Raw genomic sequence first — 144179 nt, forward strand, 5'->3', positions numbered from 1 at the left:
TAAATAAAACGTACATACAGAAGTACACTCAAATGATGTTTATTAGAATGAACAATTCTGATATGAAGTTTAATCTTGCAATAAAGAATTTTCCTTTTCCATAAAAGATATTAATAGTATCTTACGTGGTACACAACTGACCTTATAAAGCCTGACAAAAAAATGATATCTAGAGAGGGCAACTAGAATCACATCACAAAGGCCTTTGATATTCCTGTGATCACCTCTGAGGACCCTGGCCATATTCAGAAAGCAATGACAGATCGTGGGCTAGTTTTGAACAGTAGATCAGAAAGCAGGTTCGTATGGATAAGGAAATGAGTCAAAGCAGGAGGTGTTTCATTCCTCTAGAATGCACCTTAGAAACTTTTGAAAGAGAGCATTGGCTTGGAAATACTCAATGGCTCATACAACTGCAAGCCACAGCATTTAGGACTCACAAAAGACTTCAGGTCATATAGCATTTATTATCCTGATAGTACACAGGATGCCAGATGGACTTAAAGACACAAGGCATAAATAGGCTTATTCAACATAGTCAATATTTAGGCAAGTCCAACCTGAGAGAAGCCCTGCCACACAGGTGTCTAATTATACACTGAGATTAATATGCATAAGAACTCATTTAATTAGGTTACCTAAACTTCAGTTTTATTTTTCGTGCATTGTGTTTCCAACTCATATTTTCTATTAAGAAAAATCTATTGAATGTGCTGTAGGCAGTGGCAGCTCATTTGTTTTCTGCCTGCCCAGACCCAAAATAATCTCACAGAAACTATACTATTACAACACTGCTTAGCCTATTAGCTCACACTTCTTATTGACTAACTCTTATACCTTAAATTAAACCATTTTTATTAATCTGTCTACAACCACGTGGTTGTGGCCTACTGGTAAGGTTCCGTCCACCATCTGTCTTCTGCTACATAGCATATCCCTGATTCTGCCTTCTTTCTCCTCCTCCATCTGTTTGGAATTCCCACCTTTCCTACTCTGCATAGGCCCAAAGCAGACTCTTTATTAACCAACGGTATTCCCAGCATACAGAGGGGAATCCCACATCACCTCAGTTTTTTGGTCTAAATAAAAAAGGGGGTTATAACTTTAACTTAGCAAGATTACATACTACAAAAAAGTTATCAAGCAATAATTAAAGTTACAATACTTATATCTACTTTACATTTTCTCATAACTAAGGAAAACTAGAACAGCTATCTAGTTTTCAACTTCATCAAGAACTTCAAAAGGATATAATATGACCTAATTTAACAGTAAGTGCATTGTAGGCAACTTGCAAAACTATACAATTGACAGAGACAGCTCAGTACTTGGACAGTCACCCAAAATTCTTCTGTTCTTGTTCTTCACCATCATTTTTCACCCTAAAGGTCCATAGTATCTGGCAGAATTTTCCATGTGGCAGGAAATTTCAAAGACAGTTCCACCCTATATTGGCAGTTTGTCAGTCACATTCTTCTTTATACTACAGAATGTTTGACAGACTCTGTCATAAAGCAGGAACCCCAAAGGGCCATCTCACCTTTAGGCACATTCAGCAGTTATTTTTCTGTTTGTCCTGAATGCCCAGTTCATAGCATCAAGCAGTCCAAGCAAGAACAGTTTCTTTCCCAAATGGCTAACAAACAACATAAGGAGCCTCCTCAATGTCCATTTTACTCCTGGAGTAATTGGTGCTGCCAGGAGCAGATGTCTCATTGTCACGAAAAGTCCTAAGTTTTTAAAACATTTAAATGTCATATTCTATTAGTTAGGTTTTAGAGATGTACAGAGATATATTTCAGATATTCTTCAAACCTTTCAAAGACTAACATGACTACAAGCTTGACTACTATAAATGACTACCTATTAACCTGCATTTTAATTACAGATTACATTTTAAATGAGTTTCACAAACACAATATCTTAAACAAAAGCAGAACTGATATTAGCTGATGTTAAATATGTGTCAATAGACCAAGACCCATACCAATGCAAAGTATTTATCTCTTTATCATATTCCTTTAAATGAAAACAAACATCTGTAAACAATATTTGGGAAATTTGGTGTAGTTCTTTCTAAACTATTTCCTTACTTTTGTTGAGTGAAGTAATTTTGGGGGTTTATAGACTTTTCAGGGGGTCTTTGTCCTTCATACCACATTAGCCTGGAAGGAATCCACAGCTTTCTATCCTCTGTGGAAATAAAAGCAAAACATCATTTCCAAAGCAACATATCCTTAGACTCAAATTTTGAAGTCAAGATATCTTTAAAATATATATGCTGGTTTTGTTCAGCAGCCTGTGAAATGTTTCTCTGTACTTGGCTCATTCACAGTCAAAAAATTCAAAGAAAATACAGTAATATACATAATCTGGACTCTCTGTCTTTTTCCATCTTTATGTGGCTTATTTTTCTTTACTCCTTTAATCTATGACTGTCTGTTATCTGTCTCTTTAAAGACTTTGTTTTATATTTCTATATTCTTTTCCCCCTCTCTCTTAATCCCACATAAATTTAGCAATACTGCTAAATTTAGACCACTTCGAGGTCTTCCCATCTGAATTTGTCTTTATTGCATATCTGTAATCCTTTTTTGATGAGGACCATTTCTTAAAATGCTTAATGACTTGGCTAGGACTAAGAATGTTTTGTCTTTTGACTCTGCACAATTCAGCATGGCAAAGGCATGTTCACTGCCTCTGAGACTGTTGGGTGAAAGGTATCCTCACCACCTCAACTCTGGTAACCAGTTCGTTCATGTTGCTACCAAGTAACCAGCAAAGCTGCCCAAAAATCCCACTCAAGTGCTCGGCCTCCTAAAAGAGTCATAGTTGTTTATGCAATTAGCATGAGCTAGGAAGCTGCCATTTTGAAACTGTGCAATTTTTTTGCTGCTAATGTCAAATCAGGAAGGCCACTCTTAAAGAAGCCGCTGTGTAAGTTAGCAAATTAACACAATTCACTGGATATCTTTAAAATCCATATATATCTTTATATATTTTCAACATATCTTAGCTAGTGTTATTCTTGGCTTTGTACATTTCAAGTTTTGATATTAAAGAAGACTTGGAGGCCATTTATATCAAAACCATTTTTTCTCACTGTGAATAAATGCATTCTGGGTACGTCCAACAAAAGGAAAATCTAAGTCCATCATTATACCAAAACCATAGCTGTGGAAATACTGAATCTCAAACTTAAAAGGCCATAAGCAAAGAAATTCAGTTCTTTGTAAACTCAATCTTTAAAACCCTCTAGGATTTCTGAAAACCTAGCTATTACCAGTGAAAGAACTTTTAACTATGAAATCAACATTCCTCTGGTACATTTAGTGGTCTGTTACTCATTTATCTTCTCATACTTAATAGAGCATTGGGGATCTTCTCAAACCTCAAAACCGGAGAATATTATAGTCCCCTCCACCAGAAAAGCCTAATTTTCAAATGGACATCTTGAGAACAAAGAAAGGCTTTTCTCAGTTTTCTGCTTTCCTTTTAATTAAGGGACCACAGTTTAGAGTTTAAGTAAATCCAACTTAGGAGAAGAAAAATCTTTATGCATCAGATTTACTCCATTCTTGGGGAAATTTAAGTCAAAAGAGATTAAATCAACACCATTGTTTGAGCCATCTGAGGGACTCTCCTACTGTAAATTCATCCTGTTTTGATCCATTTCCCTTGGAATCTGGGTGAATAGTCAATCAAAATGAGCCTGAAACCATCTTTCCTACAAGAATCTAAACTATGCCATTCTGAAGGAGAAATAGACTAGCATCTTAGATCAGTGACAGTTTCTTAAAAATTGAAAATTTACTCTGTATGAATATGAAAAACATTTTTAGTCTCATTTGTGGATGAGACTAAACAAATGTGGATGTTGTGAACATCAGAAATTTTTATCTCATGTTTCTCTATATGTTAACTGTAATGCCATACTGAGTCATTATGGTGAGAATAATAATCACAGAGATGTTTTGAAATGCTGAATGCTACTCTGTGTACCTTGCTGGGACTCTTTATTTGGGGCCTTTGTGCTGGTAGACATCAGATAGTTTGAAAAACAATATCCTTCGTAGGGCCATGAAGAAAAAATGCATTTGCCAATGACTGGTTTTTCTATCCTCTTTCTACCTGCCAAAAATTGGACCATAAAAGAAAAGAATGCCAGAGTCTCTGTCCAGCTCTGCACTGAGAAGATAATAACCAAGTCATGATTAGTTAATTCTGCCAGATCCTTCAGCATGGAAATATTTCCCTGTACTTTAATTTTGTCTTTGTCAGTTCAAGCCAACGTCAAAGAGGATTGATGTTTTAAGTTATTGTCTTATATTTTAGACTTAAGAATAATATCATACATTGGGTAGATGTAGATCTAGGGCTTTGATAGATATAGACACACTTCCAACAAACACAGTGCTCCTAAACTCTATAGAGATAAAGCTCATGTATGGACACGTATGAATAAAGAACTTAGGACACATTTTCTCCTACCTTAGAACAGGTTTCCAACAACTAAAAACAAATTTCATGGGAAAAGTAAGAAATTTTAATTTTGTTTCTTATACAAAACAGATTTGTTGAGGAAAAGTGCTCTTATGCTTATATCAAGAGAGAAGTTGAGCAATCACAATTCAAAGAACTTGAATTTGATTCTACAAAGAAAAGACATGAGGCTAACAGGTACATGATGCGGGATTCCCCTCAGTATGCTGTAAATATGTTTTATTTGGTAAATAAAGAAGTGGCTTTGGCCTATGGTAGGACAGACTATAGCAAGGCAGGAAATCCAAGCAGAAAGAGAGGAGGAAAGAAGGCAGAGTCAGAGAGACACTGTACAGTTCCTGAAGGAAAAAGATGCCAGAACTTTATCGGTAAGCCACAGTCTCATGGAAATACACAGATTAATAGAAATGGGTAACTTTCAGATGTAAGAGCTAGCTAGAACTACTCCCTAGCCATCAGTCAAATAGTGTTGTAATTAATATAGTTTTGGTGTGATTATTTGGGTCTGGGAGACTGGGAAATGAATGTGGAGTCTCCATTCACAGGTATGCAGTCAGCTTATACAATTTTCTTCCAATTCCAATCTTAGTGAGTCCAGATTCATTAGATGGGTCTTCAGTGACAGGACAGTAAAACATGAATAATTTCATTTAATTTGTTCTATGAAAGCACCATGCTTTGAAGACATACTTCTTTTGAGGGGACAGGGAGCATATACAGTGGGTACTGGATGAGTGTAGTTTTAACTGCATAACATTTGTTCAGAAACAAGTTTTGCACTAAGAGGGAGAAGTAGGCATGAGCTCCCATTCCTAACCAAGAATCTGTCTCTGACCAACAACCATTCATAAAGGGAAAAAAATAGTTTTCTTCAGTGTCATCTCATTGGGTCTACAAACCACAGTTAAGGGCTGGTCCAATAGCCAACCATAGATGGCCAACACAAAACAAACTTAATGTTATTTTTTAAGATTTATTTTGGTCTCATAATGCTTAGGTTAGGAGTTTACACCTTACTGGTATTTCATTTATATGTTTTTGTTTCTGATTCTGTGATTTTATGACTTATTATGTATGTGTGTGTGTGTGTGTCTGCTTGTGTATGTGCCTTTATGTTAGTCTTTATTGATTTTATAGTTTGATTGTTGTGTTCTTTAAATTTATTCCTTTGTTTTCTAAAGGAGAGAGAGAAATAAACTATGGAGTTTGATGTGGGAGGAGATAGGGAGAATCTGGAAAGAGATAAGAATGGGGAAACAATGAACAGAATATACTGAATGAAAAAAATCTATTTTCTGTTAAAAAAAAACTCAAATCCACAAATTTAATGAAGTGTGATTATGTGGATTGAGTGTTCCTGGAAGGCTCTGGGGGTTTGGGAATGAATATCATCGAGATATAGTATACAGAATTCTCTAAGAATAAAAATATCTAATTATATTGAAATAATGGTATAGTTTCTAAATGGAAAGAAAGACAACAACAACAAAGTCTTTAACGCTTATTGGGTAGAAAAGGTTATTTTCCTTAAATGTATTTTTACTATTGCCTTTGTGAACAACCATGGAGCAACATAATATGGATTACTGAAATTTGTTATTACTGATGTATGAAACCAGTACCTATATTCCAAGCACAATGAGCTAAGGAAATAATAACTTCTATTTTAAAATATACTTTTCAGAATATTTTACATTTATTGGTCCTTTGTGTCTCATTATTACCATTTAAAAATTTAATTTAAATTAAATTTAAAAATTTAACAGTGACTGTTAAGATTCTGCATACTTGCTTCAATGGAGACTTGGGAAAAACAAGAATGAACATATCAGCAATATCTGAGAACGTGTGAGATATAACTGCATTTTATGAAAGTGCTTTAGTAATTCATTGTATCTAAATGTTAGAATCAGCCAAAGTGTGGAAAACCCTACGATTTCACAAGAAAAATATTACAGACTAGGGCTGTCTTAGACTCTGACTGGATTCCTTTATGTGTTTCATAAAAGACATAATTTTTCACAAGAATTAATACCATGATGCCATTTGCAATGTTTTATTTTGCTATTAGCTTGTTAATCACAACATGAAAATAATCAAAAAGAAACATACACACGACAGAGAAAAATAATTCAAGGAAAGTCTTGTTAAGTGACTATACAAATGTTCAGTACTAAATGCTGTTTCTTTAGGTGGATGTGGTTTCATAAATTTTCTTTGTTATAATTCAAAATTATAGGTCTCAAACTACAGAATCTATATTTCAGCAAAAACAAATTTGAACATATCAAGATAATTTGGATTAGGAAAGCAAACATCCGCGCATATTTCTTTTCTGTTTTTTGAGGTCATTAAATTCAAATGTCAGGACCATAAATATCATTCTTGGCTGATTTGCATGCAATCAGTCAAGAGGCTTCATATCATTTGAACATAGAGCTTTAGAAAACAAGAAATTTACAAATAAAGAATTAAGTTTAATGTTTTTGTGTGTGTGTTCTCATGATGAAATAGGCCTGCTTTTCATCTTTTATTAAAAAGTGGTAAATGTTCACAAAACATTTCCTTCATTAATTAAAATCCACAGTGTAGTAGCAACAACAAAAGAATATTGTGGAAACTTTGCAGACATCCCCGAAATACCTAAACGTGAAGTATTGCTCCAGAACATACTTCCATGAACTGTAATGAGAAGATGCTAATTTATGTTGATTTCATTTGCTGTACGTAGACACTCATACATGTCAGGGGGCAGGCTGCTTTGGGTGAGGGGATTGCCATCCAAGCGCAAATGCTTGATCTTGGAGTAAGATAGTGGTCCCAGTATCTTACAAAAACTCTTGACATCAAACTCTGTGGATGAGGGAATAGAAAAGAGCAATCATTTTTCATTTTACTATATTAAAATTATTATTTAAAGAAAATAACCTATGACTAACTTCTTATTAGGTAGGATGTCCTTCAAAAAGCCATCTTTACTATGGATTTGTGAAATAAAGACTATTGAACTTACATTTCAGGCTACTAAATGTTCACAGCGATATTTAATAAACACTAAATTGGATAAATCAGGAGGCTCAATGAAATTTCTCAAAAAATAAAATTTATTTAACTTTGATAAGAAGGTTTAGAAATGCATACAACTAGTATGAATTAGTCAGAAGAACCTTTAAATGTTTAGCCTGACCCGAGTAAATATGAATTATATGAATAATCTCATCAATGAAAAATTCACATCCTTGGTATTTCCAGCCTCAAAATGATAGACTTGACTCCATGATCACTGAAGAATTTACCATTAACCACACACTATGGCAGAGAATCAAAACTCCAAGACATAAACCAAATCATGGAATGTGCAGCCAGTGTACCTTGGTGAATGAGAAGCTGTTACAACCCAAGACTTATCTAATATTTTAACTGATTCCAAGAGACTTACTAGGATAACATTTGTTTGCCCTGGTCAGTTTGAACTTTATTTTGTCTGCTCCTTAGATCAATATTTTCTTTTATTCTCAAACTCTAGCTAGCAATAACGAAGAAAACTCAGACACTCTCCATGAAAGAACTCCATTCTTTTATGATGTTTGTTTGAGTTGCATTTCAGCACAACCCCATAGTCTTTCTATAATACCCATCTCTGAGAAATTATGGTGCAAAGAAAGGACTTTATGCCTGTGTTTGGATGCTGTCTCTGCTGCATAGCTTGGGAACTTGGAACTCTGGCTGCTCTCTCTCTGTCTGATACAAGGTATTGCTCTCTGTAAGTTGCATTAAAATTATAAAATTGTATTTAAAGCACCTCATGGCATATCAACACACATAATGCCCTCAATACTGATTTCTCCTTTTTTAACTTTTTTTCTCATTCTAAGATAACTTCACTTGAAGAAGATAAGATTGATTTAATCTAATTCTTAGTCACATGACTGGAAAAGGGATAATTGCTTGTGGTTGTATATTGGAGCTTTGTATTTTGGGAGGGGATGTTCCTCATCTTCATATGTGATAGATAAGTCACAGGCCAAAATCTTTTTAAATTTGCATATATAAACAAAGCAAAAAGTTTTAGTTGCTTAATTCTATGAGCATCATAATTAATTTAAAGATGATTAAATGTAGGAGGGAGGATTGCATAAAGTTACATGAAACTATTACAGCATTTATTCAATGGACTTTAGAGTTTGGGATGCAAAAGAGTTTTGAGAACCAGTTTTCCATATGTATTGAAGGATGTGCCTTTACATGTGCTTAAAGGATGTCGTTAAATGTAATGTTCAATAAGGAACCTAATTTAGACTCAGATATTTGCAGTTAACAATTAAATCTATTACTTGGAAAAATGAAAGGACATATTGTCACATAGTGAACTTTGAGCTATAAGCTATTGTGCTAACAGAATTGTGATAACCTGAACTATGCATCACATCACAGTCAACCTGTTCCAAACCTTGCTTTGGTGGCTTTAAAAACAGAAAAAAGAGCATGGTGTTTACGTCAGAAATCAGAGTCTCCTTCATGAGAATATGCAACCCAGGAGCTACATGAAAGAATGGAAAAATTGCAATGTAGTAACAATGTCCAATAGAATTTTTCTAATAACAGTGTGTTTATTGCAGCAAGGAGGTTGAAGCTCTCATTAGATAAACAAGTTCAATTTAAATAGACCAACAAGGTCATCTTGTAAATAATTGCTTCAGATTTAAATGGTGTTTCCCACCTAGATTTTTCATATATTGGTGAACTGATACATTTCCATCCCAAATTCCATTACATAGAATATTTTAATTTCTTGTCTAATTTCATATTATCTAAACTGAAGTAAGCCTAAGAGGATGGAAGTCTGCACAATGCAGATCAACTCTAGTTCCATCACAGAGAACAATTAAAAAAAAATACAGCAGCATGTGAACAGAAGGTATGAAAGTAAAGGACTCTCTACAGGTATTTTTAAAATAAATAGATATTCGAAATAATCAACTCTTCTCTACTCTTCAGCTTTCTTAGAATCCTCATGAGAATACTGTGAAGACCACTTACACCATACCAGATAAGAGTGGTGGTGTTGGCCAGGTTAGTAGGATGGCACATTGAATCTCAAGAGGTTAGGGACAATGGGACTATATATGTATGATTTGAATCAGACAAGCAGGGAAATGCTTGAGAGCCTACACTTCCTGCGTCACTTCTGAACTTTTGTCCTCCTTTCCCCAGTTGAATCTTGCCAAATAATAAATGAAGCACACAAATCTGCACTGGGAACAAACTAGGCAATAATAGATAAATATTAAGAGATAAAACAGCAGTGTGGATAGTAAATTTAGTGTAAAATTCTATGGCTTTAACTGCTCTTGGTCCTGACACTCTCAGGAAAGATTAAGAAGAATCAATGTGTGACTGAGCTAGAGTTCCATGTGTGAATTATGTCATTCTTTTAATTAATCCTTATTCTATTGTGAAGCTTCCATCTTCTAACACTTGATGTACCAATCAGACACAGGGGCAGTTTTATACTTACTTTCGAGTTCATTGACCTCCAGGTAGTAGTTTTCCAGATTTTCATTAACATTTGGGATGCTTTTCAGCTTATTATAAGAGAGATCTAGTTCGAGAAGGGATGATATGTTAAATGAGTTTCCAGGTACTCCACTATCTGTCAGTTGATTATGGGATAAACGCAGGTGCTGTAACCCCGTAAAGCGCTTGAAATACTCTTCAGGGATGCCGCTGATCTTATTATTGTCTAGGTAGAGAGTTTGAAGAGATGCTGGGAGGCCACTAGGAACCTTGCCAATCTGATTGAAGCTCAAGTCAAGGTACAGGAGTGATTTCAGGCCTCTCAGAGAGGCTGACACAGCATCCTCTTTGAGCTGGTTGTACTGAAGGTGAATGGAGGTCAGGTTTGCCAACCCTTCGAAGGACCCGAGCTTGCTAATTTTATTGTTAGTGAGCTGCAGGTCTTGCAGGGACTTTGGAAGTGGACCCACTGACTCCGTCAGGTTGTTGTGGTTTATGTGCAGTTTCTTCAATTGTTTCAGCCTGGAGAACACTTTCCCTTTTATCTTGGAGTTTTCTAGGAGGTTGTGGTCCAGAATGAGCCACTGCAGGTCAGTGACATTCTCAAACGCCTTTTCATCAATATGGTCGATCTGGTTATTACCCAGGTAAAGGTACTTGATGCCAGGTGGCACCATGGGAACACTTTTCAGCTTCAGATTTTCACAGTACATGGCAGTTGGGTAACTCTGGGGACAGTTACATTCTGGTGCACAGTTGGGTGACAATTGCCCATACATGAAGAGAGGGGCATCGTAATCATAGTACGATTGGCCACTGGCACCACTGACTAATGCCAGGACGAGAGCAAATGCACACAGATTCATTTTCAGGAAGTGCTTTGAATCCTAAATAAAACAGAAACAGATTATTATAAAATGATATAATTCCAAGAAAAAGTTTGATTCGTGTTGAATTCATTAACAAAGCCTATGTTGTCATTTCATTTTCAATGCCTCTTAAAATAGTGTCTTTACTGTCATTTAAACCTTTACATTTAAGCATAAAAATAAGGGTGTGTTGTGTTTACACCTTTGGCGGAAACCCATTTCAGGGATGCACATATGCGCCCCCTGCTGGTCATGGCTAACATAACCACTTTAGCCCTTGTTTTGGTCCTCCCTTGATTAGAAGTCTCCCTTCAAGCCTAGTGATGCCTATGTAAGAACCCTTCTTAAGAACATTTCTCTAAACCAGAAGAAATGAAAATTAAAAGACAAACTGTAAATTCTTAAATGCACTCTGCCATTAACATCATTAAAATGCCTCATTAGGAAGACCCTAACTGGGAACAGGGGCAATTTGTGGTTTTCCCTGAGGAAAAGATACTCTTGCCGCCTGTGGAGCAAAAGAGGCAGCAGGCACATTCCTTTCGCAGGGTGGTGATTACTTAGATGGATATTTACATTATCTGAAGCTCAACATTCCATGCTTTAAAATCCACTGCAAAACTATTCTGTCGAGCTAGTATTTAGTCAATTAATTTTAGAAGAACAAATGTTTACCCAACAGTGAAATGTCAAACGGTCTTGGTTTTTCAACCTAAACCAAAAAGAACCTCAGCTATAGAAAAAGGCTGTTCTCAACTTTTAAAAGTTAAGTTCTTCTGATTTTCCAATACATTGTAAGTTCATCTTCTTTGTGTCAAAGTATGAGGTGATGTGATTTGCTAATCCAAACTGTAAGGTCCTCACAGAGTGGAAGCAGGAGAGAAGAGAAATGGAAGAAGACACAAGAACAGCAATAATAATAACAATAGCAACTGTGGCATCACAAACTATGTAGAAGGTATTAAGCCGAGAGTATAATTTGAGATTTCATGGTAGTTAATTTCACACAACTTGTCTCTAAGAAGAGAATGAACAGTGTTTCTACTTTCAGAGACAAGCTGCCAGTCCACATAAAAGAAAGCTAGAATATAAGAGCTGGGAGTCACAGAATGCACCACAGAAAAACTGGTGTTCCTCTGAGAGAAATTAGGTGAAGGGAAACCACACTCAAACCGAGGGCGTTGTGTAATATTTTATTTGACCAGTATGAGACAAGGTATTGCATCAGGTAGCTTGGAGAGGGTAGGCATACAGAGACCATTCGTTTTAAATATATAGATTAGAATCCTAAGAGACTTCATTAAATGAAACACTGAAGAAGATTTTGCAAAAGCAACACTTAAAATTCTAACATCAGATATAGTCACAGTGCTATTAAATGACCACCACCCCCCCCCCCCCCCGCCTTGATTCTGATAAAAGTTTTTAACTTAGTCGACAGGATTTGCCCACAGCCAAGCACTGGGAACACAAGACACAGTAAAAGAATTCCTTATACCTTTCAACACATTAATGATACATAATGTTTTTTAATTCATTTACAAGGTTTGACGTTTTTTAACCGAATAGGCATAGTAATAAAAATTACTTCCACAGTTTTGGCAATGTTAAAGCTAACACTCTGAATCCAAAGCGAACCTGTAAACATACAATGCCTCCACTGTGAGGAAAAGTTACACCTTATTCTCAGCCTTATTTTTCAAATACCTGTGACCATAAAAGAAATACCCTCTGCAAAAAAAGGAAAAATATATCTCAGAATTTCTTTAAAACATGATTCTTAAGGTGTACAACCCAAACCACAATCTTTAAATGAGCAGAACATGAAGAAGGAATCCATAGAAGTTTCTGAGTCATTCAACAAATGTTTTATAACACAGAATGTTTATTGTAACCTGTAACAACATACTTTATTGAAAAATCTGTTGTATGCTAGTAGCAGTGACCTCTCTCTGCTCCAATTCTATATTTCAACAATATAAGCATATGTAACTAATTAGCATTTTAAATTCTGTATTTTTTGAATGTCTCGTTTAACTATTTTCTCACTGTGACCTTGGAATATTTTAAATTCCCCTTTCCAATCATTTCAGCACACATTGTGAAATTATCCATAAATGATGGAAAGCCTATTAAGTAAAATGTGAATATAAATGTTCAAAACTGTTGTTGAATAGCAAATTGGCAAAAAATCGTCTAGATTTCTTTTTCCGTTCCTGTTAAAATTAAACACTGTCCCAAATAGTCAGCATTCCCTGGGCTATAGTTAAAACAGCGCTTACCTTACTCTTGACACTGCTTCCGTTAATTCCTTAAACAGACGCACTGAGACCAAGGATCCACTAATATATGCTGTGAACTCTGTCAGGGAGGAACTGGCTGCCAGACTCTCAGTGATACAAGAGCTTAGGAGGGTGGGGGTGGGGGCCCAGCCCAGTCACGCCATTCTCTGGATGGAGTTATGTCACTGTAAGTTCTTGTGGTGTGGCATGTGAACACTCTGCTTTTTAACGAAGTGCAGGTGGACAGAACAGACTCTACCCTATGGAGGGAGTGGGAGAGAGAGAGAAAGAGAGAGAGAGAGAGAGAGAGAGAGAGAGAGAGAGAGAGAGAGAGAGATACTTAACTGGACCAAATCCCCTAAGAATTGAGTCTGCTGCACATAAGCTGCACACAAGGCAGTTAGGTGAGCAAATGTTTCTACTACAAACCTCTGGACCGCTGCATGTGTGGCTACAGCTAAGTGTGATGTACTCAGCCAACTGTTGTGCTCATGTGAAAAATTCATGAATTGCAAACCAAACAAAGAGTCTCAGGAAAATGCAAAGGAGCAAAGTCAAAGGAATTGAATCCTTTTCTTGGATTATATGCTTGATTAACTTGGACCCGCTTGCTTCTTGCCCAAAGGCTAAATTCATTTCTCTATTATGAACGATGTTACACATATGTTTTGATACAAGGGATAGGATGAACTTTGCATTTCAATTCTCGTGCTGAGAAGACTCTTTTCTGTTCTTCAGAGCTGGAACCACTCAGCAAAGTCTGACCTGTTTCTCATTTGTGGACGTCTCTCAGGAACTCACTCAAAACTTTGCTTGCAGATAATATTCTATAGCTTAAAGCCAACAAACAAAAGAACTAAGAAAGCATAAATGTAGCCTAAAAATATCACAAGTCACTAATCTTTCATTCTGTCACCACATGCTCCTGGCATTTTTCCATGGTGGAAATCATCCAAAGTTGTGGTTGCTCCAAAGACCTGGCTTGATACATCTTTCCAATTCACTTTCTTGTGTGTACATTAGCAAATGAGCAATTTATTCAATCCCTTACCTCTATAATTACTTAGTTATATTAGTTGTATCTATTGGTTTTTTGTCAATGAAAAATACTAATTTTCTAATACTTATGAAAACTCTTAGAATAATGTATTTCAATAGGGGCTGTTACAGCATAAATAATTTCCTTTAGAAATACCTTGATACATAGTTTAGTTTGTAAAAGGTTTGCCTATCATTCATAAAGCCCTAGGTTTGGTTCCCAGCACCAGATGTTACAGCAAGAGTGATGACACACACTGTTAATTCAGTACTCTGAAGGAAGAGAAAGGAGAATCAGGAATTCTAGGTTATTTTCAGCTACGTGGTGAATTTGATTCTAGCCTGAGATACATGAGACCCTATCTCAACATAAGCCAAAACAAAGCAAAAACCTGAGTCCATATATTATTTTTCATATTTTAATAGTGAGACTCAAGGAATGTTAATTTCCTTGGTCACTATCTAGAAAAAAATTGTAATAAATGCTTTATGCTCATTGCAACCATTGAAAGAACAATGTTTTTGTTCTTGTATGTAACTAATAGAATTGAAAGATTTATAAATGTAGCTTTATTAGTACTAGTACCAGTAGTATTATCATTATTGTAAGAATGTTTTGGGGAGGTTTCAGACTTAAAATAAAGGAAATAAATAAGTTATTAGAAAAATACAAATAAAAAGATCAAGTATAATTAAAGAACTTTGCATTAAGACATTTGACAACTTTAAGCATTACCTGTGTGTGTACAAAATTTTAGAATCTTATATGTTCTTCTATCTAGCATCTATTTATGCCTTAGAACTTTTCTTTATAAAGTGAGGGATGTATTCTTATTTCTGAAAGACTTTAAATGAATTATATTTTGATTCTGGTCCACAAGGTTAATATGGTCATTATAAACTTTTTAATAAAATTGTGCGTATGAGCACAATTAATTAATTAATTACATTTTATTTTTAACCAATTGTTGAGATAAATGGGCTTCATTCAAACAATTTCATACATGCACACCATGAACTTGGCTGATATTCATTCTGCTTTACTTTCTATCTTCCTTCCCCTTCCCATTGGCCACCTTCTTCTCTAAAAACAATCTTCCTTCTGTCTTCATGCCATATATTCATTGCACACATGTATATCTTCATGGTTTTCAAAAATTGAATTTCATAAATGAAAGACTGCAATAGTTGTCGGACTCTTGTTTATCTCACTTGACATGGTTATCCGCAATGCTATTTATTTTTCTGAAATTAATATCGTACAGTTGAGGAAAATTCCATCATTTATTAGATCACTTTTTTGGTATCTGCTCACCTATTGACAGACAACACTTAAAGAAACAGTCATAAGTCATGTGTATCTCATAGATCCTAAAAGTATTGAAAGTAATATCAAGAGTTGACCAATGATTTTGCATAAATGAAAAAGTTTCTGAAGAGCCAGAAAACAATTAGCAGAGTGAAACAGAGGTACACAAATGGAAAAAAAAATACTTGCCCTCTCTCTATTCATCTGACAGAAGATAACCACAACACAACCTTTGGACTCTGGGTCACAACACTGTGACTCATTGCCGAAGGTTGTGAAAATGTGGCAATAGTCACAAATTTCTGGACCTGTAAGAACCAAAAATGTGTTCAAAATCATCAAACGTGTAATGAGTCTGAGGCATTTCTGGAAGTCCTTGCCTGTGTTCTTAGATGAAAAATTTCAGATGCCAAATCTAGATTATTTATATCTCAAAAAGAGGGACAATAAAAGTTTAAAATAAAATTTAATGAAACTATGGGCAAATAAAATGTATGTTTCATAAGCATAGTTCCTAGGTCAGTGAAGAGGAATTTACTTTTTAAATATTTCCTTTCACTTGTGTGTGTGTGTATGTGTGTGTGTGTGTGAAAGAGAGAGAGAGAGAGAGAGAGAGAGAGATTGTATTTGAGCACATGCATCTGTGCTGGATGCCTGTGGAAGCCAGAAGGGAGAATGGAATCCCATGAAGCTGGAGTACCAGGTGGTTGTGAGCATCCTAATTGTAGGCAAGAGAAGGAGTTCTAGTCTGCTGCAAGAACAGCAGTGTTCTTAATGGCTAAGCCACCCACTATCCTCTGACATCAATTCTTATAGAGAATTCACACTACACCATAACTTCTCAGAATTTTCATGTTTATTTTAGACCTCACACAAGTTCTTATCGTGTGTTATCATAGTTTCAAAACTAAAAACAGTGTTACCGTTAGATAAGAATAAGCAGAGAGATTAAGTCTGATGGATTTTCAATCAAAATGGTGACCAAGGGCTAGCTCCCCTCAGCTTCACAAAGAGGCACATCAGAATTGCCCTTCAGAACTCCTTGGACAGTGGAGAGTCACGGGACGTGTGACAGTGGGTGATGAAGGATAAGTGTGTTTCAGCAGAGCATAGACTGACGAACTGAAGTGGCAGTGACCACTCTGCTTCCTGATCACCAGATGTCCTACTCCCTGAGACCGGCAAGTGTGCTGAGGAAGGTAGCGACTCAAAACTCCAAAATGAACAGAGTCAGGTCACTCCTTCTTCATAAAAGTTCTGGTGAGGGGTCCTGCTTGCAGATGAACTAAGAGGAAGACTGTGGTAGAAAAGCAGATGGAACCAGTTCTTCTCAGGTAAACTCTAAGCTGCCACACACACAAAAAAAGGCTTTTTATTTTGTTTGTTTATTTGTTTAAGACAGGATCTCACTAGGTAGCTCTGAGTATTCTGGAACTTGCTATGTAGACCAACCTGTCTTGAATTCACAGAGACGCTTATCTTATCTCTTTCTACGTTTTAAAATTGAACAGGAATTATTATACATGTTAATGGAATCCAATATGATATTTTAACATATATCTATGGTGTGCCCTGATGATGTGACTTTATAAAGATGCCCCACGTGGGTCAGGCTGGCCTTGAAATTACAGAGATCTGCCTTTCTCTCCTCTGAATTGCTGTGATTAAAGGCATTTACCACAAACCAGGGCCCCTTGTAATTTTTCTGCTTATTATTTGACCTCCTATACATTATATTTTAATAAAATCTTCAATAATTTTTTTTGTGCGGATATGTGAATGTAATCACCACTGTAATGTGGAGCAAGAGAATTTATTCCTTCTGGATTGTGTCTGCTTTTGTGCTATTGTTTTAAATACATGCTTGAACATTAAATTAAACCATAAAAGAGAATGGCATCTTTTCATTTGCATCAAAATGGATATAACTGGGCAATCCAGTTGCAAAAATCCAGGCAGAAAAGGTAGATATTACATATGTACTCTCAAATGTGGAACTTAATTTGTGATCATGAAACTTTAGTTTCAGGGTGGTAAGAACTGAAGGATCTGACCAGGGTGCGGGGTGGGGGAATAAAGTTTTTGATGTCATCTTCCTTCCTGTTTGTCCCAGCCCTCAACCATTCTGATTCTATTCCTCCAAACCCCACTTCTATTTCAACACCTTTACAAATTGTTCTCTGCCTGGACCATTCTTCTTGAAAACCAGCAGTCCTCTCCACAGGAGAGATTATATTCTACAAAAGTCATTGACAGTTTGAGGACGACTTATTATAGGATCAGACAGACTAACTGATGTGCTAAAATACTTAGAACCCTGTAAGTATATTGGGGTGTGTTCTAAACTAAACCACAGCAAAGCCCAATCAAATTTACAAATGTATGCTTAATAATTACATTAACATTTATATATCAAAACGTAATTATCTAGTGAAATTGTAAATTGCTGTAAATGGTGCGCAATAAATTAATGAAGGAACAAAGGAGAACATTGAAATTTTTCTGCCATGATTCAACTTACCAGAGTTTTGCTTCATGGTAATTTGGGTTTTTTTTTATTAATTTTATTGACTTCTACATTTTTCTATGCTCCCCTCAGTGCCTCTCCCCTCCCCTACAACCCTCCCCCAAGGTCCCCATGCTCCCAAGATCTCAAGAGATCTTGTCTTTTTCTACTTCCCATGTAGATTAGATCCATGTATGTTTCTATTAGGGTTCAGGTTCTCTGGGATTGTGATCTGTAGGCTTGTAGGCTGTTTTTTTTTTCTTTTGCTTTCCCTTTCAAAGCCACTAATAATGAGTAAAGATGCTCAATTGTGCCACAAAAACGTGATCAACTATGTTCATAGCAGCATTGTTTCTCACAGTCAGAATCTGGAAATAACGTAAATACTCTTTAGCAAAGAATGGATGTAGAATGACGGGCCGGCTTGTGGGGGTTTCTGTCCCACCCGGTACCCCACAGCCAGCAAGTCCCAAAGAAAATCACACACAGGACTCCATAATATTATAAACTGATTGGCCCATTAGGTCAGGCTTCTTATTAGTCCTTGTAACTTATATTAATCCATTATCATTATCTATGTTAGACACACGGCTCAGTACCTTTCTCAGTGTGACAGCTCACATGTTGCCTCTTCGGTGATCTGGGCAGGAATGGCTGAGGGAGCTTCCTCCTCCCTAGCCTTCTCCTATTCTCATTACCCTACCTCTACTTCCTGTCTGGCTGACCCACCTATACTTCCTGCCTGGCCAATCAGCGTTTTACTAAAATACATGATTGACAAAATACAGACAATTCTCCCACACCAAATGGATAAGAAAAATGTGGTACATTTACACAATGGAATACGACACAGCAGGAAAAAAAATAGCAACATCTTAAAATTTGCAGGCAAAGGGGTAGAGCTGGAAAACATCATATTGAATGAAGTAACACAGACCCAGAAAGACAATTAGCATGGTAACTTGTAGGTGAAGCACAGTTCTCAGTCAACCAAGCATGACAAGGGAGTACATGTTCAATTCTTTAATAAGATGTTGCTAAGATAGGGTGCTCAGTAAGTTTTTATGGTTTCTACTGCTGTAGCAAAATGACTGAAGCTCTATACAAAATACATTTACTTACAGTACTGGAGGCTGAAAGTTCAAGCTTTGACATTCTTTTCTGCTCACAAGGCCAAGTGCATGAAGGAAACACAGTTTATAGCCACTGTCTCTCTTGAGAACTAACTGGAGTCCTGTAATAAGCATACTAATTGCTGGGCAGTGGTTGTGCATGCCTTTAATCCCAGCACTCGGGAGGAAGGGGTAGGTGGATCTCTGTGAGTTCCAGGCCAGCCTGGTCTACAAGAGCTAGTTGCAAGACAGACTTCAAAGCTACAGAGAAATCCTGTTTCGAAAAACAAAACAAAACAAAAACAACAACAACAACAACAACAAGTACACTAATCTCTTCTGAAGACAAAACCTTAATGAAGTGCCCCAAGCATGATGGTGTTATTTCCCGACATGCAATGCAAGTAATAAAGTTTAGCACAAACTTGTGGGTGTTACATTTTCAATCTGAAATATTCTCTCAAGCTCATGGACTGACCATTTATCCCCTTGATCATGGTGCTATTTTGAGACTTTAGAAAGTGGGGAGTGACTGAAAGAAGTGGGAAACTAGGAGTAGGCCTTTGAAGGTTATACCGACTTCCAGTTCTGCCTTTACTCTCTGGGTCCACTGCCTCCCTTGCACTGCCATGGCCAGAATTATTCTTCCTGACCTTCCCTGCCAGGATGGGTTGAATGTCTGGGTAAGAATGAGTCGACGCAAACCTTTCTGCATGCAAGAGATTTCTTCAGGCATTTCGGTGCAGATGAAAAAGTAGCTAATGTGATGAGTTCCAGGTATCTTTCAGAATTCTGGATGTGTCCCTTGCATGAAAACCTGATCATTCATTCATCAGTCCATATAGGAACACCCAGAATCATTCCCTAACCCAAGACACCCAGAGCTGAGCTGAAAAGATATGTGACCATATCTTTCCCAGGAGGAAGAAGTTATCCTCTGAGACAAGGAACAGTAGGTTGACGCCAGCCCTTTGTCACAGGAGGAGATTTTCTACGATGGAAGGAAGACAAAGAGAAGTTTTGGGGGAAAGAGTAAGCTGAAGTTAACCCTGGGGGAAAAGTTCAGACCTCCTCATGCAGAAAAGAGGTCGACAAAAGCCCAAGGAAATGCAGGGGTCTACAGTGCAGAGACTGATTTCCAAAGCTGAGACCGTGAAGAGAAGGTTTATGAAGACCCTAGGATGTGGAAACAATCTATTTTTCTTTAGAGGTCATCGTTGATGATTCCAAACCCAACATCGTCTGAGACACTAACCCTGAATGAAGAATGTGTAAGTTAAAAGAATTTCTGATCTGCTTGCAAATGAATGCTTTCTGAGGAGTCTAATGGGCACATCCTCATAACAGTATCACGTTTTCAAGACACGGCTAATTCTCCAACGTGTTTTCATCACCAAAACCACAGAGCATGCTTGACAAATGACATAATGTTGACTGGTCATCACATAGTTCCCGTTCGAAAGGGATTGTTTTGTCCTAGCATTGGGTTGTTCTTATGATTTTAGTGTAAATAGTTTAGGTCTTGAACTTAATATGCAACTATCAATCCAGATTTCTTGCTCTCTGTATTGGAAATGCTTGTGTTATAAGATGTATTTGTTAATATATTTTAGATAATATGTGTGTTTTTCCAGAGTCATGTGGTTGCCCCTATACTTTTGAGGGGAGTTTCAGAAAATAGTGCTGGGGTTTTAAAATACATAGTTGACTTATTCATAAGCCACAATGATGTTTTTACAACAATTATTTCAAGATTGAAAACACTAATGTCTCTCAGCCCCCCTAGTGCCTTTTGTGGAACGTGGTTTTGCATATGAACTAAACTACTCATGCTCCAACCTGATCCAAATGTTTTCCTTTGTAAAACAGTGGAATTGGGTGGAGATCCATTGAATTCCTTCTAAATTTTCCAGCAGGAAAATTCTGGGTTATTTAATGATAATTCTGGCAATGGTTTGCTTATTTAAATCTCTTTTTTTTCCAAAAGACAATGTTTTCATTTCTTTCATTTTGAGCAGTAATACTTCAGATTTTGTGAAAAGGCAATATGCTTTTGTAAATGTGGATATCCAGAAACTTTCTTTAAAGTTCAGGCTGAGTGTGAGTGGTCAAGATACTTACACCTTTAACAAATATTCTAAGTAATTAAAATAATTGGGAGACACATGTAAGTTATGTTCTTTTCTTTGTTGTATGCTTGGTTGATCTTTTCACCTCTATGTGTGGCGTGAAATCCCATTATGCCAAGTTTGAAAGTCTTAGGCTAAATATGACAGCACTCCCTACTTCACATTAAACAATTTATCACTCCTTCAGAACATCAGCTCCAAAATCTCAAGTCTCTTTTGTTGGTAGACACAATTGATAAGCACTTTGCAATGTGCTGTATTTTTAAATTTCATCTAAAGGTAGTGTCTCTGCCTTATTTTTTTTTTTTTTGATGAAAAATGCTTTAAGACAATGGAGGAGATTCACACTGTCCTCACATGAGTTGGGGAACTTACCTATTTTCTCCGCAAATAATACAAATTTATGGAAAGATTTTTAAAGGTCCAGGGTGTTTTAGAATACTTCTGTCATTTAGCCATGTGCTCAGAAAGCTGAAGGCTAGTTAGTCTTAGAGTAGGTATCTTCTTTATGTTGTCAAAAAATAAATGCTATGCAGAGATTCTAAATGGCCTTTATTTTCATTTTTAATGTAATCTTTCTTCCCTGAACCATAGGTAGAAGGACATTTAGGCCAATGGGCATTTTCTTCACCTATATTTAAACTCACTTTGAAAATGCAAATTTACTTTAGAACTTCCTACTTCAATAACCTCACCATTTCCTTCTATATAGTGGAATTTGCAAATCAGAAAGCTGAGGTAACATTTCTGATGGACAGAAAATGGGTAAGGCTTAGCTGTGGTGGTCTCTTTCATCGTTCTGTTGATCCTTTGAATTTGCTTACTGACTTGTCTCAGAGGCCGTCTGAAGGAGGCCATGAGTCTACAGCCTTATGTCCTGTTTCACCCATGTGCCCATCACAGTACTCTTGTTTATAATAACACCTGTGCTTCAGCAGTGGCTCTGCATAAAGGGCCGAGCGTAGGATGTCTCAAGTATAGTGAGGGAAGGGGACAACATTTCAGGAAAACCCCTGTGCATTCTGTAACAAATTGCCAGAGATTTATTAGTCTGAAAACAATTACTATTTTTTAACTCTGGAGTCCCGTCCCCCTGTCCTGCCACCCTAAAAAAATTCAAAATGAATTGTTGTGGGTGGGTTAAAAATTAATATATCTGTCAAACAGCGTTCTGTCAAGTATGCAGACAGAAGTCTTTTGGGGACCTGTTCCTCACACTGGATTACCTTGCCCAGCTTTAATACTAGAGGAGATACTTATGGTGACCACAACTTGATATGCCATGTTTTGCTGATATCTGTGAGAAGACTGCCCCTTTCTGAACAGAAACAGAAGAGGAAAATATGGGGGACTGAGATGAAGGGAGGGAGGGTGGGAGGAGAGGAGGGAAGGGAAACTGCGGTCTAGGTGTAAAATCATTGAAAATTTAATTTAAAAGAGAGAAAGAACATACATTCCTTTCAATATCCTGCTAAAAACCGGATTCCTCAGATCTTTCTGTCACCAATTCTAAAGACAACAATGGCCAGGACTCCTCCTCCTGTCACCCTCTGGCAATGCATCTTCTACCTCTTTCATCCCTGTTTATAGATCATGTCATTGCCGTGAATTTACCAAGATAATCCAGGATCAACTCAAAATTTAGGGTTAGTTGTGGCACCCTTAATCCCATCACCTATTTTAAATCCTGCTTGGTGTAGGATATAACAGGGTAAGAACACTTAAAGACTAAAATGTGGGCATCTTTGAAAGCTTACTCTGACTACAGCATTTCAAAACACCTTGTGGAACTTGTTCTTCTTAGTTCTCTCTCTCTCTCTCTCTCTCTCTCTCTCTCTCTCTCTCTCTCTCTGTTTCCATATATATGTGGAACTTTCCATATATATAGTTGTTTATATTGTTTCTATCTATCTATCTATCTATCTATCTATCTATCTATCTATCTATCTATCTATCTATGCTTGTTTAGAGGAAACATTGCTTTTTAGATTAATGACTTTAAATGTACTTAATAATACTTTAAAAATGTTAATTATAGACACACATATGAAATTTTGTAATCCATACCATTATTTGAGAATTTGACAATTTTTATGCTTTAACATCCAGTAACGAAGGTAGTTAGAGCGGTGACCTTTAGTAGAGTCATTCAGTAGTATATGTCCCAGTTGTTAAAACATACCCATTTGGAAGCCAAGGAAAGTAACATTATGATGTACTTAATCTGCCTCTGGTTAATGCCTTTTCTGGGAAAAGAATTTGGAATAATCTTAAAAGGACCTGGGAATGTGCTTGTGGGTATGTGGATTGCTCTTCCCAGAACGGGTGGTGCAGTGTAGATGGGCCAATAAGAGGGAGGCAGGAGGGCTCTTCAGCCTCCTTGGGTTTGTGACTGCCATGACCATGACTCAAATAAAACCTTGAAACGAATCATGATTTCATTTTGCCATTTTGGAAAGGTAGAATGAAGAAAAGAATCTAAGGAGGAAAACACAGCATGCTTGTTCTGGATCATCAATAACAGCCAGCAAAAAAAGTCTCTAATGTCATCTTGGCCCTGAAAGTTTTCAGGTTCTCTCCTGATCTCACCACCCTCAGCCCACACTCCCTGTATTTCACTTGTTTTCTTCCATTTCTGTACTTTCAAACTCCTGACCCACTTCCTACCATCATATTAATGTGTATCTGCTGCAAAAGCACCCTCTCTTCCCAAATTGCAGTTGAACATGGCAAGAAAGCACAGAGGCAGGGGGATGCCCCGTTATTTGTTGATACACTTGCTAATTTGATATTGAACATTTATATAGAATTCTTATTTATATCCACTCTGAAAGGAGGAATACCTCTGGTGTCCTCATTTCTTAGAGAGTTCTTAAAAAATATGACCAATGGAGACAAAGTAAATACTACTCAAATGTGACTTATTTGTAATAATTTCAACTTCGAACATCCTTTCCTTGGTTCTAAGTACCATTTCCTTGCTGTGAAGAAATATTACAGTGTGGGAAATTGAAAGTGACCCTGATCAATGAGATTTCAAGGTCTCACAAGCCCACCAATACACAGGTCTTCTGGAATCAGCTGCCTTGTTGTCAGGAGGCTGTGATACCAGGGTTCTGGAGTCAGTGTGGTCATTCTCAACAGACTTCTCATTCTAAGCAGTGCTTTCTACAGCTCTTATTTTAACGCTCAATTCCTTAAATAACTCTGTGGCAGTGATGAATTCACCCATTTACCATTCTTGACAGGGAAAATGATGATCATTTACATTTACTTAATATTTATAATATGGAAAATTCCTTTCCTGACTGGCCAGATGGTCCCACCGAGAGATCTGAGTTCAATCCCTGGATATTTTGTAAGCGTGAAAGGAAGTAATCGACTCCACAAAGTTGTCCTTCTGACCACATTACAATCACCACAGCACCCAATCCCACAGCTACACACACCATATGCTGTTGCTTGCGTTCATGAGTACACACATACCAACCCACTATAATGATTATGCAAAAGAAAATTATTTCATTTGATACTTGCTAAATCCTAGTAAAATTAAAACTAAACCTGTGTGAGATAACATATCAGAACCTGAAGTTTTATCTCATGCTGCCTGCCCTTTTCTTTGTGTTGGTTTAGCAGTTCTCTTCATCCCACACCCAATTTAAAACACATTTTTTCCCATACTGAGGACATTTAAGCTTCACTCTCAGCAAGACCGCCACTCAGTCCAGTTTGCACTTTGTTTTTGACAGGGTAAATACCATGGTACATTGTTGACTTTTCTGCCTGCTTTTCCCAGATATGCATGTGTGTGAATGAGCCTCTCTTTTGGTTTCTTTGGTTGGATTTTAAACCAGATTATTTATATAGATAGATAGATGATAGATAGATGATAGATAGATAGATATACATATATAGATATATACATAGATAGATAGATAGACAGACAGATATAGATATATAGATACATAGATATAGATAGATAAATATGTACATACATATATAATGTATTGTGATCATATTGAGTTCCAATTACTCTCCCCCATGCACATTCCTGCTAATTTCTCTCCTTCTCAACAAATCTTGTGCACAGGCAGCTCGTCATATCTACTAAGTTTCTGATTGCAGCCCCACTGTCATGTTCAAAAGTAAACGTTTCCTTCTTTCATGTCCTTATGCAGGCTTCCAGCAGAAGATGTGACCCAGACTTAAAGATGTATCTTCCTGCCTCAAGATTTCAATCAAAGGCATGTGTTTCAATTCAAGATCTGGATCAAAGATATGTGTCTTCCTATCTCCAAGGTTCAAACTGGGAATAGATTCACCTGCTTCAAATCAAGCAAAAATTCTTAGAGGTGTGCTGTATATTTCCAGATTGTAGTTCATTCCACCTGTAGTCAAGTTGACAATTAAGAAGAGTCATCCCAGTAATCTATGAATAAAACAATTTTTCAATATTATGTAATAATTGAATTTTAAAATGTTAAGAGGGATAAAAGTACACACAAATGGCTGACTACATGCCCAATTAACAATATGAAACATGATTGCAATTACATCCTATTGTATAATGAATTGTGAACAGGTCCACTCAAGAAACATAGATCAACAATATGCCATTCAAAAAGTAGTAGCTCATGACTTAATATAAATCCTTGGACAGTTCTTAGTGTAGATATCTAGTCTAGTCTTATACTTGTTGGGTGGGTATTCTATTCTATAACTGCTGTTGCCCATATTGTGTCCTATCCAAGTATCGTGGCAGTGGAGACTCTGGTAGAGACTGGAACTGCTGGGCAGCCTGAGTTAAGCAGAAATAGAGATGGGCTAGAAGGAAAGGCTGAAGGGGTGATGGGAAAGAAATAGGGAGAGCCTGGGTTCACACAAAGTAATGGAGGAGGGTCATCTGTCTATGTGGTACTTTCATTGGTTAATAAAGAAACTGCCTTGGCCTTTGATAGGACAGAAAATTAGGTAGGTGGAATAGACCGAACAAAATGCTGGGAGGAAGAAGGGAAGTGAGGCAGTCGCCATGACTCTCTTCTCTGAGACAAACGCAGGTTAGGATCTTTCCTGGTAAGCCACCACCTCGTGGTGCTACACAGATTACTAAATATGAGTTAAAGCAATATGTGAGAATTAGCCAATAAGAGGCTGAGACTAATGGGCCAGGCAGTGTTTAAAAGAATGTAGTTTCCATGTAATTATTTTGGGGTAAGCTAGCCGGGATTTGGGTAGGAAGGCAGCTGCCATTCCTTCAACAATACAGGGCCAGAGTTCCTAGCACAGCGGTTCTCAAGGTTTCTAATGCTGTAAACCTTTACTACTGCTCCTCATGGCGTGGTGACTCCCAACCTTAAAATTATTTTTGTTTCTACTTCATGACTGTAATTTTGCGACTGTTAGGAATTATAATATAAATATCTCTGCTCTCTGATGCTCTTCAGCAACCCCTATGAAAGGGTCATTTAGCCCCCAGAGGGGTTGCAACCACAGGTTGAAAACCACTTCACCAGTGGACAGATATGGGCTAGGATGCGGGGGTCCTGACAGCTGGCTGCAATAGGAGTAAGGTTAGGTTTAGAGATACTGGAATGGAGGTCATGAAGCACCACCCAACAAGTCCAAGACCACACTACCTGAATCCCAGCCTAGTGTGGCTTTTCCACAGAAAAGAAGTGGTTGGTAGAGAGTGGTTCTGAATGTCAACAGGAGACTCCGAGGATTGGAGATGGGCTAAACAAATATCTAGGATGATGTGGGGAGGGGAATGGGTCAGCACCAAGAGACTAAGTCCCTAGGGGACACACACCTAATAATGAAACAAAATAAAATGAAATGAAAACAGAGACACAATAGTGTCCTTGCTGAAGATTCTTACAGCATCATGATTTTACATGAGCCTGAAACCAAATGAAATATGTCAGGATGATCAATAAATACTTCAAATCAATAAATACAAAAATGCTGGTTCAGGATTCCTCTTACAAGCCATTTTGTAATTACAGTTTCACTAGATCATTCTGTTCATGTAATTCCTATTCAAACTAGAAGTAGAGAGAATGCTTTAGAAGTCCATTTTATCTGTGCATTTTCTACAAATCCTTGAAAACTTATTTTAAACATCTGTAGTTACTGTAGTAGTTTGATGAAATGCAATTACACTTTTTCATCCAAATATGAAAACTGCTCAGTGGAAAGTCTAAGTGTGATTCTAAAATGCCCGTGGTATAATCCCATAGGGGGTTAAATACTTTTGTGCACCCTGGTCAGCATTTCACAAGTATTCATGCCTGTGTTTATTTTAAAGAACATATCTGGGTTGCTCAAGATCCTTTATCTTGCCTTCAAAATCCACTGTGTTATGTAAATATACGGTTCAGTGATCAAAGAAAGATTTTCAACTATTTCATTGATGACAAGCTCAAGCAAAATCTGCAGCAAGAGATCTTTGCTGTAGCTCTTCTTAAATTTGCATTCCACATCACCACATATCCCACTAGGATTTTTCCAAAGACTGAATAACCCACTCGTACACACAATACACTTATTGCAGGCAGGATGGGGCTCTCCCTCCTGCTGCTGCCGAGAAGAATGTGCTCCACCACAACTGCAGGGTTCTGAGTCCAGAGCCAATTCAAAGAATCACATTTGGCATTTGACTCTCTCTCCCCCTTTCTCCTCTCCTGTTTCCCTCCCTCCATGTATATCTTCTTTCTACCTCCTCCCATTTCTTGTGACCTCTCTTTGGACACTCTTAGCAGAATGGAAGCCTTCTTGCTGAAAGCACAAGTTTCCAAACTGTGAAGCGATAGCGAAAGTGCTGCATTCACTGGTGTGTTGTCACTTTGAGCTCTGTCCATCCCCTAGCGTTCCAATCCCTCCTTGACTTGCCCCTCTCAGAACTTAAGTAACAAAGCATCCCTTGAGGCCGACTTTCACAACTCCATTTTTACCAAAAGTGTAGCACTAGAAAGAAAGACAAACAGCTCACATAGTTTTGATTAATAATTTCATACATGTTGAGTTTTCTCAGAGTAAGTATATTGACTAAAAAAAAACCTTTATTGTTTAGTCATATTCTTAACATCATTTGTTTATTTACTCAGCAACGTTGAGTTTCTATCTAGAATCATTCTACTTTTGCCATTGCAGCAAACAAAACAGAAAAAGATCTCTGTTCTCAAAATTTATGTACGTGGAAGTAGAATGGCTATTAGCCAGCAAGCAATATATCTTGAGAAAACAATAAGTCAAGCTATGAAAAATAAAATATAATGGGATGATGGAGAGGTGCTACCCAATTTATCCTTTATAGTTTAATAAAGCTATTTGGTAGAATAGGGAAGTACAGAAATTAGGGAATGGAAATATCAAAAAATATCATTCTAAATATTTCATAGCATAGTTGAGAGAAAACGGTGTTAGATAATGGTGGTAAAGATAGAAAAAAAACAAAACCCACTGAGCAAATTTTCTGGCTGATCTCTGAATAATACTTACTATTGGATTATTCTAAAAAGCTTTTTCTTGTTACACATAAATAAATAAATGATACTGCATTGCATAGAAATGCAAGACTTTATCTTTATTTTTTTAGTTCTAAGATAATATAAAGAATTATTATCTATGTTTTATCAAATGGTCAACCTTGGAAACATGCATGCAACTAATATTAAACTTAACAGGTTATATTTAAGAATAAATATGCATATGCCTATACATATATGCAAGCAATAACAATTAATAGAAATGGGTCCATGAATTTAAAATAGTATATGGAGAGGTATTTGAATGTGTTTGGAAGGAAAGAAAGGAAATGAAGAATGTTATAATTATATCATGATCTCAAAAATAAAAGAAAAAGTTAAAAAAATAAATTGATATTTTTATAAGCACTATTATATTTTCTTTGCCAAACAAAGCTAAGAATGTTAATAATGATTAGGCACAAGCAGAGCCGAATGCCAGGCACACTTCATCATTTAAAAATTGATGGGAACTGAGGCGTGCATTCCTTTCATTTCAAGAGACTGGCTATTTCAGTCCATAACTTTTCAACTGATTAAAAATATATGCTTGCTGGGTGTTGATGGTGCACCCGTTTAATCCCAGCACTCTGAAGGCAGAGGCAGGTGGCCAGCATGGCCAGAGTGAGTTCCTGGACAGCCAAGCCTACACAGAAAGACCCTGCCTTGAAAAACAAACAAACAAACTGATAGGTTCTTCCAACACTTTGACTTAATCTTTTTTCACAGTAATATGGACAGTTTTATTCCTAAAATTATCACAATTTTTCATTTGATTCCAAACTGCAGGTTTCAGTACAAATCTGAAATGAGTACAATGTCCTACAATCTACAGAAATTTTATTTCATATGTTGTGTGTCCCATATATCCTTATGGACATTTTATATTGGTACTAATTTTTCAAATTCAAAAACTTTTGCTACATTTTATCCAGCTTTTGATGCTCCATTTTTATAATTTCAGGTTTTGATGCAAAATGTCAATTTAGAGAACATTTCCATTGAGTTTTATTGCTTAGAAAGAATGACTTTATTCTTTCTGGGGTATTTGGAATACCTCTTCTGTTTTACTAATTTATTTACTCTTTTACATTTTTAATTGAAATGTGATTGCATTACTTCTCCTTCTTCCCATTCTTCTCTAGCCCTTCCCATTTTCCCCACTATTCTCAATAGGAGCCACTTTTTCTTTGATTATTACTGGTATGTGTGTGTGTGTGTGTGTGTGTGTGTGTGTGTGTGTCCACAAGCACATAAGTGCACCCTGAGGACTGTAAGGGCTAGAACACTAAAAGTCTGCTGTGTGAAATACTTTCTTCTTTAGAAGAACAATTAGTCATAGCTAGTGTCCCAGTTTGGTTCTCTGACACTGTCATAAAACCCTGAACAAAAGTAACTTGGGCTCATCATTTGGCATTAGATAACCAGGAGGTGTACTTTTATCTGATTCTTTTTGGATTCTCATCATCCCTTAGTGACCTGTAGTCACTATCTGTAGCGTTTAGTATGATGAATCTGCTCAGCAGGAGCATTGGGACCATCAGGACAAGGTTTTAAGAATAGGTGGGTAGGGTGTCGGTGAATGACAAACAGACACAAAACTCAAAGAAATTGAATCTGAATGTGTATTTGAATGTGTTTTTATTAGGCATGAAGTTTATTGTTTATATAGGAAAGATTGTTTAATAGCATGTATTGTTTTTATGTGTTATAGAATACTTTTAGAATTATTATATTGAATACATGAGAATAGAATTTTATTAGACAGATGCCCCTCATGTGAGTCTGTGGTTGGTCATGTTAGACATGGCTTAGCATTAGTTTTGATATAGATCTTTATTTAGGCAATGAGTTTATGGCATTTAGAGTTAAGGGCAAGTGGTTGTGGTTAACAGTTATATAGTTTATAATCTTTTTATATTTTTTAAATCTATGTGGAACAACTTTTTGTATTTTTAACTTTTTAAAAAATTTTAAAACCAATTTTAAGAAGTTAAAGGCATTTATTTTATTTTGTAAATCAATAACAATTATATTATATCATTGAGGCACAGCTATAGCTGAAGGAAGCCCTGGTTTAAGCGTTCCCATATCATGCATAGTTTCTTTAATGGCTCTCAAATCTTGTAAGAGCCTTCGTTTTCCTGATTTCCTTTTTATTACAAAAATTGGTATATTTTAATGATTATTGGATTTTTTTTAAATGGCCTTGTTAAAATTGTTTTTGAACTAAAGTTTTTAGGCTGTATTTATTTTGTTGTCTGGGGCCATTGATCCATCCATACAGGCACATCATTCTTTTACATAATGGAATCTGCATGCTAAATGCCAGTGGCCCGTATGAAAAATTTTGCAGACTCAAAGAGTCTGATGTAACTAACTTTGCATTCATTTCTTCCATAATATCTCTTCTCCACAAGGAGAAGGTAAAGAAGTTATCACACAAGGACAAAAGTATCCTTGTAGGTCTTTACATTCTCATTTTAATCTTCTTACACTTTTTACTACAGTATTAGCCATTTTCAATCCTAGTAAGGTGAATGAAGTTCTGGTAACAGGCCAAACAGAGGGAAAATCTTTGCCTGCTGTACAGGATCTGTCTGTTCCTGTATCTAAAAGTCCTTTTATAAGCCTTTTACTAACTTTAATGACTTTAAAAGGCCCTCTTTTTGGTGATTTGTTTTTTGTGTCCATGAAATTTCTTTTATAGAGTCAAACCCTTTTGGCCCTCTATGTTCCTTTAGCACAGGGTTAGGCAGCTTTACATAATTTAATAACAATATTTGTGTCATTTTTTGATCCTTATGTAACTGAATAGTTTCTTTTAATGGTTGAATCATTCCTTTTATAATGCCAGTATAATCAGCATCTATTCCTCCTGGTAGAACTTCAAATTTTCTTAAATTAATTAAAATAATTAGAACTATTGCCAGTGATTAATCCTACTAGCCCATCAGGCGGCAGAGGTCATTGCATATATGTGTCTACTAATTGTGTCCCATCTCTCTGAGACAAGAAATAATCTTTTATCACAGCAAGATCCAAACCTGTGCCTCAAGGTGTGGCCCTAGGCAAATCAAATATATTAAAAGCTAGGTGCTTTAGGATTAAGGCTAGATGACCTTTGCTCTGTGTACCCTCTTTCTGCTACAGGGCTGAGGGCTTACCCCTCTTCTCGTTTTTCGCATCATCAGCATTTTGTTGTTACTTAACAAGTTGCCTCTCTTATCAAACTTTGATCTCCACTCATTGCTCCAGTGCTTCCCTTCACTCATTTCTCCAGTGTTTGCATCTGGGGCATAACCCTGGTGGATCCTTATTTTTAATTCCTTTTGATGAAATATTCTTATGGTTATTGTTACAATTTTTACTCATGTATCCTGGTTGGCCGTACCAGGAGAAGTATACCCCTTCAGCTTGGGTTGTTGGTTTTTGTTTTTTGTTAATTAAATCCTGGTATATAGGTACCATTGAACATTTGTCCTTTAACTGCTGCAGCATAGGCTATACCTTTAACCATTGCTGGTGAGGCATCAATACATCCTTTAATATAATCTTGTATCGTCCGTATCTTTTTGATTGGTCTTATAAGCTCTTTGTAGAAGGAATTGGCATTTTTCCAAGCTGTTTTAATAACATTTTATTTCCTTCTGAAGGAGCAAACATTCTCTGCAAAACTTTTTTTTTTTTTTTTTTTTTAGTTTAGCCACAAAATCCTCATTATGGTTTGTCTGCTTTCTGCCTAATACCAGCAAAGACTGTGGTCTTGCCTTCCCCTACTTGCAATTTCCTCCAAGTTGTAACAGCTAATTTTGAAACTTCTTTTAAAAACTGTTTTGGTATTTTAGTTTGAGTTTGTAAAGTAGCATATTTTCCTTAACCTGTATGCATGCCCATAGTTGGTTTTGCTCCTCTCTTTGGGAGAGCACAATATCCTGTGCTCCATCTTTATATTGTGTTTTCCAATATTGTCCTGGAGACAGGATTGATTTTGCTGTCTGATACCAATCATATGGTGTTAAACATATACTTCCTATCATATCTAAAATCTGTAGAGTATTATAGGAGGGTCCCATGAATTTAAATGCCATCTGTAATTCTTTTAATGTTTTTAAGGGCAGGGGTTCCCACTGTGGTTGTTCATCACCAAATGCTGTACCTGGGAATCAGAAAGACAAAGAGTCCTTGCCTCTTGCACTGCTCCCATAAGTTCTACAGTTGGAAGCAATGCCTTCCTTTTTCCTAATTAATTTTTTTATTATAAGGACTGGGAGCAGAGGCTAGTGAATGGATTTAGAGGATCCTGATCATTAAAAGGATCTCTTTCCTCATCACCATCATGATATCTAGCTGCCTCTTCTTCTAAAATCTCAATAATTTTTTTTTTATCTTCATACCCAACCTCCTTGAAATTTGCTTTAAGCAAGTTTGTCTTACTCCTGGTATAATATTTAGTCATAGGGATTTTACAAGCCTGTTTTTCTTTTTCTTTGTCTTTCTGATAAGGATTCTTATCAGACTCTTTGTCTTTCTCCAAAGAAGTCTCCTCAGTTAAAAACTTCTGAGTTAAATTTTTGATTTATCAGTTAACACATCAATTTTCTAAACAAAAATAGAAAATGCAGGGGTAGGGACTTCCCCAGGGTCATGCTTTCCATAATACCTTATTATTTCCTTTCCTACTTTTTTCCAGTTTTATAGAGAAGGAGTACCCTCTTTAGGAAACCAAGGACTCACTTTCAAAATAAAACCATAAAAGTCATTTAATATTTTTTTTAAGAAACTTTGCTTCCTCTTCCTTCAAGCATATGACTCAACACAGAAAGGAACAAGGAACAGGTCTTTGCTTTTGGAATGAGAATGCCCCATAGTTTTTTTCATTCCCTACTTTTGTCTTAAACTGGTGATCCTTTACCAATGAGCCTGCAACACTCTAGCAAGGTACTATCCTTACCTGAAAATTTTTGAAAAAAAAAAATGAGGAGAGAGAGCTTACCTATCCTGAGAGATGTCTGAAGAAATCACAGCTTTTGGGCCCCATGTTGGATGCCACCTGCGATGGACCAGTTCAACTGGAGCACTGGGGCCTACGAGACAGGGTCTCAGGAACAGGTGGGTAAGGAGTTGGCGATTGATAGACACAAGACGCAATGGAATTAGATCTGAATGCATCTGTACTAGGCATGAGGCTCATATACAGAAAAGATTGCTTAACAGCATGTATTGTTTTTTCATGTGGTACAGCTTATTCTTAGAATCATTATATCAGATACATGAGAATAGAACTTCATCAGACAGATATACCAGTGTGAGTCTGCAGTTGGTCATGCTAGGCATGGCTTGGTATAGGTTTTGATATAAATCTTTATCTAGGCTATGAGTGAATGACATTTTGAGCTAAAGGCAAGCAGTTGTGGTTAACAGTCACACAATCTTTTTATATTTTTGTAATCAATGCAGAAAACCTTTTTCTTTTCTTCTCCTTCTCCATATTTTAAACCTTTCCCAAAACCAATCTCAAGACGTTACAGGCATTTATCTCTCTCTTCTATCCTTATCCCATTTTTGCTGAATCTGTCTTAGTTGCTTAATTAAGTTTGCCTTTTGTTCTTTACTTACTAAGCACAAACTTAAACCTGGAAATCTTTTTTCCTTGAATGTTAACCCATCTTCCTCCATTACCATCATATACTTCTGTATATGGCAATGACTCATTAGTAACTCTGGAAACTAAAACATACTATCTTTCCTTCCAGAAGAAACCAAACTCCATTTCTTAGAACATAAGCAGGTAATGCCAAAAGTTCAAGGGTTCCAATGCAGGAAGCAAAGTGCACATATAATTCTCTGTGGACACTCTTTTTAGAAGCTTGTGCCCCATCTTACTTGAGAGACCACACAGACTCTCTGCAGGAGGTGGCATGACAATTTATGCCTTCTGGTCTCTCTCCATCTACTTTGGCATGTCCATTGTTGCCATTCTTGTTCAACTCCTGCCTGGGCAATCATGTTGGTGAGAGTTTATGAATATATATTCTGACAAAACTAGGTCCCACAACAAACTCCCGGATCCACTAGCTGTCAATGTCTCCTCTAACAACAAAATTATTGCCAAAAAGAAAAGGCTAACTAAGACACAAATTGGCATTTGAAAGGGTTTTGCTACACTAAAAATTAACCTTAGATTTTAATTTTATTTATTAGTTTATCTAACCAGTAAAGTAATGATAGAGTAATTCAGTGGTAAATATGAACCCTCAAATAATGTCCCATGTGCTGGTTTTGCAAAATGCTGTTCTATATCCTTTCTCAATCATCTTTATAAATGAGAACCTGGTTTGGGGCAAAATTCCTGGAATCTGATGGGCTGTTCATCAACAACATAATTTATGGTGTTGTTGAAAACTTGCTGCTTCTGGTAAAAACCCATGAAAATTTATGTTTCTCTCTGAAATTCAATTTCTATTATTGCCTTCAGCAAAGAAGATGCTATAACTAATATGCTCCATGATAATAGGAATGGCAGGAGTGACTGCCATGTCCAGGTCCAGACATGTAGGAGATGAAGTTAAATTCCTCACATTGTCCTTGACCGGGTGAGTATAAACCATGCATGTCCTTCAGGAAATTCACCTATTCCTTCTATCAGTGAAAATAGTCAGGGTCTTTATTTGCAATAGGGGGAAACAGTGGTACAACTACCAGGAATATCCATTTCCACTACTTCATGAGCAAGAAATGTGCATTTATTACATTACATAAATGATCAGAAGACTTTCTTTTCTTTTTTCTAAAGTAACTGTCACCTTGTTTAGCATTTCACTGAGAAGCAGTAGAAGGTCAAATCAAGTGTTTTGGTTTTTTTTTTACTATGCAATGACTTTCAAAAGTATCTCAGAATGTATTATAAGCACCTAGAGTTTCTTCCTTTCACTCAGCATTTTACACACAGATTGAGGACTACAACCCTGGATGACTGCTTCAATTGCATGACAGTCTGTCCCTAAATGTTTCTATGAATCTATATGTCTATCTTGCACTTCCCTTTATAAATCCCCTGCCAAGTCCTGTCCCCTTTTAAGTAAGTGGTTATACTACTGATGTGTTCAAGCTATTTCATGAAAGACGGTCTCATGTTGGGTATGTTGGAGCATTAGGTTGAGGCTGAAGAAACAGCTTTGATTAAAAAGGAATTAGTGCTACTCAGGTGAAACTTTCTATACTACACAGGAAGGAAGGCACATTCTTCTTCTTCTTCTTCTTCTTCTTCTTCTTCTTCTTCTTCTTCTTCTTCTTCTTCTTCTTCTTCTTCTTCTTCTTCTCCTCCTCCTCCTCCTCCTCTTTCTTCTTTCTCCTCCTCCTCCTCCTCCTTCTTTTTCCTCCTCCTCCTCCTCCTTCTTTTTTCTTCTTCTTCTACTACTACTACTACTTCTTGTTTCTCTTTTCTATTAAGTTTTTAATGTATTTTACATACCAACAACAGTTTCCCTTCCCTCATCTTTTCCCATTCCTTCCCCCCACCTCCACATACCCCACCACCACCAGATCCTCTCTTTCTCCATTCTGAAAGGGGTAGGCTTCCCATGGGAGTCAACAAAACATGGCATATTAAATTGAGGAAGAGCCAAGCTCCCCCCCCCATATCAACGGTGAGCAAGGCATCCCACCATATGGAATAGATTCCAAAATGCCAGTTCATACACAAGGGACAAGATTTGATCCCACTGTGTCGTGACCGCCTCGACCAGCAAGGAAGACTCAACACCTACACCAGAGCTCTTCTTGCAAGCAGTTTACTCAGGACCTTGTTACAATAGTTTCTCTCTCCGGGCAAGCACCTCCAGCCAGTCCTGGATCGCACGTGGGCACTGTCCATAGGTCCACTTATACGCAAGCAGCTTACGATCATCGTGTGATCCTGGCCTTAGCCAAATAAGGTGTTGTTTACCACTGAGAGCACTGGCTTTCGGGATCACGGAAGGCAGAAGCTGGCGCCATCTTTTAGGTGCGGCTCCACGCAGCTCTCTACACCAAAACCATGAACAGATCAGGCTATACAACTGTCGCCCACATGCAAAGGTCTAAGTCAGTCCCATGCTGGCTCCCTAGTTGATGGCCTAGTGTCTGTGAGCTAACACTAGCTCAGGTCAGCTGTCTCTGAGGGTTTCTCCATCATGATCTTGACTCCCCTTGCTCACATAATCCCTCCTCCCTCTCTTCAATTGGACTCTTGGAGTCCGTTCCAGTGCTTGGCTGTGCAACGCTGCATCTGCTCCCATCACTTATTGGATGAAGACTCTGATGACAACTAGGATAGTCACCAATCTGACTACAAGAGAAGGCCAGTTCAAGACACCCTCTCCACTATTGCTAGGAGTTTTAGCTGGAGTCATCCTTGTGGATGCCTGGAGGTTTCCCTGGCACCAGGTTTCTCCCTACCCCTGAAATTTCCTCCTCTACCAAGACATCTCTTTCACTATTCTCCCCCTCCATGCCAGCCCCAACTCAGAGGACCTAATCCCTCATGTTTCCATCCCCCCACTCTCTTCCCTCCTCCCTCCCCAACCCTTATTTACCCAGGAGATCTTCCCAGGGAAATGCATGCATTCCTCTTAGAGTTCTTGGGACTTAGCTTCTCTGAAGCTGTGGATTGGAGCCTGGTTATTCTTTACTTTACATCTAATATCCACTTGAGTGAGTGCATACCATGTTTGTCTTTCTTATCTGAGTTTTTCTAGTTCTGTCCATTTGCATGCAAATTTCATAATGTCATTTTGTGTTATTGTTGGTTTTTTGGTTGTTTTTTTTTTTTTAACCACTGATTAGTACTCCATTGTGTAAATGTACCACACTTTTCTTATTCACTCTTTGGTTGAGGGGCATCTAGGTAGTATCCAGTTTCTGACTATTAGAAATAACACTGCTATGAACATAGTTGAGCACATGTCTTTATGGTATGATTGAGGATCCTTTGGGTATGAGCCCACCATTGGTATAGCTAGGTCTCAAGGTAAATTTTTTCCCAAATTTCTGAGAAGCTGGCATACTGGTTAAAATTAAAATGGCATGTATTGTGTTCACATTTATGAGTTCCAGCACTAGGCTGTTTGCAGTGTAAGTATTTTCTGTCTGCATATGTCATCATCTAATGAACACAGATTTACATTTTCTTACCCGATTTTCATTTTTCTTGATAGTGCACTGCTGAGGACTTTTGGATCAATGCTTAATGATAATGGTAAGATTAATAATTTAGTTATTTTCTGATCTAAAAAGATCAGGCTGCCTTTCTTTGTTTACAAAGTATGCTAACTTGTCTCTACTCTGCATGATAGGCACCTTTATCACAGTTTTAAAATTAAGATTGTGAAACTGATAACACATAAATCATATATGCAGATAAAAAGACTGGACCTGGTAATTAAGTCATAGCCATTTTGTCCTAATGATGCTTCTGCACCAGCCCAGTAGAAGCTGAGCCATATCCAGCAGCTACAATTCAGGCTTCCTCGCAGACTCCTTGATTTGTACCAACTTCATACCCTTCTTCTACTCTGTTTCTGCACTGGCCACGCAGCTGGACCCCATCCTCTTTACCATTCACATACCAAGGCTTTACGTATGTGGCAAGTCTGAGATGGAACGCGAGAATTGGAGGAGGGAAGGTAAAGAAATAGGAAGATAGAGAGGACCCAGGAAGACCAGAGCTTGGAAAAGATCAATTTTCTTCACCAACATTCTTAGCTCCTCAGCTGCTTTCCTTATGGCTACCAGAAGAAGCCTGCATCTAGTCATATAGCCACATTCATAAATACGTCAATGCCCTTGCCAATCTCTCAGTCCTTGTCTCCTTTCCTACCACAGTAGTACTTGGTTTCATTATTGAGAAACAATGAAAACACACCCAAGAATACACTTGTAAACCGAACAGAATCACACAAAAGGCAGAGTGTAGCACTTGATTGACATTGTAGTTTACTCTGACACTCATAACCCAATAGAAGTTTGCTGTTTTCTAGGGTCAGAAGTTTCAGTTCTCCAACAATCTTGTTGCAGATGAGATGTTTATATTCTTTTTACTGCTGGTCTTCCTACTCGGATATGATAACTCATACCTGTAATAGTTATATTAGTGAGACTGACATGGGAGAATTATGGTGAGCTCCAGGCCAGTCTGGGTTCTCCTACAAGATGATAAAGCAACAAAAAAGCCTAAGTATTCCATGGCATGTAAGGGAGCAGAGCTGCAATATTGTTGTCCTAAGTGATGTAAACCAGACACGGAGGAACAAGAGGTGCACATTCTCACAAGCTAAGCTGATCTCACATAAGATGAGAGCAGAAAGGAGGCTGTTGCCAGAGCTGGAGAAAGGGTGAGGAGAAGTTGAACAGTATGTACTAGCAGATAAAAGTCAAAAGTTCTGCTATGTTATTACACAAACGATTACCACAAACACAGTAACGAACTGTATATGAAAAACAAAACTGGGAGGATTGTGAATGCCTTTACCATGAGGAAATGACTACTATTTGAGGAGTTAGATTTGCTTAAACTGATTTTTTTTTCTTGTTTATTCATTTCTTTGGTTTGTTTTTCTGAGAAGGGGGTCTCACTATGTAGATCAAGTTGGCTGGAATTCACTGTGTAAACTAGGCTGGCCTTGAATTTATAGCTCTTCCCTTGCTCCTTTCTCCCAATGGTTAGAGTAGCAGGCATGCATCATCACACTCAATCAACTTTTCTTACAAATTGCACATTGCAGATGTGAAACAAAATATCACACGACGTCTCCTTAATCCTTACTCTCTTCTGCTTTGATCCATCCATAAAAAACACAGAACTTACTGAACAGAGCAAAAAGCTAAAGGACTCTAGCAACCGGCAAGACACTCTTCTTTGCATTTTTACCGCTGAAGTCCAACTTGCGTTGAAAGCAGTTTCTGGGAAAGCTATTAAGAAATAGGCATTAACATCTGGAGAAGACATTTGCTCTGTGAAAGTGAGAGCAGCCTGGGAGCTGGAGCTGAATCTCAGTTACTCACAGCAAAGTCCTGCAGGAACTTAGGTTGAGAAAACAACTGCTTTATCAGCATCCATCTTTGCAAAGTAGAGCTCTGGCGGGGGAGAGCTGTGGAATCCCGGAAGGAAGGAATAGCTTGCAAAGTCGCCTATCAATCCAAATGGTGTGAGAAGAATTTTAGTTTAAAAGAGCACCATCCAGAAACATCAAGAGGGGTGGCTATGTTTGTCCTTTCCTGGGTCCAGGTGAAGGCTGTCTTTTGACTCAGAGATTGCCTGGCATTTGGTACAGAGTTCCAGATGACTTTGCTAAAGTGGGGGGATAAACCACAGAAAAGTTATATAGCATTATGCTTTCTAATCGCCAATGGCTATGCAATATTTTTGACTTTCATTTCCTCTGAGGACCTTTATAGATTACCGTCACTTAATTTGTTTTTCTTAAATTTGTTGCAGCCTGATGTGGGGCTGTGTGCCTGTAACTCAAGCGCTTGGAAACTGAGGTAGGGTGTTTATAAGGTCAAGATCAGTGTCCGCTGCATAGCAAAATGCCTATCTGAAAAGAGAAAGAAAAGAAAAATGAAAGAAGGAAGGAGGGGAGGGTGGGGAAATATTCACGTACTCTCTCAAATTTCAAGCCGACCTGTGAATCCAAAGAAAACAGACATGTTTTATTTTTGTTTTCTTGACATTTAGCACAATTTCTGCAATATTCTAGGGTCTCAATAAATACGGAATTGATTAAATAAATAACTAACTTGTAGACAAAGATTTATTTTCCATTTCTGTCACAAAACATGTTCTGACTAGAAGAACCCACACCTACAAACGGGTAACCCTTCTTTCACAGAAAGAGAAAGAAAAGTAAATTATTTCAAGATTTCTTTTTCTTTATTTCTGTTGCTAGATCAAGTGATCGTCTGTGTTCTTTATAAACCCGCTATTAATGCAAGTGATAAAATAATCATATAAATGTTCCTTCTAGTTTTCCATTAGAAATCGCTTAAGTTGTGAAATTCACACATTCTTATGGTTTTATACACATGGTTGCAGAGTTAGAAGCTGAACCCCATTGAGACCACCTACAGTTTTAGGAATACGCTATTTTATCTTTAAATACTGTTTATTTGTGCCTGTGAAACCACTAGCAGGTTATCAAGCACAATTCAAGACTGCTCCAGTAACGCTTTTGTTAATGGGACAGAAACTAAAACACCTTTAAGCAATTTGAAATTCACAAGAGAAAACCACTTGATGTTAAAGCAAACAATAAAACCCTTAATCAGGAAATTTTCCTTTCTTGCTGTGGTCCAGCAAGGCCGGTTTGGGAAATGCTGACATGGTGACAGCAAAGGCATCCAGAGGGACGCATATACTGTTTATTTATCCTAGCAACCACAGGAACATTGCAGACAGCCAGAACTGGCCCTGTAAAATGTGTTACTAACGTGGACAGAATGACTGCTTGGTTTGGATAAAGTCAAGTTGTTTCCGTGCCGATGAAGAACAACCATGGTTTCTATTTTGTCTTTGCCAGGATTTTTTAACAGAGAAAGCCCAGCATCTAAGTTCCCCTTGATAAATTCACATACAAGCTGAATTGGTGCCTCTAAAAGCATAGATTCCAAACCAAACGCCTGGCTTTCAGTCCTTCCATCTTAACCTTCTCAATCTTTTCCGTCTCTGCTTATGGTTACTCCAACCTTCCAGTGACTCAGGCCAGAACACAGAGTGATCTCTCTTCCCATGCCCCTTCTCATAGGTCAGCCAAACCTGTCATCTTCATTTTCCAAACAGATCTGGGTGCTGACCCTCTCAGCTTTGTTTCTGTGCATATCCAAGCCAAAGTCAGCGTCATCTCTTGCTCGACAATTTGAACAACAGTCTGCATATTCTTCCTCTGCCCATCCCTGTGACCCTTGAGTCCGGACAACTAAAGGAGTCTATCAAATGCAATTTTTATCAAGTCATCTCCCCGGAGGCCACTTGAATGGCTTTTCATCTTGCCCAAAGTAAATGTGAATCATGGGGCTGGAAAGATGGTTCGGCTGTTAAACATGCTCGCTGCTCCTGCAGAGGGTCCTGTGGCTCCCCGTACTCAGGTTAGGTGACTCACAACTGCCTGAAAACTCCATCTGCAGAAAATCATATGCACGCCGCAACCAGCTATGTTTCTTTTAAGAATAAGCTGTACGTAGCATGGATTAGATAAATTTGCTTTAGTCTTTAACAATTTGTAAAATTACATATGTCTGTGTACCAAAGTATTTTATATTTCTTCATGATTTATTACCAGTGGAATGTTAGTTTTGTGAATCTGTGTTATGTGCTTCTATGCCCACTATTCTATCAAAATGTCTCTGGTTAAGAGTTCATGCATGAGAATGCTGAGGAAGTCCTGCCCTGCAGAAATGACTCCCATCATCTCTCCGGCCTCATGTCTTGTCTCTTTTGCTCACTTTGCTAGGCTCACAGTTTTCTTCTCTGCGGTTTATGGAGGGTTACAAGCACCTACCTAAACTGAGTGTCCCGGGCTCAAGTCTCCCTTTTCATCCTCCATACTCTTGCTCAAATGACACTTCCAGTGAAAAGGCAGTTCTTCCCCCCATTGTGCTAATATAGGACGTAGCGAGCCCATCTTCTCTCACTGTGTATTATTCAGTCTTGCCTTTCGTCCCTCCATTCCACATCTACGATAGGATGGTGTTAACATCTTGTGTATCTTTTAAATTGATTTGTCTCCTATACTTCTTGCTGATGACCTGGAAACCTTAACTAGGCTCTTAACATCTCCAGGGAAGTAAGTGTCTGAGGAGATTACTTGATGACATTGTTTGGGTCTCATTCACTCAGATGAGGCTTTACCTAGTCCTATTCCGGTTATTTACTATTGGGCTCAGAGACATACTATAGCTAGATAGCATTTCATGTGATTGAAGGTTATTTAATTTTGCAACATATTTATGATTGGATGTGAATTTGCTAATCGTGTGCTTTAATATCCTTTGATTATACTTTGTTCTCCATCGTTATGCATGGCAAGTTTGAAACTAGTTCTTATAAGCCTGTGAAGTATTTGTGACAATTAATGTGTTTGCATACATAAACAGATTCACTAGAAGTGTTTTAACAATAAGGGTGGAATTCTCAAAATGCTTGCAGTGGCCCCCTCAGTAGCTAATAATCCCTGTGTTATAGAGATTATATTATTCTGGCCTCTGAAGAACAGATAGGACTTATAAAGGTCCAGAGTGGCAGCCTAGACACAGACATGCTTAGAGTTGGGGATGAATGAGAAACAGATGGGTAGGATGCTTTTAGTTTACTTGAGGGATTAGGTGTTTCTCCATTTCCATAAAGATAAGAGAGCTATGTCCTGTGTCTGCAGCAGCAATAAAATTGTGGGTGGGAAGGAGTTCCTTGGCCCAGTGTTAGGAGGAATAGAAGGAGGGAGAATGAAAGATGGTGATGATGACTCAGAGAAACGAACGCTCCAGGTGGAAAACAGAGACCTGGCTCATGGTGATTTTCTGTGATGAATATGACATAGCAGCGTCCGTTGCCAGGTCAAGGTCATGGATGAAAAATGCATTAAGAGATTCCGTGAGCTGTTTTCTGGATAAGTGTGGGTCATGTGAAACAGACAAGACGTGGTGCAGAGTAGTTCAGGACATGTGTGAGACCCACCAGTCAGAGGCAAGTTCGTGGTTCTCAGCTTTTATATAAACCATATGTTAATCCAACTGAATTGTTAGTAAAACAAAAATAATTATTTTTAAAATTAAATTTTTTAATTAATTAATGTATTTATTTATTAAAAATTTCCACCTCCTCCCCGTCTCCCTTTTCCCTCTCCCTCCCCACCTCCCCCTCCCTCTCTAGTCCTAAAAGCAGTCAGGGTTCCCTGCCTGTGGGAAGTCCAAGGTCCTCCCCCCTCCATCCAGGTCTATAAAGGTGAGCATCCAAGCAAACCAGGCTCCCACAAAGTCAGTCCATGCAGTAGAATCAAAAACCAGTGCCATTGTCCTTGGCTTCTCAGTCAGCCTTCATTGTCAGCCACGTTCAGAGTGTCCAGTTTGATCACATCCTCCAACACTCCCAGTCCTCCTGGCCTTGGTGAGCTCCCATTAGATCAGTCCCACCGTCTCAGTGGGTGGACGCACCCCTCGTAGTCCTGACTTCCTTGCTTTGTTAAGAATTCTTTTGTGTGTCCTCCTAATACTATTTAAGATTAAGCAGCACTGCCTGGAACTATGACATTGGTGGATGATGATGTCTGCAGATGTAATCAAGCTACAGTGAGTTCATACTAAGTCAGAGTGATCTGTATCCAGTACTGCTCATGGGTCCATGTGAGCTAGAGATAAAACCAGCCAATGATGGTCATATGAAGAGAGAGAGAGAGAGAGAGAGAGAGAGAGAGAGAGAGAGAGAGAGAGAGATTGTAATCAAGTTGTCTCACTAGTGTGAGTGTCTCACTAGTGTGTCCTAGAACTTGAAGAAATGAGGATGGGTTACTTAGAAACTTTAGAAGGAACACAGCTAAGTCATTCAGGGTGCTATTACTGTAACAAACTACCTATCGTAATCAGTCTATAAAGAAATCAAGATTGATTCTTATTGACACGGCATACAACATCAAGAAAACCTTGATGATAACATGCTTTAATCAAACCGTTTATCTCTTAATTGCACCATGGATGGTGATAAGAAGGAAATGGGCTCCCTCAATCCCCTTCAAGGGCAAATGGCTGTGGCTACAGTATCTCACTAGGCTTTGCCTCAGAAAGCTTCCATTTGCTTTGCAATTGTACAAAGCTGAAGCCAGATTCCTCTTTGGAAAGGGACAGTCTAGCTCCAAATTATCACTATGGTTGAACCAGCATTTTTATTTTCAATGTTCGTCCTCTGAAATCATAATAGAAGAGGAAGAGATTTCTGTCATTTGAAACTACCTAGCTTGGACTACTCTGTCACAAAAGGCTTTGAAACCCCAGCAGTGGTGATTTTATATAAGGGGACAGGAAGAAATGGTCCAACAGGCACCTTGAAAATTTCCTGTTGTTTCCTCAAAGGCTGGAACTAGAGCCCTGACTCTCAGTCGTCTTAACGCTGCGACCCTTTGATACAATTCCTCATGTTTTAGTGACCCCCAACCATAAAATTATTTTGATAGCTCTTCATAACTGTAGTTTTGCAACTGTTGTGAATCGTAATTAAAATAACTGTGTTTTCTGACGGTCTTAGGCAACCCCTGTGAAAGATTCCTTCACCCCTGCCAATGGGATCCCAGTCCATGGTTTGAGAACTGCTGGCCGAGGGCATCAGCATTCCTCTTCTTATCTCAAATGCAGAATCTCAGATTCCAACTAAGGTCTGGACAAAGGAATTTCTCTAGAGATGACTGATGCCCCAGCTATGTGTCTGGAGAAGGAGAGCAGCAACCTCAACAAAGTTATCTGCCTTTTCCTCATCTTCAGGATTTGAATGCTAGTCTAAACACTGCTTTAACTTGGTTATGCCACATACCACACTATAAACAAAGGGGAAATGAAATGCAAAAATATTTGCTTCCCTCAGACGTGCAAACATGGAGTTGGGAAGGGTTGGTGATGAGTTACACTGATCTCCATCTGAAAGAATAAGAAAGGAGGCTGTGCTGACATATATATATATATATATATATATGAGTTCTCAAGAGTCAAACCCTTCTCTCCCCCTCTTAAAAAACAAAATCATAAATAGCTATAATTGAGGGCAAGATGTGTTAGAGAATTTTATTTTAATGACAGTCCAAGTTCTCCTCTCTCCCTTCTATCTCAACGCAACTCTCACCCAGCTTTCAGTCAAGAACAGGACAACCTAGACTTTCCCCTGGTAAGAAACAGGCTATAGCATGCGGAGAGGGTCTTTCAATTCTAACATAGAACAGGAAGCATGTCATTCAAGGTCCAGCTCTGTGACAGATATGGCTTTGAATTGAATGTCCTCAAAGAAAATCTCTTTTCTCTTCTTTTCCTTGGAACATATTTGGACATTCAGAGAGGAGGAAATTGGTGGCTTCTCCTACCGCCATTAGATCCATCTCAAATGCAAATGTATGTTTCTATAGCTCCTTGAGAGGATGGAGAAGTTGAGTATGGCCTTTGTATTAGTTACTCATCTCATCGCTGTTACCAAATGCCTGAGTGAGAAAAGAAGGGTTTACGTGAATCATAGTTTGAGCACCCAACACATCTTGGTGGGAGGAAGGCAGTGGTGGGAAACAGCTTCTAGCTGTTATGGCAAGGGCATGAGTTTGCCTGCTCATGTCAGGGAAGATGATAAGAAACAGAGTCACACTATAAACTTAAAGGTTTGCCCCCTAGTTGTATGCTCCTTCTAAAAGTTACAGGACCTCCTCAAACAGCAACTAGCTCACAAGTGTTCACTATGTGTGCCAGCAGGGGACATTTGACACCCAACCACAACATCTTCCTTTGGACCCAACTCTCAGAGGGACTTGCCCAGGTACAGTGCTTCCTCCAGATACCTCCTTTCAGCTCTGAAGAGCCTTTTCCCACCCAGCCTCCTTGATGAGCCACTGTCATCTGCCAATCATTCTTGCCAACTGCCAGCTTCCCCTTGGCATCTTCCATGTTCCTTTGCACTTCTGCTATGACTGGTGGAATGCATCCAGTTCTTCTTGGTCACACTGTGAATTAGTAGATCTCTATGATGGAATGTTTCTTGATATATTTCAGTCACTTTCTGTATGTCAAATATATTAATAAATTCCAAAAATCCATCCTGTTTTATTCAATTATTATATCCGCTATTAAACTACTATGACCTTAAGTTCAATTGTCACATTTTCTTCATATTTTTTATATCATGTGTCTGACATAAGCCTAGTGAATATTTTTCCTCTGGCTCAAGATCCACTCCTTAAAAGTGGTATTTAAAATCACTAGAAGCTCCTGACTATATTTACCCAAGCCAATATGATGTCAATCAATTGTATGTTCTCATTTAAATTTAAATTCAGGGTTGGGGAGATGGCTCAGTGGTTAAGGTGCTTGCTGAGCAAGCATGGGGATCTCAGCACCACATTAAAAAAGCCAGGAGTGTTGCATGTGCCTGTCAGCCTAAGGTTAAGAGGTTGGGTACAGGTGCAACCTGGAGACTGAATGGACAACAGGTCCCTCCAAAACTTAAAGCTCCCAGTTCATTGAGACCTTCTGGCAAAAGAAAGAAACCCTTTGTCATTATCTCTTAGCCTCCTTGTGTACACACAAGGGTAGATATACTTGAGCACATAAAAGCACACCACCACATTCAAATAAATACCTGAGTAGATGCATTACATTTAAAATTCTATCATTTTAGTGTAGTATCCCTTATCTCATGTCTACAGCTAAATGTAGTTAGAAAATACTGGACTGGGTAATGAAAATATAGAACATTTTAAAAATAATGTTATATTTTTAAAATTTTCTCAACAAACCCACCTCTTCTGGAATGCAGCAATGTTAATGCAGGTTGTGGTCCATTAGACTACTGCACACCCTTGTTGGGGGATGCAAATGGTATTGCTGTTTGGGGGATTTTTTGAAATGAGTACATCCTGTGCTAAAGCACTGGAAAGAAACATCATGGGACATTTGCCTTCCCTGTTTACAGCTTCATCCCACGGGTCTGTTAATTGATGTCGCTGGAACTTCGCTGTCTCTTGGTAAAACGACTGATAAATATAGACATGTGCCCACACAGTCATTGTAAGCATTGAATATGATTTTGCTGGTAAATATTTAAGGTGCAATAGGCAGTAAATAAATATTCTCACTGCACCCTTGTGCTTTAAGACTCTGATCTAGTCATGAAAAATAAGGAAGCATCAGATGTTGGGACCACTGACATGCTTCAGCAGGAGAAGACACCTATCACCCAAGCCTGGTGACTTAGTTCTATTTTCCAAAGCCCATGTAAATGTGGAAGAAGGAAACTACGCAAAGTTGTCTTCTGGTCTTTACATATACCACAGTATTTCTGATTCGCCCGCTCAGTTCTGCACACATAAAATATACCTGCATCCATGATATATAGAGTAGAAAGTTTTGTTAAAGAACCACACTAAACCAGTGGGACAAACTTTTATCACATATTTTGTGTACCTTATATGTGTATTTGTAACTACTTGTTTGTGGGTACACGTATGAGTCACAGCACATGCACAAGTGTACACATGGATGAAGAGACAGAGGTGGACTTCATGTGTCATATCTGAGGATGTCATCCTCCTTGCTGTTTCTGTAACACGGCCTCTTCAATGGCCAATGATTGCAGACTAGACAAGGCTGGTTAACCATTAAGCCCTAGAGATCTGCCTGTCTCTTTCTCCTCAATACTGGAAATATAAACGGGTCCACCATGCCTTGTTTGTGAATATAGGCTTTGGAAACCGAACTCAGAACTTAAGGATTATCTGGCAAACACTTTACTGATGGAGCTATCTAACTGATACTTTTATAGCATTTTTTTTTTTTGCTTTGTAGAACTTATGACTAGGGTTCAAAGTACACACTGAATGCTGTGACCACAGTGCTTATTTGGAACTTGGAGAACTCATTCAACAACTGAATATCTATGAGTTCTCCAGTTTTACTGATCTTCTCATTCTCCGGTGACTGTCCTGTTCTTTTCTTGGTGCTCTAGTTACTTCCACTGGGTTTGACCTTTATGGTACCAGAGGTTTGAATTGGAGGGGAGTGGAAGGGAGGGGAGGAGAGAAAAAATGTATAGCTCAATAAAATCAATAAAAGGCTAAAAAAAGGAGTAAGCAGAAGTAAGTGATATGCATCTGGCTTACACTATGGTAGAAATAGAAGACCTCCCAGAATCAGAGCTCATTGGAGTTGGATCCCTATATATATATATATTTGGCTACAGAAGCGCTGCTGTCTCCCCTGTACAATTAGCTATTTGCACCATGGCCCATCCTAAGAATCCGATCATCATCTAGTTTTTGGTTTTGTTTTGATTCAAGAAACTGAGTACACTTACAATAGTTCCTTCATTAATGTGTCTTCCTTTTAACAGTCTATATGTCTTTTTCTGAGAACCTTTTAATATAAAACTAAAAGAGACTGGTAACAGACTTCCTTGATACTTGACTATAAGGAAGTTTATTTTTCACACTTTTTAAAAATTAAAACATAATTACATCATTCCCCTCCGTTTCCCTATCTTACTCCAATCCCTCTGATGCCTGCCCCCTCAAATTCTTGTATCTTTTTCTTTAGTTGTTATTGTTAATGTCCTGTCTCTCTGTCTCTCTCTCTCATAAATATAGATATACAATCTTCTTTATCTGTTCACTGTTGCTTGAATAACATGGTTTCAAGGCAGACTACCTGGTATTGGATAATCAGTCGACTCATTCAAGGAGGAAGATGACTTCTCTCACCCTCAGCATCCCTTAGTTGTCTGTAGTATGTTGTTTAGGGATGGATTCTGTGAGATTTCCCCCTTTGTGTGTTATCATGTTTATTGGTGTTGTCATTGTTCTGGTTTTATTTAGGCTGAAGAATACTGGTAGACAGAATCTCATGGAAGATTCCCTGGGCCTCTGGCTTCAACAATCTCCCTGACCCCTCTTCTGCAACACCCTCTGAGCATTAGGAGCAGGAACTGTACTGTAGCTATATCCGCTATATCCACTGGTGCTGGGCTCCTCCCAATCAGTTAATCTCTGCATTGTGACCAGTCCTGGTTTCTGTATTGGTCTTTTTTCTCTGTTGCAAAGAAAAGCTTTTTCCATTGCTACCTACTCTTGTCTGTGGGTTTAAATGTTTGTAATGAAGTTAGGAATTATGAAGTTTAGTAACGTGGTAGCAGCAGATTTTCCCCTAAAATATATGATTTCATAAGTCCTGGGTCTTTGACTAGATTTCCAGTATTTAGTATGATTTCCCTCCTGTTATATGTTCCTAAACTCCAATCAGACAGATGCTGGTTACCATTAAGAATGAATGCCAACATTGCACCTTTAGGGATGTCTTGGAATCTTGATCATTGTGGTTTGTGAGGTTCACAACTGGATAGGATCGCTTCCTTCCCTTGGTAGCTTCCATAGCATTGTCTGGGGCTATGAAAGTACAGAGTCTAGAGGCGTTTCCGTCAGATACAGCCCTGAGCCTCCACGGCCTATGCCTGGATACATGGATTCTTCAGCAACAGGGATTAATTTTTAACTTCTGGGAGGCAACTAAGGCAATTTATTGTTTTGGGAGTCTCATGAATTATCCCAATCAAGTACATTAAGGAGTTTCTCACGCCTGGCACTGAGATTTTTATTAGATAGTTTATGGACCTTGAGGATAATACTGTCAGTCCAAGCGGTCTAACTTCATTTAGATATATATGCATATGCTTTTACTAATATTTATTGTAAAGAAATTAAGTCTAAATGAATTAATGACATTAATGTGAACTCTCAAAAACAAACAATATTAGGCAGGACCCTGATGAGATACAGGTGTAGCCAAAGAATTTCTGAATGGGTCTTTATTTGCCTGGGAATTAAAGCTAGTAATTAATTGTTGGGAGCTGTGAATCCCCAGATCTTGAATTCTTGCAAACAACTTTTTTTCCTCTGTTCTGAGACAGCCTGCAGTTGCGCTGAGCATGAGACCCTCAGGAGTTCCTGATGGCAGGGGAGTGGTTTCTGGTGGGTTTGGCTGGGGCGTGGTTATCAGCTAAGGATTCCTATATAAGCTGCCCCAGGACACAATTAAAGGACATTCCTGTTTCAAGGATGACCCGTGTCTCTGTCTGTGTGTCTTTGTTTGTTTCGGGCTCTAGCCCCTTGCCTGGTTCACGAACTGTATGGTAGCACGTGGAGCGCAGACGGGCATGGTGCGCTACAATTAATAAGTGGAACCTCATTAAAATAAAAGGCTTCCACACAGCTACAGAAACAGTCAATTGAGTGAAGAGGAGGCCCAAGTAGCGAGAGACAAACTTTTCTAGTTCTGCCTCTGACAGTGGATTACATTCAGAATATATAAAGAACTCAAAAAACAGCAAAGCACTAAATGACCCATCAAAATTGGGCCATGGATTTGAACAGAGAGCTCTCGTGGTAAGAAATAAAATAGCTAGATGCTAGAATCACATCTGTACTCTTGTGTTTCCTCTTCCACAGCCTGTCCTTGCAGGTTTTCTACCAAATGAAGAAATCAATGGGAGGAGCATGTGAGGTTGGAATGCAATGATATGGAGGAAGAATGTTTCTATACTGAGTATGTCTTTCCCTCCACCCTTACTAGGTAAGTAGACTCTGCTGTCTTCATAGAGTATGCCTCAGTGATCTTTGCTGAATGAATACAGGATCATGAGGTTGATCATTGGCCTGCACACTGGGTCATTTAGACAATAGAACCATCTATCTCTAGATTTTCTGCTTGGAACTATAATTCAAATTCAAAGTTGGTCGTCATGGCATACACCTATGACCTAAGTATGTAGAAAGCAGAGGCAAGTGACAAGTTTGAAGCTATACTGGCCTTGTAAGGATACTTCAGGTATCCTTCAGTGCTCGGAAGGCATATGCAAAGAAAGAGAGAAAAGTAAAATGGCTAAGAGTTATTTTTTAAAAAATTATCTTTGGTGACTAAGCTAATGCAAATTAAAATAACTCTGAAAGTTCATCTTAGCACAATTAGAATGGCTAAGATCAGCGAAATAACTGACACCAAATGCTACAGAAGATGTTGAAATGGGAGCCCTCATTCCTTGTTTCTGGGATTGAAAACTGGAGCTCCTTGTGCTTAAAGCCAGGTTTAAATTACTGTCTTATGATTGCTGATGATAAGACATGAACTCTGCAGCTGACACAGGCTATTCTCCCATAGTTTCCCACTAGGTATTGCTGGCCCAAACATTCCAAGTCATAAATTCTCTAAGCCCAGCCATCCACTCCTGAGGCATGCTTATTTGCAGGATTCCATAGCTGTTTCAAAATCCAACTCAAAAGAATGTTTTCATGAAGTCAGAGGCTAACTAAAGGCTATATCGATTTCCAGTACACCAGTGAGTGCAGAAATGTCTAGACAGCAACCTGATTGTGCTCAAAGTTCTCTTAAAACTGATTTCATAAATGAGTACGGGAAATATGAGTTTTCTATGCTAATGCAACGGAATCTGTTCTGTGCTTTACAAGCTTAACACTGAACGTAGAGACTACTCATTGCCACCCTCAAATGAAAGCAGAAAGAGTAGAGAAAGGGTTAAGGATTTGAAAATATATACTATTACTGTCAACTGCCCAGAAATTTCAGGAATATTTAGGATTAAATATTTATAAATATATCCGTTTTGAATGCATTTTCAAAATTTTATTTTTTTCAGTATAATGGCAGTGAAAACTTTACAGAGCCTGTATTGACTTTACATATTCAAATGAGGCATTACCAACAATAAAGGAGACTAATACATTGCTAGAGTTTGGCATTTGACTTGGTGTCAAAAGAGTTAATTTAGCTCTATGAATTACCAAAGACTTTATATTTGGTTTCTTTGAGAGCTTTACTAAATGGTTGGCCTCTATGGTTACATCAGATTTTGATAGCTTAGTTTACATCTACAGAAACATTTAAAAATGATTCTGACTATTGCAGGCAAAATACTTTTATTGTAGGCAATTATTCAATCTGCATATTTGGTTTGATGCATAATAGGTCATGTGGAAAAGGCATTCACAATATGCTTGAATTTCCATCATCTAGCTTTCTTACTTTCTTTGTTTTTTTCCCTTTTAGTAATGATATTGACAGATTGGATTTTGGGGCTTTCTTTGCCAGATTATATAAATGAGGCCTTTTTGGGAGTTACTTGTAGTTTCCGAGCTGAATGGCAGAGCGCACATAGACACATCTGAAGGTGGAGGGCTGGATCTCCCAGTACTGGACAGGGTTGCTGAAGAGACTCACTCCAGAGTAAGAAGCCTTCTTAGTGTTGTAGCCAGGAGGGCAGAAGTCATTGGAGCCCACTACGGAGATGTTGTTGTTGTGCAGATAGACAACCTGCGGCATGAAGCAGTGCAGAATGGTTAGCCTCCATACGGGTGCTGAGGATCTTCACATAAATATTATTTTTAATTTGGACCTTTTGGTGGTGTGCATGCGTCATGACTCCTTGAATCAAATTTTGATTCTTGCCTTCCCTCCAGAAGTTGCTTTTCCTTTCTCACGATGTCATACTTTGTAAAGAACACCTCAATCCTTCTAGATGCTCATGTTAGAAACACTACAATTATTTTTGCACTCAGCTCCCTCTTACACTCTCTACTCCATCATCCCATTCGTCCCTCTTCAAAGTGTGTTCATGAAGTGGTCCTCCTCATGTCTACTCCCACAGCCCAGTCTAAGCCTCCAGGGCCTCTTCCCCAACTATTGAAGCAGCTAGTTGCTCCTCCTTAGTTCTCTTTTCTTTTATCAGAAGTCCATCTAAAGAAAATTACATCCCAGATGAACTCCAAAACAAAAGAACAACCACAACAACAAAGAGGTGAGAACAAAAATAAATTTAAGAGAATATCCATGTCATAAAAAAAAACAGACGCAGGTGAAAATTATTCCTTGCCTATTCCTGGAGAAAAAGAACAACAACAAAAGTTCTCACCAGGGTTTGCCCATCCTACAGTCTGACACCATTCTGCTTCATTTTCTTATAACATACAACCCTTCTCTCAACATCCCAACCTGTCATTCTTAATACAGAGTTATATCTATCTTATATTCATAGCGGTTATCACTATGCAGTGTAATTGGCTTTCTCTGTGTTTCTTATCTAAAGCAGAAGCGTAATGAGGAATGTGCTCCTTTGTTTATGACCACATCTCCAGTGCCTGCTATAGTCAAGAAGTACCCTGAATGAATGGGTATTGCTTCACATATTAGATATGCTTTTAGCATATACTATCTTTATGGGACATTAAACCTTTAGAGCAAAAACCAAAATATAAACCACTTAATAATGATATATAGAAGAAAATAATGTGTAATGAAATTAACAAAAAAGGGAAAATGTACACATTAGAACTTAAATAAAAACTCAAATTCCTAAGTATATACAACTATCGCATTTACAAAAGCAGGCTTAATAAGGTTTTCCTTTTATTTATTATTTTGTTTATTGGTCTTTGGGATGGTCTTTCTGGGTAGTTCAACTTGTCCTCAGACTTCTCCTGATTCAACATCTCCAATTCTGAGGTTACAAACGAGTACCCACACAATACTCTGCTGATATTTAGTTTACAAACTCTATTCTAAAAATATTACATTTCAACTCACCAAAATGTTTTATAAAATACATTTTGTTTTCATGCTTAATAGAACGGCAGTTTGTTCATAAATTTTCTTAGTGTTGCTAGACACAAGGTTTATTTAAAAACTAAGCAGGCATCAACCAGACATGATGGAGCACTGCTATAGCCCTAACACTTGGGTGATGGGGCAAGATGCTCATGGGTTTGAGTTCAGTCTGGGCTAAATGCAAAATAATGCAAAATAAATTTGGGGTTAAGGCAAATATCTGTTACCAACAGGGAAATCCATGTCCGTGTAGTGTTTAAAATACCCTTACACCTGTAATTGTTTAAAGGGACAATGGCAGATAGCATTAGAAATCAGAAAGGAGTATTGTTAAAAAACCAGTGCAATAGTTTTGATAATTCTTTCAGGGTTTTTACATTTTGAAAATGTTATATTGTTATTACTGTCCCCTATTCTAGCAGAACTTGTCAAGAAAAGTGAGTAATACTTAGTAATAATTGATAGCTCAGGTTGAAAGTGAGAGACTATGTCAAGGGATAGGAACAAGAAGTGGATGCCACATCCTAACAGGTAGGTGTTTTCTAATACCAAGGCCAGATTGAAAACTCTAAAAGAAAATTATAGTCAAATAAGCACAAATTTTAAAATTTTAGGTGAAATATTAAAAAGCTGTATTTCACAACATACAGAAAGAATGTATATTATATCCAAAAATGAATTGTCTCAAGAATTCAAAACTGATTTAACATCTTATAATAAATTAATTTAATACACTATATGGACAACGAAATGCAAAACATCATCTCAAAAAGCACAGAGAATTATGCCAAAGAAGAAAGTGTTCAAAAGTGCAGCTAAGCTAGGTACAGAGGGGCAATTTGTCACTTGATAGAGAGCATTTGCAATTCAACTGCAGCTAGTGTCTTCCTTAGTGGTAAATGTGAACAGCTTGCCCCTTTTAAGACAAGAAAGTTACCTCCCTCTCTAAAACTGTGCTGTAGTGGTGTTATGACTGTATAGGTCTGTGCTCTAGTGCTAGGATGACTAGAGCTACATAGTGAGACCTTGTGTCAAACAAACAACCAAAATAAGTAAATAAATAACAACTTCACCAATAAGCACTGAAGACATAGAAAAAATAATGATGTATATAAGACAAATTGTAAAAAGTACTGCTTTTTGAGTAGCTTGAATAAACATATTTGCTTTAGTTTTTCAAAGTAGCACTATAAGTCTGTTATTTCATATGATTATTTTTGCTACGACTTAGTATGTATGCTTTTCATTTTTAGATTTATAGACACAGAGGCTATCACCCATGGGACTACTGGCTCCTGTATTCATATCTTGACTAAGCTATGTAATTTGATAATTTGTATTAACTTAACTCAATGCATGGCTTTTGTCAGCTATGACTATATAGTTAAAATTCTGTTCTGTTGCTCATTATGCCCCCACTGACTTATACAACAGGCACTGTTGCACTGAGCTAGGATAATAAGCCAGCCTAGCTCAGTAGAAATACTTATTTAGCACTGAGTTTTATAGTACAGTTGAGGTACAGTTATTTTAAAAATTAATAAGTCAAGCATGTTTTCTATGCAGTAAGACCTTATATGCGAAATATTTAAAAGTTCCTTTCTATGTAGTGACTTTGTATACACCCAAATCACACCATCCCAATAATATGGGGTGGGGGTAGACCTTTGGAAAGTGACCAGACTCAAATGGGATTACTGTCTTTACAAGAAGGCACTCATTCTGTCAGGTGAGGCTAAGAGGTGACATTAGGGGTTCAATATCTGGTTCAGGCTCTCAGCGCAATCTAGCCATGCTAGCATGGGATTTTGTTCTAGTGGAAGGCTATGACACACACACACAAATTCCTGAAAAGAGTTCCCTTCTCCTAGAATCACACTAAAAGATTCCACTCCAGATGGTCCTCACAAGTAGGACTGGCTTTGCGTTACCTGGATGTACTTATGTTCTGCCAGCCCACCAGGCACTCTGATGAGTTTGTTATTGTCCAAGTGGAGTTCTCTCAGATGAGGAGTGTTGGCCAGGGAGCCATTGTCCACAGCAGAGATGCTGTTGAAACTCAACCCCAGCCTGCAGAAGGGAGCAGAAATTGAGAAATTGGTGTGCACAGCTGTCAAAAATCCCTTTCTTACACTGTAGGAAATTGAGCAGTTGAATGACACATTCGTTGCTTTTGCATGGACTTTTCCTCTTGAGTGTTTTTTTTCCCAAACTTTCTGAATCTAGATGAAAACTATTTTCTTTTTGTGTATGTGTGCACATATGTGCAGATGTTTGCAAAGTTGCAAGAGCATGTGTATGTGTGTGTGCATATGTGTGTTTATGTGTGTGTGAGTTTGGCACAAGGGTTCAGAGACCAGATATTGACACTGGTTTGCTTCCTCCTTAATTTTCCAAATAAGATTTTGAGACAGTCTTTTACTGAACCTGGGGCCCACCAAAGTGTCCAAACTAGTCAGTCAGCAAGCTTCCAGGGTATGTGACACCATGCCCAAGCTTTTAAAGTAGGGAGTATGGGCTCATATATTCATGATTGCACAGCAATGATGTCACCAACAGAACCATCTCCATTACCCCCAAAACCTACTCTTAACATCTGAGCTCAGGACGACCTTTATGAGGACTCCTGGATGGATACCTCTAGCAAATATTCTTCTGTAGCATAATGAGATCATCTTAGGAAGTGTAAAATCAGTGTTCTAAGTTGACTACTCAGATACCCCTCCTTTGGAATAGCAACTGTCTTGTAGCAAATCTAGTTCTAACATAGAATCAGCATAGACTCTGACGTAGTCCACAAATAATCATGAGTTGATTTCTCCATTTAATGAACACTCACATTCATTTGGGAAAGAGCAAAAAGAAAGAGTAGGAGACTTTTAGCACTTTGGAAATGAAGCAACTATTCATTTATCATATACATTTAGTCATGGGAAATTAAAGATAAAACATTCTAAAATGTCAGTAAGCCTACTCTCCATAGCAATAAGTAGGATTAGTGTGTTATAGTAGATTTAAAAAAAAGAGTTCTAGGGACTGGAGAAATGGCTCAGTGGTTAAGAGCATTGCCTACTCTTCCAGAGGTCCCAAGTTCAATTCCCAGCAACCACATGGCGGCTCACAACCATCTGTAATGTGGTCTGGTGCCCTCTTCTGCCCTGCAGGCATACACACAGACAGAATATTGTATACATAATAAATAAATAAATAAATATTTTTTTAAAAAAAAAGAATTTTCCAGCACCCTGGACCAGTTTGATATATGCTTCACTTCCCCCTACTCAGACATCTGACTCATTTTTGCTGTTTTATAAGATTTATTTGGTTGAGGTCTTGGTTCATATTTCTTAAATTAAAGGCATAACAAATGAGGTTTCTATGATATTAATGGGATTCCAAGCCAGAAGAATTTGCTTTAGAGGCATGACTAATCCATTAAACATTCTAGGGATAAAACCACCCAGAGCAGAGAGATGTTAATCCATAGGGCAGATGCCAGGATGAGGCCGCAGCATAACAGAAGAGAGCGAACAGCTGCAAGGAAGGAGGGGAATGTTTATCAAGCATCTTAGCATGCAAAGGCCTGGTCTAGATGCTGCAGAATGATTTCCCTAGCCTTCAGGTAGGCCCAAGTCTTGAGCACACTCGAACCCAGGTGCTGGTATTACATAAGTAAAGCTTTCCAAGTATGGTCCTGGATGTATTATGAAATAATGGTTGAAATAAGCAGATTTTGGAGCATAACATCGCTGATTATCTTAACCACCGGACTTGTTATCTTGGCTAAAAATATTTAGATTTTACCTTCAGTTCACATGTCCATTTATTATTTATGGCCTTTTGTTTTTCACTTCAGAATTAAGTCTTCTATACCTTATGACATGTCAAGTCCCTATTATCAATTTTGCAGTAGACTATTTCTTAGACTATCCAATTTCTAACAACTTTTTCAAAATTCATTGTATTTGAAAGTACTTGTTTATATATCCAATCAATAAGCATTCTTGAGAATCTATATTTCTTCAGGAATTTAAAAGAACAGTGACAAACCTCAAAAAAACACATTTACCAGTGCAAAAATATTTCTACAAATAAAGGACATGATGTCTTACACGCATTTGCATGTCATATATATGTACATATGTATACATATACATGCACACACGTATCTATATCTATATCTATATATATATGACTATATGTGGATGTGTAATAATTACTTATATTTTGTCCCTTAGAAGAGGACCGTGTGGTAATTTCTCCTAACACAGTTCTGATAATAAACAGGAACTCTGCCATGAAAAGGAGTTTCTGGTTTCTTTACACGGGTTTTATTGTTTTTTAATTTTCAACACTAACACATTTATTGTGTTCAAACATCATTGAATAATAAGGAACACAGTAATTTGATGGCGTAATGAACAATTTTCTCTGGATTTGATTCCAAGAGAAATGGATTTGATACATTCAGGAAGTATGAAACTTGGAACCACAGATACAGTGATCAAATGGAATTCAGAATCCACTTACCATGAAACCTGTCTTTTCATTAGCTTTTTCAAAAGTTATTAGTACCTCAAGGTTCTGTTTAAGATAGCACATGCCATCAATATCAAAGTTTAATATGCCAGAATCCCTTTACTGGTTTTCATATAACATAAATATCTTCTCTTAAGAAACACACATATTATGAATGATTTGCCATTCTTAGAGGTGCAAATTATTTCTTCTCACAACATTGCTATTAACCATCATCATAATAATACAAAAATAATATCTTAATTACAAATAAATGTAATACATATTGCAATTTATCTGCTTACATTCTTCTGCAGCTAGAAGGAATTAATTGAAAAGGAAAGATAGAAGACTCATGATGTAAATTACTGTGAACAATGATTTCTGTATCAGAAATTAGGGCTAACATTTTGTAGATGGTACTATTTCAGATAACATGGAAACATAGCTATATTTGCAATGTTGTATTTATTCTTTCCCTTCCCCATCTACTGGATCATTTGGAGACTACACACAGAAGCTTTAGGTACCTTTATTGACTTGGTCACTGGTATTTCTCAAGGATAAAGAAATGTGCTCTGCACATTTATTCATCTATTATGTAGACTTGACATAAGGCTACAGCAGGTACATGCTCTGTAAGAATATTCAGCTATATACATAGCAAGTAACTATTCTGTAACGTGTGGGGCCGGCTTGTTGGGGTTTCTGTTCCTGTCCAGTACCCCACAACCGGCAAGTTCCAGAGAAAATCAATCACACAGAGATCTCTATAAGTTATAAAGCTGATTGGCCCATTAGGTCAGGCTACTTATTAGCTCTTATAACTTATGTTACCCCATTATCCTTATCTACGTTAGCCACACGGCTCTGTACCTTTCTCAACTGGGCAGGTTACATGCTGCCTCTTTGGTGGTCTGCACAGGAATGGCAGAGGAAGCTTCCTGCTTCCCAGAATTCTCCTGTTCTCATTGCATCACCTCTACTTCCTGTCTGGTTTACCCACCTATACTGCCTGCCTGGCCAATTAGCGTTTTATTAAAATATGATTGACAGAATACAGACAATTCTCCCACACCACTATTCCTCACTTGATTTTTCTTATATAACCAAGTTTAAATACAGAAGGGTTTGAAACCAAATTAGAAAGTAACACCTAGCAATGTACAAAGAAAAAATACAGTTAAACAGGGCCACAAAAAAAGAAATTTTTCTTTATGAGTCTGTAGTAAATCTGCAGTGACATTTTCTTTTAAATTCTTGAGAAACTAAATGTTAGATGATTCCTTTAGAATTATTCTGAAAGTAATATTTCTATGTCCATATAGGTGCCATTTGAATACATTCTCAAATATGGATTGAATCATTACAGATTTCTTAACTTTCTCCTTGATGACACTAAATTAGAATGTATTAAATGGGCATTGAAATCCTGTTTTAGTTGAACACCTGTACAATTCGTCTATAAACAGCAAAATATCCTCAAAATATTTTATCAATTTGGCTGTCTATAGTAATTATAATAGTTCATTGACTTTTGTCAAGAATTTGTCAGGTTAGCTGGACTGTTCCTTTGAAAACATATTAACTTGAGATAGTTTAAAAAATAAGTAGAACAGACAGGTGGTGGTGGCACAGGTCTTTATTCCCAGAACTCAGGAGGCAAAAACAGGCAGATCTCTCTGAGTTCGAAGCCAGCCTGGTCTACAAGAGCTAGTTCGAGGACAGGCTCGAAAGCTACAGAGAAAACCTGTCTCTAAGAACCAAAAAGAAAAAACAATAAGTACGACATTGTGTTTCTAAAGATGAATAATACACCCTCATCATTTTGATAGAAAGCAATAAATTATCGTACTTAGCCAAATTAGTCAGTCCTTTCAGGCTGGATGCATCAACCTTGGTGATTTTGTTTCCATCCAGATGCAATTCAGTGAGAGAAGGAGGGAGACCTGGGACATGGAAAAGATGCTAAATTAGCCTACAAACATTATAAATACAAATTTTCAATGTGCACACATGCTGTCCATTTGTAAAAGTCATTTTGAATAATTTTGGCTTTCATCTGTTTCTCTTTTCTTATTATAATAACAATGCACACTTTCAAGTGATGTGAAACTTTATAGCTTTTGTCTCAAAGGGACTTATGAGCTTAAAATTATGAGCTCTTTACCTCCTGCGATAGATTTTTGTCCTGGCACCCACAGAATGAAAGCCAAATACTGAACCTCTCATGGATCTTTCCACCTGTGTCAGTGGGCTTACACTTTTGCTGTTTTATAAACATTTCAGGATGCAAAGACAAAACAAGGAGACGATCAATGGAACAGCAAAGCAAGGATCATGTATCCATGTATCGTCTAAGTCTGTATCAAAATGCAAACAGATATTTCATTTACAAGTATGATTCATAACTTACACTAGTGTGTTGTGCAGATGTTGGCCATTAGGCTTGACTTCTCTGTGAGAGCATTTGTTACCTCTATACCATGGCTGTGCAGCAATCGCTTATAATATAAATTGTTTTCAATCTTTCTAACGCTAAGACCTCTTGCATTCACCCAACCATAACATTATTTTCATTGCTACTTCATAAATGTAATTTTTCTACTGTTATGAATTGTTGTGTAAATATCTGTGTTTCCAATGGTCTTAGGTGACCCCAGAGAAGATGGTTGAGAATCTCTGACTCACGTGGCTGTGTTAAATTGTGAAAAACCCTATAATCAAGCAACCTGACATACGCGGAGCACATGGTTAAATAATCTAAGACCCAAAGGGTCCACTAAACTCTCAACAATACTTTTTGAATAGCTATGATTTCCAAATATTTAGTAACATAAGTAGTAACATAAGTAGTAAGCAATATTAGAATTTATTGCTTCTATGTGTTTATGTAGGACTAGGTGTAATATATGGCCGTTAATAATGTAGTATCCCACTGTAAAGAATAGCAGCTGCTACAAAGTGAATGGATGCATGTTGACCTAGTTCCTGGTTGGAGCAAATTTTAGTTTTTTATCTATAAAGACACATAATTAGGAAACAGCAGATTTCATAGCTATGAAATTTGCATTGCAACCACCAAATTAAGTTAGTGATTTTATTTATTGCAATAATTCTTCTATGTTAGTTTTAAAGTTATTATATGTTTCTTCATAGATGAATGTTTAGAGTAGCAAATAACAATGAAAACATGAATAGATAGACAGATAGATAAATGACATATAGATAGGTAGATAAATAGATAGATAGATAAGCTTCTACTTGCCTTGTCTTTGTTATATACCAAATATTGACCATGTTACTTTCTCAGCTACATTGACTTTCTCAATGTGCAAAATGATGAAAATCAATTCCTGTTCTTAGTAAAGAAACAGAGACTCAAAGTTATAAATTTGCAAATTTTAAACAGGAAGTGTACCATGCTCCCATCTGGACAATGGAATTTATAATAACATTCTCTAATCCAGAGGAAATTAAATAATAATTGAATTTTCTCATGAATAAATATTAGGAAATCACAACTACTCTTGTAATAAAATGTTTTAACTACTGACTTCTTCTAGACATAAACAAATAAAAACTTAAAAGTCTTCCTGGAAGTGCAACAAGGGTGTATTTCATCAAGAAAATTTGAGATGCCGCCTTCCTTCTATAATTCAATAAGTTTTGTTGCTTTTTTTGCCATCAGAGCACCAATAAACAGTTCCACTATTACTGCTTACTGGCTGCTAAATGCCTCTCTTTCCAAGAGCACAGTTTCTCACAAGTTAGGGCCAGGAAGAAGTTTGTCTATGAAGGAAAAAGTTGCATTATTGAAGAGAAATGAATTAAAAATGATCTTCATCATCCTTCTCCACGGTGACATTTGTCAAAAGAATCTGTTCTCTGTGACATGCCTTTTGTTTTCTCTACCTTCTTATTTTAGTGACAAAATAAATGAAGATCATTTTGGTACATGTGCTTTACCTATACAATATGAGCCTTACTTTTATCTGGTAAATATCACAGCCATGCTAGAATATCTTTGATATTAATACTTTATTTGTAGTTGACTAAATTTACATACTACAAATGTGAATATTTAGCTTAAAGTCAAAGAATAACTACAAGACTGTGTGATGACCTTTACTGGACTGGTCTAGCTCAAAACTGCAGGGTGAAAATATATGACATTGACTTTGCACTTCTATGAATTATGGAAGAAAAGATAATCAAGCATCACTGATGTGCAGCCATAAGAGTTTCAGCCTAAGAATGACAGATTCACAAATTAGAGACATGTATATTTGCACAAAGAAGAAGGCTTAAGTGAAATAGTTGACCATTTAAATTCTGAGATCTCCCATTAAAATATCAGCTCCACCAAATTCTCATCTCTAAGATCCTGCTTATTTGTGTCAACTTTCTAAGCCCTGATTTTCTTATAAAACATTAACAGTGCTACTATAGAGGGACACTTGAATCCACAAAATGTGTTTGACACAAAATCTATCACTTGTGGATGCTTAATTAATTGTACTTGTAACTTTGGTGTGATTAAGAGGCAGTCAATAAAATCAAGCCTGAAGTGATGATAGGTTGTCCACAGGATAGAGAGGGCAGATGCAAAGTAAAGGAAAACAGACACTGCATGATGAAATCTGTCACTGAGAGACATTTTGGAAGATGCATTAGGACAGATTGTAAAGTCAAAGTCAAAATGTGTCACTAATGCAACATGTCACTAATGTGACATGACAGCAAGTGATGGGAAATTTTCAGCTGCTTCATTTCCTAAAACCTTAGGATATTATGGATATATTAGTTATAGTTCATAATCTACATATACAGTACATATACATATATATGCATATTCATGGATGCATACTTCTTCATGTTTTACATACACACATTCGCCCATCATTATCTGGAGGATTGGTGCAGATCCTCTGTGTAATCCAAAATTTGCAGATGTTCAACTTCATTGTATAAATGATATGTTTGCATAAAACCTATGCTCATGTGCCTTCATTCCCTAAATGACCTCTGCTTATAATTCCAACACAAGTTAAATGCCGAGTGACTAATTGTTACATTTTACTGTTTCCAGAATAGTGGCAAGAATAGTTTGTCACTAGAAAAGAAAAATCTTTTATGTATGTTTGATCCATGGTTAATTGAATATATGTGAACATATGTATTGGATTTCCTTTTACTTCATATAAAAGAGCATTTGCTGCATGCAACAAATTTGAGTCTCATTAGAGACTCAAAACATACATACCTTTTAAGTTATTAATAATTTGTGCTTTTCTAACTAGCTGTCTTACTTGTGAATGTATCATTTAACACATGGTATTGGATTCCCCTCTTATGCTATGAATATGTTTTATTATCATTGGTTAATAAAGAAGTTGCGTTGGTCAATGGCGGAGCAGAGTAAGCCAGGCAAGAAATCTGAACATAAAGAGAGAGAGTAGGCAAGAGTCACAGAGACAACATGTAACTGCCAAAGGAGACGGATGCTGGAACCTTACCAGTAGACCATAGCCTATTGGCAATACACCAATTAATAGAAATGGGTTAATGTAAGCAAGATGTAAGAGCTATCTAGGAATATGCTTAAGCTATTGGCCAAACAGTGTTGTAATTAATATAGTTTCTGTGTGTTTATTCAGGTCTGGGCCTCCAGGAAATGTGAGTGCAGTCTCTGCTTACAAACATGTACAAACATATGTGTATGTACGTACATATGTATGTATGCATGCATGCATACATGCATGTATGTATGTATGTGTGTACCTATCTATCACAATACTTATTTCCCAGAGCATCAAATCAACCTCTGTATAAAAAGCCTGGAGTAAGCAGGGATTATAAGAAAGGTTTCTATGATGTAAAAATAATCAGTGTTTCCTATAGATGAGAATTTACACCCAGTATCCAGTCACAGAGGAAGGCACTTGTGTTGAAGAGGGCAGGGGTGAGGGATAGTGGCAAGTATGGAGGGGCTTTGGTGAGACTGAACTTTGAGGTATGAAGAAAGTGAAGCTCATGGCACTTCTTTTGGTGTTTTGCTGCTTTTGCTGGCTCACCAGGACAGGACTCTATGTGGCCTTGGAAGCAGCACCAATGACAATGATCAGCCTTCAACCTTCTGGCTCTGGTTGACGGAACAAACAGTGTTTCTTACTTCACCAGTATGTCTCCACTGTACACTGTGTAAGCTTAAAACTTTAATACATTTTTCAAAAAATAATAGAAGGCAATATTAGTCCTCCACTTACGTATGCTCATATATTCTACTTAATTTTGAGACCCTAACCCTAAGAATTTGAGTGCCCTTGAACCCATTAATGGCAACTTGAGTCTAAGAAAAGACTCTGAAGTCATAATTCTTTATGATGACCAACATTACATCATCAGTTGGATCTCCTTATTTAGATACTGATGAATGGAATGTTTTATAGTGAAAAGAGTTCTCTGTAGGATGACAAAATCAAAGAAGAATTTGTCTCAGTTTCAGAGATACAGCCAGATATGAGTACTTTTTCCCCTTCACTTTTTTAAGCAAAATTATACTACAGTACTCTTATTAACTGGGTGGTTTCTTTAGGAATCATGACAGCAGAACCCAAACTTACAGCGTCCTAAGTTAAATCTTAGGGATGTATAAGAGTCTCTCTGTGTCTGCATGACAAGTGCATCAATTAGGCCCAAGCAGAACCCCTTCTAGGTACTGATCGTTCACTGAAGCCAGGCTTTCCACATGCCCCAGTGTAAACACCCACAATTATTTTTAAAAATGTCAAATCTATCAGGGCTTTGTTTCTCAAACTATTTTGGAGAATTTCCTGTCACCTTGAGGAATAGCAGTGATGTTGGTGTCTGCGATGCGGATGTATGAGAGCCTCTTCATTCCCTGGAAGGCTCCGTTTTCAATTCCAGAGTTTTTCAGAGGGTTGGTACCCAGTTCTACAAAGATAAAAAAAGTGCAAGGCTCTTAGAGGACATTTCAGGATGTCTGTATCTGCTTCAGTGAAGATTCTAGAAAAATTATTAGGTTTTAGTAACTTCTAGACAGAGAAAAAAATGGAAAAAAATAGTAAGAAATACTATGATCTTCAGAGAAACATCAAAATGAAATGAAACTTTGTTCTACTAAAACTGGTGTGATGGTCCCAATACTCAGAGACCTCATGCAGCAAGATCATTTGCTATTCAAGGGCAGATTGTCTTATACAACAAAACCTTGTATGAATGAATGAATGAATGAACCAGTCAATCAAACAAACAATTAAAAAAATTATTTATGAAAAATAATAGCCATGGCACTATTAACAATTTCTCCAGAAAAGCTAAGCAGGTGTTAATAAATCATACTTTATGTTATAAATTTCCTAAATGTTGTTAAAGAATTTAAATCTATCATTTTGCAAGCCAGCTTGAAAATCATACTTAATAATTACACACCCACCAAAACCTTATAAAACATTTTTTAGAAAGGAAATAATCTACAGATGGTGATTGAGAAAGCAAACTCCGCTATGGAAAGGTTTCCCTGAGTCTCTCTGATTAAGCACTGTCTGTCCTTCATCCTGCTCATGAGAACAGATACGCTGTCTTCTCTTCCCAGTCTCATTACGGAAGCCCAGGAGAATACTCCCTTTCTCCTGCAGCAGCGATTGCTATGCACACAGCCTTCAGACTCACGGGTTCTGGCCCATCCCCTTCCTGCAGCTAAGAATTACTAGAAATCCTTTCAGGAGCCTCCCCCTTCCCCCCAGGGCCTGGTCCCTGAGCTACAATCAGATCTGTACCTATGACGATCATCTGGTTCAGTCCATTGAACACGGTTTTCCTCACTTTGCTGATCTCATTCTCGTGGGCACGAAGCTCCTGGAGGGTTTTGGGCATTTTGTCAGGCAGCTCCTTCAGTTGGTTCTTAGACAGATAAAGCCTCTCCAATTTCACTAGGGGTGTAAACGCCCCAGAGCTGATCTTGCTGATCTTATTGTTGACAAGAATCAAGGTCTGTAGAAATTGAAGAAGACAATGCCTGAAATTCAAATGTGCCCCCCATATATATGTATATACATAACATGTATTCATTCTTTTCACGAAACTAGCAGAGAAATTTGGAAAATGTCAAGAAATCAGGAGAAATGTGGAAATGTGCTCCATGCATGTGGATATGTCTGTGTACACATACTTATAAGTTTTTAAAAGAAGTTGTCGTGTCATTTCACTTGTATTTTAATAAATGATGCTTGCCTGAGGATTAGAAAAGTAAAACAGACACACTGGCCAGTCTTACAGACGAAGAAGCAATAATACACACCTTTTATCCTAGTAGATACACTAGCTTGCCACAGAAACCAGGCAGTAGTGGTGCATGCATTTAATCCCAGAACTAGAGAGGACTATAAAATTGAAAGAAGATAGCTCTCAGACAAAGTCTCATTCTGAGATTGCTAGAGACTGGAACACTACTTTCAGAGTGAGATCAAGGCAAGAGCCAGTGGGTAACTTCTTTGCTTTTGAGATCTTCAGGTTGAACCCCAGTTTTTCTCTCTGAGTTTTTGTTAGCTGTGCTTCCATAAATGATGTTAAAGAAATCATTGAATAACACCAGATTCCTAGAAACCATCAATGCCACAGGACTCACCCCACATCAGCCTTTCTGCCTAAGGTCCAGCCTCCCTGCTTGTCATGAGGTGACCTTAGGTAAGACTGTCACCAGAACTGAGAACCCAAATGTAGCTGAAGTCGTTGACTCCAGCGAGAGGAGAATCTGCTGTCACGCCTACAGGAGTCTTTAGAGAGGCATGCTTAGCTCTTCTTTGTCTGGGGTTTGCTTCTTTCCTGCCATGCCCTGTGTAGAAGAGGCTTCTCAGATCTAGAAGGAAGCTTGGCATGACTTTAGTGACAGGCGTCATAAAGGAGTAAGCCTGTACTTTAACAGAGATACCACTTGTAAGGCAGGATTGTCAATTGGAAGCTGTGTTGAGCATGTTTGGAGTACTTACCTATTGTACTATTTGGGGCATCTGCCGTGGGACAGAAGAGGGTTTGGGGCTCTTTTGAGACATTAGAGTTCTATGGAGCTATTTCAAATAGAGACAATGGGCTTGTAGTACATAATGGCTTACGTAATGGTGGAATGGAAATATTGAGGCTTTACTAGTCTGGCACCCCCTATCAAGAATTTAAGCTGACCAGTGTTCCATAAACTTGAGGTGCTTTCTAAGACAATAATAGGGCAGCAACGGTCTACCAATTGTGCTCCTGAAGAGAAAACTTGGCCATTTAAGTTTTGCTTTTCTGTTTTAAACTTATTGTGCACCAGTAATCATAATAGGCATGCTTTCAAAAATATATATGGATGTATGTATAAATGTGGTTAGGGGAATCTTGGACTGCATAAGAGCAATCATTTCTGTATATTTTTTAAAATCTAAAATCCAAGGTTTCAGATAATTTTTCCCAGCAAAATACTTTTATTAATTTTTGATTATTTGGAAATTTTACACCATCCACCTTAATCACACTCACTTACCAGTCCTCCCAAGTCTACCCCTCCACCTTGATAACCTTCCCCAACCCCCAGAATAGAAAAGAGGAAAAATGTCCAATTTGGGCTATGTAAAGAAAAAGAAATGTATTTAAGATGATCCTAGACAGACTTATTTAAATTAATTGTCATGTTAATTTTAAGCTTTTCTTTAAAATGACTTGAGTTTGGTATTTTGATAATGTTAATTATCAAAACTCTGGTGGAGAAAAATATCTGATTACAAAACTTAGAAAAGATAATGTAAAGATAGCTAAATATATATTTTTATTATGTGCCCATAAAAATCTGAACTGCTTTTGCTAGACAAACTTAAAGTGTAAAAATATAAAAGATTAATTTCAAAATTAACTTCTATATATAACAATGAAGTCAATTTACAGTAAGTTCATAGCCAACAGCTTCATAAATGAAAAGAAACCCAGAGCATTTTCACTAAAGTCAGGAAATAGGACAAGGAAATTCACTCTCTTCATACCTACTGTAGATCGAACTTAAAGTCTTAGCTAAAGTAATAAGAAAACTGAAGATCAATGTGGCTCAAATAAAAAGGGAAGTATCTTTGTCTGCAGATGATAAAGTTTTATGCATAATAGACAATAAAAACCCCACCAAGAAACTTCTAAAGCCATTAAACCGTTTCAGCAAAGTAGCAGAATATTAAATTCACACACAAAATCAAGAGCCTCCTTAAATAGAAATAACAAACCTACTGAGAGAGAAAATAGGGAAAGAAGACATTTTATAATAGCTCTAAAGATATTTTGGAATAATGAAACCAGAGGTATCTCTCCCACCTGCCAGTTCCCAAATAAGCACTCTGAGGCTTAATATTAATTACAAACTGTTTGGTCTATTAGCTCGGGCTTATTATTAACTAGCTATTACAACTTAAATTAACCCATTTCTATTAGTTTATATTGTACCACAAGGCTTTTGGCTTGTTACTTCACATATTGCTTATCCAGTGGTTGTTTGCACCCCCTCGAGAGGCCATCATTCTCCCTGTGTTTAATTTAGCCTTCCCGCATAGTTAAACAAGAACTAAAAAACTGAACATAAAGAAAGCAAATAACCCAATTAAAAATGGGCTTCGGAGTTCAGCCTCCTCCAACACATGGTGGTACATGCCTTTAATCATCACTGGTATGAGGCAGAAGCAGGCAAATCTCTATTTTGAAGTGAGCCTGGTCTAGAGAGAGAACAGCAGGACAGCCAGGTCTACAGGAAGAAACATTAGCTCAAGAAACAAATGAACAAAAAATGTGTCATAGAACTAAACAGAGAGTTCTCAAAGGGTTAAACACAAATCACTGAGGAACACTTAAGGAAACGTTCAATGTTCTTAGCCATCAGTAAGAAAAAAATGAATACCAGAGATTTCATCTTATCTCAATCACGATGGCCAAGATCAATAAAATACATGGCAGTTGGGTAGGATTTAGGGTAAGGAAAATATTTATTGACTGTTGCAAACTTCTAAAGCCACTGTGGAAATTATTATTATGGCTCCTCAAAATGCTGACAATAGATCTACCACAAGATTCAGCTATACTGCTTTTTGGCATGCACCCAAAGAACTCTATATCTTACTACAGAGATATTTGCTCATCTGGGTTCGTTCCTGCTCTATAATAGCTTGTGGGAAATTGGAAAAAGCCAAGCTACCAATCAACTAATGAACAGATAATAAAAATATGGTACATTTATACAATGGACTATTATTCAGTTGTTTGGAAGAATTAAATTGTTGGAAGGATATGGAAATGATCATCCTGTCTGAGGTAACACAGACCCCCAAAGACATATGTTGCTTGTTTTCTCATATATATGGATATTAGCTTTATGTTTTAGATAAGTATGTTTCAATTAAAATAAAAACAGAGTAACCTTTAGGTATCTAGGAAGGGACAAGAGGGAATCTTTCAGTAAAAGAAAATAGAATATAGGATTTTAAGAAAAGAAAGTAGAAACTAGAATAAGAAGTTTAAGTAGGGAGGGAGATGAGAGAGAAGGGCAAAGGCGAGGATATGAGCAAGGATAAATAAGACTAAATACTTTTTGAACAGCCATCTGGAAACCTACAACAGGAGAAGCTTCCTAAAATATATACACTTACGAGAGAAATTTCAATGGAGTCGCCACACAATAGGGGAGGCAATGCCCCAACAAGATATCTTACACTACCAACTAAAACCCTCTGTGTCATGGATAGGTTACATCTTGTTGAATCGTCAGTTAAATGGGTCTCAAAGATGCCTGCCCTGTGCCCTCTTCATAAAAAAGAAAATCAAAGGATATTGTGAAGATCACCCTCCACAATGGTAAAGCCCTATTCCTGAGACATTACATACTTATTGTCATCAAACAAGGAGAAATTGAATTGGTACCCAACTAAAACTGCATCCCTACTGACTCTCATTCATGGCGTTGGAAGGTGTTATACATGCTATTGGAAAAGAAATACAATAATTAATACCACCAGCTACAAGCTCTTTGACCTACAAAAGAATCTACCTATAAGATGTATTCGTGCAAGAGCGATAGTCGCATGTACATTATGAGAATAACCAATTACGTTTTAATTGTATTTGAGACACACTCAATAAGATAGAACCCACACATAAAACAATTACCTACTATTATAATCCTACTAAAATATAATAGCAATAAAATAACTTCTAATGACATATTGCTGTACCTGTAGACTTAACTTTAATCAGAGAAACTGCTTTTTATAGTAGAAGGTAATTAAGAGAGACGAACGATTGGACAATGTACAGACAGTGAGAGATTTTAGAGTATTCAGGCCTAATTGGGATGTCTTTATCAATCACACCCCTCCCCCAACTCAGGAATCTATGTGGAAGAGGAAAAAAAGATTGTAAGAGCCAGAGGTGCTGGATGACTTCAAGGACACAGCATAGTCCAGACAGGACAGAATTTTCTCACAAATGAGTTCACTAAGACTGTGGCACTACTCATATCGGTACAGTTTCAAACCAAAGAAAATCCCAGAACTGAGAGGAACTAGTGGAGGTAAAGACTCACCCCTAACTAAGAAGCTTTTTGTGGGTGAGACTTGCTGAAAAAATGAAAACCAGTTTTGTTCAAGGGAGGGTTACTGGATTATCAATCACACTCAGACCACACCCCATGCCCAAGAGTAGGTGGCCACCACAAAAGTACTTCCTATCTTTTGTCATATTTTGATACTTTTTTGTCATATTATTGTTGCTGTATTTTCTGTTTATGTACTTCTATTTGTCATTGCTTGTTTGTTTGTTTGATTTTTGAGAGAGAGAAAGAGAGAGAGAGAACATGAAGTTTGGTGGGAGAGAAATGGGAGGATCTAGGAAGCGTTTTGGAAAGGCAAAGGACATAATCATAATATATAATTTTTAAAATAGAAGGGATTTTTGACAGAAAAGAAATCAGTGATGGCTTGAGCAGAATAAGGCAAATTTCAGCAATTACATTTTCTCAAGATTGCAGAATTTTAATTTAAGATGAAACAGAAATCCTTAAATGCCAGTCATAGAGGACAGTAGTGAAATCTTAACATTTTTACATGTATGAAATACAGCCCCAAAAAATCTGTTTTACTCTGCTGAATGTTGAAATCTAACTTGTACCATTGTATGCCTTTTGTTCAAAAGATGTTCATGTAGAGGTCCACTGTCCCAGACTCTGCTCTGAGATTCTAATTGGGGTCACTCATACATTCATAAGCAATGACTAGTGCCCATGTTGGTACAGAATGCTCCTGACCTCTGTGGTCAAGATCTGGCTCTTAGGTGCTGGGTGACTGTGAAAAGCCACCAGCATCTCTCTGCCTGTTTTCTTATCCATAGAGAAGTGACATTAACCTGAGACTATCCAGGGGGATTAAAATAGGGCCTCCTAAACTGGAAAACTACAACCACAGTACCTCAAGCGCTAAACAGATATTTGTTAGTTTTCAGTGGCTAACAGATTTTGTTGATTTTTATTTTAAAACTTACTCCTTACTGTGTTTATTAAGCCGTAGCTTCAGACAAGCATATAAAATATGGCTCTATTATTATTTAAAAGTTATGTATATATATACATCTAAACATATACAAAACATGTATAACACTACTCAAGCAATAACCCACGGAATTGCAAATGCAGATAACGCAGATAAAGGACTTTTGGTTTTCCCCTGAAACTTTTTCTATTTTAATCCTTACTAAACTTTTTGCTTCTTTCTTTCCTTCCTTGTCATTCTGGTCCAGTTTTCCCAACCAAAATTATAATGTCTGTTTGCATAATAACAAGGAAGGAAGAAATGGAGAATCAAAGGCTGAGAGAAAAAGAGCTGTTTGGCATTCCCTGCATGATCACAGGCTCTCATGAACTCTCCTCTTCTTCCGATGGACACTTTGAAGTAGAAGCAGAGACTTGCCAAGACGACAGCTATTTCACAAACTTTCTGAAAAGAAGCTTATGAAAGGAAGTAACCTATAGCAGCGTTGAAGAAAGTCTTGCAGAAATCAAGTCTTGCAGAAACCGGATCTCTCTTTATAAAGAACTTTCCAAAATGACCCACATTATACTTTTCAGTCTAGGAAGTTGTAGCTATCATAAGGGAAGTTTTCTTCCTTAAAAAAAGATTTAGATTTGTAATACAATTTGTGAGAGAACATTCATATTTTACATTGTTTCAGTTAATTGAAATTATACTGGCACTTTGTCTTCACTTTAATGGAATGGAATTCTTTGACGATTACAAAGAAATACTGCTTCTTTTTCTGTCAACTCTGGCAGAGATTTGGAGTGAAGGTGGTGAGCTGGATAGTGATGCTCAGGCGTATCCTAGCAGGGAGAGCTGCAAGGCTCCTGGCTCTTGCTCAGGTTCTTTCTGCAAGCATGGAAGACTGTAACTTTCACCAGGCAGCATTCCTTTTAATTGTCAGTTGTCATTTTCTACTACCTTTACTTTTCTCTTATACAATAACCCCTCGTTTCTCTTTGCCTTTCTACACTGAGTTAATCCTTCAAAGCGATTTTGTCACATTTTTCTCAAAACTGTCTGCTAGTTGGATATATGATGGAACCTGATTTTTCTCTTAGCACTCACCACTTACATGTGTATGCTGGGACACATGGACCGACATCGTTTTTATATATGCTACTATTTTCTGTATTTGATATAGGATTTTTTTGAAAGAATGTTGCATCCTAAAATTCTTTTTTAAATTTTTTTTCAATTTACACATTAGTTAGCAACATCAATATAGAATCTATAATTTTAGAAAAATATCTGAATTCTTTTATAAATCTAGTATAGTGTCTCATTAATATTTATGGCTATAGTCATCTTGGGTGTCAAGTAATTCACCACTAAATCTTGTCTTGACTATATAACTCTAAAATGTTTCAGACCACCTATTCTAACTTAAATATCATTGTTAATTTTGTATCTATAATTTCTATTCTAATATGTAACAGCCAGATGGTGTATTTTATCATATATATTGCTTATCTTATTGTACATTTACTCAATTAGTTCTACAATCAGTATAATAAATAAAAACATGTGAATTCAATGCCATAGGCCTCAGCATTTTATTACTATGATATTCATTATCAAATTAAAATGTCTATGATCCCGTAGTAGTAGAAGTTCTACTTTGTGGAAATTCTCTTTAAACTAGATTTTAATGTGGAGTGAAAATGTGCTTCCCTGAAGTCTCTTCCCACTAGAACAATTGTTGTCTCATTATTGACAAAAGTCATTGTAGTCCCTCTTCCTCATTTAAATAAATCGTCTCAAATAAATTGTCACCTTCATTCAATGTAAACATAGACATCTCTATTTATTGTGTTATGGACACAAAAGTCATATTCTTTCTCCCCACGCCCATCCCTCTCTTGCTCTATAAGGCTGCCTTGATTTGCTTTGTCAAGGATCATGCAAATGACAGTGGAGCACAGTCATTGATATTTTCATAGGGCAATATGCTTTAAACATTGATGCCGGGGTTACCTATATTAAGTATGCACTGATATTTTGAGAGGAATCATATCGATCCCACAGGAATCAAACTGAAAACCTGATCACAAGTTTCATTGTGACTCCAGTGACCTCTGTAGATGACCATATACAAAGGTTGGCCTCAAGAAGCTTGACACTGAGCTGATCATGACACACTCCGCACTACAATGACCATCATTCTTTGCTGTTTTCAGTACTGCCCTGTGTCTTTGGAAGGTGACCTTGGCCTCAACCTAGTCCTCTTACAATCCTCGAAAAAGATTCAGTAGTATAGATAACTGAGAGAAGCCAGGGGTGAGATTTTCTTGTGTTCTACCCCATGGGTTTTGCACCTTCTATGTTCTTCAGATTCGAATGTTTTACAACCCCTTGCTCTTTCCCAGCTGGTGTAGGAACAGGTCAAGATTAAATGTGCTCCTGAAATCCATTGGAAAGAGTCTTTCTTTTTCTGGTATACTTCTGATCACATTAGATATTAAAGCACACATACACACAGAAACACACATACATACACACAATAACATGAATATTCTATATTGGGTATTAGAGTAGAGATAAGTGAAAACACACACACATACACACACAAACAACATGACAAACTATTCGTTAGAATATAATAAGAACATATACATGTAAAATTACATTTAATTTTACCATTAAAAATTGTAAAAGGCAACATGTTAATTCCTTATTCTATTAATACCAAGAGAATTTCAAAGGTTATTCACACCTCTATAGAGAATGAATGACAGCAAATAAAAGAAACAAAAGCATAAAATAGCAAGTAAATACCCATGACATGGGTTATACATAGAAACTTTGGTGATTTTTCTCTTTTAAAGACTATATAATATGTTGCTCTGCTTCCTCACCATCGGCAGAAAGAAAGTTCGATAAACACACGCTGGGGTGCTATTTTATTACCACATCTAAGTTTTGGTCTTATTGTAGGCTTGCTTTGAAAAGATAATTCAAGTCTGATCTTATGAACCAAAAGAAAGGTAAAACAGTTCTTACATGCAGGTTCTTCAGGCTCTTGAAGTCCCCATCTTTGATCTCAGTTATCTTGTTGTTTTGCAGGTCTAGCAATGTTGTGTCAGGTGGAAGGTCCTTGGGCACTTTATCCAAACCTAGTGTAAAAGAAACAGGGATACATAGTTTATGAGAAGGAACTCTGAACTACAAAATCACAATCGATCTTTTAAAAAATTTTGAGACAATATTCACCTTGTAGGCTACCCTTATATTTGTAATCCTCCTGCCTCAGGCTACCAAGTGCTGGAATTACAACTGCTTCTGACTTAAAAAGTGTTTACAAGGAAATTAAAGTTCAATGATAGGTCTGCCAGCAACATGTTTTTCTCCAATACTTACGTCAATTATAGTTGAAAATATTTTCAAATCAAATCAAGGGTTTTTTTTTCTTAGTCATAAACTGAAATTGTTTCCAGTATAATTGTTTTTCTGCACAGAGAAAAATTGCATTTCTTTTAGGATGCTGCACAAATCACCCACTCCATGTTGCGCCTTAATGACTGTTTCATAAATGTCTGATAGGAGAGCAATGTAAAGCTGTCACGTCCATACAAACACCTTATCAAGAGAGGGCTGCAGGCACGTTTCTGCCTCCTTTGTATACATCCAACACTGACATAGATTTGCATTTAAACTTAAAGTCATTTGAACTTGTCACCAAACTCATTTTGTACAATCTTTAGGGAGAGCAATAATTTCCTTTTAATGAGAATGCCAGGACAATTTGAGTTTTAATAGTCACTTTATAACGAACTGATCTTCGGCATAGTAGTTTAAATTAGGGTAAATATGGTGGTATATGTGAAGTTAATTTTATGAAGCTTTCATTTTGGAGTGTATATTTTCAGTATATTAATATACACACTTAACAGCCAAGTGGTCCTCGGTCTTAAAAAAATATATTTTACAAGTCATTTAACCAATTTTGTTAGATATTTTTATTTTCATTTTGGGGAAGTATAGGAAGGAAAATAAAACCCAGATATTTGAGTCCAGAGAGGTGGTTCAGTGTCTAAGAGTGTGTACAGCTTCTACAGGAGGCCTGTGTTCACTTTCCAATACCTATGTCAAGAGATCGTAGCAGTCTGTAAAACCAGCTACAGAGAATCAAATGGCCTCTCTTGAGTCCATGGACACTTATACACACACAGTGCAAATTCATATAAACAGGTGGGCACCTATGCACATATCCCCTGCCTACACACACACACACACACACACACACACACACACACACACACACAGAGAGAGAGAGAGAGAGAGAGAGAGAGAGAGAGAGAGGATCTTATTTTCATAAAGTAAAAACAACCTGGAAATTCTATCCTCACACAGAGTGTCAATCTCTTTCTTTCAATGCATCACAACAAAACTCTGTAATATTTTTGACAGAAATAAATTTCCCATCATTACACAACTTGAACTATTACAGTCTCTGACTCTTACTCTTTTGACAAGTCTCTGCTTCTTGACTAGAGATGCAGTTGGAACAAACAGACTCTACCAACTTGGAAATGTAACTCATAAAAATATAATTTGCTTCAGTTTTCAATTTAAACTAAAATCACAAGAAAATATAATAACTACTATGTTGGGAAGAATAGATTTCCAGTTCTTTGTATCTAATGAGCATGTACTCAGAAACCACATGGCAATTAACTTTCAAATCTTTTCATTTCTTTCACGAAAATTACGTAGATTTAAAATCACTTATTTCTGAGGTCTTATTTGTTGTTATTGTTGTTGGTCTTGTCCACAGACCAACACTCCAATGACAATGGGAGGAAATATTGTTCATGTCCATGACCAGTGTCTTAATAAAGTTCAGTATCAGATGCTGTGGGTACTCACCTGGGATCACATGCTCTATAAACACAGAACTCATTACAGACACAATTCCCATAATGTAAGATTGACATGTTTTCAATCCCGAGGACTAAACTACAAAGCAGCTACCTTGTGGGAGGATTTGTGAGGGTACCTCCACAATCATAATCACTTCCATTTTCAAAAATGTCAATTTGCTAATTTTGCTAATTGCATGCAACCAGAGGAGGCAGACTTTTGCCAAGTCTTTTATAATTAGTGTGATCCAACCACGAGAAGACTTGACTTCCTTTCATTTGGAATATAGTGCCATGTCTCATTATTACTCATTTTCTCTTTTCTGGCAGGGATTTAATTTCCATACATGCTTACTTTTGTGTAATTGGGAACTAAGATTCTAGAGGCTGTCCTAACATCTGGACTTGTCAGGCTGACAAGAAATCTCACAGGTGTAAGGGAAGGAGAGCATCTCTGAACAGCTGACCGTTTTATTCATGTTGTCACCCTTGAACTTTGTAATAGAAACTGATTGATTCAAGTTATAAACTTAGAGATGAAGACTTGGCATAAAAACGCACTTTCTGACTTGTGATATTTGCAGATTAGATCTTGGAGGTCCACCTTAGTGATAAAAATCCTAACGCTTATGTATCTGCTCTGAATTACTAACGGACTTATACACATTTGGCGAACCTCCTGTATTGATGTTTATTATTATTACGTTGAATTAGATAGCTTTAGAGATTATTTTCGGTTAAAACTATGCTATACTGTGCCATTCATAGCAGTAGTATGATAACATATTAAACTGTTTTGTGAATGCTCTTGATAGAAGCTGAAACATAAAGCAGTGTGGTAACTCTCTTTCACCTAGTGACTGTCAGGAAGGGTTTAATGGCATGAACAAAATTATAGTGTGGAGTAGAAGGTGTGGCTAATAGACAAGACTCCAGGCTCCCAATATGATATTTGTGTGTCAAATTTATCCGTACCCTCAAGGAAAATAAGTTTGCATATCAGATTGCTCCAAATTCTATACATTTCATGTCTTAAGAAAGTGGCATACAGTTAATCACCATGTTAAAAAAAAAGCTAGAAGTGTAATAGGTAAATTACCCATAATATGAGTTCTTAAAATGTCCCAAAGGGAAATAATCTTAATTGTCAGCTTGTCTGTTGTTTTGTGTATACTTTATGATGAAGTTTTTAGCAGACGGCATTAAAATCAGAAAAATAAATTAGTTAATTGGACTAGTTTTGACATAAGTACGTACACACACACACACACACACACACACACAATTCTGAGATCATCCTCTGCTTTTAGTTTACTTCTTTTCTTTAAATAGATCTCCTTTTAAAATTGAATTGACAGTTGCTGAAAGGCTGTGTTATCTTTGTAAATTTTGCTTTAACTGTATTAAGTGACAGACTATTTTAAAATTCCAAAAAGAAAAAAGCATTTATTTGGCTTGGCTTGGTGGTGGATACGTTTAATCCCAGAACTTGGAGACAAAAATGGGAAAATCTCTAAGAGTTCGAGGACAGCCTGGTTTATATATCAAGGTTCAGGCCAGTCAGTGCTAAATAGTGAATCCTTGTCTAAAAGAAAAGAAAAATGTCTCAGAAGCAAAAAGAGAAGAGGATAGCATAACCTAATTGAGTTCTCTTTTTATTTTTCTGAATAAACAAGACAAGAGAAGTAAAATTCCCAAAATAGTTTGCAGCTAAACTAGACCAATAACCAGCATGGTCTGAGTCCTCACTCCACACATGTCTGGTGTGATAGTCATATATGTGACCACTACTGCATTTGGAGCACTTATGGTCATCCCTAGAAATTCATTTTGGTTCACACCAGGGATGTTTGTTGGGAAACTCAATGCAGCCATGGCTCTAATTCTATATCCCGTTAGAGTTTACTCATTGTCCTTTTTAAATTCTCATCCACACCCCACCATGGAGCAGCGATGCCTTGAGCCCAAGCTCCTTAAAACCACAGACTGATGCACGCACTCTTATCTTTTTAGAATCTTTGCATGGTCACCTGCAAATTCAGAGCTAACAGCGAGGTGTTGTTGTTGTCACTAACTATTTGTTTTGCTTTCCATTATGAACGTATTCTGGCTATACGCAGGTTTCTTTCTGACACATCAATTAAAACATCCAGCTTCCTTGTGATCCTACACTGAAGAGTTCATCAATAGAGCCTTGGATGCTTTTCTACTGTGCTGCATTGTGGAATCTCTCTAGATCCTATTTTTCCTCAAGGTTTTCCTTGTCCTCCAATGTATTATGACAAAACTGGCTTTAGAAGCTTTCCTTTTGGTCCGAATTTTCCATTATCCAATTTTTCTTCCTGTCAATCCTGTCATTTCTGTTGTTCCCACCTATGAATTGCTCGCTTTTCCTTGACGGTGGTGTATCTTATGGCATCTTCAGTCACCCATGTGCACCTGTGGAAGATTCTTCTTTCTGTTTTACCGGCCCTGGGTCAGTATTAATAGCTCCTTTGTGTCAGGTGGTGGTGGCACATGCTTTGAATCCCAGCACTCAGGAGGCAGAGACAGGCAGATCTCTGTGAGTTCAAAGCCAGCCTAGTCTACAGAGCAAATTCCAGGACAGCTAGTACTGTTACACAGAGAAACCCTGTTTCTAGAAATAAAAAAAATAAAAATGAAAAATACCTTCCTTACACAGACTGTATTATGATAGATGGTGAAACAAATACAAATTTATGGACAGATGTTGAGCAAAACCAACACACACAATTAATCTCAAATTTGACTAATAGGTCTAAATTTTCATTTGAAATGAGTCAAGATAATATAACAAATGTAAAACCAATAAAAACCTCAATTTTTTGGAAATGGCTTGGAAGGACAAAGGAAAATTTGTGGAAATTGATTTTAAAGAAGATTTAAGATTAATTTTTAAAAATGATAAGTGGTCCCAGTTCTCGCCTGGGAAAGGAATCAATGTTTAACATCAACACAAAGAACTCTTAGCGGTAAACACAAAGTCAAGCATTTAAACTGAAAACGTCTGCTTATACTGAAATCACATATGGGTAATATTGATCAAAGATTGGATATTGTATCTCCTCTATCTTGTTAAAACCTCTGACAAGGATAATCCTATAGAAAACTTAACCATGAAAACTGATAATAATTCACAGTTCCACACCTAAAACACCACTGATTCATCATAGAGTGCAGGTACCGGATTAATGAATGGATCAGTGAGCCATCTGTAGCCTTTGGAAAACATTCATATACATTCTCAGTGGAGAGTTAAAGTGAGGTACAGCTTGTGTCAGCACTGAAGATGATTGAGATAAATGTTTCTCCATTATTGATATTGAACCATTTCAATGTTTTTCTGAGCTCCTTTGTGTAGCTATTCCTTTGGTTAATATTAGTGGCCATTTCTCTTCAAAATATGACTAGCAAATTGGCCTGAATAAATATGGGTCTTCTCAGAGATACGCCTTCTTATGTTGTGATATCCATTTCATAAGGAAAGATGCACAGCAAAATGCCAGTCCTGGGATTATCTTTTCCAGAGCACTGGACTGAGCTCCCAAGTTCAGCTGAAGAGTGGAAGGAATGAGAATATGAGCAAGGAGGTCAAGACCATGATGGGTTCACCCACTGAAACAGTTTGCCTGAGCTAATGGGAAATCACCAACTCCAGCTGGACTGGGAAGGAACCAGCATAGGACCAAACTAGACCCTCTGACTGTGACTGACAGTTGCATGGCTGGGGCACACTGAGGGGCCACTGGTAGTGGAACCAGGAATATTCCTACTGCATGTGTTGACATTTTGAGATCCTGTTCCCTTTGGATATATACCTTGCTCAGCCTAGATATAGTAGGGAGGGCCTTGGACCTTCCACAAAGCAAAGTGCCTTACCCTCTCTGAGGATTATATGGGGGTGGGGTGGGAGGGTGTGTGGAGCAAATGGGAGGAAAGGAGGAAATGGGAACTTGGATTGGTATTTTTTTTTAAAAATCTAATAAATTGAAAACAAGAAAATATACAAGTGAGAGGAAGAAAGGAAAAACAGCTGACATGGGAATCAAGCTCACTGACCTTTGGCCCAACCACTGAGCCTTCAAACTCTCTGAATATTTGTCTTTGAAGCATGTGGTTCTTGGAATTCCAGGCCATTTTTTACTTTTAAAGGGATAAGCCAGCTGTCTTTAGTGTATTAGGCTAGAGTTTCAGGCTCCCAGATTATTTCGGATATTTACATTATACTATAGTACTAGTTATTTCTTTGGAAATTTTCTAAAGACCATAAGCATCTTGGCTGCAAACTGTCAAAGAAGAAGAAAACCAAGACGGGAGGAGAAAGGGAAACTTATGTATCTGGAAGATAAATTTCTGTTGCACAATCCAACTCATTTCGTTTCTGACAACTGCATATTTTGCAAGTTAGTAATGTTTAATTCTGTTGCCTGGACCTTGTAAAGAGTAAAGAGCCCGTCCAGGCTCTCCTAGTATCCACCATCTTAAAAAAACAAATAGAGAACTAAAAACGAAACAAACAAACAAAGCACCAACAGGAAAAGAATCCCTGGAAACAGACTACAAGAAGAGGCATTGGTAGACGTTTTACTTTGTAAAAGGGGGTCTATTAAAGTCCGAATGGCTTTACTTTTAAAAGATTCACTGCAAACTGCAGAATTGATGGAACCAATTTAAGAGCTTGTGTATACGTGTGGGAGGGGTGTTGGTTGCAGTGTGAAGGAAAAACATGAGTCCTAGTCTCAATTCTCTTTCTCCAACAGCTTTCTTTACTCCTCGTTAGGTGGCGCTGTCTCTCACTTCTGGAATCACATAGATAAATCCTGAAAATGTCAATCACCGAGACTTTCCACTTCATTGAAGAAGATGCACAAGGTTGTCCGGACTCACTTACCCAAGTCAGAACACTGGACCACTCGAAGATGACATTGGCAGCGGAAGGGACACACAGGTCCCAGGGGCTCCAGGTGTGGCAGATCAGGAGGAAGACCAGAGTCTTCAGGGCCTGCCCCAGAAGCCTCATCTTCTAGCATGAAGTCGAATAAGCCTCTCTGTTCAAATGGTCCAGCCCAAGAGACTTGAGCCAGAAGGAGTAAGAGGAGAGTAGTCTTCATAATTAGCTCACGTATTTTCACAACCTGGGGACCTGAAAAGCAAAGTGAAGGGATTACGGGGAGCGAGGTTGTCACTTAATTCATGCATTATTTTTTGCTTGCAAAATATCCCATAGCAGAGTAAGTACAGAGACAAATAAAGAAAACGTATAGTAACAAAAAATAACACTGTGATGAAGTCAGGCATTCCAAAAGTCTTTGAAAGGCGGTAAAGGCGACTATAGGACACATACACCCTTTGCTTACCAGGAGCAATCCAAACGGTACTAAAATCGCTTGCTTCATTTTGTGGCCTGGATTTAAATGATGAGTTGCCACATCACTGGCCAGTTGTTTGTGAATAAGAAATCATGTCGGTATTTTCCCTGCTCACTCAGCAGTGCCGTACCACGATCAAACCTCTGCCTATACACTGAGACATCTCCAAGTCCAACCCGAGACACCTCATCAAGTCACGTTCGTCCCCAGATGCTCCTGCATTTGCCTCGGTCTATGGTTTCTCCCCCCCTCCTTAAGTTGTTGTGAGAGGATCCTACACATTTCTGCCCTGAACATTTCTGTTATCCCAGACCGTCTTCCACATTGCTGCCCAAGTCACTGTCTAACACTTGAGTTATCAGTGATAACCATGTTTCCTGAGTTGCCCATGAAGCCGTTCCTTATTTGGTACCAATTGATACCTAAAGCTACCTTTCTCTTCATTTCTTTCTCTCTCCCTCAAGGACATACTCAACCCTGACGCACAGACCCCCCTTACCATTTTGCTTACCTACCTTCCGAGGAACGTTAAATGGTTATGCGAGATTCTGGCTTTCCCTCCTGTAATTCCTGACTCATCCAAGGAGTTTGCTCCCTGCGTCTTCTGGGATCCCAAGTATGCTGTTCTGACCTCTTTTAATGAACTTATCACATATTATAATGTGTTTTGTGTGTTCACTCTGTCCCCCACATTAGCGGATGTTCTTCCTCGGGGCGTGACTAATTATTCCTTGTTCTGTACGCCTTGCACAATATTTTGAACACGAATGACTCAGCTAACCATCAGTTTCTTAACAATACAGTGTATTCTGCTGGTTCCAAGAAACCAAACTGGTCTGAGGCATTAAAACACAAAGTGTATATTTACACCAAATGTCAAATTATTTAGATATTAATGAAATAACGCCAAATGAACAGTCTAAATAACAAAATACATTTGCTTAAACAGAGATCAAGCAACCTATTTTGAAATGGTATGGCCGGAGATCTCTCTGCAGCTCTTAGAAGTCACCACCAAACATATTGTCAGTGTTTCTTTTAGACTCTTGATCTCAACCTAGAATTATCCATTTACTCTTGTATAGCTGTCCCGCTGTAAATGCAAATCCACAGCTGTCCATCATAGCTACCATAAAAGAAAAGAAAACAGCATCTTTGACCAGATACCGTATCTATAGCCTAGACACTTTTACCTGATCCACTAGCAGAAAAACAAATGTTTTGTAACTTTAAAAATTCCCCCTTTATTCTTAGTTTACTGGAGTGTGTCTAAATACTGTAGCATTACTCCAGGAACACTGGAGTATGTATAAAACAGCACACCCCATCCAGGATTTTGTTATCAATTAAAAAGACCATAAAGATTGTAATTCACTTAACTGCCCCCAAGTTCAATAAAAAGTGTCTTCTAGCAGGCCATTCCCACTGAGTTACTGAGTCTCTCTTAAAGGGAGGTTATTGTTTTGGCAAGAAGTTTACTTGGATGGCCATAAAGGAGACGCCTTCTAACCATTTCACATTGAAATACAATGTTTATGGTTTACCACAGGTTTGCTGGCCTCACATATTTAATGTCTTATAATTTTAGGAGGAAAGCATGAGTCAAAGTAATCTCAGCTTTAATAAAGGGTAAGGAGAGTTAGTGCAGATGTCTCTTGGTAATCCGTTCCCCAGAGCAGAGATGCCTGGTAGCTTCCCTAACAACCCAAAAAAGGAAATGTTGAGCCCCTGGCTCAGAGGAACCCTCATCGTTTATATTTGTTTACCCTTGTTAAAATAGTGCACATTCTCTGTACAACCTTCCTTTAGATTAAAGCTGGCTACAGTCAGACTGCATACCATTTCGGCTACTTGCTCTCTTCTCTCTCTCTCTCTCTCTCTCTCTCTCTCTCACACACACACACACACACACACACAGAGAGAGAGAGAGAGAGAGAGAGAGAGAGAGAGAGAGAGAGAGAATATGCATACCTAAAATTTTTATTCGAATTTTCATAAAATCCTTTAATATAATATTTTATAATATTCAAAGTTTCAGCATGATGGAGCAATTAATAAATATTTGGTAAGGGTCCTCACCATTGTTTCAGTGATTTTTCTCTGTGATAAATAGCAAATAGAACCTCAAAAAAAGAGGTTGTCCATACACAAAAAAAAGAGGCTGTAACAGATGAGACACACTTTTTATATCTCATGGGAACTGTTACTCTCAAATATTTATAAAGTTGCTCTTCCACTAATAACAGTTGCTGTAGTTTAGAAATGCCTCATCAAAAGTATTATTTCTGGCCCCTATTTAATTAGGCATATCATCCAGAGTAACATCTGTATAAACATGTTTATACTTTTCGTGGTTGCTTCAAAGTCAAAACTTAACACTTAAGTGGCAAGACAATCTGCTAATACAGAACAATTTTTAAATGCCCCCAGTATTTGGGAGATTTCCTTCAGTAATTATTTAATAGAAATAATTAAAAGATAGGCAATCAGAGTAGTATTTGTCTATAAGCAAGAGGCACTATAAAACTCAAGTTTTGTTTTCCTTTTCTTTTTGTCTGGTAAAATAAATATCAACAGGAAGAAAAAGTCAAAGACACTGAGATCACTGGGGGCACACTTAACCCATCTGGTTACGTTGCTTAACCTTAAAATGAGAATCAACCCCACCCTCACCTCCTAGTCACTGCACCTCTTAAGAAAGTTTCATTTGCACTGAATACATTGACAGGAATATTTATTTATATCCAAGAAAGTATGCTTTAACATTGCAATGTTAAAGTTATTTAACACTATTTTGAAGTTATTTCCAGTGTAGCTTTTCACCTCTTTGGTAATAATTCTGATTCATTTTCGGTGTTGCAGAAATAGACTTTATATCTCTATAGCTAGGCACTTGCTGAGGCTTTTTAAGATTCGTGAAGTACGCAAGAATCCAGGAGGGGAATAAATCTCAAAGAGCTCATCAAGGCACACGCAGTGGGCTAGCTTAGAATGTTTTTCTATTAGCAGTTCATAACGAGCAGAATATTTCATCAGCACAAATGCAAAAACCTCAGCATAGGCAGTCATGGTGTTAAGTTATAGATTTTTAATATGCATCTTTGCAAGAATAGAAGAGAAAGCAGTAAAACAATGCATTCAAACGATTATTTTCCCGAGTACTTAATTTCTGTTTTCAAGCAACTCCTGCTTCTAAGGTTGTATAAAGATTGTCAAAAGTTTAGCACGAGTTCTTCCTCGTTTCTCTCTCTCTCACCGGGTATTTCTTTCCGCCCTCCACTTGACGGAAGTTTTATTAGCCTGTAGCAAAATTCAGGACAATTATTGAAAGCCATACCTTTTAATCCGGGTCTTTGCCACGGGAGCCCTCAGAGCTGAGATGTAATTACACTAGATATTCAGCCCGAGCAAAAGAGTTCGCAGGTGTGGAAAGGAGGAGGGGGGCGTGCTGCGCTGTGACTGTCACTAGGCTGAAAACCTCCAGCTTCTACTCCATAGCAGAGTTAAAAACGAAGGTTTCACTCAAAGAGCACAGCCAGCTGACACCCACATTAGATCATATGGTAATGATACGTCTCTTGTCTTGTAGCCAGAAACTTTATCGGCCTCCTTTTTCACCCCCTCCACGTTTGCTTTATTCCTTTTGCATCCGCCTAACATTCCAAACCGCTTTTGTAGTCTCGAGGAGCAACTTGATTTGAAATTTGTCTTATTTTTCTTTCCCCCTCCCGAAAAGATTGCGACTGAAGGGTTTGTCTCCCCACCCCCAATCCCATTCCGTTCCCCGCCCTTTCCCAGCCTTGTTTGTAAGCTGTATTTATTTTCCTTCGGAGATCACGATTTTTCGTGCTTTGGAGATGTGTGGGTCTGGAAAGTGAGTGAAATGAACCTTGTTGCTGTTGTAATTGTGGTCTTCCTAGCAGCCTCCCACGGAATGCCTCGTGGGCTCTGAAGTTCCAGTGCGCTGCATTTCTCGGTGCTTTCTGAATGTATTTCTAGGGTGTTCTGGAAGGAATCCAGAACTTAATCTGGAAAGCGTGTCATTTATTATTTTCATTACCCACGACTTAAAAATCTTCCTTATTGTCTACCCATGGCTATTGCTAAATAAAACACTAGAAGCTATATAATGTTGTTTAGTTAGTAGGTTTAAAAAGATGACTTTTTTTTTCTATAGATGAGACCTTTATGTAGTCAGGGCTTTCTGTGGCTGTTTCCAAATTTCAGTAAATAGGAAAAAAGAAGAAAAGAGAGAGAGAGAAACTGAAAAGAGAGGACGAGATTTTTATTTAGCCACTGGAAAAAGTTTTAGAGATTTTCTAATTCCATCTCTGGATGCTGTGGCTAGTTCTGTTTGCCTCTCCAGGTTCCAACCTGCATCTTTCTGCTCAGGCCCCTAGGCTCTTACCAGGTGGGAACATGAAATCAACATCTGTGAAAAATGAGAAGATTCCCCTGTGCATCTCCTCTCCTCCCTCTAGCCATCTAAGGATATGCTTTTACAGTAAATATTCCTTAGCTTTATGAAGCTCAAAGGGATTAGATCTTGAGAGGAAATCTGAAGCGGGGGGGATATATCTATACTTACTTTGACTCTGTTCCCAAGTCTAACTGCCTGTCTTTTAACGCTTCATTCCACCCAACCCCTTTGCTCAGTGAGTGACAATATGCTGGGTTATTCTGGGGCCGTAGAAAGAGGCAAGTACAAGCATTAGCTGGCATTGATGTAAAATCAAGAACCTTTCATCTGGCATTAATTTATTTTCTCCTCTGAATGCTCCTTATATTTATATCTTGCTTCTTACATATGATGACTCCTGTCTATATTACAGTTATTTATGTACATGTCTTACTCCCAAAGAGCATGCAGGGTCCCTCTAACTAATATATAGTTACAATATTTAGGGAATTATTTCAGAACTACTCTGTGAATTACCGGAGACAGTCCGATATTGACCATGTGCTGCACTGTAACCGTTATCTTTCGGGATCTCTGACTTGTTTCTTAGCAATACTGAATGTCGCTAGAGTGAATCGTGGCCAACTACAGCGCACTTGATACCTAATATAGAAGCAAGACAGAGAAGAAAAGAAGGTAAAGGAATAGGAAACAAAAGCAGAATACTAACGTCAATAGGAACAGAAAGATATACACATCATTTTATTGTTACTGGTAGAGGCACTTGGTTTATGGTTCACATCTGGGATCTTCCCTGTGACAACAGGTTTATGAATTAAATAATTCCCATAATCCCCCTGCTCTCCAGTTTCTGCACCTGTGGAATGCGTAGAAATCATTATCAATTTATAGCCTTAGATAGAACATGGAAGAATACAGTAGATAGAAGAATTTTTGCTCAAGGCTTTGCCTTTTCAGTGAAAGCTTTCTATAAACATGACCTTCCTTTATTTTCTAGTGTGTTACATAGTTTTCTCTTGAGTCAGGCAGGGGGAATAGTATTTACCCTTTCCATGTCACAAATATGCAAATTGGAAACCAGTGACCTGTCCAAGTCTGTAAAGCTAGTAAGAAGCAAAGCAAAAAGCAACTACCAGGGTTCTTATTCTGAATCACGGTTGCATAGCTGTGCTATATCATAAGGGGAATAAACATTAACCCAGAAGGACTCACTATGAAATCTGTAAGATAGCATGCCTTCTCTATCTCAAAACTATGCTACCGTCCAATACTGGAGCCAGAGAAGCAGCTATGAGGATAGAGGTTTGTATTCCTCTAGCCTGTCAATGTCAATTCAACATCTGGAACCCAAGTAAAGGTGGAAGAACCAATTCTTCAAGCACATATCACCCCCTAACACACACACACACACACACACACACACACACACACACACACACACACACACACAACACTTTGATCATTATCATCATCTAATTTCTTAAGAGTTTTAGGAATTTACAATGCTGCATAAAGTTTTATTCATATATATGTAGAAACAAATTTTTTTGTTTATGAAATATTTTCATTCACTGTCATGATTTGGACATGTAGTGACAACTTTAAATTTCCACACATTTATGAAACTTCATCTACTTTTTTTTACAAATTATGCATTTGATATATTGTTATTTCCTTTTTTAGATGCAAGAACCTAGATCACAGCAAAGTCATACACAGTTTTAAGTAAAAGAAAGATAAGTGGGCTGCCAGTGGAGTCTGTGTCTCTGCATTCTAACCCGAAGAGTGATGCGGAGACTGGAAACAGAGCTTTGTAGAGATTGCTTAAGCACCCCCTGCTCTGCAGGGCTTCAGCATTGAATTCCTTGAAACCCCGGCTGCCATATAGATATGTGAAATATTCCAGCTCAGAGTGAATACCAGAGCTGTTGCTAAATCTGCTCACACGGTGATATGTTCCCACTGACAGCCCACCAGCTAGTGCAACCGCAGTCACACGCTGTAGAGGTCCATTTTAAGGCTAATCGTACTTTCTCACCAAAATCACATATAAGTAGGCTAAGTTATGCCCTGAATATTACACATCTTAGAAGTGCCGGAGCCCAGCAAGGCATCCTGACACCCTTTTGTTTTCTAAGAGGCCTGGAAACAAGTGACTATCTTCAGAAACCAATGAGACTGCTTGACTTTTAGACTGATGGTCCAAAATGGAGTCAGGACTTGAGGGTTTCATGTCACTCTAAACCTTAGCAACACTAACAGATTTTCATCTCAGCCAAGGAGAATAGGTGGGATGGGACTTAGTGAAGCTTGAGATATGTATGCAGAGAATTTTCACTTTGGCTCTTTTCTGCCTCTCTGTCCCCAAGCCAACGCCACTGTGTTCGTGATACTTTCACCTTGTATAAGTCAGCAAAACTTCGCCTTTCCATAGGCACTCAGCCTCTACAATGTGGGCAGTCCTTGCGCTGCCGCCTGTGTGAACTGCTGGGGAGCGTTAAAGAAGGCTGATGGGCAAGACATTAAGAGCTCTGTCTGGCCATCCCCAATAACACACACACTTCCATTTTGTTCTATTGCTGTGGCCCTTGGGGACATCGTTTCCTATTCCCTGCTTTGGGCATTCAGGTCAAAAAACAAAAAAAAGACAGCATCCTCTCCGTAGCCCAGCAACTTTCAGTTCTGACAGCTCTCAAAGCACAGATATCATGCTGCAATTGAAAATATTTCTTCCTTAGTATTTGAGTCAGATAAGCCTGTGTCTAATATTGCACTTTGTATTAATAATGAAACCTCTTTCTTTTCTTTGTGGGGGAGGGAAGCTTTGAGAGAGAGTTTCTCTTTGTATCTCTGGCTATTCTGAAATTCACTCTGTAGACCAGGCTGGCCTCAAACTCACAAAAATACACCTTGACTCTGCCTCCAGAGTGATGGTAATAAAGGTTTGTGTGCCACCATAGCCTGGAGACACAGATTTGCCTTTGGAGATGATAAGATGCATTTAGACGTTTTATAGCCTTCATAGGCACCAGGTTAAGAATCTGTACTCTAAGCCATGACTCAGAACCAAAGCATAGCCTGGTGCTGATATAAACAATGTAAATAGATAGATAGATAGATAGATAGATAGATAGATAGATAGATAGATAGATAGAGCCTTTCTCTGCAAGACCATATGCTATCATTTAATTGAAAGACTCTTCCATGCTTAAGAACTTTTTTTCTCAGTTTATGTCTAAATATTTAGTTTCCTTTCTGTACTACTAATAAATCAATATATCCTTGGACAATCAATGGATATTTATTAAACTGCTGGATATCTAAGCAAGGCTATAGAGAAGAAAATGTCTAGTAACCTATCCATCAATCAATGAGCAAACATAGGCTCAAGAACTGCTAGAGGAGAAACCACCATTTTCGGGCATGAGAAAGGCACAAGAAATACAGAGAACAACTCAAAGGTCATGACATCAACAGATTTATATTGCATAAAGTAGTAAAAAGCAGCTACTTATTTATAAAAAAGCATCTTAACAATGTCATGCCAGAATTCCTGGCCAAAGTAAAATATGATAGAGTTAACAGAAATGGTCTTAGTAAGTCAGAGGAGGAATAAAGTGGAGATAGTTTTATACTTGAGTGGTTAGATAGTTTATGGAGAAAAGGTAAAATTTGAGCTGAAGCTGGAGGGATTAAAAAGAATGCATTTGGCAAGAATGAAGGAAGTGTCTTAATTGAGGCAAGCAGAAGAGCACCAATAAAACCTTGAAGGCAAAAAAGCAAAGGATAATATGTAATTGAATGGAAGCTTAATAGATGTTTTCTTTAACAACCCAGAGCTCTTTCATCTTCCCTTGAATGCTCAAGAGTTGCCATGAGTTTTCAATGCTTATGGTGAGAGGGTAGAGCCAAACTGCAGGACTTTGAAAGTCTCCCATGAGGCACTTGTCCAAGTATTCGTTCATTTCTTCATCAAATATTCAGCTAGTGATTAGCATATTCCAGCTTCTGTGTAGAAGCTATATTTTTATCAAAGGCACTTGGAGGACAGAATAACATGAGAAAACCGTTTTCTCTGCAGGTTATATCCACCCAGTTTGGCCAGGGTAGGAAAACAACAGTCAAATTCAGACTATAATTGCAGGACCTTGCTTTTAGTCTTGACAATAACATCTTGGCAACATGATAAGCTTGCCAGACATGGGGCTGCTGCTCAGGAATCTGATATGATACAGTAAAGCTAATTGTTCAGATTCCTGTTAGGCCAGACCTCCAGACCTTGTGGTGCGTTCTTTAAAAGAATTATCCCAATCAAGGCTCACGTTGATAAGTTTTAAAAGTAAAGAACCAAGGTGTAAGGAATCCATGTGTTCCTGTGTTTGTATCACTCGAACCTTTTGTGTCCCATGGGTGGTTGTAGAAGAATGACTGCTTTGCTGGCATTACCTTGAATTAGACCACAAAGCAGAGAGCAACGATTACAGAACGAAAAGGAATGAGTGAGAGTTGGCTAACGCTCTTAATCCACATGAAAATCTTAAGAAATTAATCATTCTATATGGGTTCAATTCTTAAGATAGTGAAATAGTATGCTTTCTCAGTCGTGAGGCTGGCATTACAGTGAAGAGGTAATTCAGCCTGAAATACACAGAGTTAAGGAAAGATTTACAAAGACCGTCATCCCTCTACTGAACTCATCAGTAGGAAAGACTTCTTGAAGGTCTCTTTTACTAAGAGTTGTAAGTGCTGGCATTTCACAGATGAAACTGACTTTGGGACTGCAAGTATCAGAGATAAGTATAAACTTTAATGGAAAGAACTGGAACCCAGGTTTTTGCTGGAAGATAACATCCTGGGTCTTTGCCATACCCATTTGAACTACAGGAGCTCTGGAGACAAGACCTACCTCCAGAGTTCTTCTCCTTTGGTAGTGTTCAACAAAGACAAGTGTTCCATGCTGTAAGAAAGCTGATAGTTAGTTCCCAGCTGTTTAGTTCCAAAATAGTCACACAGAAACTGTATTAATGAAATCACTGCTTGACCTATTAGCTCTAGCTTATTATTAACTCTTACATATTAATTTAACTCATTTCTATTAATCTGTGTATTGTCACGTGGCTGTGGCTTACCGGCTAAAGTTCCAGTGTCCATCTTTGGCTGGACTACATGGCTTCTCTTTGACTCTGCCTCCTTTCTCCCAGCATTCAGCTTAGTTTCTCCCATCTAGCTTTGTTCCCCTATAGCTTTGCTATAGGGCCAAACAGTTTCTTTATTAACCAATAGTATTCATGGCATACAGAGGGGAATCCCACATCAGAATCATGTAAAGACTAAGTATTAGTCTAAGCATGGAAATGATGCAATAGAAGAGTCTTTAATGCCTGGTCTGGAGACAGGGGGCGCTGCTCAGGGACAGAGTAGCTGCAAGGCCCTGGTCATTGAATTCATTTTAGTTATAATATTTAATTATGGGAATAAATAAAGGTACTGAGTTTGAACTTTGCTTTAACAAATGCTGCTTCTTTGCACTACGCTATACAGAGTTAGCAACAGGTAAAAGGTGAGCACACAGACTCTGGGGCCAGGCTGCTACTGTTTGTTTCTGTTCTGCTGTAGACCAGCTATGTAACTGTACACAGCTTCTCCACGAGTGAGAAGATGAGCCTCTCATGCAGGAATAAAAATGAGTCCAGGGTGTGAAAAGGGTTTAACAGAACCTATCACAGTTGATAAGTCTGCAAGTTTGTGTCAAGCAACAGATTTTAGAATGAACCAAGGATTTAAGAAATTTCTGTCTCCTCCTGGCCTTTATTCAGACCTGTGAAAGCTAACATCCTGTTGACTTTGGAGCGTTCAGATGCAGGTCATGTCAGGAGTGTGTGTTTAATTCAGGGCACCTATTTGGTCTGTAAATATTCTCCTTTCAGTCTGCACTGCAGCCTTGCAGAGTTTACAAAGGCAAATGAATGAAAAGTTCTATTCTGATCTCAGTACTGTAAAATAATGACTTCATTTAGGCGCTTTCTCTGCAGTCCCTTGAGAACTATCCCTTGATTCGACTTGTTCTGTCAATGGCAATAATGCACTCCTTGTTATTCAATAGGCAATATTCTTTATTGAAGGTATTGCTTTAATAATTTATGAGATGGAATTTCAATGCAGATGGATATTAACATGTCAACATGAAACAACTTCTGATTTGAATTTGGTGCGAGTTTTTAGTGTGAAGACAATTCTGAGTCTTAAATAAATCTGTTTCAAACACCTGAGCAAATATTCCCTCTTGGAGCTAATTTATGTGTCCCTTCTTTAGGAAGCTGCCCGAACTTATCATATTTATAAAGGCACTAAATCACCAACACACAAGCTTACTTTGTAATTAGGAGCCCGTGGGGACAGAGGAAGCTTGGAGCATGATCACATTTGGCGTGGCGTTTCAGTTCTAAATCTCTTCGGCGCGTCCTTCATCAAAAGATTGGCTTCTCATGAAACATCTTTCCTCCTGGAGGCCAGCTTCAATCACTTCTCCCGCATTACTAATGGTCTAAGATAATACAGAACCCAACTAGAAAGAGAGTGCTTAATTCTTCCCATAGGCCTGAAACCATCAAGGTCTCTATTATCAAAACATTCTCCAAGTAGGTGATTGGTCTACCCTCTAGAAGATAAGAGTGCTTTGTGCCACATAGTGAAAGCCGCCGAGAGAGATTCATTTTGTTTTTCATTCCGTTCCCTGGAGTCACCCATCTTTAGTGTTACCAGCTAGCGATTAGACTGTGATGGCACCAGGATTATGGCCAGGAGCATTTAATGATGTTATTACAGATCTGCTGGCTGTGAAAGAACGCTGTTCTTTCTCTTTTGTTGGCTTTCTCTTTACTGTGGGAAAATTGCACAGCATAAATATTCCTCTTTTACACTTGAAGTGGTTATATTAGCAGGATAATGTACATTTCCTTCAACGTGGCCCATTTTCAGAGCTTTTTCGTATCCCCCGTGCAGAATATATCAATCATTTCCTTCTCTCCCTAGATGCTGGGAGCCTCCACTCTACTTCCTCATTCCTGAATCCTCCCATTTAAGGACAAATAACAAACTCATAATAAGCTTTTAATTTGGGGATAAGACAGGCTTTCTATTTTGTAAGGGAGAGGTTAAATTTTCTTTTCAAAACTAAACAAGAGGAGGATGGGTTGGGAAGGAACTGACCTAAAAGACAGGAGCTGGTATTCTATGACTTTCAGAACAGGAGCTTCTGGAAGATAATCCTGGTGTTAGCCAACAAACTGCAAAGGACCACAGATATCAGAACTTAATGTCCTCATACCAAAGATGTAATCTGGAAACGCTTATCAGTCTTTATGGAAATAAATGCCAAAATTAACATATTACCCAATGTAAAGACTTTTTGAGGAAAACAAAACCTCAATGACACTTTAATGGCATCAAATGTGTATTTACAAAATGCATGTTTTTTACCAGCTTGTGCATAGAGAGGAAAGTGAGGACACTCTATTTGCAGGTTCATATAGCCTAAGTTCTCTTACTACAGATAACAGAGCTTCAGAGATATACCTGTCTTGTTTCAACAGACCTGTTAAATGGAGGAAATGTATCTTATGACTATACAGAAGAGCTAAACAAAATAAAATAAAAGATTAATTCTTGGCCTTCTTAGAAACATTTTCTACATGAGTTAGCATTTTATAAAACCATTGTAGTCTTAGGTCTTCCTAAGAAATAACATCTGCTAAGGCTTTAAAGCATTTTAGAAATTTTTTTGCACTGAAATCGTAAACAGAATACATAAATGTTTAATTATAAATAACAAATAATTTAAATATTATATAAACTTTCTTACAAAGTTGCTTTTGGAGAAAATTAATTACTTCTCCTCTTATTTTAAACATTTACCTTTTCATTTTACACATGTGTATGAGTGTCTGCTTGTTATGGTATGTATACTGTGTGCACACACATTTCTGCAGAGGCTAGAAGAAGGCTTTGGAACCTCTATAAGTGGAGTTAGAGTAAGCTTTGATTAACCCCAGGAAGGTGCTGGAAACTGACCTTCATTCCACTCCAAGAACAGAGAGTACTCTTAACCACTGACCCATCTTCATAGATCCTTTAGTCTCAGTTTCAAAATTATAATTTAGTTGACCCCAAGATTGCCGGTCGTCTCAGAATGCATTCTCTGTAAAGGTGGTCTGTTTGCTCCTCTGTTCCTTGTCAGATCCATCTTGTCTACCTGGCATTGGTACACAGTTGAACTGGGTAAATTGAATGTTTCTTGCCTATTACCCTGCATGACCTAAGGTTTTGCATTCCCAGGGCACAGGCGTTTGACTTTTCTATGTCTCATCCTTCAAGCCTCTAAATAACTGTATTCACAGGCAGCTACACTGGCATACCATCAAATCTGAGTTTGGTCCAAGCTGAATGCTGCTTCAGAGTGTTAATTTTGGACATCCTAGTTCTGGCTTTCCTGTCACATTCCAGAACTTCAGCATCCAGAACTTCTCAGAAAGCCCCAAAAATGACCCAGTCCGCTATGTTGCAAGTCTCTTCTGTCCTTCCTCCCTACCTCTCCATTTTCAACCTGAATCTTCTCTGACATCTCTACTATTTGCCTAAAATTTACAGGTGCTGGAATATGATTTAGCAATTGTGAGAATCCAAGTTTAGTTCCCAGCACACACGTCTGGCAGTTCACAAGCACATGTAACCCCAACTCAAAGGGAAACAGATGTCTTCTCTACTCCAGAGGTGCCTGGCCTCACATATACATATCCCCACACAAACACAAGTTTACAAAATCAAAAATGAAATAAATCTCGAGCAATTCAGTCCATTGATTACTAGTTTTATAACATCTTCTCCTCTTATTCACTTATCATGTCTAAAGAAAAAGTCTTTAAAACACCACTTAGGGGCAGTTAAACTTTCTACCACACACATAAAAGAACTACATAATCGTTATAATTACCTACAACCCACTGTTCTGAAGACCAACTTTCCAAGTTATTTTGATGGCACCTAACTCCTAACAAATTTTAGGCAGGTAGACAAATGGAGGATTTCTATTCGAAAAACAATTAAGTTTGTAGACTTACGTTAAACATCATTCTCTATACTCAGGAGGTCATTCAAACTGTGTTCTCAATGTTGCAGAGGATTCACGATCATGCCAAACTGGAGACCAAGGGAACATTGTTTCCTCCACCATATACTCTGTATCTCCAAATGATTGTGCAGACTGACCCTATTAATGAACTTATTTCAAACTGTGTTGAGCATGTCCCACACTATTGCTTCCCTGATAGAGTTTCCCTTCTTTGTGCCCTGTCCAAGTCTTAGAATCCCATCTTATATTCTCCTTGGTACTTAGGACTCTTAAGTGTCTTCCAAATCAGAGCTGCTGGGTTTGCCATAAAGCAAACTCTGGGTAAGACTCTCTTATAGGAGGTCAAGCATAGAAAATTTGGAAGTAGTGTTTATTATGCAGCAAAGAAAAATGGTATCAGAATGTTCTGTACTAGATTGACATTATGGGACCCCAGGAAGATTTGAAGCTTAGATAAATTTAGGGGTGACGTAAGTGTAGGAAAGAATCCCATCTTCCGCGTTTCCTCAATCTGACAGTGTGTCAATGATCCCAAGGTAAGGGTTACCGTCTTGCACATGGGAGATTTCTTCATCCAAGGGACTAAGCTAAGAAATATCAGAGGTGAAACCTTCTGGCATCTGGAGAGCTCTCTTGGCACCGAAGACAGAATTAGATACTGACATTCATCAGAAGAGCTTTCTGTATGGCCATGGGGAAAACATGGAACCAAGCTTTCGCAGAGCAGACTCAGTGTTCACAGGACCTACTGTTCTGGTGCAAATGTCTTTGTTATTCTTTGTCTCGTCAAAACCAACTGGGGAGAAGCACACGCCAAACCTTTCCACAGTTTGTCTTGGTTACCTGGCATAAAAGTGGTACAGCCATTCTCCAACGGTTTGCTAAATAAGCAACAATTAAGCAGATATGGAAAACCTGGGAACTTGCTACAAGTGTATAAGCTCTGAATCCAATTGCTTGGCAGGTTCCAACACAGTTGTGTGCATATGCAAGTCCAGCATGTGGGAGGTGGAGGGACAGGGATGATGAATCTGAGGTTAAACAGAAAACGGACAGCACTTTGTTATATTGTCTAGTCAATGCAGCCATGGTACCACTTGAAAGATAAGATGATTCTTATCCAAACCCCCCCATTTAACACTGATATTTTCTGTCTTATTGTTGAACCACTATGAAAAAAAAGTCCATAAAGTAGTTCTGCAGCTATTTCGCAGCACACCTCTAAAACTACACCTCTCTGTCATGATTTATTATATTTACAATCACACATAAAGTATTGAAAAGAATCTGCAAATAGATACATTTGAAAAATACATTGTTTCCTAATCTGAAACCGAGGCTACTGGTTTTAGCTATTTCTTTTCATATACATGCTCATGCAGTGCATTTCACACCACCCCAGTTTTACTAACTTTCCACAGATTCAGACGAGTTTGAATTTCCATTTCAATTTATATTCGATACTTAAATATTTTCCCCTTAGGTGTCTTTTTTGTTCTAAATGTTACTTCAAGGTTGCTGCCTAATATCAGATATTTCAAATTGGACATCTTCATTTCTATTTCAATTCTGTGGAGACTGAGAGCATTTTTGAATGGTTTCTGTTGTGTTAGGTTTCTTAAGGCTTATCCAGTGGGCCTGAATGTGGTCAGACTCGCTGAATGTTCCGTGTGAGCCTGAGAAGTATGTGTTGTTGTTGGCTATAGTCTTCCAGGAGTGTCAGTGAGATCAAATTGATTGATAGTAATATGGAGACTAAATACACTTTAATTTTTGGCTTGATTATCTGCCAGTGACTGAAAGAGGGGTGTGGAAGCTACCAACTATGGTGTGGGTTAACTTTTACTCTTTTCAGGTTAGTTAGCATTTGCTTCATGCTTACTGATAATGTTTTAGGCAGGACTATTCACATGTAAGAAATTTTAAAACAGAATTTTTTACCAATATATGACATCTTTCTCCCCATAACATTCAGGCTTTGAAGTATGCTTTTTATATTGTGTGTGTGTGTGTGTGTGTGTGTGTGTGTGTGTGTAGGCAGGACATGTGTACATTTTCACTTTATATCATGTTTCTAGGGATAATCCCAGGTCATCAGGCTTGGGTGAATGTATGAAGGTACCTTCACTTAATCAGCCATCTTGCCAGTCCAAGTGACCTTAATATATATATATATATATATATATATTATATATATTATATATATATATATGTGTGTGTGTGTGTGTGTGTGTGTGTGTGTGTGTGTGTGTGTGTAGGCAGGACATGTGTACATTTTCACTTTATATCATGTTTCTAGGGATAATCCCAGGTCATCAGGCTTGGGTGAATGTATGAAGGTACCTTCACTTAATCAGCCATCTTGCCAGTCCAAGTGACCTTAATATATATATATATATATATATATATATATATATATATTATATATATATATATATGTGTGTGTGTGTGTGTGTGTGTGTGTGTGTGTGTGTGTGTGTGTATTAAGAGACAGATATTGGGGTTCAACCTGAATACCAGAAAAGCAAAAACAGTCAAGTCACTAAAGAACTCTTACCTCTTTATAATCTTCAGATTGAAAGAGAGCAAGTTCCTGTCTCATCCCACCTTATCTTCCTCTCTAGTGCTGGAATTAGCGGCATACACCATGGTCTGGCCTCTATGGCTAACTTGTGGGGCTGCTAGGATTAAAGGTGTGTGCCACCACCACCTGACCCGTCTGGCTGACTAGTGTGACTGCTTTGCAGCGACCTTCAGGCTAGCTTTATTTATTCAAATACAAATAATTTGCCACTATAGCACAAGGATTCTTCAGACTGGTGAGAGCATACTATATTTTTTCACCCTTTTATGTAAAGCGAGTACAAATTTCTACTGATTTTGTGCATGTGTGTAGACATAGACATGTGCTCATGGGTGTGGGCCACACAGGCATATGTGGATAGTTACATTTGTGCATGCATGTTTGCATGCATATGGAAGCCAGAGGACAATCTTTATTGTTGTTCTGAGATGCTGTCCTTCTATTCTAGAGACAAAAATTGTTCACGAACCTGGAACTAAAAAAAAAAAAAGAAAAGAAAGAAAAAAGAAGGAAAGGAAAAAGAAAAAGAAAAAACACTAGCTGGTTAGGGAGCACCATGAATCCATTTAATTTCCCATGCCTAATGCCAGGATCCTGGGTGTGCTAAGATGCCTGGATTTTGTAGGTAGGTCCTGGGGGATGGAACTCAAGGTTGCATGATTACAAGGCAATTACTTTACAGAACATCTTCTTAGCCTTGAAATTTTATAATTTTGTATTTGAAGTTAGTTTCTGAACCTTGCTTCTATTCTTCCATTAAGGTTTGTTTGCTCTGTTTTGTTTTTCTGTGTAGCTTTGATGCCTGCCCTAACACTAGCTCTTGTAGACCAGGCTGACCTCAAACTCAAAGAGAACTGCCTGCCTCTGCCTCCCAAGTGCTGGGATTAAAGACGTGTACCACCACCACCCAGCTTGTTATGCTGTTTTTTAATAGTCATAATTAAGAGTTACTGCTGATATGGTTAAATTAACATCTCACACACTGGCACTTTTGACTATTTGAAGCACTGAATGCCTTTTATCTCCTTTAGATTATTCTATTTTCTTTGGTTTGAAATGAACATATCACATGATTTCATAATTATCTGCTAAGAGTAAAGATCACTTTACATCCGATGGTTTCACTGTATTTTCCCATATGTAATTGAACCATATATTTTCATTTAAGCAATACTATTTCATGTCATTTCTACTGTACTTCATTCCAGCTGCATTTCTGATTCTGTAGAATTCTGGATGTGTTGCCACTCACATTACTTGGCCATGGTACATTCACACAATAACCCGTATGATTCAAAGGCAGGATATACTTTTTATACATGCATTACACCCCAGCCTGTTCTTTTTCTTCTACTTAGACCTGAATTTACATTTTTATACCATTTTCATTACATATGATAAAAATTTTTGTTACCATCGTTTCATACAGGTGTTTCGGTGATGTTTGAGCAAACTTTTACACTTCATAAAATGTGTGAGATGATTTTCCTGGCATATAATTTTTATCTGGAGCCTATTCTCTTGATCTTGCTGAGTCTTAAATACTTGTCTCTTCAGAGGTCTGATCTCCAAAATATACAAAGAACTCAAGAAATTGGTCACCAAAAGAACACATAATCCAATAAAAAAAAAAAAGGAGTACAGACCTAAACAGAGAACTCTCAACAGAGGAATCTAAAATGGCTGAAAGATACTTAAGGAAATGTTCAACATCCTTAATCATCAGAGAAATTCAAATCAAAACAACTCTGAGATTTCATCTTATACCTGTAAGAATGGCCAAGATCAAAAACACTGATGACAACTTATGCTGGAGAGGCTGTGGGGGAAAAGGGACCATTTCTGCACTGCTGGTGGAAATTCAAGATGGTACAGCCCGTTTGGATGTCAGTGTGGTGATTTCTCAGAAAACTGGGAAACAACCTTCCTCAAGAGGCACCAATGCCACTTTTGGGTATATATCTAAAGGATGCTCAATCATGCCACAAGGACATGTGTTCAACTATGTTCATAGCAGCATTATTTCTCATAGCCAGAACCTGAAAACAACTTAAATGCCACTCGACCAAAGAATTGGTAAGGAAAATGTGGTACACTTACACAATGGAGTACTATACAGCAGAAAAAAAGGAAATCTTGAATTTTGCAGAAAAATGGATGGAGCTAGAAGACATTATTTTGAGTGAGGTAACCCAGACACAGAAAGACAATTATCACATGTACTCACTCATAGGTGGTTTTTAAACATAAAGCAAAGAAAACCAGCCTACAAACCACAATGCTAAAGGACTTAGACAACAATGAGGACACTAAGAGAGACTTACATAGATCTAATCTACATGGGAAGTAGGAAAAGACAAGATCTCCTGAGTAAATAAGGAGCATTTGGACCTTGGGGGAGGGTTGATGGGGAAGGGGAGAGGCAGAGAGGGGAGCAGAGAAAAATGTAGAGCTCAATTAAAATCAATAAAACAAGTGTGAAAAAAAGAATGAATTTTATATTTCAATCAATTACTACTTAAGACACCAATAAACTGAGTCCTTTCCCCTGCAAATTATTATGGGAGAATAATAGCTAATGTATACAGAGTACTCAAATACTTAAACATTATAATTCACTTTTAAAGTTCAATATTTAATAAACGTTGTATTGCTTTAAAAAAGATTTGTCTCTCTGAATAATTTGTGGCAAAGCATATACTCCAGGTAGAGAAAACTTTTCTCTGGATTCTTCTAAGATATTTTTTCTGTCTCTCTCACAGTGGAGAGAAAGGAGGCTAGGTTTCATTTTGGCAACCACAATGTTTGTGTCCTCGAAGCTTCTCGGAGGGTTCTCCTTCACTCTTCCATCAGATTATCTTTTTATCTGCTATTGTAGGTGTAAGATGGTTCAGTACATTTTTGTTTTGTTTGGTTTGCTAATTTGTTTTTGCCATTTCTTTTCCTCTGCTGGCCTTCATGTTAGGAATTTTCTGAGGATCTCTCAGCTCACCGAGTTTTCCTCAGAAATAATTGCTTTTCCAAACCCATTTGTTGAAAACTATCTTTTCACAAAAGATAAACAAGTATTTCCTTGGGATCCCTGACAATAATAAAGAAGCTTGGAATATTCCTATGCCCTTTCCTCAGTTTTATCTTTATATTTATGTCTGTAATTAAAACATGGTACTAAAATTACCTTTGAAGTGTCACTTGAAACAAACAAAGGTAGTGTCCCAAGTTTTACTGCATTTCACTCATCCATTCTTCCTTTGGTATTTAAGATTATTTTAATCAATTCTTGTTATATTATGTAATATATTATAGTTAAAACATAAGCATATCATTTTCCCCTTCCTTATTCCTCTCTTCAACCACTTCCATATCTCACCTTCTCCCTGTTTTTCTCTCAAATTAATGGTCTCATTACTGTTATTATTAATATTATTGTCATTATTATTATTGTTGCTTATGCATGTGAGAGATAGCATGAGGACAAATACATAAATATGTCCGATAAATACATTTTTAAATGTTTGTGTTTACATGGTTCCCTTGCTAATTGCCTTGCATTCGACACCCCCCCAAAAAAGGGACTCATTTCCGGAGGAGGCCAGTTCTTCCTTTCTAAGGCATAATTACGTACCTGTAGTTCTTAATTTAGGTGTAAGACTCCCCATTCTATGTCAACATGTCTATTGATGTTGTCATGATTCAGGTCTTATTTATGTAGGCATTTATAGGAGAGACAGCCTCACAGATGTCTTTACTGGTCTTCTGAGTCTTACATAGAGTTTCTTTCTGGTCCAATTTCTACCACACTCCTTGAACCTTATGTACAGAAGTTGTGTTGAAATCTTCTATGGATATGTCCCCACAATCTATGGATCCCAGCATTGAATCCAGGTATGAATTTCTGTGACATTCTCTACTTGCTGTAAAGAGAAGCTTATTCAATGAAGTGGGGTTGGGTGATACACCTATGTTTATCCCCAGTAGAGAATAAGTTTTAGAACACAGTTAAGAGTTTTGTCTATCTAATAAAGTGGCAGTACTAGGCTTTCTTTTAAGATCCAATGCCTCATTTGTCTAGTAGATAGCTCAGTTTCCAAAACTAGGCATGATTTATGACCTGTTAAGTGGGCTTTAAGTCCTCTTAGAAAGCTATAGGTTACCAACAAGGTATGAATGCTACAATTGCACCTTTAGAAAATCTTGCCATGCTGGTCAGTGCTGTGTTCTATTGCTGTGAAGAGGAGATATCATTGTCACAGCAACAATTACAAGAGAAAGCATTTAATTGGGGGCTTGCTAACAGTTTCAGATATTAGTTCATTATCATCACTTCAGGAAGCAGTGGTGACGTGTGGTCAGGAGCTGAAACAGCTGATAGTTGCTTCCAAACTGACAGAGAGAGAGAGAGAGAGAGAGAGAGAGAGAGAGAGAGAGAGAGGGAGAGGGAGAGGGAGAGGGAGGGAGAGAGAGACAGAGAGAGAGAGAGAGAGAGAGAGAGAGAGAGAGAGAGAGAGAGAGAGAGAGAGGGAGAGAGAGAGAGAGAGACTCTGGGCTTGACATGGTCTTTTGAAAACTAGACGCCCACCCCACAGTGAAACGATTCCTCCAACAAGGCCTTTTAATCTTTTAAGATATTTCCCTGGTGACCTAGCATTCAAATCTATGAGTTTATGGGTGTCATTCTTGTTCAAACAAACACATTCCACTCCCTGGTCCACATAGGCTTAGAGCTAAATCATAATCCAAAAATGTATTTTGTTCAACTTCAAAAGTCCCCATAGATTATCACAGTCTCAATATCATTTAAAAGTTCAACATTCTAGCCTGTTGATGGTGGCACACACCTTTAATCCTAGCACTTGGGAGGCAGAAGCAAGGGTATCTCTGGGAATTCAAGACTAATCTGCTACAAGAGCTAGATCCAGGACAGTCTCTAAAATGACAGAGAAACCCTGGTTAGGAAAAAAAAGTCCAAAGTTCAAAGTCTCTTCTGAGACTCAAGGCAATCTCCTAGCTGTAATCGTCTGTAAAATAAAAATAAAAACAGATCACATACTCCAACATACAATGGGAAAAGATGCACATTACCTTTCTGAAATGGAGAAAAGGGGACATAGTGAGGGAATATTGGACCAAAGCGAGGTTAAAACAATGAGGGCAAACTCCAACCTTTGCATATCCACACCTGATGTCAAAGGACTCTTCAGATCTCCAACTCCATTCAGCTTTGTTGATACCAACACACTTCTCTCTCACGCTATGGCTGTTTCCATACATTGTTAACAGCTTTTCTTTGCTTGTATCCTTAGACTCTGGCATCTCCAACATTCTGGGTTCTTCAACATAGTCCAGACTTAACTTTCAAGCTCCACATACTGTCCTCTCTAGGCCTGCATGCACCCTTGGCATCAGGCTGACTTCAGAAACTTGCCTAAGCAATGGAGAGAGATTCTACAATCTACTTCACGAATCTTGAAGCCATATGTGACTTGACCCTAAAGCCAGAACCACATGGCCAAAGCTGCCAAATTCTGCTGATGGATGGGGCTGGAACTTGACCCAGGAATATTATAAGTTTGACCATAAAGTCTCATGATGACTTCCTTACCATAAAGTCTCATTAAACCATGCAAAACCAAAGCAAACTGTATTGCCTCAAATAGATTAATGCTGCATTCATGCTTAGGTTTCCAGACTCTTCTTTTAATTCATTTCTTTATGTTGCTTGTAAATACCAGTTAGATTGAACAGTCAGGGATTCCCAAATGTGCTATGGTTCCTCTGGTTCATGCTTACAGTTTGTTTTTCCTCAATGCATGAGATACACTTATGTTTAAGTGTATATCTCAAGCATAACTTCAAGTATTCAACTTTTTCACTTATAATTCTTTGAAGTTACTATCTTTTTTGTTATTTACACTATCATGTGCTTAAGATAGACTTGGATCAACTGTAGCATAGAATTGTGATCGTTGATTTATATGCTTATTTTGCTCTATTAAATGGTGCATCTAGCATATTCCTTGAGAATAAAGATAATATACTATTTTTACAAACACAGTAGATATTTGAAATATGATAAATAATTATATGCTAAGCGAATGAATAGACATTTGGGTTCTCTGTATTAGTCAATTTAAAAACTTGCTATCTAAACTCATAAATTTCTATTCTGTATATACATCTTAGTTTAGGTCATTGGGCTGGGTAGCAAACACCTTTACCTGCTAGCTCATGTCTCCACCCCAATACAATTTCCTTTTTTAACATCTTCAGTTTTACTCTTCCTATAAATATAGTATTACACTGAGGCAGTGATAAATTTGAGATTTGGAAAACTCTACATGTCAAATCTAGTGCCAAGTAGTTCTGCTACAGCTTGCCTTCCTGACAGTCCTGATTAACGTACATTAGATACAGAGGGGCCAGGAAAATTAGTTCATGCATCTGTGCCAATGCCTCATTGTTCAGCTCTTTACCAGATTTCTGTAGAAAAGCCTAGTAATTGTAGGGTTGATAAAGCTTAGTATACAGTTCTGAACAATCAAAATGGTTACATCAAGGCTTCCAAATTTCTTTGCTAGGTGCGAATGGGGCGGGGTGTTCCTCCAGGGACTAGGACCTAGAGAGTAGGGCCCTCCAGCCAGGGACCCAGACACTCACCTCTTCAGGTGTGGGACAGGGCAATGCTCCTGTGGTCGGTGGTCATAGATGCTGTGGAGGGTGGTTAGGGGTGTGAGCAAGCTGATCCCAGGACTCTGGGTCTTCGCTTGGTAAAGGTGGGGCATGGGCTGTGCCTCCAGGGGCTAGGGTCTTTCCAGGTGGCAGTGGGGCTTAGACTCTCAAGCTTTCCAAATTTCTTACACTTGATAGCCCTTTTATTTAGCACCTTCATTTTTTATAAGTAATTATTAACTAAATCTGGTTTGTCTCCTAAAGAAATTTATTTGTATGAGGAACATAGCCATGAATCATGTAAGCATATAATTTATGCATTCAAAGTAATCCATTACTGTATTTTTTTACTTGCATTAAATTATTCCATGAAGATAATTATTCCTAACTACTTTTTGTTTGTTTGGCATATGAACACAGATTTCTTTATTGATGGTGTGAATGAATATTAAAATTTAGAAGCTATTTTTTATTCCAAAGACAAAGAATATCGGCTTGAGAAAAGCGGTTTATTTGCCTCATGAGAAATTTTATTAAGAAATGAAATTGTAGTGGCCATAAAGCAGCTTTGACAGTCAGTCAACTAAATATACTGTTTTAGAAATTCATTTGTTACAAATCTAATCATGCTCATGGTAATAAATATAAACGAGAATCTGATGATGGTTGCTTTTCCATATTCCCTGTGACATGGTCAACGTTACAAACATACGGATTCTGACAAGATGACTTCCAGAGAAAAGGATGGGAAGCAACAGATGACTGGATTCATCTGTACTCGGTAAGGCACTAAGGGGGCGATGGTCTTTTTGTAACTATTCTTATTATGAATCACAGCTTGGTTACTTCATTCCTGAGAGATCATGAATATGTTTTCTTCCCTAATGCTTGGGCTGTATGGTTATGTTCAGAGTACGGAAAACAAGTGTCCTATTTCAGCGAGCAATCATGGGGCCTTAACTTTTACATAAGTAACGTAATGAGCTGGAAGGCTTCAGTTCATCAATCACCTCCCCATCACTATAAGGAATATGAATATTTTTAAAATTATATAAAATTATATATGCCATTTACAATAAAACAGAAGACATCAGAACCATCAAGACCTCATTACACTACAATTCTCTGTGGGGTGGGATGGTTTTCTGTTCTTATCACTCTTATATCTCTGTCTCAAAAAACAACATATCTGTTAGGCCTTTATGATCTTAACTTTAACTAATATTGTATGTGATGTTATGAGTTAGATATGAAGCATACTCAGAATGGCTCATAGTAGAAAGTCTGAACCTGATGGCGCGACAGGGAGGAGATTGGGCTAGGAGGGCACTAATTTCATTATTGGATTGATCCATTGATGCACAAGCAAGAGGAAGAATGGGAATGAAGGAGTAAATCACTGAGAGCATTGCCCTGGAAAGGTGTGTGCTGTTTCTGGCTCCTCCCAGCTTGCCTCTGCTTTCTGGTGCTCTTGAGGTCTCAAGGTGTTTCTTGTTTCAGAGGAAGTGAGGCAACCATGTATTGAAACATCTGAAACCATAAACCAAAGTAAATCATTTCCCATTTAAAATCGTCTGTCACAGTTTTTGTGACCATGCGTTGTGCATAGTAGGACACATTGCACATTAGGCCTGTCTTCTATGCATGAGTGTACACAACAAAGCAAGCCTCTAAGGTGCCCTTAGGCACACAGAAACTTGATATAAAGTAGACACGCAACAATTAAGGTCTTTGTTCATACTTTTCAAGACTTATAATCATTTCATGGCTAGTGTGCAGAATGTAGCTGTTGCCAGCTATACTTATGGCCCGCTCAAAGTGAATAAAAATAACATGATTAAGGCCAAAGAAGGAACAAAATCATCAAAGTAATCATTCAGAAATCAATGTTCTACTCTGACCACAAAAATACAACAGTGATGAGCATGGAAATATAGCCAAAGAGGTGCGGAACTGAGGGGCACTTATTTCTTGGGAGTAATCACAAGCTCTGGCTAGACTCAAGACCAGCTTAGCAGAAGGGTATCACCTCTGATATGGGAAACACCACCCATGGCTAATGAGGTCATGGGCTTATAACAGAATGTACTGATACTGCTTTCCTGAACCAGCATAATTCCTAACTACATTCTCAATGCTTGTCCTTGTGTACACAGATAAGCGTAGATCTTATCCCTCATCCAAAAAGCTGCTGCTTCTGCTTCTTCCTCTTCCTCTTCCTCTTCCTCTTCCTCTTCCTCTTCCTCTTCCTCTTCCTCTTCTTCTTCTTCTTCTTCTTCTTCTTCTTCTTCTTCTTCAGAAAGCATCCGTTACAGAAAACTACATTGAACCAAAATGTAAAGAATAACTGACTTTGTGGTGTCCAGCCCCAACTAAAAATGTCTTAAACACAACTCCTGCAATTAAAGTTTAGGGAACATTAATGAAAGGCAAGCACAAAGATTGTAAGGGTCAAAGGACCATGAAGTCTGCTGTGATGCTGTGCCTTCTAGCTATGACAAGAGAGCCGCTTCTCCTAAAATCTCAATATGACAGCCTAAATAAGACCAGAACAATTTCAACACCAGTTGATGTCCTCTGTAGATGGGGGAAGTCACGTTGGGCCTCACCCCAAGATTAAGAGCTACAAGCAATTAACCACTGAGAGAGAGAATTAGTCTTCTTTAGGAATTTGTTATCCAATAGTCAGCTCTAGAAACATAAACACAGGCATCCTTGGTTGAAAAAGCTCAGCCTGTTTTTATTTACATGCTTGTAAATTCATAGGCATGAGTATGTGCAATAACAGTAAAAGAAGAAGTGACTGGGTTTAGAAGCCATCAGGCAGGGTAGATTTGGAGAAGTAAAAGGAAGGAGAGGGAAGAAATTATGGATTTATAGTTTACTGAAATACATTTTTTTAAATCTGCAAAGGCTTCCAGAATAGCGGTAAAAGAGTGGCTGCATTGTTCAATATAGTGAAATCCTTTGTTGACAGTGGAGTTAGGGATTAGTTAAAAGAAAAAGTACATTTGCATATGAACATGTTCATGTACATAGAAGAAAACATTCAAATTAAGAGCTTTAATATGTGAAATACATGATAGAAGAGTTGGAAACCCCTATGTCTGATCTGTGTGAGGCATTCCAAAGCCAGGAAGCCATATTTGCATTTCAGTTGTTCAGAAAGAAGGAGCTTCCTACTCATTAATTTCCTAGTTATTAATAGCGCCTTTATTAAAACTACAGATAGTTTTTGTTGTCCTTGTGTTCTGTTCTCCTGGGTGACTACCCAATAATTCTGAAGCAAATTTGTGAATGAGCATATACAATACTTATCACTGACATAGATACTCTTTCTGGAGAATTTGCATTTCATTGCAGAATGCCGTCCAGATGTATTCTGCAAACTACTTCTGCTAGAATTATTAGTAACGAAAAAAAAAAAAAACTCCACTCCATCTCCAAAGTCCATGCCTTGACACACAGCACCCGCAGTATTTTGTGGAGCAGAAGCCCTGTGGAATGCTCTCTAAATTCTAGCTTCCAGACTCTAAAGAGATACAAAGGCGGTAGGAAAGAATGAGTCAGAAAATGAAATGTGTCCCAAGGACTGAGAATTCTGGGTCAAAGCACAGCACATCTTTCCCCAAGTGGCTATTATGGAGCAAGAGGAAAACGTTGCAAGGAAAAATTACACGGAGGCATACATTATCACGAGCAACACGAAGGGCGCAAGCATTATTTACAGCATTCTAATGCTGACCTACCTGAAGTCCAGAGCACTCTGGGTGTGACTACTGCCCTTCCTACGATAGATCACAAACGAAACACTAGGGTATGACTAACTGGCAAGGGCACGAAGCAGCTCCACTCCAAAAGGCAGCCTGTATGACCCAAGGCCATAATTCACCAAAAGTACTAATAGCCGTTTTTACTAGTTCCTGAAATAGAATAAGTCAGTCCTCACGGTGGATTTATTTTTTTCTCTCTCTCACAGAATGCTTTGGTTTAGTGATAGATTAAAAGGCAGGGTTAAATGCGCATGATACATTGTTTCAGAGTTCTGGAGCTTTGGTGTAATCTGTATTTTAGTAACTGGTTTTTACAGAGGTAGCCACAGAATGACAGTGTGGCTGAAAACTGCTGAGAAGGCACAAAGTGTTCATGAAAGACTGCCATAGACAGGCTCGCTCTTCGCCATCTGGTCCCGTTTTCCCCTGCAGTAGGCAGTTCCCCGAAGTAGGGGAGCATTTCCCACACTCCATCCTCAGGGTCCTTATGGACCATGTTTCTGAAGGATGTAAGCGACAAAGACAGCATTTGGACGACACTGAGCTACAACAGGATTCCCCACAGCTGTGCTTTTTAAGCCTTTCCGTCAACCGTTATACCCCGGATGTTCGCACCAAGGCTGTTTCGTTCTAGTCTACATTAATTTCATATCGTTGCTGAATTTTTTTAATTTCCTGGTTAGTCACTGAATTGGTCTAAATTTAGTAGCTTGGGACAACATAAATGCATCCTATAATCTTACCAATAAGATTCTGAACTGAACTGGCTAAACTGAAAGGAAGGCCCGGACAGGACAGCCATTTGTCGAGACTCTGAGGTAGACTCTTCCTTCCCTCCTCCCCCGTATTTCTAGGTTGCCAATGGCTGTGGTTGATAGTCTGTTTCCATCTTCTCAGCAGAGAAGGCTGACCTAGTCTTCCATCATTGTTCACTGTGACCCGGACTCTCCTGCCTCCTTTCGTCCACATTTGAAGAGCCTTGTAATGAGGTCAGGTACATCTGGACATCACTGGAGGAACTCCCTATTTTGAGGTCAACTAATTGCTACATTCATTCCCATTTGTCGGGTACCGTATTCTCCGGTTCATAGCTTAGGACATGGGTCTCCTTGGAGTACACTTCGGCCTGCCATAGAGTCTTCTCCAATAGTCAGACACAGTATCATCAACTGAAACTTCCTAAGTTGGGAAGAAGAACATTTTGCCTTATTGTATTAATAACTACGAAATATTTGACCCTATCTTCCTGACACTGTACTCAGTCAGCCGGAATTGAGTACTTTCAATTTTTCAGAAATGGAGAAATTTGTGTTCAATTTTCTTGCTTCTGTTTCATGCAGCTGGGAGGGACAGTGAGTTGATAAATAAGGGTTGACATTTGCAGACCTTGAATTTCCCTGACTGTGCTACACGATTGTATAAATTGGGGATGGCAATGGATATCAAAATTCAAGCATTTTCAGACACATAATCCCATCCTAAGCCACACCCATCCCGCAGTAGAAGTTTGATTGACAATAAAGTTGTTGTTTTATACCACAGTGAATGTCCAAAATAAATTTTGGTATTACTGCTTAAAATTTAATACCTTTTCTCTACAGAAATATTGAATCTATTCAGTATCCAGGGACTCACACAAGCTTGATGTTAACGCTTCATTCTTACCTGCTAATTACTTTTGCCTGTTTGCTGTCATTTTCCTGAGGTTTAAATAACTTCATAAATCTGTGTGAATCACTTTGGGTTTCTGTGATAAAAGATATGACAAGCAGAATCAAATTAGAAAAGTTGTATTTTGGATCACAGGTCAGAGATTACAATTCATAATCTCTTGCCCTCTGTTACTGGGCTCTAGTGAGAGGGAGAATCCTGGTAGAGAAGGCAGTGCACTGTGCTCACGGAGGCCAGGAAGTAGGGGGAGAGGACAAAGTGTGTTCATAAGAGATAAGCCATCAATGATCTACTTCTAACCACTTACAGCCTCTTACTCTAGTCCACTGGGGTATAAGTGGTGAGTGGATCAATCCATTGTTGTGGACACAGTGTTCATTATCCAATTGCCCCTGGAAACTCTCATCAGCAGGAAAAAACTCCTAACATGTGAGAATCAGAAGGACATTTTAAAGTAAGTTCATAATGCAGTCAGTGTCTTATCCAAAACTGATATTCATGAACTCAGTTTTGCTTTCTACTTTTCTATGAATAAGGATATAATAAATTGGGAATTTGAAGTAGTGTCAGGTGGTACATTTTATAGGTCCAGCAATTGTTGGGGGGTATAGGATAGAGAGATTGTGTGGAATATTCTTCTACACTGTTGTATTCATATTGGTTTAATGACGAAACTGACTGGCTAATAGCTTGGCAGGTAGAGGCTAGGCTAGGTGGAAGAGTCAAACAGAACACTGGGAAAAAGAAAGGTGGAGTCTTCAGGGCCACGAAAGATGCAAAGTAAAGCAAGATGGGCATGCCATGCTGAAAGAAGGTACCACCACGTGGCAAAGGGTAGATAACAAATACAGATTATTTTAAAATGTAGGGGTAAACCAGTTATAAGCCTGCGCTATTGGACAAGCATTTATAATTAATATTAAGCCTCTGTGTGGCTACTTGGGAGTGGCAGGCAGAACAGAAACTTCAGCCAAGACGGGGAGAGCTTGGTTTTGAAGACTAGATACTGAGTTCTCGCGTGATCCGAAGTTGCCTTTTCTAAAGTCATCACCAGGCAGCGGTCACTACACTGTCCTCTTCAAAGTCTCTCCCAAGACTCACTAATAAGAATGCAATTAGTGAGAGGTGTGTCCACCCACTGAGACACTGGGACAGATCTAATGGGGGCTCACCTAGGCCAGCTGGACTGGGACTGATGGAGCATGTGATCAAACTGGACACTCTGAATGTGGCTGGCAATGAAGGCTGACTGAGAAGCAAAGGACAATGGCACTGGGTTTTGATTCTACTGCATGGACTTACTTTGTGGGAGCCTGGTTTGTTTGGATGCTCACCTTTATAGACCTGGATGGAGGAGGGAGGACCTTGGACTTCCCACAGGCAGGGAACCCTGACTGCTCTTAGGACTAGAGAGTGAGGGGGAGGGAAAAGGGAGGTGGGGAGGAGCTGGAAATTTTTAATAAATGAATAAATAAATTTAAAAAGAGAATGTAATTAGTATCAAATCTCTTTCTTAAGGGTCATTAACTGGAAACTCTACATAGAGGGTAAATACATTTATTTAATGCAAGTTGTGTATCAGTCATTGCCCTCTGTTAGTGACCTTTACTTAGGTCCTCCCTTTCCTGGGACACAGTTGTGAACTTTTAGTTATGCCATTCACCAAAACGCTGCAGGAAAAATAGGGTATTAGCTGCAGAAAATATAGGGTATTAGTAGGACTTATGATTGAATTGGAAACACATTCTGCTAATATTCTTCAGTCATTGCTTTGGAATTATACAGCTGTAATTTAAGGTAGAAGACTGGGGTGGTGTTTAGTCCACACAACTCTCTAGATCAAAGTATACTGTGTTTTCCTTTGAGAAATGATTTATTACTGTCCTTCTCTAGAGATGGACTCATATGACGGGTATGAGATTGTTTTATGATTTGCAATTAATTTGGAAATTTGAGTCCTCTTCTCTCTTCTCCTTCCCTCCCTCTCTTAATTCCTAAAATCGCAATCCCTGCTGTGCTTTAACCCAATAAGTCAAGGATTTTGTTTCTAGAAGTTTGTCATATGAACCAGTTTTAAGATTTTTGAACTCACATAACATTTATACACACAATTTCTTTAAATACACATCCTTTTAAAAGTGTATTAAATAAAAGGCATTTGGATTCTTTTTTCAGTTTTTGCTAGTATGGACTTGCTTCACTTTGATAAGCTCGCTAATTCATTTTGTTTCATTTTGTTTTTGTGGTTGGTTTTATGGTTCCCATCAAATAGATAAAAATAGTGTTTCAAATAATTTGATCGACTACAGTAAATGATGTTATGATGTGATATTATGACATTAGTATAACTTTTAAGCATTTTTTCCTCATCACAGAACAGAGAATGATGTTAACATAGAGGGAAAGAAATCCACTGATGCTTAGCGTTCAGGAATGCAAATAAAAGAACAATAAGGAACAATGCAATAATATGGAACAGCTGGGCTCGGGGCTCAGCAGAGAGAGCCTCCAGCCCTGATGGGATGGCTGAATAATTTTACACAACTTATTTTCCCAGTTGAAATTTGTCAGGTCCAGATACAAGATGTTAAGTTGTAAAATTTGCATAAATACTAGATTTGGGGGGGGTAGTGAAAGCAATTCACTTAAGCCAAGCATCACTGGGTCAGCACCATTATTTCTTTTTCCTAAGAAAGAAATGCAACTGAAATAAGTCTTCAACAGACTCATGGAGACACTAACTTGTTTTAAGTATCCCTTCTGTTTCTGTTTGTAAACATCTTTTATTTTTGAGATTATAATATAGTTGCACTGCTTCCCCTTTTCCTTTCATCCTTGTAATTCCCCCCATATATCCTTCCTTTTCTCTTCCAAAGAGAGAGCCTCTTCCTTCACGTATCATTGTTGCATGCATATATATTCCCACATATGACCTTCTGAGACTATACAGTGCTAATTGTATGTGTATGTTGAAGGCTGACCATTTGGCATTGGATAACCTAATGGTGTGCTCTTCCCTTGGGAAGACTATTTCACTCTCAGGCTGCATTCCTTAGCTAATTATAGTTCTTTGTCTAGGGTTGAGGCCTCATGACTTCCAGGCTTTCCACATCAGCATACCTATGTGTTTGCCCTTTTCCAGCTCATGTTTAGGCGTAATGTTGCAGAGACTTTATGAGTATAGTTTCTGACATTCCTAGAGAATACAGTCTTACAGCAAACTCCCTGATCCTCTGGCACTTAGGGTCTTTCCCTCATCCAGACCCAACCCCCTTCTTCAATGTTCCCTGGGCCTTACATACAGGAGTTGCTTTGTATATGTATCTGTTGGGACTAGGCTCCACAATTCTGGAAACAAGTGTGAAGAATTCTTCAAAGTATAAAAATAAATCTATTTCTTTATACAAAATATGCCAAATTCTAATAACAGAAGGTGAAACTTTCAAAGAAAAGCTTGACTGTCTAAACAGTTCCCAGGAACATACATAGGCAAGTGGATTTTTTAATTAGATTTTTTTGTCTTATGTGTATGTGTGTTCTGTCTTTATGTATGTCTGTGTTCCATGTTCTTCCTTGGTTCCTCCAGAAGTCAGAAGAGAGCATAGGATCTCCTGGAACTGGAATTATGGGTAGTTGTCAGCCTCCATTTGGGTGCTGGGGATGAAACTGAATTCCCTGCAAGAGCAACAAATGCTCTTAATGCTTTAAATTCTTGATTCATGTGTCCAAACCTATTCATGTGTGTTTATGCCTGTTTAATTTCAAATTTCAATACTGGAAACAAAGCGTTTAGATAGGAATACTCATACTTTTATGACTGCTCAGAAAGTCTGTGGCCAGTGGTTCTGTGCTATTGACTGTTCCACATCCTCTTGGATTAGTCCTTCATTCTGAAAAGTGTGCCGTGCTTTGAGTACACTGAGTTCAAGGTCAGATTCTTCCAGCACTACGCCTTTGAGACCTGGGGACAGTCCTGAGACTTTCAGGTGTTGTTTCTAAAATGAATAAAGACGTGGAGAGAGAATACTCAAACCCTCTGAATTGTGATAGATATGGCAACTTATTCATGTTTGAGAAATCAGTTGACTTTGTCATGCAGTACTTAAAAAAAAGGTCCTAAAATAAATGCGTTTGAGTTTTAAATTTTGGACATTATTGATTATTGATTATTAATTATTCTGGTTACTGGTGACAAAGAAATTAGTTTCTCTCTTCTCTTTATCATCTCATCTCACTCATGACTCATATTTTACCTATTCTTAACTCTGACTGTAACTAATATGTCAGATATCTTACAGCATATCATACCAGGCTAGATCATAGAGAGAAAAGTTAATACCCCAAAATGAGCCTGTGAAGAGTTGAAACACTCTGCTTACTTATTACTTATTATCTTATTAAAAAGCACGTAACTGTTGCCAATATTTGTTAGCTATTGATAAAACTTTTATCCACAGATTTTATGTGTGGGAATAAAATCACAGCTCTTTTGAATAAGTACCTAGAAGCATGATTGCTACTCTGTGTATTAATCTTCTGCTTAGCCTTGTAATGAACTGCCAAAACATCTTGCAAAGTTGACAAACAACTTTGTGTTCCAACCAGCAATGAATGATTCTTACAAACAAGTGTGTTATTTTAAGAAATACAACCTGAATGAACTCCATCTAAAAACTCTATGAGCTTCAGCAATAAAATTTACATCAATTAACCTTAGCTTCTTACCACGATTTGTTGAAAAATAAAACATTTGGTTTTTATGCCAATATCAGGCTGTTTTCAGTACTGTAGCTCTGTAGTAGAGCTTGAAATCAGGGATGGTGATGCCTCCAGAAGTTTTTTATTGTACAGGATTGTTTTGGCTATCCTGAGTCTTTGCTCTTCCATATGAAGTTGGTGCCATTCTTTTGAGATCTATGAAGTATTTTGCTGGGATTTTGATGGGCCATGCATTGAAACTGTAAATTGCTTTTGGTAAGATTGCCATTTTTGCTATGTTAATTCTACCTACCCAAGAGCATGGGAGATCTTTCCACTTTCAGCAGGAAAAAAAAAAACAACATCCTGAATTTTGCAGGCAAATGGATGGAGCCAGAAGACATCATTTTGAGTGATGTCATCCAGACCCAGAAAGACAATTATCACATGTACTCACTCATAAGTGATTTTTAAAGATAAAGCAAAGAAAACCAACCCACAAATCACAATTCCAGAACCTAGACAACAATGAGGAACCTAAGAGATACATATATCTAATATACATGGGAAGTAGAAAAAGACAAGATCTCCTGAGTAAATTGGGAGCATGGGGACCTTGGGAGAGGGTTGAAGGGAAAGAGAAAGGCAGTGAGGGGATCAGAGAAAAATGTAGAACTCAATAAAAATCAATTTAAAAAATACCAAACAAAAAAAATAAAACATTTGGTATATGGCCTGTTGGATAATTTTAAAGAATTAATTATCCATTAATATATATATGTCTGATGCGTGGTATTTACATAAAAAAGTGAAGTTTTTGCATAAGACCCCTTAAGACTATTGTTATGTATAATAAAGTGTGATGTATTTCTTTGTATTTATATTACAACAAATTGTCCTATTGGTGAATCTCAGGCATGGTAACAACTTTTCTGATATAATAATAAATCAAAGCAATATTACTTAATGTCAATATTTGGCACCTAGATGGTATCAATGTTTTCTGGTGATCATATATTTTTAAAGCAAGGCTCGAATGTTTTCCATGATTGCTGTATTGCTCTCATTTCCTTGCTTCAACTCCTCCCAGTTCCCCTATACTCTTTCAAAATTATGATCTCTTTTTCTTTAATTGCATATATATGCATGTGTATGCATGTATGCACTATATATATGCAATATATGTGTGTGTGTGTGTGTGTGTGTGTGTGTGTGTGATGCAGCTTCCTAATTCCATTTAGTATTGTTTATATGTATGTTTAGGGCTAGCTCTTTATCTCGGGATGGGGACTCACAAGATTTTCCCATCCTCATTGGCATGTCAACTAGTTTTTATCATGTGTTGTCTTTTATTTAGGTGACCATATTGCTGCTATTTCATGCGTGTAACTTTCATGCCATAAACATGAGACACAATTTCTCTGCAGAATCTAGGTCCTCTTCTCTTATAATCTCTCTGCTCCTTCTGTCACCTTCCCAGACCCTTATATGGAAGAGTTGTGTGTATATCTTAGCAAAATCTAAGGTTCTAATATATATCCGATCACATTTTGTAAGTAATATACTTTCAAACCAAAAATCTAAACTTTGTAACATGACATTCTTTTTCAACGCAATTGGTGGTTTATTCTCTAGTTCATCTATTTTCCTAGTTCTTCTAAAGCTCCAAGAATGAGGGTTGGTTAATGGTACTTGCTATATCATCCCTGTGTTCTGAAAGCTCACATGGCATGGAGAGATAAAGAATAGATTGACTGGGAATCATAGAGTGGAAGTGTTTTTGTGAGTTTCTCAATGGGCAACTCCTTTGATATTTGAAATTAGATGAATTATTTAGCTTTCATTACCTTAAATTATCCCATTGATAAAAGGTGTTTCACAAAGTAGCTATAGAGACTAAATGAGACAATATCTCAAGATGTCTTAGCCCAGCAGCAGGATAATGGATAATAAACTTTGGCAAGTATTTGGCAAGTATTATCTTTAATGGTGCTGGATCTCTGTTTTGGAATGACAACTTGTCTTTGTCTTTGGCACACTCGCTTATAAAGGACACCAAGGTGCCATCTCTAATAAGAACCTCCCTGGGCATAATGTCTCTTGGGTCCTCTATCTTTAGAGACGATCTTCCTCCTCACTGTCATCAGAAATCTCCACAACCTGTGGCTTCTCCATTGCACTGGGCAGTGCATCTGACCTTCTCTCTTTGGAAGATTAGGGAGCTGCTCCTCAGGGCCTTCTAGAAACATCATTGCTCCTCACTTAACATATTGACTGAATCACATCCAGATCCCTGGAGGCCATGAGAATCAGCTGGGTGTACCTGGAACCATTTACATAAGCTCTGAAAGAAAGGGGGGAAAGTTGGAATAAAACTAGAACACCATCACACACAGAGAAGAGAGGAATAATGTGCTAAATGAAAAAATAACCAAACAACAGCAAAAGAATATTTGTGTGTGTTTGTGTGTGTGCACTTTTGTGAGTATAAGAGCATTAAACTGAATTTCAAAATGCCTCATGACCTTAGAGGATGTGACTCATGTATTTGACACTGACATATGATTTTTATCCACTTTTCCCTCTTTGAAACAAAATTCAAGTTATAGGTATGAAGGTGGCCATTTAATCTTCAGTCCATCTCATGTAGTGCTCAATTTTAGCATGAAGTTCATGAAAGCAGATCCATGGCTTATTTTACTTAATGTTAAGTCACTAAGTTATAGACCATCTGCATGTAGTAACTATGCAATAAACTTTAATTTAATGGCTATTTGCACAGTTTGAGATTTCACCATGGAGAGAAGATGTAGAAACTCTGGTTAATATTTTTTTTAAATCCCATGTGTTCTATTTTAAATATCAGAGAACTTTACAGTTCCAATTAATGGTCAATTTGCATGGCATTAGAAAATAGGAGCTAATTAAAATCATGTGTCCTAAAGAACTCAGTCAAATCATGTGAGCCGCTGTGTCATAAGCTGCCTAATGACTAAGGCATTTAGTCATCAGCATGAATTTTTGCCTCCTCCATCGGAATACAGGCTCCATGAAGGGTTAGCACTGGTATTTTCCTCAGTGGTACATTTTGAGTTTAATGAACAGAAGTTAGTATTTATGTAAATTTCAATACATATTTATTGAACAAATGAGCTTACATATTATTCGTTTATTCAAATTAGTAGTTCAGCTTGCCCAAGAAGGCAAACCTTGTCTCTTCTTTGCTCACTTGTTATTTTTCACCTAGTTCTCCCGAGAGAAAGTCTTGCAACACAGCAAAATGTATTTTGAGCCTATAAAATTTTCTGATATATACTCTACATTTTAATGAAATAACAGCCACCAGATAAACTTAAAAGTGATGCAGTCTTCAAATTCATATGCCATTTTGGGTATCTGAACTTCTGATCAAGTTAAGTAGAAGATCAATACATGTTTTATTTCTCCATTGTTTTTGAAACTGAAACTTGAATTTTTCCAGGAGTCCCAGCAGCCCCATGTGTTCATCTAGAAAATGAAAATTTCTAAAAAGTTAAAAATTTTCATTCTAACATTTAGCAAATTGTCAGAGGCTGTGAGAGTTACAGCAGGGGCAAGTAGTGTTCAGATGTAAACCCACGAGAAGAATGATTCTCTGATGGAGGTTAGTCCTGTCCAGTCAAGGCCTGCAGGACCATTGACTCTGGAAACTGCTGCTCACATTTACTAAAGCAACTTGATTACAACTCCATGTTATGGGCGCATATAACTGTGGATAAGCAGGAAGATGACTTTTCATTTATCTGTATCATTTTGATATACAGAAAATACACTACAACATGCTTTATAACCAGATCTCTGGGAATCCTGAAAAAAAAAACAGAGGGGGAGGAAGGATTGTAGAGCCAGAGGGGTCAAGGACACCAAAAGAAAATCTATACAATCAACTCATCTAGACTCATACAGGCTCAAAGAGACTGAACTGGCAACCAGGAAGGCTGCGTGGAACTAACCTAGGCACTCTGCATAGATGTTACAGTTGTGTAGCTTTGTCTTCTTCAGGGACTCCTAACAGTGGGAATAGGGTCTATCTCTAACTCTGACTCTGGTGCCTGCTTTTGGGACCCTTTCCTCCTACCAAGTTGCCTCATCTAGCCTACGCCTGGTTGATATCCATAGGAGGCCTACCCTTTCCTGAAAAGTAATGGACGAGGAGAGTATGAGGGTGAGGAAGAGGGGAGGTAGGCTGGGAAAAGCCTAGGAGGAGAGGAGGGAAGGACAACTGCAGTCAGGATGTTAAAAAAAATTAATCAATTAATTAAAACATTCCTCCTCTCCAAAAGGAAGCGTGTACTTGTTTGCTTACAGTAAATATGTAAGTTCACAGAATGTGCTAATGCATTTTAGAATGTTATGAGACTAAGGAGTGAAGAAAAACAGTTTTTTTAAAAAAAAAAAACGACAACAACAACATTTTAACTGACTAGAAAATTCAATACAAAAACATTTTCCATGAGTTAGAGTCATTTAAATAGTCTCGGGATAGTATAAACAAATCTGATGTCAATAATAGTCCTATGTGTTGATAATAGCTCCATGGTTTTCTTCATTTCTTGGTCAAGTCTATGGCAGAAAATATGGAAATGCGAAAAAATTAGAAACAATAAATTTAGTAAATTTTAAAACTATTTTTTCCCAAAATTAGGTGGTTTTTCAGGCGGCAGCCATTTCTATTATTTTAATTACTCATTTTGGGGAACATGTGTCACTAACCTTTGCTAACTTTTCCCCTAAGAGCTTACCCAACAAGAAAATTCTACTGACCCAATAAACCTTCCTGACTTTGCCTTTTGGGGTTTTCCATCTGAAATGACACAGAGTTTGCTCACTTAGTACATACAACATGACGTTCTGAATCTGAATAATCACAGGCATTGCCAAGAATCCAAACCCAGGATAGCACTGCTGGGCCCCCATGGCTTAAAATTACCTGGTATTAAAATTAATTTGTAAGTGTATAAACACAGGTTATATTTCGTCTACTCTTTTGGACTTGGCAGTGCGCATCCACACATCCATTAAATAAGAAGTTATCAGGAACTTCCAGATCGCATGCAGTGTCTATAAAAATGAAGTGGGAGGAGGCAAGTTCCTTTATTCTTGTGGTATGGTCCATAGAATAGTGGCTAAAAGAAGAAAATAAGTATTTGAACAAATATTTTTTTTGGTACAGAGTTTCTCTGTGTAAGTCCTGGCTGTCCTGGAACTCTCTCTCTCTCTCTCAATGTAGACCAGACAGGCCTCAAACTTACAGAGATATGTCCATCTCTGCCTCCTGAGTGCTGGGATTAAAGACGTGTGCTAACATCCCCCAGACATAAATAAAATATCATTCCCTCTTTGCTTTATGTGAGGATTGAATTAGTTCATACAGGAACATGTTCAAGAAAATAATCAATGCATCTTCATTTGCATACTCCATGGGCAGGTGCTAAGAAGCCCAAAGGGCTATTTGTAATGTGGGTAATTAGGGAAGACCTAAATTCTCTGGGAGAGAGGAGAAATAATATATGGTATTCCTATGCTATCATGCAACTCTTTATGAAAAGCAGATTTAGAAATATAAATGAACAAAAAGTCATGGCAGAAACAATCTTGTATGATTCTATTACTCACCAAAAATGCATGAGCATATGGGTGTGTATGCAAAAGTATTTTAAATGGAAGGAAATGATAAATATTAAATCCACGCTAATGAGTGTACTTTAGGAGAGGAAGTGTGATGTGATTGAGGAAGAGATGAGATTCAAAGGACAGTTATCTAGCTGAATGTGGTGGCATACACCTTTACTCCCAACGCTCTAGAGGCAGAGGCTGGAAGACCTCTGTGTCAGTAGCATATCAGTTTTACTTAAAAAAATGAAATAAGAAGAAAGAAAAATGGCTATTGTGGCTTATCCTATTGTGTGTCTCATTGGGACCATATGATAAGAGAATCATTGCTTGCTTTCATCTTTTAAAATGTCAGTTAGTTTAAGCTGGCAGTCCATTTCACCTAGCAAATAAGATTTTGTAGGATGGGGTGTGTTTGTTTGTTTCCTTGAGATCTTACTTTTGAGATAAAATGTATTTTGAAAGAGAGTGGTGTAGCATATATGGAAGGGTTTAGAGGAAGGATAAGGAAGGGAAAATGTTGCAATTATAATCTCAAAAATAAAACCTAAAAATAGTAATGAAGTAGATTTATTCAATGTTTCAGGGTTTTTTGTGTTTTTGTTTTGTTTTGTTTTGTTTTTTACTTCATGTTTTGTTTGCGTGTTGTTTTCATCCAGGGACTTCATCACATCTGGGATACAGAACAAACGTCTCAGTTGCTGGTCTTGAATTTGAGTCCAAAAGTCAATGTGTTCCCGGGCTCTGTCACAGGACCTTTGGCACGGCTTCCTCTTGTTTTATGGCTTGCAAAGACTCTCCTAATATTTATGGATTCCAAGGTTTTGTTTTCGGTTGTTTTCTTTTTCTTTATGAGTATGGAAGTAGGTTTTATATAAATAAATATGCATGCCAGGCTAACTCCTTTCCAACTCTGAGAGTTTATATCTCTGCGCATCCTCACTAAATGCAGTGAACGTTTCCATTTGGCATCTCACATGAACGGTTACTCAAGTGGGCTAGCATGGGCATCTCCCAAACCAAAGCTATTTGACCAATACCATTTTTTCCTTCCATAGTCAGAAATGTCTTCATTTCCAGTACTCACTGAATGAGAAACAGATATGCTTAAGACAGGAGTTGTTATCATGATTATTAATCTCTGGTAGTTTTTCAAAACTCTAGTTAAGTTAAGCAATAGATTTACTGCAATATCTTTTCCCTATTGGCTTCTTATCAGGATCCAGTGAAATGTATTTCCTTATTTTCTCAAGGGACACATTCCTCGGAGTCTTTGTGCTACTTTAAAACATTTTCAAACTAAGCTTCACACAGTTGATTCATTCAATGAAACAACTTCAGAAGAAGGCATGTAAGAAGGGTGACCAACTTAACCATTTCTTACATCCCATTGACCTGATAATGACTTTCTTCTGCTTAAATTGAATTATGAGCCAAACATTATGGGTAAATGCTTGAAAACATTAGACTCATTTTAACATGCCTTCATTTGCCTTCACCAAGTCTCACTGTCCACATCACTCCTAGGACTCAGGTTTTGCAATGAATGCCTATTAATACAACTTGCTTTGACTTTGAAGAAGTTTCTAGCATTTTGGAAGACTCTGGTAGTTACTGAAATGGAAGTTGCCAATGAAGAAGCTGGGATGTCCCAACTCTTAGACGTATGGATATGTCCTCTACTGAGTGGTCATTTTTCTCTCTCTGACCTTAAGTTTGTTAGGCTACAATGTGGTTTATCCACTTTAGTAATCACTCCTTGCATCTGTATCTCTAATACTCTGGTGTCTATCTTCACACATTATTTTTATTAATGCTTGTTGTACTGCCTACTTCTGTGTCAGTTTAACAGAAGCTACAGTCATTTGGCGATGAGGGAGTCTCAATTGAGAAAATACATTTATAGTATTGTGCCACAGGCAACCTGTTGCATATTTTTTAATTAGGAAAAGGCCAGACCATTGTGGTTGGGGCTCTCCCCTGGATTATTGGTCCTGAATTCTATAAGAAAGCAGGCTGAGCAAGCCATGGACAGTAAGTCAATAAACAATGCCCTTCCATGGCCTCTGCATTAGCTCCTGCATCCAGTTTGGTTCCTGCCCTGACGTCCTTTAAAGATGAACAGTGATGTGCAAGTATAAGCTAAATTCCCTAAGGTGGTTTTCGTCATGATGTTTCATGACAGCAACAATACCCCTGACTATGACATGTGCACAAAACGCTTATTTGGTAAACGGAAGCCTCATAGAAAACATTCTCCTCTCTGGATTGCCACAAGTTCTGTGTTTTAACATCTTTCATCCATTACAAGTACATGGTGTGCCCTTTTAGTGGATACATCTTCCTCTTTTCCTTGGTAATGTCTTTGAAGTTTAATGAAGTCATGCTTGCCTCTCCCTGTCATGTTCTAGAAATGTCATCATTCTCACCGTGACACTAATATTATGATTCCGACTTCCTTGTGCCATGCTACTAGAACACAATTAAGCAACTCTGACAAGGTATGGGAGAGGCAAACATGGAAGAAGCATTGTCTATCATCATTAGGAATTCAAAAAATGTCTAATAGTCTAAACAAAGAAAGAAAATGATATATTTTAAAATAGTGAAATAGGACATTTAAATAATTCTAACCTTCATGTAGGAGAGACATGATATTGTCAAAATGCCTAAAAATAATTATTTAGAGAGTTGAAAGATGTAAAATATTATTTCAAAGGGGGATTAAGATATAACATTTAAAGTAGAATTTGATTTGGGGGAATTTTGAGTTAATTCATTTTATGCATGTATAATTTTAGGCTTTGTTTTATTTATTTTCGAGACAAGGTTATAGTATATCTGCTTGTTTAAAATACTCAAACACCTTCTGGAATTACCAGAGGTACAACACTATGCCTGAGTCAAGACATTTTCCATGGCTAACATTCACCAAGCATTATACAAACACCGGAATGACAAAATTTGCTAGACAAAGAAAATTTATTGAAAGTCTTTGAGCAGACAAAGACTTGAGCAATGGTAATGCAGAGAGTTAATACACCATACATAATCTATCAATATATAAATTAAGTAGTCACAATATGGTTTCTATACACATGTTATTGTCTTCTGTTATGGGAACGCAAAAATGAAATATGTCAACCATTATCTTCTAGGAATAAAAAATGTAGTGAGACAGATAGGTAAACTGTTCTCATAGAAAAAATATAACTGATACACCGAAAGGCCTTGCTCCCATAACTGTGGCTCCAGATGAACAATGCAACAGTTGTTAGGATAAATATTGAGAGAAACAATGAGTATGGTATGCTCTGTTGCTTTGGAGGGTTTGCTGTATTGGGAATATTAGATTACAGGAGTAAATGGTTGGAAATGAGTTTGGCTTACAGAAGAAGTTAGAGGCATTACAGAAGAATGAGGCATTCTGTGGTTTTCCGAGGAATGTTCAAGTACATTATATTCCACTAGAATCTGGATAATTTTAACTGATCAGAGATCTGATTAAACCTTTGTCCGTTTTGATTCAAAATGATCAGTTCCCATAGTCAGCCATACTTTTGGATCAAGAAAATTCAAGATACTATAAGTTAAATTTCAGAAATTCAAATAATAGATTTATGAATCAAATGAAAATATAGAAATTATCATGGGCATTAGTCAGAGGAACTAAAGAAAACTTGCTGAATGAAGGATTCAATAGTCTGTTTCTTGTTAAGAGGTTGAAAACATAAAACTTGGAAGACTATATTTTTCTTTCTTCATCCAAATCCCAGAGTGAAGGATTCGTAACAGTGGTAGGAAGGGCTCTTGGCACATGGATGCCTGTTGTCTAAAATCCATATAATCAGGCAGAAGGGAAATTGGTGGACCTGAAATAACTCTAGATGAGCCCTGTCATCAGTTAGCCCAAGAAATTACTAACTTTTGAAGATGGATCTACTAATTACTAAAAGAAGTCATTTCTTTAATTAATAACTTGTAACTTAACACTGGGATGGTCCATTTGACTTCAGAAAGTTCTAGCTTACTTTTCCAGTAGAGCCATCATAAAAACTTTCAGAGGCAAAGGACCACACTATGAAATCTGCCTTCTGAAGCACGACATCCTGTAACCTGCTGTGAGAACACAGCATCTGAACCCCGTGGGTCTCTCACCTGAAGATTCTCACATACTTAAAGCTTGATAGCTCATAATTTTCTTGCAATAATGTCTCCTAACTGTTTATTTTGAAAACTTGAATAATCTCAAAAGTATTATAACATCTCTTTTACGTTCTTACCATTCAAAAATCATGATTCGATTTGATGTTAACAGTTTCCACGAGGAGACTTTGAACACTACTTCTGTTGCCTTACTATTGAGATTTTTGCTTTGATGTTCTGATTTTTTTATAATGACTTCCCTCCTTCACTGACAGTCTCTCCCAAATATTTTACTGTTCCTGCCATGTACTTTACATTTTGATAAAATTGTATTTGTTAACTAGATGTTCCTTGTATTTATACAAAACTGCTTACCTTAATATTTTGCTAAACTCATGCAACTTACCCCTAATTAGGTCTGAACATGTCCAACATAAAACTCATTGGTTTCATTTTCCTATATTGCTACTAACTGTGTGGAATATGTAAAAACATAACATCTGATCTAATCTAATAAAACAGTAAATAGGTACATATTTATTATATATGAATCTTGTTAGCTAAGATTCCTACTATCTAAGGTATGTAGTTATCTAAGCTTTTGTAAATATCTCTTGTAACTGTGAATATGGGGGATTACATTTATAAGGTGGAAGTTGTATGCTCAAAAATTGATTCATGGGAGGAACAGGAGGGAAAGTATCGGGGAGGGACTACAAGAAAGTAGGGGGAGTGATGTAATTCTATTTTGATTAAAACCTACTCAAATAAATAAATAAAGTAAATATATACATTCAACATAAATTTTCTGATGCATGAACATTAAACTGTTCTGATTATGAATAATATATGCTTAAGGGAATGCCTGATGAATATACAATGAAAATATATCACTGAGCAATTCAGCGCAAATACTTTCAGAGAAAGATCTCTGTAAAGTTCCAATTGCAACATCTTTATGAAGAAATGTCATTTTTATTGTGTGACTTATTGACGTCTGAGAGATGGGAGTACACAGGACACGGTAAGCATTGGCCCTTTGTACCAAAAATAAGCTTTTCCCACTAACAGTGGGTCAGTAGAACTCTTAACAAGCCAACATTTACCGCCAACTACAGAGTCAACCCATCCTTTTGTTTATGGTTTTTTGTTTTTCTGTTTTTTAAGTATCTTGGGCTAAGCATAAATTATTGGGGTCTGGTTTACCCACAACAACATATGCTAAACTAGGCTAACTAGAGGTTTAAACTTGAAAATGATGTTGAAATGTTACTTTGGTTAGGCAAAAGTTCCAGCAAAAGCAGAGACTGTCACCCTGGGGGCCGGTGCCTTTCTCCAGCAAAAGAGCTGGGCCAGAGACATTGCCAGTATTTTCCACTGTTATTTCTTTCCCTTCCTCATTCCTGCTTCACAAAAGCCATCACCAGGTTACAAACACTTGGACTGTTTAGTAGAGGAAAGCTTAAGGACACTATGCAGCATCAGTCACTCATGGGGATCCAGGCAGAGTAAAGATTGCCCCACCAAGATGTTTATCTGTGTTTTGTTCTTGCTCCATACATCTTCCATTTGGATAACGATGGCAGACACTTCACATTCCTTCAGCCTAGCATATATCTGTGTAGAGCATACTGTCAATCAAAAGCCTAAGCTACTCAAGGTCATATTGTGAGGAGATGGTATCATAAGATAGGGAGGGAAGAGAGTTTTTCCATAAAATGAGATTACTGTTTCACTATATCTGTGGGTGATGATGATCCAGGAACTCTAAATCTTCAAAGTAATGAATAGAATATCATAAAATAAGGCTGCACAATGGTTAGGTACTTCTACCACTACCAATATCCCTTTGCTCTGTGATGAACATTAACTTCTGGAAAGCTAGCTATTTTACGGCAGTGGGCAATGGGTGTCAGAGTAAGACAGTCTATCCAGAGGATGCTAGGACTTGGAATAATCTGATTAGAAAGCAAGACACATTAAAAACTGGCATCTTGGTCAATTCTGACAGATATTTATTGGAAGATTTATTTTGATTTAAAAGGGGATGAGTCAGGTGAGTAGATGATTCAGTCAGTAAAGCACGTGTAACATGAGCAGGAATACCTAAGTTCTGCTCTTTGGAACCTATGTAATAGCTAAGTGGTCTAGTTCCAGCTTACATGCCTTCTAGCTGGCCTGATAAAACCAATGAGCGCCCAGTTTGGTAAGAGACTCCCTCCCAAAATCAAGGTGTAGAGTAAGTCTTCTACAGGCACACACACACACACACACACACATGCACACACATGTACACACCCATATGATATAAATATGTATACATATATACATACACACAAATATATTACCACATACACATACACAGATGCACACACACACACACATGTACATACCCATATGAAATAAATATACAGCTGTGTATGTGTGTGTGTGTGTGTGTGTGTGATATATATCACACACAAAGGAATGGGAGAAAGGAAGAATTAAAAAGGAACACACTACATAGCATCTCTTCCATGTTCAATTTCTAGCAGAAGAATCATACCAAGTACATTCTCAGAATATGCCACAGTGCTGAGCTTGTGTGAAACTCATACCACATTTTTGCTGGTTGGCAAAAAGAGGAATCATTAGTCCTACAAATTCAAATAGAAATGCGCTACTTCATGGTAGTCACCCTCTGTACTAGAGGGGACAAGCCACAAGATCTGCCCATTTGCCCGTCTTAAGCTCCAACATAGACCTTCATCTTTCAGGTGTTCCATGGTCTAGGAAAACTGTCCAATGAAATTATTATTAATATTCACTTTCACACTTGAAAAAAAATCCTTGATTTAATGACAAACTATCTTGTTACCTTACTCGCATTATGGCTCTGAGGAAATCATCAGGAGACTATCATCAAATGGAGATCACTATCCACACACTAAAGAGTAAGCATTTGTCACATTTTCACAAACTAAGAAATAGTAACTGGTAATTAACAAGTTTAAGTATTTACTGAAAATACTAAAAATGATCAGAATAGAAAAAAATTTGCAAACTTATAATCTGCTTTGCAACATTAGCAGAAATTAATCTTCTAAACCTGCAGAGCACAGAAAACCTCATAAAAGACCAGCTTCACACATTTTCTGATTCTGTGTGAAAAATATATATAAAATATCACTAGATAATGTACATTTATCATTGACACAAAAGATTGACCAAATTATTTGTATTTCTCAGGTAACATATCACTTTAGTTTGGAAAATTTTTTTCATTATTTATTTTACATCCCTCCTGTAGCCTCCTCCACCCTCCCAGTTCCTCTTCCCAATTCCCCTCTTCCAACTCCCTAATCCCCTCCTCTTTCATCCCCATCCAGAAAAGAAAATGTCTCCTATGAGTATCAATGAAACATGTTAGAATCTTATTTCAAGGCTTTTTGTCATCATGAGTGAGAAGAAACAATATTTGCAACAATATAAAAGACAGAAGCTATGGTTAGAGAAACAATTTTGCCAGAAAAACAGAATGGTAGGACAGACTCACTGGACTCTAAAGAGAAAAACCAGTGATATTCTGCAGAGTTTCAGGATCTTTCCTATTTGGGAGCAGGATCTTGCTTTTTATTCTGGTATGTACATAGCATTGGATTTGTTTAAACAGGAATGTGGCAATTTTATGACATAAACAAAATAAGTTAATGGAAAATCATTCATGCATATTGACTGTCATCTATCAAGCAGCATATAACAAAAGAAACAAAATATGTGAAGGATAGAATGGTTTTGATGAAAATTGGAAGAATGTTAGTCTGGTTTTTAATGACCTCTACTCCTCTGAGCTCAGCAGATTTACATTTGCTTGGTACTAATTACTTAGTAGCTTGTTTAGTGCTGAATTCATGATACCCTGCATATTTTACTTTCTCTTAAAGGTAGGATATATTACAGTTTAAAATAGCAATTCTGTCTGCATGTCGCTTCTATATAGTATGTGTGTGTGTGTGTGTGTGTGTGTGTGTGTGTGTGTGTGATATATTGCTGCAGGAAATTACAGAACAAGTTTGCTGACGTGACTATAAATAAGGAGATATTCATCATCGAATATCCTGGAAGAAGTTACCAAGGAAATGGGTGCTTCATTTAAATAGTCTTTACACAGAAAGGAGTGACCTTCAATTCAAAGACATTCATGGCACTCTTTACAATACTTAATACCTAGAATTTGGAAGCATCTATTTTCAAGGGCATAGCTTTATCACGACAGTTATGATACGTTAATATGGCAGAGTTTATATAGTTGATGAGAAAAATCATAAATTTAATAGTACCGGAAAATATTATTATGCATATTAGTTTAATACTTAAATACATGAAAGTTGGAAACCCATCCAATTATGTGTCCCTTAGTTAGAGCAGGGATATATCCTGAGAAGTTTGCCATTAGATTATTCTGTTGGGAAAACATTATAGAATAAACAGATACTAGATGGTCAGTAAAGACTGTAATGGCTAATTTCTATACCAACTTGACACAGGTTAGGGTCATCTGGGAAGAGGAAAGTTCAATTAAAAAAGAATGCTTGCAACACCTTAGCCAATAGGCAAGTCTGTGAGGCTTCTTCTTGATTAATGATTGATGTGAGAAGGCCCAACTCAATATGAGTGGTACCAACCCTGGGCAGGAAGCCCTAAAGTAGATAAGAAAGCAAACCGAGCAAGCCAGAAGCGCAGCCCGGTAAGCAGGGATCTTCTACCACCTCAGTTTTAGTTCCTGCCTACTGGGTCCTGCCTTGAGTTCATGTCCCAACTTCCTCCATGGTGGCTTGTGATCAGGACATATATGCTGAAATAAACTCATTTTCTCCAAGTTGTTTTTGGTCATGGTAATTTATTACTGCAATAGAAACTTATCAGGACAACTAAAATGAGCTAGACAATACGTAGCATTGTCTTTGACCCAAAATACACATGCCTGGATATTTAATGTTGATTATGGCATCTATACAAATACACCCATAATTGAACCCTTGTTTGTAGGTATATATATATATATATATATATATATATATATATATCCCACCACAGATAAGAAATATTCACAAAAGCTCTGCATATATACACAAAATATATGATTTTTCCTTGTCATTTTTTAAACGTAAGAAGAATCTACATAGCTTTTATTTCATAGTATGGTTAAGTAGTCATGATTGTTAGCCTTCATTTCCAACTTTACTGGAGTGAGAAATGTCTATAAGATGCTAAAGCATGCTGAGGAGGGAGTGTGTATCATGTCTAGAGAGACTAGAACATTAGGGCTTTCATGTAATAAATGATTTCATGTATTAATGAACGAAAAAATTTACAAATACTTGGGCAATAAAGGAACTAATAATCTATAAACATTTCTAATGTATGCAGAAGGGCATGGAAATAGTTCACCATTTTATTGAAAAGATTTGGACATTAATACCACCAACTTTTTTTATTACTTCTCAAGATACATATTTTACCCAGTACTTCATATGGTAGTTCAAAAAGTCAACATGCATTTTGTTTATGGGTAATTGCATAAGTATTGATAATTGCAAAGAGACTCTGCTTATTTGGGAATATGAATGTTCATTAAGTTTATTGAATAAATAAGATAGATAACAAGTTGCTGCCTTAGGATATACTGTAAACAAATGATTAGATAATCATTACCTTTCTGAAATGTGGACTAAATTGTTTGATGTCAATACTTTGACCTTCTATTAAACAATGTCTTTAGCTTATTGCACATTTCCATTGATATAGCAAGATTTCCAACAACTAAGAGATGTAGAATCTGAATACTCAGTCTTCACATTTTGCCTATTGAGAGTGCTTTAGCACAGATCCATCAGATTATATAACCTCAGAAGAGCAGTACGTACTGGCTTTCTGAAGGTAACTCCTAAAAGTAATTCGAATGCAGTAAAACAAGGGAGTAAAAGTGCCAAGTGAAATAACGCACAGACTGCATAGGTGTCAGCATGGAATCAAATGGCCATTGTGGAGTTCTGCTCTTCTTTGATTCATTAGTATTTGCTCATCTAACTGCCTACCAAACAACCACTTTGTGAAAAAAGATGAAGAATATTGGAGATGTATGGCATATCAAAACTGAAAAATACAGGAAAGTCTACCAACTTTGAGGAGAGTATAGCAGTGAGTCTGGATACACCTGACAGCATCTCTTGGATCTTTGAACTGAGTTTTCACGTGTAAAGGACACTTAGGACAATCATTCACATATAGTTACTAGGCTTTGACAGATAATTCCATTCATTGTTATAAACCCAAGGAAAGGTTCTTTATATGTGTACATTATTAGCTCATGAAATTGTCATTGCTGCTCCTGTGCGTTTTAAAGAGTAAGATTGAAGATGATTCAGCAAATGGATAAAGAGGAGAGAAAAGAGGAAGTCATGTTTACTGATCACATTCCTTGGCCCCAGTAACATCCTCAGCACTTTACAGATTATTATACCCTAAGCCTATAACTGTCAAGTAAGGTGCATATAATTATCATTTATTTATGATGAGAAAACTGAGGGTCGGAAGATTAGCAATTTCAGAAAAAAAAACAATCAATTACAGGTAAAGACAGAATAATGTTATAACCAGAAAGCTGTAGCCATAAAAACAATTTTTTTTGTTTCTTGAGGATTTTAAAAATAGCTAGTTCAGGGAAACAAATTAACAATATTGTGTATTCTATTGGAACGATTTGGCTATATTTAATCTAAACTAATGTTATTTGGAAAACACAAGATCTTCTGCGAATGAGTGAATAAACTATTTTTAAAAAACAAACAAATGCATAATTAACACAGAAAGATTGACCTGTAAAAATGTGTTAAAGCCTTAAGCTCAGTCTTCCACAGGTATCCAGTTTGCACATGACTTAAGGTGGAGACTTCAAAAATTAAAATTATTTAATTATTCCAAGTCCAATCAAGTACCACTTAATGACCAAAGATTTTTATTTTAAAATATGAGTTAAATAAACCTTTTAGCCATTACTTCCCTTGGGAAAAAAATCATGTTAAATTCCAGATACACAAAATTTTGGTTTTGAGTTAACCTATGATTTCCACTGATTAATTTCTGAAATATTTGAGACTTACAATTGGTCAAACAAAAATGTGCCAGCAGTTGAGAGCCTGGAGAAATTGAACATTTTAGTCTGTTGTTAGCTTAGGCATAGAACTCTGTGGAATACTTTTTACTTTTGGCAAAAACAATGGGAAAAAGGCATTAGCCTCTCCAGTGTGATTTTTGGTACTTCCTCCTCGAGGCAAGTCCAGAAAAACCAAGAGAGACCAGAAGTTTTCACTAATTTCTAACCTTCTGTTTTCTCTTCATTCTGGCAATGAAATATGGAAAACATATTTGTGAAGGTTAGTATGAACTTTTTCTGAACCCTTCAAGAGATCCATTCTTAGTCATAGAAAAATGGAACCGTTCAGTTTTTTTAACACCAATATCAAAGTCGTTTCTGAATCAGGCAAACACTTCTCGCAGTCCAGACTGATCAGAATCCACTCTTCCTGCAATCACACTGTAGGTAGTGTTGTGATAAGGTTTTGATTTAAAATATTTAACAGACAACGTGGCATTTGTTTGTTGCCTGAATGGAACTTGTTTTTTGCCTCCTAACCTGTTTGAGCTCAATTTCATTGAAATAGAAAGATACTCGGCTGACTGGGATGAATTATTTTCTAAATGTCAGGCTTTTATTGTGTTTATCTTATTAGCCATCAGAGTGATTCAGCCTTTAAGGATAACCACTAGAAGGAATTGGGAGACTGTGTTATTTTATAAATGGAAATGAATCGGAAATGGAAGTAAGAGGCAACAGTTTTCATCCTCGTTTAGTTCTATAAGGAAAGAAAAAGGTATCTCAAAGGAATGTTGGGTTGCTTTGCTTTCGAATAGAGTGTAGAAATGTCTGCTTACCCACACTACTGCATCTGAATGAGCCACGAGCCATGGATCTAAATGTCACAGTATCATGTCCTGAAATGTTCCCTTTTTAGTTTTTTTCTTTTTCAAACTTTAAGTGGTTGTATAGGCACAGATCACTTTTAGCAAACACTTCATACCAAACAGCCCAAGACTGGATTTCTAACTCGGGTTATAATTTGGCAGTCTCTTCCTGGAGATTTAGGCCTTAATTTTAGCTACTTTTTCTTCATTTTTTTCCTTACATCACTAGGAATGAATATCAGGGCTTTTCTCACACTAAGAAAGCTTACTACTGAGTTGAGTCCTCTGCCATTGCCTTTCTTGATTAAAACTACAAATAGTCATGTGGGAAATGCAAACCCTAGTGGCCGCCTTGACTTCCTGAGTGATGGACTGTGACACGGAAGTGTGTGAAACAAACCATTTCCTGCCCTTAGGTTCCCTTGTCAGTGTCCTTTGCCACCATATCAGAAAGTTAGCCAAACCAGTCTTATAGTCTTTTAAAATTAATGTTTATATTCTTTTCGTTAAAATGGCATATATAAGTACTATAGAGACACAATTTCTCCCCTTTCCTCTCCACCTCCTCCCATGTCTTCCCTATTCCCTATCAAATTCACGACCTCTTTCTTTAACTCATATTGTTCCATGTTTACAAATGCAACCTACTGAGTTCATTAACACTGTCCCTATGTATACGTGTTTATGGGTAACCACTTGGGATCAGATAAATTACCAGGGGTCTCACTCACCCTGGAGAAGATGATTCTCCCTCTGTTGGAAGCCATTAATTCCATGAAGTTCTTCATCTGGGGGTGGTCCGTTGTGAGATTTCCCAGCCCCCTTTAGCATGTTGACAGATGCTACCTCTCACCATTGTGCTGGTCTTGTTTAGGTCGTTATTGTCGAGATTTCATGGATGGATTGGATTTCTCCGACATATACAAAAGACACACTCTCACAGCAGAGGTTCAGACGCTCTGACCCTTACAACATTCTTGACCCATTTTTCTTAAATAGTCCCTGAACCTTAGGTAATAGCTGTGTTGTTGCTCTATCAAGTAGGGTGCAGCACCTGAGAGCTAGTCACCCTCTTTATCTTGCCAGTTGTGGGTCCCTGTAACGGCCTCCATCCGGGGCAAAAAGAAGCTTCTTTGATATGGGTGAGAGCTACACTTATCTGTATGAGTAAAGTTATTCCAATGCAGTTAGAAAAGCATGCCAGTTGGAGAAAGTGACTGTAGTAACTTCCCCTCCAGATTCTACGACCCTGCCAGGTGCAATGTTTAAATCAGATAGACATTTCTATTTCTTTGGTTACCTGTCACTTTATTACCATGAAGTTTTTCACACTCCTTTCTTTTGGAAGTCTATAGTAAAGCATGTTTGTCCATACCCACCTGCTCTGCCATCACGCGGCTCTGCTTCTTGCTCCCGCCTAACTGGAAGTTCACAGCCTTGATTAACCATTCCTCATTCTCTCTCTCACTTTGTCCCTGGTCTCGAATAACCAGGACTCAGCTTTCAGCTCCCATGAAATCAGACTTTGAGCTTCTGCATGTGTGTGATTGTGCCATGTTTGCCTCTCTGTGCTTGAATTATTTGACTTAATAAAATGATCTTTGGGAGCATTGTGTGGTTATAAATGAGAGGTTTCCATTCTCCATGGGACTATATAGAATTCCATTCCATGTTTATACATTTTCTTTGTTCACTCATCTATCTATGAATATCTCAGCTGATTACATATCTTACATATTATGAATAGCACTGCAATAAACCAGAATACAGATAATTCTTTGACATGACCCTTTCATTTCCTTTAGGTGCATACCTTATAACAGCACAGCTTGATCTTACAGAACCTTCTTTAGTATTTTGGAGGACTATCCATGCTGTTTCCTATATTTAAGTTTGAGCTGATTTTTTTTTAACTTGAAATTTAGTTATGTGTATGTGTATTTGCCTATGTGAACTTGTGTGCACCATAAGCATGCAGGAGCCCAAGGAGACCTGAAGAGGGCATTAGATCTGCTGAAACTGAAATTATAGGTGGTTGTGAGCTGCCATGTGGATGCTGGGAACCAAACCCTGGTCCTGTGTAAGAACAGCACCTGCTCTTAATTGCTGAATTATTCTCCAGGATAATAAGCTGGTTTTGTCTGGATATAAAACTATTTCTTTTTATTTTTTTAAAAGAAAACTATCATTTTCCACTATGCATACCAATCCAGGTTCCCACTCCCTCCCCTCCTCCGATTCCTTGTACTTGTCACACACACCCCCATTTACTCCTCAGAGAGGGCAAGGCACAATGCTTTGGGGAAGGTTCAAGTACCTCCCTACTATATCTAGACTGAGCAAGGTATCCATCCCAAGAGAATAGGATCCCAAAAAGTCAGTACAAGCAGTATGGATAAATCCTGGTGCCACTGCCAGTGGTCTGCTGCAGTCATACAACTGTCACCCACATTCAGAAGGACTAGTTTGGTCCTATGCCAGTTCCTTCCCAATCTGGCTAGTGAAACAGGTAGACTGTTTCAGTTGGCATACCCATCATGGTCTTGAAAGCAAGGAAAGAGATATCTTGATAGAGGAAGCCTTTATGGGGTTAGCAAGAAACCTGGCTCTAGAGAAATTTCCAGAAATCCACAAGCATGACCCCATTTAAGACCCTAAGCAATAGAGGGGAGGGTGCTCAAACTGGCTTTGCCCTGTAGTCAGACTGATGATTATCTTAAATATCAATCACCATAGAACCTTCATTTAGCAACTGATGGAAACAAAGGCAGAGACCCACAACAGAGCACTGGACTGAGCTCCCAAAGTCCAGTTGGAGAGTGGGAGGAATGAAGATATAAAACTTTTTGAATATGTCACTGAATTCAATTTGCTTAGAATTTTTTGGCATATATCATAATGGAAAGCAGCCTACGTTTGCTTTCATTCCACCCTATTGGATTTTGTTATTAGTGTAATTCTATCATGAAACATGATAAGAGCATTTCTCTCCTTTTCTTTTTCTGAAACAGCCTGTGCAAAATTTCTATCTATTTTTTAAAGATTTGGTAGAATTCTCCAGTGAGACCATCCACTTACAGAGTTGTTTTCAAAGCTTTTTTTCATGTTCCGTTTCATTACTACTTACACTACTAACCATGTAGTTTAATTCTATTTAGTTGAGATTTTATAGTTTATGTCTTTGAACAAATTTCGCTATTAATAAAGGTTCATTTTCTTATACTAGCTTTTTATAAACACCATTTTTATACTTCCAAGGTCCTTTTGTTTTCTGACGTTCAATTACATTGATTTTTCTTCTCATTATTTTAACATTTACCTGCTTTTGATTTATTTGATTCTTGGTTTTCTAGGTTTTTGATAATTAGACTATTGACTTAAGACCTTTGTTTCTTAATATAAACACATGCCCTATAAATTTTATTCTCAAAACAGCTTTCTGTGCCTACCAGTATTCCAGATATTTGATTTGTTGAAATGTTATCTCTGTGTAAATCTATATGTTCCACCACTTTTGAGATTCTTATTTGAACCATGAGTTACTGAGAAGCTTGTTTTTCTACCTTCCAGTAGGCAAAGTTCTTTTTGATTTTTCTCTTTTTCTAAATTTTGCTGATTTCATTATGATAAAAGAGCATACTCTTTGTGCTGCAAACTCTCACAGAGCTTTGAGATTGTTTCATCCATAAAAAGTTTGGTCTATGTTGAAACCTTTTGTGGGTGCTGGAAAAATGTGTTTTTAATTTCTGTTGGGTAAAGCATTCTTTCTGTACATATCCTTTGTGTCATCTTAGTTATGTGTGATAATCGATTCTTCTGCATCTTTGCCTATCTGCCTAAAAGTTCTATGAATTTCTGAGAGAGAAATGATGAATTTCCTAATTACAAGTATAGAAGTGTCGATTGACTATTTTATATCATATGTATTATATAAAATTAAATGTATACTACATAAAATCACATGTGTATATGTTATCCTACAACGCACCCATAGCACATGAAAACTTCACAGTGTTTCTAAGAACACAAAGTTTATTTTGTCTTCTGTGCTAAATAGTAATTTCACTTAAACATGCAGTAAAGCAACGACTTACAAAGTTGTGAACGGAGCCTGGCTTAGGTGTTTCAGTTTCTCAGGCTCACTGACTTTTCATACATGAGTTTGCTCTTGTTATTTCATGATTACTACTTGAATCAGATTAAATGTGAGAAGGCTCTTTCCTTACTTTGGATCTTTTCGACAACTATGAAAGCCTGAGGAACAATTTAGAGAACATTCCTCCTTGTAGTGTTACATTATTTAACAAAGTACAGCTGATTTTGTTGGCTAAGTGGTCTCAAAAGAAAGTTTTATAATGTGTCCAAGATTCAATAATTGCTGAATCAGCACATCTTTATGTAACCAAAAAAAAAAAAATAAGAAAACTGCAACAAGCATGTTGAACATGGTTTTAATTAAAAACAGACCTACAGCTGGAAGCTGACCTATGCTGTGTTTTAAAGTCCTTCTTTAAAAAAATCTCTAAAACATTTTCTAAAAATTCTACCTTTTTATGACAAATATTTCTTCTTTTCTGATGAGTATGAACAAGAGTCATTTATATCGCACATAATTACAAAGAATAGAGCTTTAATTGTATGTTATAGTCAGCCAACAAAGGGGGTGTGTGGAAGAAAATCCTGCCCCCTTCTCCCTGGAGAGTGAGCTCAACTTTGGGAAGACAATAAAAACACTTATGTAAGAGATTAGTTCCTGATGTTTATGCAGTTCAGTCTGCAAAACATGCTGTTTGCTCAAAACCAAAATCAAAGTTTGCTCTTTCAGTCAATGCCTTATGTATGTGTGCACACTGTGTCACAGTCTTTGAACTGGCCCCAAGCATAAATCCTCTTAGTCATTTCTAGCTTCCATCCCATTGTATCTGACAACATTTTCTCTTTCATCCTAACTTATCCATGCTATGACAAGCAGAATCTTATAAAGAAGAGGCTAATCAAAGAAAAAAAAAGCCTGAAGCTTTTTCAATTTCCAAAAAGAGCACTAAGTTCAAAATTTTTATAAACTGTTGAAATGACTTCAGTCCTCAGACAACTTTGATAAAGCACTTTGAAAAAAAGGTTTGTTATAAAGAAATAAATCCCCAGGACCCAAATTCTCTTATTGCCTCATATCTTTATTTTCACATGGTTGCCTGGGAGCCTCTGAGAACATCTGGGAGAGTTCTGATTACAGAATCTAGCTGTTTGGAAAACGGAGCCATTTTAATCCTGATTTTCTTCAGCACAGAATCCCATGTTGTTATCTTTTTTTCCCTCCACTCTGATCAATATCATGACCCAAAACTTGCAAATGCATTTAGTAAACTTCTGTTCTAAGCAACTGGGTTTCCACATCACTTATGGGACAATGTTAGGAGATACGAAGACAGACAAGGGCTACAGTACAGGAATCATGGGCCACAAAGACAATGATTGCTTGTTTGATTCACTGTTATTTAAGACACAAAGTACCAGGCTTCCTTCTGGCATTTTCACATATACTTTATTTAGCTTGGTCCTCTGCTTCGTCTCTTCTCTGCCAGACCAGCATGCCTGCTTCTCTCCCTCTTCAGTTTCTTGTCTAATGTAGCCTATTGTTTTCTTTACCCCACTTTCTTAAAACTACTGTTCTGCCTTGATCCCCTTTCTTGATGTATGATCTGTACCAGTATTCACACTGCATAAATACATGCTTATGAAACTAAGAAGTCAGATTCTGTATAGGAGTCAGAACATGTGGCATTTGTTTGAGTTTGTGATTTCTTACTTTATTACTTTTATGGTGTCATAAATAATATTTAACAAAGATGTACTTATTTAATGAAACTAGATGTATAAACGTTGTTCTTGGCGTGAACACAAATGTAGCACATCATTAGAATTTAGCGACGTTTTCTAACTTACCTTCTATGCTGATTGATTATTTACTTTCTTTTAGCCTACTCCACCCCATTCTAACCTCAAATACACTCCTTGCCCTACATAATTGTCACTGCAGAATCTTCACGTTATTGAAACAATGTAATACTTGTTTGTAATTGGCTTGTGTTACTAACTTGATAGAATGCACCTCCCCCCGTGCTAAATTGGAGGGTGCCAATTGTAGCTATCACTGATCTTTTATCTCCCCAAGCCTGTGTTTATAAACTATTTAGTTGAAAATCCTAGAAAAAGCTATGACCTGAAGCATTCTATCATGACATAGATGTATTAGTTTCTTGTCTTGTTGCGATCACAAAATTTTAACCAAGAAAACGTAAGGCAGGAAGGGTTTATTTTGTCTCACACTCAAGGTACAACCCATCTCAGTGGGAGAACCATGGCATCAGCTGGTCACATCTCATGGTGCAATAAGGAAATGGTAATGAATGCCAGAACTCCCCTCGCTTTCTCTTAATGACCCTAGCTCATGGAATAATGCTGCCTATAGATAAAGCAAGTCTTCTAGATAATCTCTCACAGGCGTGCACACAGACTTGTTTGAGAATAATACTAGATGCTGTTAAGTTGACAATCAAAATTAAATCTGACAACAAAGCAGATTGCATTTTAAAAAATCTCCCTTGTGAATAACCTTCCCAAAATGTCACGACTGAAGTTTGCATTTAAATATAGTTGACTCTAAAACTGCGTTCCTAATCATTATCAATAGAACTATTTGTTGGATTGAGATTATTAGGTAATTCTTAGCCAAATATAGCATATAATGATATAACAAAATGAGGAAATTTTGTACCTAAAGATTTATGACTTACTGAGTTACATGACAACTTTACTGTTAGATTTTGGACTATACCCAAATACACTCTCATATTCTTGTGATATAAAACAGTGAAACCCTTGTAAGAAAAGTTTAAAGTTCAAAAGTAAGCATTAAACTGTAAACATAAAATACAAACATAAAATTATTGAGGAATGTGCAACCAAACATAAACCATTTGAGCATGAGCTTATCAGTTCATCCTCACCAGCCCATTCAGAACACTTAAGTTTGGGTGAAACACACATGGGCAGTGGATTTTGACAATCAGAGCTTCCTTGTAAGTGGAGAAGCAGATAATTAAATAGAGTGTTTTAAGAAAACATAAGCCTCCAATAGCTTCTTAGTTAGGGACAGGGACTCATGAGTCCAACATCTCTTCTCTAAGGTAGAATTCTTACTGGCTTGGTCCTATTCTAGTTGTGCACAGCCAACTGCATCACCCTTGAATTCATGAGTATGATAATCCTCTCATGCTGTGAAGATGCTGTCTTGCTGTAGTTCTCCCTGTTCCTTGAAAACAAGAATTCTTACAGTGATGTGATTAAAACTGGAAGCAAGTCTTCACGTGTACATGAAGTAGTCGACATGTCTACAACTAGTAAATGAGCAGGCAAAGTATTGTTTAACCATACAATAAATTATTAACTAGCAATAAAAAATGACCACACCTTGGAGTATCAAAATTAAGACTCAATGGCTTAATTAAACCAAGAAACAAAATAGATATGAAATAATGAATGTTATGGGAAGTGGATTTGGGAAGAGTTATAGGTAAGAAAGTTGATGCCAGAAAGACAAAAAGAGATGCTATTTTGACAAATGAAAATATTTCATGGCATACTTGTGGAAGTTATTGAATGACAACACCTGCAATAAGATTTTAAACAGCAAATTTTATTTATAACCTTTTGTCGAATATCTTTATTAATTTGTTCAAATCCATTACAGGCACAATTCTGTTATTTCAAAACAATTTCTATTTTTACTCTATGTGTGAATTCATATTTAAAAACCTTTTCCCTTTTATTGAAAATAAATTCCTTTCCCCTCCCTCTGCTCCTCCCAGATCCTTACCACCTTCTATATCATCCTGATCTACTCCCTCTGTCTCTCATTGGAAAAGAACAGGCTTCTAAGAGATAACAACAAAAGATAACTAAACAAAATAGAAGAAGATAAAAGAAAAACCATCACATCAAAATTGAATAAGTCAAACAAAGTGAAGAAAAAGAGCCCAAGGGGGAAAAAAAAACACAAAAATCAGGGATCAACCCATTCACATGCTCAAGATTCCTGTAGAATTACTAAGCTGAAAGCGCGTATACCGAAGACTTGATCCAGACCCATGCAGGCACGGAGCTTGCTGCTTTAGTGTCTGTGAGTTCCTGTGAGCCTTGATCCCTTGATTTAAGGGGACTTGTTCCCCTAATGTCCTCCATTCCCTCTGGCTCTTAAAATCTTTCTGCATCCTCATTTTTTCTCCCACATCACTAATTTAGAAGGACTATGTCACTCACTAATCTTTAAGAACATGAGAAAAAGTTCAGGTCAGAGCATCTACCCTATTTTCAGTGGGTCTTGGGTCTGATCACTTATTAGTGATTCTATAGATTCTATACTTTTGGTCATTATAAGTCTATAGTGAGATCGCTGATTTAATGATTGAAAACTATTTCTTTTGATTCACCTAAACAAGTCTTCATGAACATACTCTTCCCTTTACAGTCTAGACCTCATCTCTGCTCTTGGAATTCTGCAGTGAGTCCCATAATCACTTTTCAGAGAGAACTGTATGCACGCATATTTCATATATCTTATAACATGACTCAGCTATGGTCATGCCTTGCCACTATGCATCCTGTATTTTCAGAACATAATTGAAACGTTGTCTAGGCTGGACCTTTTTATATTAAAGACTCTTGAGTCGTTGTTTATAATTAGTTGGTTTTCAAGAGTTCTTCTGCAGACATTGAAGTGACACAATCCTAGGTTCTGTAGCTCCATCCTGGGCTGAGGCCTCTATCTAAGCTTTAGTTCTGAAATTTGCTGCCTCTCATGTAAAGCCTGGAACTATGTCGGCTCATTTTTAATTTAATGATTTTTTTTTCTTTTCAGTAAAGATGAAAGTTAATACAGAATTTACTAAATAATTCTACAGTATTTAATTTACTAGACATCTACCGTGAATGGCTCTGGGCAAACACTGTACAGAATATAAACATAAGATGAAAGGTTTTTTTTCTTATTTGTTGTCTTTGAAAAGACAAGAGAGAGCCAGAGAAATGGCTCTGTAGGTAAAGATACTTGCTGTCACACCAAGGACCCACAACAGAGAAGTAAAGAATATATTCCTGAAAGCTGTCCACATTTCCTCCATGTGTGGCAGGAGTGGACTCACACATATGCATGCGAACACACACAATATAATTAAATATAATAATTTCTACCAAGGACACATAGTAATAGATATGGAGGAGATACGTCAAGATAATTCTGTCATGACGTATGCGACAGACGTCATAAAATAGTAACATCTGCCATGACCGCATCAAAGAGGAAGTCATTATAGAACACAACCATTAGGAACAGTGTAGATATTGAACATTATCTTGTGAGACTCACAGACCTCGAGAAGCTCATCAATGCTCAGATTATTTAGCTGCACCTCTGGAATTCCTGATTCAGGAGAGAATCAAAAGAGCATTTGGTGCAGGCTCCCAGTAAGGCTAAGAAGACAGCCCTTGATTTGTTTAAGAACCAAGATCTATTTCATGTGTTCTTCTTTTATAGATGAGAAAATGGATCGGTGAGAGGAGAAAACCTGTTAAAGTACTCACAGCTTATTACTGGTGCCTCTGGAACTAATCTCCAAGCTCCGCGGCACATTTATTTTCTTTTTCTTACTACTTGTTTCTTTGAGCAAGTTTCAATGTCATTATTATCCCCTCCCCTCCTTGTGTTATTGTTGTTGTTTAAAGATAGTTTCTGACCTGGTAGACTAATCTGACCTTGAACTCAGGGCCCTCGTGCTTCATCTTCCTGGATGATAGGATTTTCTTTACTAATACTTTAATAGTCAACCACAAGCATATGTAGAGTATTCTACCTTCCATGAAATAGAATACCTACGAATCTGTAGTGAAAACAGATTTTTAAATTTTATTTTAAACATTTTAGTTAGTGATGTAAAACAGATATAAATCGCATTCATGTTTCTGATTTTTCATAAACACTTTAATAAATTATCAAAGAAGTGAGAAAATTCATTTAATGATGAATTAAGAAATAACAAGGCAGAAACCTCATTTCCCTCTACAGGTTTGAAGGGTTTCAATTTCAGAGATAGCTTCTAATGAACATATAAATCTTCAAGTTTAGGCTTTGGCAAAAACTACAAAAAAAATTTGTTTGAGGGAAATTAAAAAATATTTTGCTCAAGAATTTCATTTCCTCAGTCTTATTTTTATTCATTGTGTTTACCCTCTAAAGGCCATCGTATGATTTCCAAATTAGATTCATCTGTCCTTATTTTCTACAGAAAAATCTCTTAACTGTGAGCTCATTATGTAACAACAGGATGTTCCTGTATTGGGCTCAACTTCCAGGCCGTGGATGGTAGCTGGGTGTTCCATCTCCTACTTTAGAGAAGACAAACAGTTAGAGGATATCAAGATGTTAGGATGAGATTGCTTTACATATTTCTGCAAAACTACTACGGTTTTCAATTGCACCCTAGATTTGGGTTGATTTAGGATTTGCATTTTTAGTAAGCTCTCTAGCCTTGTAGGTAGAAGACCCCTGAACCATTAGACACTGAGATGAATGGCTCTGTTGTTATTTGACATGAGCATCCGTGATAAGGAAGGATGCTGATGTCTGAGAAAGGAGCATCCGTGATGCTACAGGCTGATACCCTACGAAGGAGAAAGGTAGAAAAACACTCAGACTCCAGGACAGGCATCAGAATATCTTGACCTTGTTGGGGGAAGGAAACAAAGCAGAGACTGTCCGTTAGATGGTCTCTAATGATACAGAAGCATCATGCCACCTGCCATCCCTATCACCTAGCTTGCTCTATCACTCTCATGGTCATGATGCAATAC

General features: G+C 37.6%; 2 protein-coding genes across 6 annotated transcripts; both read right to left on the reverse strand.

Annotated features, from left to right (window-relative positions):
- Positions 1 to 6543: 6543 nt before the first annotated feature.
- On the reverse strand, positions 6544 to 13329 carry Lum (lumican). Its single transcript, XM_048418756.3, has 3 exons — positions 13172 to 13329; positions 10022 to 10907; positions 6544 to 7356 (listed from the first exon to the last, which is right to left on the reverse strand). Exons 2-3 carry the CDS (start codon positions 10884 to 10886, stop codon positions 7202 to 7204), a joined length of 1020 nt encoding a protein of 339 aa, XP_048274713.2. The 5' UTR covers positions 10887 to 10907; positions 13172 to 13329; the 3' UTR covers positions 6544 to 7201.
- A 38840-nt stretch (positions 13330 to 52169) lies between these two features.
- Positions 52170 to 86233, reverse strand: Dcn (decorin). Of its 5 annotated transcripts, none has more exons than XM_048418551.3 (8): positions 85868 to 86233; positions 82053 to 82296; positions 75282 to 75394; positions 66489 to 66702; positions 65530 to 65643; positions 60542 to 60635; positions 56100 to 56238; positions 52170 to 52878 (listed from the first exon to the last, which is right to left on the reverse strand). In XM_048418551.3, exons 2-8 carry the CDS (start codon positions 82270 to 82272, stop codon positions 52684 to 52686), a joined length of 1089 nt encoding a protein of 362 aa, XP_048274508.2. In that variant the 5' UTR covers positions 82273 to 82296; positions 85868 to 86233; the 3' UTR covers positions 52170 to 52683. The 5 variants fall into 5 exon arrangements, with proteins under 5 accessions (XP_048274508.2, XP_048274505.2, XP_048274509.2 ...); XM_048418548.3 differs by having other exon boundaries at positions 82053 to 82304; positions 85868 to 86232; XM_048418552.3 differs by lacking the exon at positions 85868 to 86233 and adding an exon at positions 83046 to 83232.
- Between the last annotated feature and the right edge of the window lie 57946 nt (positions 86234 to 144179).

The sequence above is a fragment of the Myodes glareolus genome, chromosome 26 (assembly GCF_982192425.1).
Source record: "Myodes glareolus chromosome 26, mMyoGla1.1, whole genome shotgun sequence".
Lineage (NCBI taxonomy): Eukaryota > Metazoa > Chordata > Mammalia > Rodentia > Cricetidae > Myodes > Myodes glareolus.

Excerpts from the sequence above, each read along its gene's own strand:
- Lum (XM_048418756.3), bottom strand. The coding sequence starts at position 10,886 with ATGAATCTGTGTGCATTTGCTCTCGTCCTGGCATTAGTCAGTGGTGCC. Across the intron at positions 7,357-10,021 it reads GGAGGTCAATGAACTCGAAA|AGTTTGATGTCAAGAGTTTT; the intron begins GTAAGTATAAAA and ends CCTCATCCACAG.
- Dcn (XM_048418551.3), bottom strand. The coding sequence starts at position 82,272 with ATGAAGACTACTCTCCTCTTACTCCTTCTGGCTCAAGTCTCTTGGGCT. Across the intron at positions 66,703-75,281 it reads AGAGCCTGAAGAACCTGCAT|ACCTTGATTCTTGTCAACAA; the intron begins GTAAGAACTGTT and ends CAATTTCTACAG. Across the intron at positions 65,644-66,488 it reads GAACCAGATGATCGTCATAG|AACTGGGTACCAACCCTCTG; the intron begins GTACAGATCTGA and ends TTATCTTTGTAG.